The sequence below is a fragment of the Carassius carassius genome, chromosome 45, assembly GCF_963082965.1.
Source record: "Carassius carassius chromosome 45, fCarCar2.1, whole genome shotgun sequence".
NCBI classification, from domain to species: domain Eukaryota; kingdom Metazoa; phylum Chordata; class Actinopteri; order Cypriniformes; family Cyprinidae; genus Carassius; species Carassius carassius.
In genome coordinates, this window is record NC_081799.1 from 7124752 (window position 1) to 7246647 (window position 121896).

The 121896-nt window shown below is 36.9% G+C and overlaps 1 protein-coding gene across 4 annotated transcripts; it reads left to right on the top strand.

Annotated features, from left to right (window-relative positions):
- Positions 1 to 9083: 9083 nt before the first annotated feature.
- On the top strand, positions 9084 to 108956 carry LOC132127870 (spermatid perinuclear RNA-binding protein-like). Of its 4 annotated transcripts, none has more exons than XM_059540060.1 (19): positions 9084 to 9230; positions 40083 to 40151; positions 65593 to 65734; positions 72724 to 72968; positions 73085 to 73274; positions 84301 to 84445; positions 88879 to 88970; positions 89385 to 89480; positions 90356 to 90467; positions 91224 to 91321; positions 94497 to 94602; positions 95050 to 95133; positions 96498 to 96709; positions 98988 to 99140; positions 100261 to 100395; positions 101214 to 101354; positions 101571 to 101697; positions 102726 to 102776; positions 108363 to 108956. In XM_059540060.1, the coding sequence occupies exons 3-19, from the start codon at positions 65732 to 65734 to the stop codon at positions 108455 to 108457; spliced, it is 2085 nt and encodes a 694-aa protein (XP_059396043.1). In that variant the 5' UTR covers positions 9084 to 9230; positions 40083 to 40151; positions 65593 to 65731; the 3' UTR covers positions 108458 to 108956. The 4 variants fall into 4 exon arrangements, with proteins under 4 accessions (XP_059396043.1, XP_059396047.1, XP_059396044.1 ...); XM_059540064.1 differs by lacking the exon at positions 108363 to 108956 and adding an exon at positions 106084 to 106566 and having other exon boundaries at positions 9086 to 9230; XM_059540061.1 differs by lacking the exon at positions 9084 to 9230 and adding an exon at positions 10543 to 10697.
- The last annotated feature ends 12940 nt before the right edge of the window (positions 108957 to 121896 follow it).

The following is a 121896-nucleotide window of genomic DNA, read 5'->3' on the forward strand; positions in this document are numbered from 1 at the left end:
TCGAAATTATTTCTATTTGTAATTTTCCAAGAAACTAAAATTCCATGCTGAAAATAAATACATCAATAAGGACATCAATATAAGTATTGTTAAATCTTAACAATGTACATATTTCATTAAATTGGAGCATTGCATTGTTAGCATACTGTGACATGGTGAAGAATCACTCAACAAGTTTTGGCTTCGTGAACAACAAAAGGCCCCAGAGAGTGGATTTTATTTACAATAATAATAGGTGCAGGGTGGCAAGCCGGTGCGTGGAGGCTGGTGCTCACGGTACCCTTCAGTGCTCAATCCAAGTGAAAGTGGGTGTCCAAACGTGCTCCAAAGAGAGTGGGCTGTCGGTCACTCGCTGCTTTCTGGAGAGAAATGAGAGAAAGGGTTAGTCCAGCGTGCATTCGGCTCGAGACCAGTGTCTCTCGTCTGCTCAGCATGTGTTCTGATGAGGTGCAGCTGTGACCGATCAGCCGGCGGTGAGGACGTGCAGGTGTATGCCATTGGTTGCCAGGGCGACGCTGATTCCTCCTAGGACGCTTGTCACAATACCAACATGCCAACATCAAACTCTATTGATATTAAAGGGATAGTTCACTTTGAAATTAAATTTTGGTATGTTTTAGCTTACCTCAAGGGCAACCAAGATGTAGGTGTCTTTGTTTCCTCAGTAGTTTTAATTTTGATATTTTTAGGGCAAACCGTTCTTGTCTGTGACTCATATAATGCAGGTCTATGGTCAGCACCTCAAAACCTTTGCACAGAGGAGTCCAAATTAAACAATTCCCCATCGTAAGTACACATTGATGACCTAAGACACGAAACGCGCGGTTTGTGTGAGAAAACGAACAGTATTTATATCGTTTTTACCTCTTGTACACAACAACGTCCAAGTGATCTAAGGACAACAACAGACATCAACAGACAACGTTTAATTTTTTTCACAACCATCTTTATTTATTACCACGAGGACATTGACAGTATTGCATCACACACATGCCTGACTGAAGATCCTGAGTTTTCTCCGCTGTTTAGCCGCAGTGTTTTGCAAGTTGTGTTTTGTTTGCCACGTATAAACTGGAGGCGACGTCCAAGGCCAAAGGGACCCAATGGCACGCTGTCAATAGAGTGAGTAATGTGTTGTAGTTTTATTATTATCGTAACGATTATAGGGTGCATTATAAACCAACTTTAGTAAGTTTATGGGTGTGTTGATATCCACCCGAAGAGCAATCAACCATAACTTCAAGAGAGAAGGCTCATAAATTGGGAATGCATGAAAACTCACCACTCCCGGATGAGTTTGTGTGAGCATACGTAATTGTTTTCTTTTACATCGGTTTAAACATCCCGGATAAGTGCAAATTAGTTCGTTTTCCTCACACAAACCGCACATTTCGTGTCTTAGGTCATCCATGGGGTACTTACGATGGGGAATTGTTTAATTTGGACTCCTCTGTGCATGCTCTTTGAGGTGGTGACCATAGGCCTCCATTATATGAGTCACAGACAAGAACGGTTTGACCTAAAAATATCAAAATTTAAACTACTGCGGAAACAAAGACACCTACATCTTGGATGCCCTTGAGGTAAGCTAAAACATACCAAAATTTAATTTCAAAGTGAACTATCCCTTTAAGCTGAGTTTTGCACTTTGCATAGGGAGTGCTATTTGTGTTGCTTTCTTTGCATAGAGCATGCTGAATCAGTCACTTATTCATTCAGTTTCTTGTTAAGATGTTGCCTGTGTAGCCTCATAGGCAGAAGACAATAAATTGGTTCAGTTAATTAGAACACAGCTTTTGTTGTCTCTTACTTAAGCTTTTAGAATAACGGGATTGGTCCATTTTAAATGTCTCTTAAATGAGGTCATTACAATACAATGGGGAGGAGCTAATGAGAACCTTCTGAAATATAATACCTGTGTCTGAAGATCTAAACTCTCAACTTGCTTTCATCCATTAATGGTGACAGATGTTCATTATGAAGGTTTTCTCAGTAACCAGACTTTTTGTAAGCTGACAGGTGTATGTATGTGCATTTGATTTGTAAATGTGTGTACAGGAAAGAAGAACAGACAGAGACAGTGGGAAAAAGGAGAAGTAATTTAGAAAACATAGACAAAGCAGGTATCCAAAAATGTCTCATCTAACACCCACACACAGGAACTCAGGAACTGCACCAAATAACCCACCCACTTTTCAGTTTTCTTTTCCTATCGGCCTTGCCGTCCTATGAGATGAGAGATCCATCAATCATGCCGAGACAAAACAGTGTCCATTTACTGCAGACAGCTGACACTGTGTATCAGACCTGTTGAATGGGAAGGTTGTTGACACTGTGCATCTGCTGGAAATTAAAAACAGAGACTGATGAGGGGATCAGAGGAGTGTTGTTGTTTTCTCACGCACGCAGTCTGTCTGTGCCACCCGACAGACATTCGATCCCCATCGCCTCTGTCTCCATCTCTGTGCCACCTGCTGGGCTCGTCGGCTCCTCTCCGCTGCTGGTGCCCGCAGCTCGTGCCACGCTGGCCACTACCATCTGGTGAATGTCAGTGTGACTCCTGCCTCCCTGGCACCGGGTGGATGGCCAGGTGGTGCATGTGCCACCCCTCCCCCAACATCCTCTCTTTCTGATTACGAGGATGCAGATATGGTTAAGGGCTTGTCCTAAAAGTCACCTTAAACTTGTTTATACTTCTCTGAAAACATCTATAACTGAAGTAGGTTAAAGTCATCATGATATCAAAACTGACCCTTTTAACTTTCTTAATGCATGTTCCTGGTCTTATTCCAACAAAATATTTGTCACTGTAAACTTTCACCAAAATGTAATAACGTTGTCGGCCCCTGAAATTACATCACCAAGATGACATCACCAAGGACACTTAGAGGATAAGTCCACTTCTGGAATAGAAAATTACTGATCATTTCAGGTCTGTTCATGTCTTTCTTTCTTGAGTCGCGAAGAAATTAATTTTCTTTGAGGAAAACGTTCTAGGATTTTTCTCCGTATAGTGGGCAATGGTGGCCAACGATTTGAGCATCCAAAATGCAGTTTCACTGCAGCTTCAAAATACTCTACACAATCCCATCTGAGGAATAAGGGCCTTAGCTAACGAAACGATTGTTCATTTTCTAAAAAAAAAAAAAAAAAACTGAAACTAAACTCTTCTGGACAGTGGCCCTTCGGAAGCAGGACTGAACACACCTGGGTTAGGGTTTATCATGGATGGTCACTAATAGGTCCAGGCTGGATTATTTGGTTGATCAGCTGGACTGTTAGCTATAGATCATGGTGATGACTGGACATTGCAAAAAATAGCAACCATGATACAAATCCTGCTTCACCTCATTAAAGATTAGGTTTACAAGCGAATATGTGTTCCATATGGATGTTTGAAACGGCATGATTAAATGATGACCATATTATCATCTTTTGGTCAACAAGTTCTTTAAATATGTGTTTCCCTGTGGGGTACAGTGTATGAACATCAGATTTTTTGATAAACCATCTAATTTGTGGATGAGATGATGCTTCTGTGCAGCTGAATGTTTTTTCCACCAGTATATTGGCATCTTCTTACGGCTAGTCCCCTGGTTATTTTCATGCAGCTTCCCCAGACTCTCAGCTTTGAAATGGCCATCTGTCATTTAGTTCAGGATACAGCAGGGGTCTGCAACCCAGCTGTTACTCTTACCCCTTTCCCGGTATCTCTCTTTGTTTCTAGTTATCTGGAATGGTCCTGATGCAACTGGAAAATTAGAAAGGTTGGCTGGATCTTCAGCTGAATTGAAGAAGGCCCTTATGTGGAAATTCTCCCAGTGCATTTACTTGAACTGGTGTCAGCAGGCAGACAGGAAGTGCACCAGCACCTAACCTCCTCAAGAAGGGCAGATAAAAGCTCACTTCTGAGCGCGGTGTTGAATGTCAGGCTTATTGTGATACGATTGAAGAGGGAAGTGGTCATATTGAGAGAAAGAGAGAGAGGTTGGGAAGGGGAAGGTAGGGGATGGAGAGAGTGCTGGCCATCTGTGCCACTTTTATCCTGCTGTGTTCAGGTAGTGGAGAACTGTATGTTCTGGGTTTGGCAGGTCAGGATGGAAGCCCCATTGGGACAGACAACCTGATTGTCAGTCTTGAGCATCCAGATATTGAGGTGTGGTGAAGAGACTAGCACTGCTTGTCACATATGGATGCAGACACACTCACACACAATCACATAACTTCCTAAATTACCAGTCGGCTGTTTGTTTTTTTTAAGCTTCCTTGCAGGCAACTGTTCAACTTTGAAAAGAAAAGTGGCAGGAAAACCTGCTGCCACAATGCCTAGGTGTTGTGGGTGGTTGCCAGAACATTGCTATGGGGTGCTCTTGGAAGTAGGGCATTGCTAGAATGCACTGTGTGGGTGCTCTCTAGCTCATATCAACCCCCAAGTCGCCTTGATATTCTGGTCTTCATGGCCCAGGTTCCTTTAATTATGAAAGTCTATCAGACCTTTTCCCATCAATTTGTCCATTGTTAGGCTTAAAATAATAGCAAACCTCTCCTCAAAAAGCCGTAAAATTTGAGTTATCATAGTAGCACAAACATGTACACAACAGAAGTAAGTTTCACTGAAGTTAAATACTGTATTAAGAGTTTGACGTGTGTTAAAGGGTTAGTTCATCCAAAAAAATCTGTGTTTTACTCACCCTTGAGGCATCCAAGGTGTATATGACCTTCTTCTTCCAGAAAAATCCAATCGGAGTTATTTAAAAAATTGTCCTGGCTCTTCCAAACATTATCATTGCAGTCAGCGGGTGTTTAAAAAAAATGTGCCTCATACGGCTCTGGGCATGAATAAAGGCATCCTGTAGCGAATCAATGTGTTTTCATAAGAAAAATATCCATATTTTAAACTTAGTTGAGGACAGGCGATCAAAGACATAGTGAGGCAAGGAGCTGCTGTCTCTCCTCAATACAGGGTATGTGTCCTGGGGTACAGTGAAACAAGGGAAGTGCTTCAATAAAAGCACTGATAAAAACACAAACATGGAACAAACTAAACAATCTACTCACAAGGAAGGTGAGAAAGCAAAGGTTATAAAGGTAGAGGGGAACAAGCGAGGTCACAAGCTGCCGAAAGTGTATGGAGTTAGATCTCTGCCACAAGTCTGCGTGCGAAATCTCATAATTTGAGTACACAAAGGTGCATTTTCCACATGTGTGATCTGAGATTTGTGGAGAAAATGTTTGTAGATAAAGTATTCTGAGCACATAAAATCAATTTTATATTTAAAATACGTTTTTGGATGTCTGCATACCTTCTCTTTTGCGCATGCAATGTCTCACTAACTTGCTCACCTGATGCCTGCCCTCAGTGTTCTCTAAATGCCAATGGTTCGCTTGCTCCACACAACCCAGCGTTACAATATGCCATAATTCCAGCCAGTCAGAGACAAGGCTGCTAAATTCTGATTGGCTGCCTCGACACAATGGCGGATTGATGACACACACAAGGCGGGTCTAAGGTAAGACGGACTTGTCAATCAAATATCATGGGAGGGGCCTGTGCAGAGCTATGTCATTTTGACAGAAATCTCAGAACACCATGATTTGAGAAAGGGGATTTTAAAATAGGAATTGAAAAGAAAAATTTAATTACAGTACAAGGAATTACTGTTTTTAGTACCTTGCAGTTTTAGACTATTTTTATTAATAACCTTTGTTTTCATGCTCTTAAAAATATTTATTTAAACATTTTTGCACATCTGCCCTAAATAAACACTTTTTTGGATGCCAACATCACTCCTGTGTTTACATCAAGATGAGATCCTCCTTGTGACTGCTTGGGTCACTATCACAGTTGCCACGAGACTGCGTTGGGCGTAACCAATAAAAATTCATCCAAAACCTGACGCAAACTGCCTGTTATATTTGTAAGTTGATTATTATCTAATGTTATATTATCCAAAGCAGCTTACAAGAGGAACAGTTTGCATGGGCTACTACTTGTACCAGTTTGTAACCACTAAGCTACCAGCAACATCATCATCCAATCAGATGTTTAGGATAGTGAAAGGAATAAAGTCAGATTTTAAAATCTAGTTCATGGGAATGTTGTTCCAGGAGCATATGCTGCTTGGCAAAATCCTGGAAATATTCCTTCTTATCATTTTTACATCATTCCAGTTTTGTGGAAGGTAGGGGTGACCCCGAATAGTGGACGATTCGATACTTTGATTGGAGGATTTGATTCGACCAACAGTCTCACAGTCGAATATTCGCGGGATGTTATATGATTATGCCATTTTGATTATATGGGGCAGCTCAAATGTCTGATTTCACATAGAACTACCGGTTTTCTATCAATAAGTTAATATGCAGCCTATTATGATAAAACTGTAAATAAGAATTTGAAAAGAAAGAAGCTTCAAATAAATATTTTTAAAGTGCATGAATAAATCAAACCACCCCTGTAGATTTATGTTTAATTTTCCATAATCCGTGACCGACAGGAACATCTTGGCGCCAACTGATTTAAAACTTTAACTATAACTTCGCACCCTTTTTGCTGCATATAAGTCGTTATGTTGTATAAATAATGAAGCGTATTCTATATGGGGCAGCTGTGGCCTAATGGTTAGAGAGTTGGACTTTTAACCTGAAGGTCGCAGGTTCGAGTCTCGGTGCTGGCAGGAGTTGTAGGTGGTGGGAAGTGAATGAACAGCTCTCTCTTCCTCCCTCAGTACCCATAGCTGAAGTGCCCTTGAGCAAGGCACTGAACCCCTGTTGCTCCCCGGGCTCTGGATATATATCTGCCCACTGCTCCGGGTGTGTGTTCACTTCTCACTGCTGTGTGTGTGCGCACTTGGATGGGATAAATACAGAGCACCAATTTAGAGTATGGGTTACCATACTTGGCAAATGTCATGACTTTCACTTTCATATGAAATTATGAGTTTAATCCCATTGATTAAAAACTTGCTATCAAATGTGTCACTCTACTGGTCATCTTCAGTGTGTGCAGCTCAAAACAGAAATGCAGAACGCTAGGCTATAAGCTACCATTGTAATGAGAGCACTGTTGTAAAAAAAAAAAGGGGAATTGTTAGGGTTTCTCTGGCGTTTAGTGTTAACTATCTTTTAATCAAAACATAAAACATGATTTATCCTGTTTTTATCTTCAAGGCGTATATTTCCCATGTGTTAACATCAGTAATAATGGCTGTTGGATGTCTGAATTGACTCCCAAAAATATGATTTGTCTATCAGTCGAATATCGGCAAGATTCGAAAATTCAGATTCGACTATGAAAATCCTTAGTCAGGGACACCCCTAGTGGAAGGATAGTGGTAGCTATAATTTGGGTAGTTGTCTTCGTTTTATCACATAGTACATTATGATGCTGAGTTGATAAACTGCAGAGGGAAGATCTGGTGTAATCAAATTATAATACTGGAGGTTGAAGCTCACTAATTTATGCATTTATGCAAAAACATGCATGCTTATTAGGTTATGTCACCTCTTATATAGATGACTGGGGGCATTATGTTATTCTACTGTGTCTGTTTAATAGAGAGTTATATTATGTTTAATTTTATTTTATGAAATCCCGACAAAAGTGTTTGTTCTTACAGGACAGTATGCTCTTTTATTCTTGTGCGTAAGCAGAGACTCACAGAAACACAACCTAGTTTAAATGAACAGGAATTGAAACACTGTAAGCGGTGTGCATGCGTGTGTGGAGACTGTGTCATTGGAATGTTGTTCATCTGGAGAGACCAGCTTTGTTTTAAAACAGCCAAAGAGATATTTTTCCAAAGGACTGCTCTTCCAGGAACTCTGAGAGCCAGACTTTACTCTACTATACTATACTGGCCTTCCCTATACTTGAACAATCACGGGTACTGATTTATTCTCAATGCACACATTTTCATACTTTTGATTGGATTATAATCAGATTCATGCGCTTGTCTGGGAGCTGATTGAGAAACATTAGTCATTGTGCATCTCGGCAGTCACTGACCTTACTGGATTGTTATATAGCTATTTGACAAGATGTGCATTGTCAACAATGAGAAGAACAGTGAATCTGAGACCTCTGAGCAAGCTGCAAAAAGATGAAAGTGTCCTAGCATTAGATTACAATTGTATTTGTATAATTTCAGTCATTTCATAAATTGAGAATTGAAATACACTGTAGTTAATTGAATTAAAGAAGTTCTTGTTTCAAATTTTTGACCCTTGACCACAAAACCATTTATAAGTCACGCGGTTATACTGTATTTGTAGCAATAGCCAACAATGCATTGTATGGCCCAAAATTATATATATATAAAAAAATATTAATTTTTGATTAGTAATATGCATTGCTAAGAATTCATTTGGACAACTTTAAAAGCTCATTTTCTCAGTATTTTGATTGTTTGCACCCTCAGATTCCAGATTTTCAAATAGTTGTGTCTTGGGCAAATATTGTCAGATCCTAACAAACCATACATAAATGGAAATCTTATTTATTCAGCTTTCATATATGAAGTATAAATCTCAATAAATAAATGAATAAATAAATAAAGACCATTATAAATGGTTTTGTGGTCCAGGGTCCCATTTAAGAATTGAAAATCCAAATTCTATGCAAGTACATAAGGCATGTTGTACAATTAATGTTTTAGTTTCCATCTATCTGTCTGTCTATCTATCTATCTATCTATCTATCTATCTATCTATCTATCTATCTATCTATCTATCTATCTATCTATCTATCTATCTATCTATCTATCTATCTATCTATCTATCTATCTATCTACTGTATCTTTCTGTCCGTCCGTCCGTCTGTCTATCTATCTAGCTGTTTAAAAACATATTCAAAACATATCATATCTATAATAGTGTACTGGTAATATTTGATAATAAAAAAAACTAAACAAATGAAAAAAAATGGTAAGGGATCTTCCTTTAAATATACATACTATCCGGATAATTTCCACAGATAAACTTAAGTCTTAAGGCTTATGAAGTGGAAAGACAGCAATGTTTGGCAGGTGAAACACTGTAACACTGTATCAGTTGTTGCAGAGCAGCAGCCCTCCAATTAGAGCACGCGCATATCATGACGTGAACGCGCCCGTGCCCCGTCGTCCAAATACTTGAGACAGTTAGAAAGCAGATAGGGAGACCGCCGGGGAAAGAAACACATGACTGGAGGTATATCGGTCCAGCGGAGGAGTACGGACAACGAGACCACGGTAATTGATCTCATTCGGGACTCTTTATGATCGTGCGGTGCGAAAGGGACGCGCAGATGGGTTTAAAGCGTATCGCGTTGTGTCATGTGCTCGTGCAGGACATCATCTGTGCTGTTGGTATTTGCTAATGTACAGTATTTGCGGAACCGGGCACATCCATCAGCTACAGCAATCCATAGTTTTACCTGCAAATGCCGTCGTGGCTTTCTTTGGTGCTTTCTGGCAATGCGATGCAGTCGCTCCTCGGACGCTGGGTTTAGTATCGGCTTTTAGATGGATGAATTACATGCACGCGCATGCATTTAACTTCACCTCGCGCTTTCAGATGCTGCATTTGGATATAGTGAGGTTGTGCTGGTGTTTCTGCTGTTGTTGAATAATTTAAAAGGCTGTATCTGGGGCTGAAGGAGAGAAACAAACACTGAGCTGTTATGTGAGAGTGTTTTATTTGAGGCGAAGGAATGGAAGGAACGCTTAGACAACGAAAACTTTGGTTGTGTTCATTTGTGTGATTTTTGTTGTGCAATACCAGCGGCATTGAGAAGTGTGTGAAGCAGTGGTTTGTTTGCATTAACGCTCTCTGTTTTCCTGTAAAATCTGCACCCACCTGTGATCTTTGGGGCAAAGTTGACCTATATTGAGGAATTCTTCAAATTCGCCATTCTCGATTAATCTACGACTAGCCTAGTCTAAAAACCCCTTGTATGTTTTCATCTGAGAGTGTATTTTTATATGGACAAATATGTTCTAAACAGAATTTAATAGAGTGGGTTCACACAATTTGAGCACTTTGGGGAACAACTAAAAGTGTTGATTTCTCTAGGATATTTAATTCAGTTATGTTTCGGCGATTCATAAAATCCCACACTTTTTTTTAAATAACAAATGTATTATTTTCCTTTTAGGTAGCTTATGGATACTGTGCATCTTAGAGATACACTGTAGCTTGTGTGTATTTTACAAATAAATCCCTGTTGTGACAGGAGTAGCCAATCAATATCGACATTACATCCAGTCCATTTCTTACAAATTCAAAAGTGTGAGTGAAAGTGTTTAGGGAAATTATTTTATGGAATATTTTAAATCTACACCAGGGACATTTAGTCCTTTGCACCCTTGTAAAAGAACAGTTTCTCTCTCTCTCTCTCTCTCTCTCTCTCTCTCTCTCTCTCTCTCTATGTGTGTATATATATATATATATATATGTATGTATGTCCCGTAAATATTTCACATAAAACAGACATTGAGTTGATAACCACACAAGATCGATGTTGGGAAACTTGTCCTCCGCGTGAATAATGAATTGTGCTCGTTCACGCGTCTGCGCGTTCCTCATTCATTTCGGTGCACGTGAGTGAGAGGCAGCAGGCGGAGTGCGAGTCCTGCTGAAACTACAATATTGATCTGAACCTCGACTCGTACACACTGAGGATACGTTTGGATTATTAAACATTTCTTCTTTCACCAGTAAGTAGCGCTTTTGAGATTTTCTGAGCTAGTGTTTGCGGGGTTTTCCTCTGTGAGATTCGCGCACAAACGCGTCTGAGACTCGTTTGGTTCAGCGGTTGCGTTAAGTTTGATTTAAAAAAGTTACTTTCTCTTTCTCTGACACTAAAAAAGAGCTTCTCACCCTCTCATTTAGACTTGTTTGTTGTCACACGTTTCATGGTGTTTTATGAACTGCACGTTAACGTTCTTCTTTTGAATCGTTAGAAGAGAATCTCGTTGTTGTTTTATTTGTTTTAGTTAAAGTGTCAGTGGCGAATGTAGGCTATGTGTTAAAGATGTGGGTTTATTCATTATCTTTTTCTAACAGACACAGATATGTAGAGTCGGTCATTCGGGGTTGATGATGATCTTGTAGCAGGTGTCTTGTAGAGGGACTTCCGCAGTTTCAACCCCCATCTACACTGTACTGCTGATGTGAACGAGTCGTTCTAACGAGTCGGATCTTTTCAATGAATCATTTGAATCGGTTCACATAAACAATTGGTGCTGTTCACCCGCGAACTGGACTGAATCGGTCCAAACTGTTCTGGAGTCGACCTCGTCTGGCTCATTTGAACTCATATGGTCTCTTTCGGGGATTATTGACTGAAGCCGAGGGGTGATGGTGGAATTGATTGATTGAGTGAAAAGATACTTTAATAGCGCAAATGTTACGCCTGTGGGGTTTTGTGGGAACTATCGTCCGCTCTGTTTGGTTAAAATACGCCCCCTAAACTGTACTATTGATGTTTTTCTTAAAACGTTTACCATAGTAACCACAGCATTCCCACGACCATGAAAGTCCTTTTTACTTTATTTTTCTGGAAACAAATGAAAATGAAAAAATAATGGACATTACTGAATATATTAATACAAATATAAAGATAATCTAATCTAATATATCTTATATATAAATAGATATGAATAAATTAGCCACTGGAAAAAGTAAGAAAAAATAATGGCAAAATACCATAGTTGCTACTGTAATAATAAATGAATACCAGATCGTTTTTTTTTTTTTTTCATTGTTGGCTAACACCAAGTTATGAAATTATTTAAAAATCATAACTGCAATAACAGATAATCTTTTGGAAAATATTAATATTTGAAAAAAAATTACATAATTCAGTTTTTGCATCTTTCTTAGGTTAACTTGTTACACAGGTATGATGAAGTGAGGTTTTGACTTCCATAATCATGTTGGTGTGTGATCTGTGCGGTCCTGAAAATCCTGATGCATGTTTCCTCGTGCAATCAGCTCATGCTTCTGTCTCTCTCTCTCTCTCTCTCTCTCTCTCTCTCACACACACACACACACACTGGTGCCTGCAGGGATTTGGATAGGTAAAATGAATATGATTATGAATTTGTCGTCTTTCTTTGATGCTTTCCTAACATCCTTCCATGTTCAGTCTCGGGTTAATCTTAAAATCAAAATCAAATCAAATCTGACCTTGTTTAATTTCTTAATGCATGTTCCTGATCTCAGTGTGCACGTTAATGCAAATAAAAAGAAAATTGTTTGTCTTTATAATCTTGCTCTCGCTCTGCCTCATCCTTATGTTTTGGTTGATATTACAGATTGGTGTATTCAAACACACTTTCTCTGCTTTAATAATAAATCAAATTTAATATGGGTTCATTTAATTTCTAGAGTTTTACATGGGAGGCTTTTTAGTGCAGTTTTTTTATTCACAAAGTTTGTAGTCACATTTTTATAATGAAATAAGTCTCTTATGTTCAGCAGGGTAGCTATTATTTGAGCAAAAATACAGTAAAATTGTGAAATATTATTATAATTTAAATGAACTCATTCATGTGAATGTTTAAAAAAAAAAAATTATTCCTGTGATCAAAGCTGTATTTTCAGCATCATTCCTCCAGTCTTCAGTGTCACATCATCCTTCAGAAATCATTCTAATATACTGATTTACTGCTCAAAAACATTTCTGATTATTATCAATGTTGAAAACAGTTGTGCTGCTTCTCATTTTTGTGGAAACTGTGATACCTTTTTTTCAGGATTCTTTGATGAATTGAAAGTTCAGAAGAACAGCATTTATTTCAACTGGAAATCTTTTGCAAATTTGCAACATTAGTATACTGTAAATGTCTTTACTGTCACTTTTGATAAAAAAATCTGACTTCAGACATTTGAACATAATGTATGTTTAGATAACAGTAAAGTGGTTAAACATAGCTGCAGTCTATATGATATGACTTAAAAATGTAACGTCCAGAAATTATTTGAAAAATCTTGGAAATTGAACAACTTGAGAACTCTTTAACCTGCCAAAATACTGTTATGGCTGCTATTTATAAAGCCATTCATTTCCAGTGTTAAATCTAGATTTATACATTTCTTAAACAGTTTTCACTTGCTAAATTATAGAGAACATATTCAGATATCATCAGATCTGTTGCGTGCATATAAAAAAAAATGCAGATAGTGCCAAATATAGGTTTGCAGGATATTGACAGAATGAGGTGATATCCACCTGATTATGTGTTTCTTCACCTGTCTCTGTTTCTATCACTCTTCCACCTTTTTTCTCTCCTTCGCTCTCTAACCGATCAGAACTATTCTTGGCCTGCTCTCTGAGCTGATGGGAAAATCTGACATTGCTAACAGAGGGGAATTTGAGCTCGACTCAAGCCAAAGCCCGCTTCCTCCTCCTGAGCCCTCACACCACACATCCACCCCTCTGCCGTCTGGCACCACCGCCATCAGGACATCTGATTTACTGTCTGCTGTCTTGCATGACAAAGACAGCCTTTCTGGTGAGAGTGTTTGAGAAAGGGAGAACCAAACAGAAAGGAAGAAGCTCTTTTTTTTAAAAAGAGAAGTATTTTAAAAAAGGTTCCCACTACTTGAGGTTTACTGTGAGCAGCATTATCAGTTGTACATTGTTTATCACAGGTTTGGGAATAACTGAGCAACAACCAGTTATGGGCATTGCGTCCCACTGTGCCAACTGAATTTGGCACCTGACTTGGTTGCATCTTGGCTGCTGAATTTAACTCCATCTGATGAACGAGGAGAGGTGAAAAATCCCATAAAAGAACTGGCATGTAGCACAAATTTAGAATCTAGCAAACAGCAAGGCAACTACAAAGAAAGCTGCAGATTTATTATTTATTTTTGCCGTTTATTGGACAGCATGGTGGAGATTTGACAGTGAAGTACAGAGAGAGAAAAGGGGGGCGAGTAAAAGATATGACCCAGCCCAGACTTGAACTCAGTTCCCCATGAACACATTTTTATTGCAATGCATTGCAAGCATTTTAATATAAAATAATATATTGTGCTGTGGCACTTTACATTGAGTTGCAGCGAACTTCATCTTAATTAATTAAATTTTAAGGCTCTATGAAATACCTGTCGTAGCTTATTTATTTGAGTAAATCCTGTGTTTTCCATTTATTTCCTGGATTCTATTTTAATCGCTTCATTGAATATTAATAATCAAAAGCATCTCTAATTTATTTGTATTATTTTATAATTATTATTTATTTTAGAAATACTGTGTTGTATATTTACATTTTTCTTGTAAATATATTCTGGTAAATAATATTTCTGGCAAATATTCCTTAAAAATAATCTTAGTAGTTATAGTACTATTAGTATTTGTAGTATTATCATTACATTTAAGTATTATATTTCTGTCTCAGTTTCTTCAAGTTAGACCGTACTTTTTTTTTTTGATGGGTTGCTGTGAAGACCTTTTGAGTTTCTGTTTGTACATGATATGATGATAGGTTTCCTCAAAAGAAATAGTAAAATGCTCATGAAGTGACTCTCAGAGCAGTTCTAGATGGTTTGTTTTCATGTACTCCTATATTGAGGCAGCAGAGAAACACAGCGAGCGTCACGTAAAGTTTGTGTGCAGAAAATTAAACAGTGTTTCAGCACCATTCAATCATACATAAACACGCAGAACATGTAGAATTTACATTTAAATAGTAGCCTGTTTTCCTTAAGTAATATTCACAGACACTAGTCCATATTGTGTTTAGTTTTAAGTGCATTGACCTACTTTTAATTAATTCATCTGAAATTTTGAAAAATTCTGTTAATTCCATTTTTTATGACTGGATTCCATCTGTGTTTTCCTGCATCGCAGAAATGATAGGACCCTAGTAATTGTTAGTTGTCCAATCTGCTAAGCTGCACCTCTGCAAAAGATCTCAAAACAACATTTGGTAACCCTTGTCTGAAAAGTTTTGTCCATTTTGGGATCAAAGGGAGCAAGTGGAGAGCAGGGTACAAGTGTACACTAGATCTTGAGTGCAAGGGCACAATGGGACTGGAGCTCCTGAGGGGGTGTGCAATGGAAAAGTGCCCTGCGCTGTGTCAACAGACAGTCTGTGTATATGTGCGTGCGTGTGTGTTTTTAAAGCAGCTGATGTGGCGACAGCAGCAGCGGAAATGGATCCAGGGATGAGCAGAAACCAGATCTAACACAGGCACAGGGAAGGAATGGCCTTGTAAGGCATCTGAGAGTCAGAGAGAGAGAGACACACACACACACACAGTGTGTCGCCAGTCCCTGAAGACAGACACACACATATATATTCAATGAAACATCAGCATTTCTAAACACTCTGAACTAAACAAATCAGTATCTGACCCACACTGGCTATAAAATAAGAAATGTTACATTATAAAGCTTTAAAGGTATTAGCTTTAAACTTTAAACCAAAAAATGATTAGCGTTTATAGGAGAATATGTGCTGCTGCTTTTGATTTGAGTTTGGCAAACATGCTAATTAAACGTAGACCTGGGAACAGTTCCTCTTGTATTTGATTGTACCAAATCTAATCTTTTATGGAAAATATTGTCTCACATGAAATCCTTCTTATATGGGAAAAATGTCTTTTATGCTCTTGTTAATATTTGAATCTTGGAGGAGTACTGTGCAGATCATAACTTAATTTGGAACACATGCCTGTGAATTAGAAAATGTATTTAGGAGATATTTTTAAGTTTTTATTTTAATTTTATTTTTTTCAATATTTGGAGTGCTTTTTTGTGCTTCTCTCATTGCCATTGTATAATTTGTAAAACTTTTTCACATTTGATCACACATTAGATTTCATCGCTGTACAAGAAAGCAATTTAAGATATAATTCATGCCCATAGATAGCAGGATGAATCGCTGCAAAGCATAAACCTTGGGTGTTTGTTTAAATTACTGTAGTAATAATAGTGAGGTACTGTAAATAAATTTTAATGTGAAGTGATGAATGAGGCAGAACTTGGCTTCAAGGATAATATCTGTCTCTGCAGGACTATCACAAACACACAAAATCCTCCATGGATTTAGTCTAAACTTATTCAGCGAAAGCAGAGTATTTCAGTATACACATTTGTTTCTATCAGTAAGACAAACTAGCTGCTTCTCTCCAAACACCTGCGTTTTTATTGGCCTGATAAGATTTTACAGATTGTAAGATTCGTATGGTGTGACAGTATCTTTTCCAAAACCCACTCTCAAATATCTACACTTTAGCCTTAAAAACAGCTAAAGCACAACAGATTCAAAAAGGTTTTTTGTTTTTTTGTGTTTTTTTTGATGCAGTGCTTTGTAGAATTGCATACGGTTAACGATACATACTCTGGTTAATTTTTGCTGTCTATGTAGGCCGCTTTCTAGGTGTTTTTTTTTTTTTTAAACGGAGCTCTGGTCACTTGAATGTTATTTCATGTAGCAATTAATCCCCATTTGACCTCCTTGTAAAAAAAAAATCTGTCAAACTGATATAGATATTCAATTAAATGCTGGAAGGCAGAGTGCTTCCCCATCTGATAGTGTGCGTAATTTAATAATGGAGGTTTCCAGCACGGTGGCATCGCCAGGCCAGTTTAATGAGTGACGGAGAGATAGAAGAGAAAGGGAAGGGTAGATGAAGAGGAAGGAGGAGGGGGTGTAGGATACTTTGATTTGTTCTGCCTTGATGGTCGTCACCCCTTTGCTTCTTCTGAGAATTAACCAATTAGACTGTGCCTGGTGTGTTTGCCGGCCACACTATTAGACGGATGAAAGGAGACCTCTGTTTAGCCTATAAACGACGAGTGAGCAGAATATTGATAAAGACAAGTGAGGGTTATTGATTTCGCCCCGCCACGTTTGTTCCTTTGTGCCATGATACAGTTCTGCCTAGTTATTTTTACCCCACAGTGCCGTGTGCGAGTTATTGTTGTGAGAATTAAGCTGCCAGATTTAAATGTAGGAAGTGATTCACTCTGGATTGTACTTTTGTGACAGAACTGCACTTATCTGACAGCGATCTTATTCACTGTTCTCAGAACAGCCGTGGTGGCTTTTGAAAGCCCTGTAATGACTGTCAGTCTGTTCATTAAGGATAATTGGTAATGTTACGCAGTTCTGGATTTGTGTGGCATGTGGGTGTGTTGAAGTCATAAGTGGATGAGTGATAAATAAAGACCAGGCTTTCAGTGATGTATCTATGATAACAACCCATTACAAGAATTCCAGTATGAAACAAATGTGTGTGTGTGTGTACTGTAGGGTGGCAGAATTAATCTTATAAAATACTGTTTGTAGACTAATTTCTGAATGACTTGCAGCATGTTTTTAATAAACCAGTACATTTCTTATAGGGGTGTAAATGTACATTTTGACGTTTGACAAATGTTTTTTTAATAAATAACCGTTCTTTAAAAAATTCAGTTATAATTAAACCTTTCTTAGGGATAAAAATCGACCTGCTTATTCCCTAAACTAGGGAGCCCTTTTACATTACTGTAAGATTACAATTAAGAATAGAACACTAACTTAAATTTAATTACTATTTATTTTTAAATATATCAATCAACACTCTTCTTTTTTCAATTGTTATAAATTATAAAATTTCTCATTTTTGTTGAAATATATTCATTTACACAATGGCTGTCATACCTTGTTTCATAACAGATTAAAACATTCATTAAATGATTAACATTAAAACATCACTAACAGGTAAAGTAAAATATAGTGAGTATCTAGACTTTATTTCTATAGCAAACTAATGAATCATGGACACTGATTACTTGCCTTAGGTAAATTTATGAATATACTCACATTAGAACTAGTAGTTAAAAGTAAAGCAATAATCACGCTCCACACTGCCGTTTTAACTGAGGCCTTTATAAAGCTAGCTATCTGTTTAATATAATGTAGAGCACGTGCACCAACTTATTTTTATTTTATAAATATATATATATATAATAAAATAAAATACTTTTTTTTTTCTTATGTAGAAAGTAGAGTGTGATGGAAACTTGTGTTGGAAGATGAACAGAAAGTTATTGGACTCACAGGTCGAGACTGATTTAGAGAGAGCTCAATGCAAATAGCAAGGTCCTTTTAGCTTTGTTGCAATTGTTGTTTAATTGCTTTCTTGAAACAACAACATTTAGATGTGTCAGTGAAAAATGAAGGGACAAAAGGGTGAGTTTAATGAGAATGCACAAAATGATTCTTCTTTAATGACATCCCGAACCTCTTGTAACATCTGTCCAGCCTGAACTTTCCACAGTGCTCATTAACGCAAGCCAACGTTGTCCACCGAACACAGTCTCACCTGCTGTTCTTCATTACGATAATGATTTCTACCTTCCATCTCTCAGCTGGACTCCTTTTTTGGCTCTTGAATATCGATTTACTTTCCATCCTGAGGGTGTCATTCTCCGAAACTTTATTTCTTAACTCTCTCATGGCTCTTCATAGCTGTGGCCACCTGCTAAGCTCTCAGGAGCAGTGAGTAATTGGAAATCTCCCTTTCGCCAAGGGAAACCCTGTGCTACACATCAATCTTCTTTTCCTGGGTTTAAAAAATCCCAGGGATTTCTCACTGTCTTCCTCTCACACATATGTTGGCATACACTGGTCTTTGAGTGGATCCTCTGTGCAGTGATGTTTTCAGGCCAAGGTGAACTGGGATACTGGAGGACAGTGCAAGAGCCAAAAGCTGCCTAAGGGTCTTGAGGGATGGAAATTGAAGGCACTGACAGCGATTTTCAATGTCAAGGTGACCAAGTCATTAATTTTCAATGGGAGATGACAATTTTACTACGACATGAGTGACAGTGATTGTTCTAAGGATACATAGGGCCCTGTGATTTCCACAATGTGGAAAACTTAGACCGAATCACATAATTCAGTCGTCATAATGGAATTTACTATATAACGCAGAATGTAACAGAATTTGGCAATACGTTTTTCCGCTTGGCTGATGTGTTCGAGGCGGGGCTTTTATTTTGATGGCGCAGCAGCGCCTGAGCGCGCACAGTGCTCACACTCTCTTTTGTCGTTTTAGTTAACAGTTCTGTCTAATGCAAATAGAAGTCTGTCTAATAATCAGATAGAACGGTTAAACAAAGGAATTAATGTATACCGAAAGTATTATAATGATTTATTTCATATTAGGCCTATTAGTATTAGAAAGGCAAACATTATAATACTTTCTCGTTTGCGTCAGCATTAAGCAAATACGAATTTATATAATTTAAACAAATCTTTAAATGACTTGATCATATTCTGTTACGGCTGTATGTCATGAAGTAACACATTTGCATAATGTCCACCCACATTCTACATTGCTTAAATGTAAAAAAAAAATTGTGTGGTTAACATTAGGGGTGTAAATCAGATGGTTCATCATGATACGATACGATATTGATTCTCATTACCAGCGATACGATATTTGTCGATACCTCAAAAAAAATTATACGATACAATTCGATTCAATTAGGGCTGCAACTAACGATTATTTTGATAATCGATTAATCTGTCGATTATTTTTACGATTAATCGATTAATCGGTTTATGTGCTTATATTTTAGTTTTTCCCATTTTTTCCCCCAAGTAAATTATTAATAAAGGGTCTTTATCCTTCAGCATAGATTTTTAAGAGATTTTAACCATTTTGCATTGTCATATCCTCATTAAAAATATACCTGGAGTTGTTTTATTGTGTTAGTAATCCTTTGTCGAACTCTTCTGCAATCAAAACACTGACCCATACTCTAGCAAATTTCACAAGGAGATATCAAATAATGTTTTCACCATGGCAGTCCTTAGAGCTCCTAAAGTAGTTTAACATCCCGGACAAAGCTTATTAAGGAATCTTTCAGAACATATTTTCACGAAGAATAAGGATAAAACAGAATAAAATTGCAGTGCATTGTATTTTATTATTTACTGGGAAACAGCTTTATAGCTTTTGCTGTGAAATTGTAAACAATCCTTCGAAAAAAGTGCCAATGGCATGAAACCTGAATGGAACTCACAATTGAAAGTAAAATCCATCAGAAGGTTGTCCAGAAAAAAAAAATAGGACACACACAAAAAACCTGCTGTGTGAAAAAGAGCAGTGAATACTTAGAAAAAAAAGTGCATTTCAAATATCTTTAAACATTTACCTCTCTCATTCAGTCATAATTAGGCTGCACGACTGAATTTTGAACTGGTAAACGACAAACTGATCACAGAACATGTTTGTAAAGCTTTAAATGTTAACTGTTAAAAAGCAATGTTATCAGCTTTTACGACTAAACATTTGCAAACAACATTGTACTGGAGAATCTGCACAAATGAAAGTCTTAGGGGCCGTTCACATATCGCGCCTAAAAACGCGTGGAAAACGCTAGGCGCACCGCTTTCTCCTTCTTTCCAAAGCGCTCGTGCAGAAGCGACCCTGAGGCGTCTGCCTTTGCTAAGCAACCATGACGTGCTTTCTCCTTGAAGACGCGGAAATTTCAGCAAAGAATAAATGGATTTGCAGCTCAAAAAATCGCTTGCAGTAGCTCTGCTACTAAATTTATTTCAAAATGGAAATCCATATACAACTATGATCAGCTGTTCCTTTCATCTTGACTGAGATTTTAACGTTGTTACGGGAAAGGATGAAGCTGATTGGTTAGTTCTTGTCACATGACCCGCGATGCGCTTGCTGCATTCTGAAAAGTTGAGATGTTTTTAACTCGATGCGGTGCGGTGTTGGAAATAACGAACTTGAGCGCGCAAAAGACGCGATATGTGAACGTCCCCTTAAACAGTTCAGTAGTGCAGAGTTTACAGGTTACTCTTCTTTTTTGAAGGCTCAAAGTAAAGTACTCCCACATCCTGCTGAATGCTGCAGAGACCATAGACATGTACAGAAAGGCTTTCTATACATGTCTATGGCAGAGACGCTGTTCGGGAAGCACGTGACATAAAACGAGGCCAGCTCTTGGCTATTCGCTACTTCTCCTGCTGTACTGACTGAGTAAAACCTCCGGTGGCTCATTACTGCCGCACTTTGGTCACCGCAGATTTGAAATATGCACGAAATGAGCCGCTTACGGCAAATAAAAGTTATTTAGCAACGAATCGATGACTAAATTAGTTGACAACTATTTTAATAATCGATTTTAATCGATTAAATCGATTCGTTGTTTCAGCTCTAGATTCAATACAGGAGTATATTGATCGATATATCGATATTTTTATATTATATATCTATTTTAAACAGCCATCTACATTTTTATTAACTCACAAATGCAACCAAAATATAGAACACAAACATTTATTTGAAATTTTCACACTGTGTGAATAAGCAATTGGAAAATTGGCTGCTACTATGGGCTCAATGTTTTGTTTTAAACAGATAACAATATTACAAGCAATAGCAGAAAATAAATACCATACAACAAAGACACAAGTTCGATAAACAGTGCTTTTCAGGTTTTTCCAAGTATAGATCTCTGCAGGAAAGTAATGTGAGTTACCAGATCAGGGTGTTTTTACACCATGATACCTGAATGGTTGACGTCATAGTGACATTAGGTTTAGGGCTGGGGTTGGGTAAGGGGGGTTAATTTAGATTGCATGATCTAGAAACACCCAGCGGTGATAAACGCCCACTTTTGCTCTGCAGAGACCTAAGTCTCGGTTTTTCAGCTCAGTCTAAAATGCATTTTAAGGTATGCTACAGAAATGTAAAATGCATGACTTCATGTAAAATAACTGCAGTCTTCACTGTATAAATTTAATAAAAAAAATTTATGTAAAAAAGTCAGGAGCAGTGAGCACTTGTATTTTTCTTTGAATGTATTAGATTTATTATTAGTTTGCTTTCACTTTAAGAACAAAGAACTGATTTAATATACTGATACACATGCCTTTTCTTTCTGAACTGTTTGTTAAGATGCCTAAGCGACTGTGTTTACTAGGATATTCGCCAAAACGCGCATTTAGATGTAATTTTGTCTGTATTTCTTCATCTATGCACAAAAAAGCAGAAGACGACTCTAGGGTGGACGGGGTGGACTCTTGGTTCTAAATAAATGCGACTTATAGTCCAGTGCGACTTATGTTGTTTTCCTCATCATGACGTATTTTTGGATTGGTGCGACTTATATTCAGGTGCGACTTATAGTCTGAAAAATACAGTAATTGTTTTTAAATTTATTATACTTTAAATTATCATTTATTTCTGTGATGCAAAGCTGAATTTTTAGGATCATTATCACTCCTTTTCTAATGATTTCTAATGATCCTTTAGAAATCATTCTAATATGATGATTCATTATCAAAGTTGGAAACAGTTCTGCTGCTTAATAATTTTTCAGAACATGTGATACTTTTTTAGGATACTTTGATGAATAAAAAGAAGAAAAAAGAAGCTATGTTTTTAAAATATAAATATTTTGTAATAACAATATACACTACTGGTCAGTAATTTGGGGTCAGTAATTTGTTTTTTCTTTTTAAATAAAATCAATACTTTTATTCGGCAAGGATGTGTTAAATTGATAAAAAGTGATAGTAAAGAAAATATATTATAAGAATATATATTAGAATTATTATTATTTTTTTTAATAAATGCAGTTCTTTTTAACTTTTTATTCATCAAATATATTAGACAGCAGAACTGTTTCCAACACTCATAATAAATCAGAATATTAGAATGATTTCTAAATGATCATGTGATAGACTGGATGTTACGTGTGACACTGAAGTCTGGAGTAATGATGCTGAAAATTCAGCTTTGCATCACAGGAATAAATTTTTTTTTTAAAGTATATTCAAATAGAAAACTTATTTTAAGTTGTAATAATATTTCACAATATTTCTGTTTTTTCTGTATTTTTTATCAAATACATGCAGGCTTGATGAGCAGAAGAAACTTCTTTCAAAAACATTAAAAATAGTAATGTTTCCAAACTTTTGGTCTGTACTGTATGTATATATATATAATATATATATATATATATATATATATATATATATATATATATATATATATATATATATATATATATATATATATATACGTACCTCGGTTTTAAAGTCACGGTTCGGTTCATTTTCGGTACAGTAAGGGAAAGAAATGCAAACATTAAACTTAAGGTTGTTTATTACTATACACTTTTTTTAAAAATACTTTTTAATAAAATATATATAAAATAAAAATAGAATAAGAAATAAAATACTGCTGCAAAGTTCTCCACTAAATAAAATACTCTCAGACTCAAACCAATATCATATAATAAAATATAATGAAAGATATAAATAAATAACTATGATTACAGTGCAGCATTACCAATCCCAGCTTGTAGGCCTGCTTCACCAGAACCGTGCCGTGCCGTGCCTGCTGCTGTAGGTGACGGAGACCGCCGACAGACCAGGCTCTTTCTTGTCTTCATGACAACAATATCTATAATTCATGTTGAGCATAAATATAAAGCCTACTGATAAAGGACACTGTCAACAGTATTGACGGCAAAATAGACTGTTTGACAGGTGCAATATTTGAAAATCGATAATTATTAATTTAGTTTTTAAATTACATTTATATCTGAATTTATGTCAACCTATAGACTTTCAAACATCAAAGTGTCATGAATTAATATGTATTTGTGTACAAAATGACATATAAACATATTTTCCTATTCTATTTTGCCTGGAAATGCTTCCAACACGCTTGCGTGTCGCGTGAAAAATAGGCGTTGGTTCTATTTCTAGCATGCACGCGAATTTGTGCTGAACGCGAGACTTCCGCCACTTAATATGCTCGTTTGGAAACACGAAATGTAAATGTTCCGCGCACAAAATATTGCATTCCGTCATTCGGTACACACGTGCACCGTACCGAAAGCCCTGTACCGAAACGGTCCGGTTCGAATACACGTACCGTTACACCCCTAGTATACAAAAATAAAGAGGCAAAGAAAATTATTTTACTATGGTAAATATGAGTTAACAATAGAGTTTATAATTAAACCACAAATTTACACTTGTCTGAGACGTCATGAAATGTTCTTTAGCATCACAAACCATAAAATGTAGTCAGGGTTCTGCTATGGTTTATTTTCATAATAGGTAAACACAGGTCACACGCGGGAAACACGATCACATTTCCTTGATTCAGCAGTTGCACGATGTGCCGCCGAAAGTCCTGTCTTGAATCCAGAGATCTGGAGCTGATTCGGTGTAGATCGGTAGCTCGGTGGTTCATAACTGTTGTCTCGGGGCGCGCCGTCTTTTAACGCTTGTTCGAAACCCGGGGCAACACAGACTTACTTTATTTTTTATTTTTTTGTTTATCCTACTTACTTCAGCCGCTACGGGTGATCATACCAATAACTTGTAATCCTTACAAGAAATATCAGAATCATGCATTGAGCAAGTCTGCGTTTATTAGACCCTTAATAATATCACATCAGTTTGTGCTTTAAGAATCGCCAAATCTGCTGCGGTCGTTCCATCACATTTGCAGCAGAGACCTGAACCAGGAAGTTGGTCACCAGATTACATGGTAACCAGTTAAACCGTAACACCGGAGAACACCAGTATGTTTTCCTATTGTTTTTGTGATAGAATGTAGGGGTGTGCACGGATAGTCGAACATTCGAATATTCGTTCTGCTCTAATTATTCGATAAATAAAAATGATATTCGAATTTCGCGATATTTATGCTTGCCATAAAAAAAGAATACAACGTATTCCACAATAAAATGTAATTCGGTCACTTTCTGTGATTCTCCGCGGCATATTTGAAGATGCCTGTAAGCAAAAAATAATTAATGAATGAATAAGAACTGCGGTCTTCTACAGTACTTCAAATATGCCGTGGAGAATCACAGAAAGTGACCGAATTGAAGAACATTGTTCCGGCATCTCTCAAGCAGCGAATAAACACAGCTAATTTGGAGAATGCAGTGAAAACTCCTCTTCTCGTGTCCGCCCTAGACCCTCGGCACAAACATCTCAAGTTTCTCAGTGAAAACATGAACATTATCAGAGTATTTTCCTTTTATGCGAGTGGTGCGGATGCAGCCGCCACCACCAACGATGAAGAGGATGCAATGCCCACTCGTCGGAAAAGGCTGAGCCAGTTCTTCAGCGGTGATTACAGATTACAGTCCAGCTGAGATGAGTGGGAACAGTTCTTGCTGGAGCCATGTATTCCACCAGATGAGGATCCCATTCAGTGGTGAAACGAAAACACGAAGCGCTTCACAAAACTTATTCGCTTAGCACAGTTATTTGTGAGTCCCGCCAACGTATGTGCCGTCAGAGCGCGTTTTCTCCGCGGGCGGCCTTATTGTTAACAGACTAAGGAGCCGACTTTCCCCCAATCATGTTTGCATGCCAGTGTTTCTTAACAAGAACATGTAAAACAATAGGAAAAAAAAGCAAAAGACATTTGCTGACAGTTTAAAAGTCAATGTTAAGTGTAAGCTACATTCTGTACAATAGCCTAATTGCTGCAGGCTGCTTTATTTACATTTGTTTCTTTGTTCAATTAATTTTTTTTTTTTGGTTTTAATCTGTACTTTTGTTTGTTTGCACGCATTGTTAAAGGTTTTCAGTTACAAAACACGATGTGTAATGTTCAAGCTTATTGTGTGTAAGCTTGTTCAAAAATGACGGAAACAATAAATGTTGCAGAAAAATAACGTCTGTCTCATTAAACTTACTTTAAATAAACGAATATTCGAATATTCGTTTTTTGTGAGCTCAAATATTCAAATGTGATATTTGCGGAAAACCCCCATCCCTAATAGAATGCAACTTTCTCCATCTCCAGGAGCCGAAGCCGCCATTGCGCGAGATGTAAACAGTGTGACGCGTCGACGCATTTCACGCACGTCAACGTATTTTTGTAGTCGACTTAATCGATGACGTAGACGCGTCGTTGCAGCACTAATATATGCATTTTTCATGTGAAATACAATTATGATGATATGCCCCCTTCAACAGTAACACATCAGTTGAATGAAGCTTTAGGGATGGCTGGCATGACCAATGTATAATGTGTTTCCATGCTCATTTGGCTGTCCAGGTCTGTGAGCCTACAGCTGGGATGCGCTGAGCTCTGTTTCTGCCGTGATACGACCGGCTGCCTCTCTGCGCTACCTTGGGAATTCTCTGACCCACTTTGCCTTTTGGTTGGAGTTATTTTTACAAGAGATTATAAGAAGAATAAAACAATGGCAGTCCTCACAATGTCTTTGCTTTTAGTTTTACTTTATACGCTTTTTTTTTTTTACTTTTGTCACGGTCTATTTTGTATAGGAATAAGGAGGCGGTGGTGAATGGGGAATGGATCAATGACTAGTTAGTTACCTATATAAAAAAAACAAAAAGACACCTTGGCTATGAGGAAGATGGGAGTCAAATGCCACTTTAAAATGTTGGTATTCTGTCAGCCATTCTGCAACGTGGCAAACATTGCTCCACATGACGATTCAAGATAGAGTGCAACTGATGAGATGCACTGACAATAAGCACACATAAAAATGTGAGCTTGCACACACATTCGCATACATGCACAAATTGTCTTTGTCAGCGGATGCTCTCTCAGCAATATTCTTAGAAGATGGTGCAGTCTCTGGAGATCTGAGTCTGAACTGATGTAAACCTCAATTGTTATTACTAACCTCCTCTTTCACCAAGAGGTCACAGGGGCTGCGTTTACACTGAAGGCCTAATGCACAGATTTAATATTTTGACACCCGTTCGATTTTTATCTATTCCTGGCTGTTTACATTTATTTAAGACCTAACTGACTGCTTTAACTTCAATACCCAGCCAGACTGTGCAGTGTTGGCGGCATATATCGATTTGTCAGAACTACAGTGCACCACAGAAATCAGAAATGTCTGACCGTGTGCATGTGGCCTGAGATGCCTCTGGTCCTGTGTGGACCTCGGAAGCGTCTCAGCAGCGGCTTAGGGCACAGAGGCACTGATTATAAGCCTTTAATGTTAAGCTGATTACAGGCTTTAGTTATCTCCTGCTTTCTGCTGGTAATGCCCGTGTCAAGTACCAGAATCATGGAAGAGACCGTCGCTCTTACTCTTCTGGAAACCTTATATATAATTTTAATACATAATAAAAACTAAAAGTAGTGAATTCTACTTAACAAGTTGTAGTGTGACTGACTAATTGGCTTTCGTAAAAGTGTAGTTTTTCCAGTAATAAATCTTTCCAGCAAGTAGCAGTATAGTGTTAGAGTTAGCATTAAAAGAGTTCGGAAACTGGTTTCTTTTTAGTGAAACCGGTCATTTGAAACATTCATGCAAATTCATCCCATATTATTTCGTTAAAAAAATAAATTTTATTTGTCATCCTGTTCGTGTGAAATGTGTAGTTAAATCTTGTTGTCAGTGTTTTTAAATATACATTGATCTAAATAAATAATAAAAGTAAAAAATGTTTAAAATTTTTCATTTTATTTCATGTACATTTTAAATCTAATAATGTGACCATAATTATGATATTTTACATTTGTGTGTGTGCCAAATAAATATAAATGTTGTTGTGAACTAGGGGTGCACGATAAATATTGGCCGATAATTAATGCGCATCTCGTCAGTAAAGCCGGTTACTACAAAGAGCCGTTGTTAACTGACAAGCTGCACAATTTCAAGCTGATAATGAAGGTGAATTTGCGCAGCTTGCCAGTTAACAACGGCTCTGTGTATTATCAGCTGTTCTATGTGAAAACACGCACCTGATGGAATTTGTCACTGATTCGATAACCGGATTTACTGACGAGATATGCATTAATTATCGGCCGATATATATTGTGCACCCTTATTCTGAACTTATTTTAAAAATAACAGCAGCATTTATTTGGCTCAAAAATTATGAGGAACTTCAACTAATACATTTACACAAACTACATTTAAAATAAATACCTAGTTGAAAAAGTAGTTGGTAAGAATACAAGTTAGGAACAAAATATACCCTGAAAAAATTTGCTATATGATCATTGTCATGGCAACATATGTTTTTCCATTAGTCATCTACTCATCAAAATCAATCAATCAAAACCAATTTCAACTTCATGTTTAAGTTATACAAGATTTAACCTGACTTTGAATGAATTTGATTATATTGTATTTTTTAAAGGGGTGCCATTACGCCCTTTTTGAAGTCTTGATTTTGTTTTTTTGCTGTGCTAGAATAGATTTTAGAATAGAAAACCTACTTGATAGAACTGAATAAACAATAATGTTCTTTTAAAATGAGTATTTTGAAAAAAAAAAAAAAAAAAAAAAATATATATATATATATATATATATATATATATATATATATATATATATATATATATATATATATAAAATAATCATATCATGCATCCCTAACTGCAGCACCTCTTCTCCAAGTCTGTCTCGAACCAGTTTATTTTCCCTGAAACTCCTCCTCCTGAAACAAGAAATGTGCTCTGATTGGTTAGTGTTTCGGAAATGACACGCCCCCTACCATTACTGCGTATTTAAATATTAACCATGGTGGCAATTTTGCCAAACCAGTTCAAGCTGGATTCTTCATCTTCTCTAGTTCAACTCAATGGGCAGGAATTATTTAAATGAGTGAATTTGTGATGTCACAAATATCCGGAAGTAGTCTGAAGAAGCAATTGCTGTTTGTAGGTCTTGAAAAGTGTTTCTGTTAAAGAGAATATATTTGACTCAATTTTGGATTTTAAAATTGTAGCTTTCACAGTTACAGGCCTTGGTACAGCAATGCAGCATGTCTGTTAGTTCCATGATACATTGGAACTACAAACAGATTTCATGATTTCCATTGACACTGTGGGTCACACTCCATACACCTCGAGATGAGCTCATCTTCTCATGGATTTCTGAGTGAATGAGGTGGCACTGACAGAGTCATCCTCTGCTTATTAGCGAGTTCACAGCTGTTTCCTGTTGTGATGGTAAAGCGGAGCGGTTAGGAGACGGCAGCTGCGTTAAAAACAAGAGGGGTGATGGCACAAACTGCACCGCGCATCAGGCTTGGCCTCCAACATCTCTTAACACCCAGGAGTGGGAGGGAGCCAGTCTCCATGGTTACTGCAGGAGTAAAATAATTGGGCATGTCCCAGATTTGTGTGAAGAGTGATGTACAGAAGAGGGGCTTTTCCCCTCCTTTCTCCTGTTTTGTTCCTAACTATAGCTTTCTTTGTGCAATGCATATCTAGATGTGCAATGTTTTTTACCAGGTGAAAAACTTCAAGATCACAGATTTGTCCTGCATGAGTGGATTAACTGCTGTACAGCCTTAACCCTCACTAGTGGCTATTGCATCACTTTTTAATTTGGTTATTTGTCTTTATTTCAGTACTCAAGTCACATAATATCCATAATCCCCCCCACCCCCCCACACTCCTTTTTTTCAGCCTGACTTGCATGTGTGTGTTAAACCAGTGTACGATTTCTTTGGCACGCAATGCAAGATGAGAGAACATGCAAAGGTAAATATTTTGTCTCTTGGGCAAGTGAGAGCCAGACGCTGAGTGTTGGCTTGTTTAATGGATGGCTGAAGCTGAAATAGCCCTCGTTTGAGCTCTATATTAAGCAGGGGGCCGTGTTTTTAAACGGTGAACAGAGAGCTCTTTGTGACCCATTCAGAAGGGGTGTCTATCGATTTCAGGTCCACTGTTGCTGTTCAAGCCAGACTTGAGTAGTAGTGTTTAAACTCTCACGATAACAAGAAGTTGATGTGCATGAACTAGCTGAATGAACTTCATCAGCTTTTAACTTTTTAAACGTTGCAGTTTTTAAACTTTTAAAGTGACGTGACATTCAGCAAATTTTGTTGACCCATACTCAGAATTTGTGCTCTGCATTTAACCCATCCGAAATGCACACACACAGAGCAGTGAACACACACACACACACACTGTGAGCACACACCCGGAGCAGTGGGCAGCCATTTATGCTGCGGCGCCCGGGGAGCAGTTCGGGGTTCGATGCCTTGCTCAAGGGCACCTAGGTCGTGGTATTGAAGGTGGAGAGAGAGCACTGTACATGCACTCCCCCCACCCACAATTCCTGCCGGCCCAGGACTCGAACTCACAACCTTTCGATTGGGAGTCCGACTCTCTAACCATTAGGCCACGACTTCTTTTAATTAGTTTCTGTACCTGTACCGGTTTTCAATACCCATCCCTATTTCTTACAGATTATTGCTAGGTGTAAGAGATAAATAAAGATCAGATAAAGATAAATTAGCACAGTAACAGTACAAGTGATTTGCGTGTGTGAATTAGTCATACCGTCTCTATATTATTGTGAAGCTGTGGGTTGTAAATAGCCTAGTTCCTTCAAAAGTAGAAAAATATGCTATAATAAGTTTTGAGATTCTAAGCTACTTTAGTGATAAATCACCTGACAGCACTGACAACCTGTTTCTGCGTTCCTCTGTGCACGCGATCTTCACAGCTACTGTTTATGATTGTTCACATATGCAGCTGCGCGAAGATGGTAGCTCCATGTAAGAATACACATCCGTTCATCTAATCGCTTGAATGTCCACACCATAAAACAAATACAACTGACAAAGTTTAGTGAAGACGCAAGGCTCACCGCTCACGTGCCATCAGTATGTGTTGAACCGGCGTTCACCTCCGTGTTTTGCTTTTATGCCACTGACTGGACGGGGCAGAGTCATGTGGCTACACACGCGGTAGGATGCTTTTAAGGGGGAAGTATTAACAGGATTAAAAAAACGAAATAACCAACATGGTTCTGAATTTCGGTTTCGATTACTTTTCGATTAATCGTTCAGCCCTAGCTGTCACTGATTATTTTGGTAAGCGAGTAATCAGTGGATTATTCTTACAAGAAATCGAGTAATTGTATAATTTATTGTGGTAATAAAAATAGACCTAAGCGAGCAATAGACTTTAAAATGACTTTAAATACACATATAATAGCATTGAGGCAATAATAATTGGTTCAAATAAAATCAAGCACAAGTAATCTGTTAACTTGGTTCTATTAAATAATATTTACAGATACAACTTTTTTTAAAATAGTGTATTAATTAATGTTTTTTAATCTTATAACTAATAATAATTTAAATGAAATCTTATAATAAAGTGTTATGTTTTTTATATTTAAATAAAACATGACATTACATTAAAAACCAGACAATACTATATTATGTACTATATTTAAAAAGTGCTTTTGTTTTAGGAAAAAAAGGAATATTTTATTATTATTATTATTATTATTTTAATGATATTTTTCACCCCCACTTTCCATTTCCCTGGAAAATCATGAATGAATACTGTAGATGTCTGCCACACTAAAGGTTAAAGGCAGTTACATAATTCAGCAAGATGATAGGTTTTTATTACAGACTGAAAAACTGTCTTCAAAGCAGCTACTGTTAAACACTTCCACCCTTTTGGTGCACTTCACCAAATTGCTACCTTCAGTAACCAGCGTTACTATACTACTCAAACAGTGTTGTGGGTGAGCCAGGGTCAAAAGTCCCGATCTGTCAGATAAAACATACTGTTGAGGATTATTTTCCTCTCGGGCAGGGGGAGATCTGTCTCTTTGCTATAATAGCTTTGCTAAGCCATTGTCTGCAGGAGTCGAGGCTAATAATCCTGCTTTGGCAGAGGAGAGTACCGCCTTATTGCTCAAACAGGGCTGGAACGCTCTCTGCGAGATCCCTGCAGGACACGTCTGGTCTCATGGAAGATGCTTGGAACCTGGTGAGATGCTGTATGTGTTGAATGGCAGAGGAGAATGGCTTCATCTATTGTGAGTTAGCGAGCCTTTCACATCAGAGGCCAGGGGCACGACTCTGACCTTTCGTAGGGGAACCACAATAAACTTACAGGTGCATGTGCGACTACAGCCGTCTGAATCCTCCCTTCAACACCACTTAAACTCACTGCTATATTTAGCACAGGAAATGCAGTTTAGAAACACTGCTTTTAAATGATTGCTGTGTTAACGGTAAAAATAATCTGAAGTGTACAGTAAAAAAGGGGATGCTGTGGTTGTCACAACTTTAAAGTAGCCTAAATATGGTACATTTGGCTTAAATTTGAAGTAAAAAACATATTTCACTAACTGATATAATGTTTATTTAAATTAATATATTGAATAGCTGACAGAAAGATGGCAGCAGCATTATTTTTGTTAAGAGATTGGAAGGCCTGTTAGTAAAATGTGTTGATTTAAGCAACCTTTATTGCGTTATATGCCAATGGTGACAGTCCAAAAATAGGGAAAAAAATTCCTCTCCCAAAATTTGCATGCAACTCAAAGTATTAAAAAGAGATTTTTTTCTTAACAGTTCTTTTATAGTTATCTTCATTTTATGGCCCTGTAGGGTTCAGTTCCAGAGATATTGGGATCTCAGTGTGGCTCCAAGAATAAACTGTACACATGTTCAGTGGTCAAAAAACAATAGTGAACCACTTTGCATACAACTGATGTTTTTTGCTTTTAAAGAGGAATGTCTGAAAAACTAAATTATTTTTAAACTAGAAATGAATCTTCTTTACTTCTATTAACACAGCTGCATAAATCTGTCTGCATGCCATAAGTATTCCTTTTCCAAAGTTTATATATGCTTTTAACTTAAAGATATCTCAATAGGTTTTGGTTCTTAAACATTTCTTGAGGTATGTTAATTTTAAGACCCCATATGTTAAATTTCAGAGAGATGGGTGCTTCGATGCTGCGCCATGTTCAAATTGTTGAATTTTACCCATATTCAAAGATTGATAAACAAATGTTATCTTTAATGCCTCTTGAATTACAAACAGGAAATACATAAATAAACCCCTCCAAAACAATTTCTCTGGAAAATTTCTCAGAAAATGTAGTGTTTTGGTCAAATATTTTTGGTTCAGTTAAAATTTAATTGCATTATTATGAAAATTCAGCACATTTGTGTTACAAAAAAAGAACACAAGCACAAAGCTGAGCTCCCAAAGTCAGAAGTGATTTTGTTCATGTGCTGGCATGGAGTATTTTTAGGCCTTGCTCTATTTTTCATCTTTTTAATTTTTTTATCCCTGTGCTTATCCCTCTGTCTGTGTTCAGATGCAGTCGCTCACTCTCTGAGGAGAACATATGGATGTCTAAGCCTGGCACTGATAATTCACTCACTCCATTCACACTGAAGTCTTTATGGGTTTTCACAGTCATTTGAATTCACACAGAAAAGAATCTGTGCAGTCCAATTCATAAACACATTAAAATTCTGCAAAGGCAGAAATGAAGCAAATCTTGGCCAAAAATGAATATGCGATTGTGTTCTTTGCAAGTTAATGTTTTAATGTTTACTAGTCTTACACATCACAGATTTCATACTAATGGAGGAATCATAAAACCCATCAAAACTTGTCCAGGTCATATTTCCAAATCCAAAGAAACAAACCAATTATATTTTGATTTAAAGGAAACCTTTCTTATTTTAAGGAAGCTTTTTTATCTTTTTTTTATTTTGCATTAAGATACAATTTGCATGAATTCACTGCAATTCTTATTACCATAATGCAAAAGACACACAAATGGAATATTTTCTGTCCTGCTTTTAATTTAATATCAACAGATATGCTTTTGCTTCTGCTTTAACTGCCTCCAAGAATTCAAGCAGTAAGGACAGTTAACTAAAAACTGCTTACAGATGTGTTGTGGAAAGGAATTTAGATGTTAATTTCCTGCTGAATTATTTTATTTCAACATTTTATGGCAGGTCCTTTTAAATTCCTCTATAAAACATGTTAAATAATGCTGAAGGGACAGCATTTGCTGAAAGCTAAAGGCCACTGGTACTTCATAATAATGCCATCCCTGACCTCTATAGCTGCTGACAACAGAAAATTAGGGTTTGGCCTGCAGATTCTTTTTGATATCCTTAGTAAGAAGCAGTCAGACTGCTTTGTCAATTGAAACTCATTCTTCAGAATTATGAAGTTTCCATTTTTCATACCAAGCTCTGACACAACACGTTCAGAAGGGCGTTGGCCTTTTTTTAGGAAGAGCGTTATCTGACAAGGAGCAAGTTTGTCTTGAAAAAGCTGTTGTGAGCCAGAGAATCTTCAGAGGACTGTAGTTTATATTTTCCGTCCATGCTGTTTTATAATTATGGGCTTTATGGCTCAATGGCAGAAGATGCCGTTTCTATGATATCTGATCACGGAGCTCAAGTAGGCGTCTGTGGATTACATCGGCCTTTACCAATCAAAATTTTTAGCAAAGATGGCGTCTGCTTGACATGTATCCAACAGTTTGAGCTATTCTCATCTGGAAAGCAACCTTTTCTCCAGCATTGAGAGCGGGGAGCTGTGTGGAAGACGTTGTCTGAGAGTGCTAATTGAATTTCTCTTTCCATCACCACCACACGCTCCTCTTTATTGACGATCCCACTTGGCTCGTCGCACATATGTGGAGTTAGACGCGGGAATGACACTCCTCATTCTGACAAATATAGTGCTGGAGATGTTGGCATTGCTTTCATACCTTCAGAGATTATTTATTATCAAAACTTCATTTGGAAACATGATTGGATTTCTTAATCTGTTCTGCATCCAGGACAGGGTGCTTGTCCAAAAAAGAAGTCCTTATGTTAAAAACTCAGAATTATTTGTGATAATATATAAATATGTAATGTATTATAAATAATAATAAAAAAAAAATTAGTTACTTTAGTATTAAGATATATTTTTGATTAAATTTAGTTTATAGTTTATAAAATGAATATTTATATACATAAATAACAGTTTATAACAAACCCTAATATTTGTTGATTTTGTGGTTTTGTATAGTTATTCATAAAGCATGACAAGCAAAAATGTCTTCTCTGCTTCCTTTTGCTTAATTTTTTTCTTTCTCTTTGATGCATTTTGCTTTTACATTTCTACTTTTTATAAAAAAAATTAAAATTTAGGATTTTATTTTATTATATTTTTATATTTCATTAGTAATTAAGTGTTTATTTAATTTAGAAGGGAATCTGCACTTATTTATGTTATTTATAAAAGAAATTACAAATCTTTTTTAGGGGTGTAAGAAAATATCGTCAGATGTATCGCATCGCAATATTTTGTTTGGTGATACTGTATCGATTCTCAAAAATGGAATATTGATATTTAAAAAAAAAAAAAAAAAAAAAAAATCATAAAAGATTCATGGCAGTTGTTTAGTTTTGTGTTAATATCCCCACTGCTAGATGGCAGCATTTATCTCTGAGCTTAAACAGTGACAGGAAATACTAGCATTAGGGTACGCCACTATCGTTAGCGTTAATATATAGTTCGCTCGCTGCCAGTAATGGAGGATGAAAGAATTGTTCCAGTTCCCATTTTGGTGTACAAAGCTGAAGTGTGGCGTCATTTGGGTTTTTGTGGTAACGTTCACCCTAAGACCACAGCATGGGTGGCACCTCAGTTCAGCCACGTCCTGTGTGAAGAGCCTTCGAGTGGGGCGCTGCACGGCTGCAGCTTTCTCTCGTGGTGGCTGGTGGGGGCATTTTGTGCTGCTGGGGCGATGTTCACGTCGTGGCCGCCTCAGTAATTCGGCGCAGAACATAAATACAAACTGTTATGAAGTTGAAAGGTTCTGAGAATGTTCAACATCTGTATTTATTGCTTTACAATTGTTTTTTTTTCTTTAGGAATCCTGCACGAATATATATATATTTATTTATTTATATTGTTTATTTTTTGCTAAGGTAAGGTTTTCATATGGTGGCGTGTTCTTAATGACAGCTTTGCTAAAAATATGTCCTATTCCTAAAATAAGAAATACCCCAATATATCACCTTGCAGTATAGCAATGTATCGTAACGCAACCATGTATCGTGATGCGTATCGTATCGCCAGATTATTTCCAATTATTGCCAATAATAAGTAATAAATAATAAGTAACCAAAATAAATAGTTTATTTAGTAGTTTTTCCACAGAATTATTCATAAAATGTGGCAAGCAAAAGTGTACGGAGTTATTTAGTTTTTATCTTATATGCTTTTTCTTCCTTCCTTTCTTGCTTATTTTTTTTGCTTTTCCTCTTTCTTCCTTACATTTTTTTTATGATTAAATTGTTTCTAAAACTCTGTATATATGTTTTTTTATATTTACATTTTTATTAGTATTATTAAGAAGTATTTTCAAATTAATTTAGACAGAAATGTAGCATGCTGACAGTATGTATTTATTCATAGAGTGACAAGGAAGAGTTTTTTTGTTATTCATTTCTTGTTTTATGTTTTTCTTTTAAGCTTGATTAGTTTGTAATCTTGACAGAAAGCATTTGAAACAAATTGCCATGGCCTTCATCTTCATAAGGAGCCATTATTCACTCCGGTCTTCACATTTGCTTGCTGGATAATTGAGTGAGCAGCACTTTGTATGATAGCAACTCACGTAAGAGTGTGATTATTGATGTTTGAATTAAGGCTCTGTGCATTGATCACACTTCTGCTAAGGCCTCTATTTTAGTGCAGCTTGATCAATGTAGCACTAGGACTTGTTGTTGAAACACATCAATACGGTCTTCCAGAACAACCAACCGTGTGGTGCTTCCATATATCTTCACGGTATTTAGTCATAAACGATGTATCATTGTATTTCTCGTGTCTCATTAGGTCTTCTGCAGCTTACTGTAATATTGATGCTGTTGAAGTGCAGCTGTAAAAAGAACCAAAGTTTCATTTCTGACCTTTTTTCTCTTCTTTCTTTTTTTTGTCTGTGATGCTTCCTTCCCTCTTTTTTCCCTTTTTTCCTTTGCTTTCTTTCATTCCTCTTATTAACCCTTTCCCTTCCTTCCTCCGTTCCTACTTTTTCTGTCTGTCATGCTTCCTTCCTGTTCTTACATCTTTACTTTTTTCTTAATTTCTGTCTGTTGTTTCCTTTGTTTCTCTTTCTTACTATATTTGCATTTTATGCTTCTTTTCATTCCGATTATTCACCCTTTCTTCCTGTTGCTTGTTTTTCTGTCTCTTGTTTCTTCTTTTCCTTTCCTATTCTTTTTCTTTACTTTTCCTTTCTTTTATTTACCTTTTCTTTTCTCGTCCCGTCCCATCCCATCCCATCCCTCTTTCATGTTCTTCATAATGTCTTTAATTTTTTCCTTTTCTTTTCTTTTCTCGTCTCGTTCCTCTTTCATTTTCTTCATAATGTCTTTTTTCTTTCTTTTTCATGCATTGTCCTGTCTTTGCTTCAGTTTTTCTTTATGCTCCTTTTGTATTTTTGCTGTTATGATTTTTTTTTATTAATTCATTTTTGGCTTGCTTCTTTCTTGTTCCTTTTTTGTCTCTTTTGTTTCCTTATTTTTTGGTTATTCCTTCATTCCATTCCTTGTTTTTAGTTCTCTCTTCTCCTTGCTTCCTAATTTCCCTGGCTTTCCTCTTACCCTTTTTTATTCCCACTCTTAACTTTGTGACCTAAATTCTCCTCCTTTTCTGCCCAGGGATACAAAGTTGCTGTATGGCTCATGAACGCAGATACTGGCAGATAAATTTTTCAGTTGGAAAGATTAGAGATGGCCCATTGTTACCCGTCTCCCGGCAGAAACAATTTTCAGCGCATTATTTCTCATCACACAATCATGCGTGCTGCAGTGATACTGAAGTGCACAGAGAGCCGCGGCACTGCCAGCTCAGTCTTGGCAAGATGTCCATCGACGGAGGTGGAGCATGAAGCATATGGTCGTCAGTTTCAAGAGTGCTCAGACGCAGCGGTTGAGTGCCCACTAAAGACTGAATTATAATTTTGGAATTGGAGGGAAAGAGCGGGTGATTAACAGTGATTGTTTTCATCTATTGTGCTTCCAGGACTAATAAATGGTAGATCTGTATGACCTAGAGCTGCTTTCATAGTCACTTTCCTCATGATCCTTGACTCATGCATTGTCAGGAACTGCTCACTGACCACGTCCATCAGACCAGTTGAGATTATTACATTATTGCCTTATCTCAGCTGTTTGACTGTGATAACTGTGCACTTTAAATTCTAGGTCACATGTTGCTGTTTCAGATTTAAATGAGTGTCTTTATTTACTGTTTTTAAATTTTAAATAGCCTAATATATTTTCTAGATATGTTGAGCATTTGACCTGACCCTCTGGAATATTTTTCAAAGCCTCAAAGGAAAACGTTTATTTCATTTCTTTTAAATTCTATATGAATTTAGTTTCTTCTTAATTTAATTAAACCATATATATGGAATCCTTAAAAATGAAACTGAAAAAAAGAGAAAAATAAAATGTATTTCATAGGGTCCTAAAAATTTATTTTGTTAAATTTGTAATAAATTAATGTTAACTTAAATTAATTAGACAAGCTTTTTGAATAATAAAATTCTATTTAACCATTACAACAGAGTCCAGAAAAATAAAATACAATTTGGAAATAAAATAGAATACGTATTGGGAATAAAATAAAAAAAAATAAAAAAAAAGGAAATAAAATTTAAAATAAACTGGAAATGTCTTGATCATGACATCACTATAGCTTTAATTTGTATTCATAGAAGAAGGAAGTTTCCGTGAATAAAACACAAGGCAGCTGCTGTGAGATTTGAGAAGATTAGAGAATAAAAGCAGTAGACTGTTGGATTCACATTGCAACTCCTGTTTTATTATAATGCCAGAGGTCGTATGTTGTGTGCTCTCGTTAGACACATCTGCATCAACTCTCTGCATCACGTGATTTAATTGAAAAATGATTGCTCGTTGAGGTGCGTTTGCTTCTGGTGATGGCACTAGCACCATGTTAGGGACCTTGCTTTTCTTGCTTTTCTTTTCTTTTCTTCCATCTCTAAATGTGGATCATAGCGCAGCAGTGGAAATGGATTTACCCTGTGACCAGCAACACTGGATGGTGATTTCATGATGACGGCTGCGGTTCTTGTTTACAGAGCTGGGAGGTCGTGTCATTTCCTCCCCCGCAGCCGTGGAGTTGAGTGATCATCGGTAAACTGGTGCATGATGCTGAACTGCGCCTGTTATCTGTAGTTCTCTCTCTCTCTCTCTGAGAGATAAAGCGAGCGCGGTGTTGTTGTTTTCCCACCGGAGTCTGTTGAGGATGTAGATGTATCAGCATGATTCACAGAGCGCTGAGATGATGGAGAAAAGCAGCCCACCTTGTGCATCCAAACTGTCACTGCTATTAACTCTCACACACCACAGCCCAGAGCCTCAACTGGATGTGATCATGTGATACTGGTTTGTGCTGTGACATGTGGCTTAGTAGCCTACATTAACACGAAGAAACACAGACACAAATAAATGAATACACAGTTTGCCATTCAAGTGTTTGAGATCAGTAATATTTATGAATATATCAGTAATGTTTTTGAAAGTCTCTTATGCTTCTCAAGGCTGCATTTATTTTATAATAATTTATATATATTTTTTTATTTAATTTTATAATAAAGTATTTATAATACATATTTTTACAATAAAAAAATATATATTGTACAATGTAATTTATTCCTGTGATGCAAAGCTGTATTTTCAGCATCATTACTCCAGTCCTCAGTGTCACATGATCCTTCAGAAATCATTCTGTGTTAATTTGCTGCTCAAGAAACATTATTATTATCAAAGTTGAAAACGGTTGTTTTTTATTTATTTATATTATTTTTATTTTTGAAAAGACAAAGTTTTGGATTCCTTGATGAACAAAGTAAAAAAAAAAACGGCATTTAAAAAAATATATTAATTAATAAATTTTAAATTAACTTAAAATACATTTTTTATTAAACATTTATATAAAAAAAATGTGTATATATATTATATATAATGTATTCAATTTAACAGTATATATATATATATATATATAAATGTATGTGTGTGTGTCATTTTATCTGTAAAAACAACTTGCTTTCTACCAGTTATTATGACTGAACATTTTAAATTAGGCTACTGTACTTCTAACCGAAGTACCTGTTTATTATCTGTGACTTATAATGTGGAGATAGCCATCAATATTTGTGACGATGTATTTTAAAGATTTTCACGAATACAGCACTTTTGTGTCTTGTCTGTGTTTGTGTTCTTCTTCAGTAAGGGTTGAATAAATTCTCTTTCTTTCTTCAGGTCCAGAAACAACAGTGAGTCTGTGCTGTGTGAGAAGGTCTGGACAGGAGCGGGACGTGAGCGCTGAGGGTACGTGACCCCTCTCTCTTGACCTCTCGAACAAGCCGTCCTGATTGGGTCAGCATTCCTATCGACCACCGCATCATTCTCAGATCTGCACACTCAGGTTTATTTGGAGGACATGCTTTATGGGTGTGGAGCACAGAAACTCTTCCCCCACTGCTTATTTTGGGAATAATTAGTACAGGGTGGTCTGGACGCGGTTCAAGTGTTGAGGCTTAGTTTGTCAGAATGTATTGGCCCTCACAGCCGCTGGTGTTTGTTGATGAAACAGAACCGTGTTAGTGGGAAATGCCATGTTTTACACCATTTACAATCCATATGGAAGTTGGGATGCAATTGGACAAAGTTTGCATGCTTGTTTCCATGTACCTCTTTGGAGATGTTTAGTTAAACGTGAACGGTTTACTCCCGAGAACCTGTTTGAGCCTTCTCTTTCCCTAATGGGATAGTTCACTGAAGAAAAATTCATGAAAAAAATTGTCAATACAATGAAAGTAAATGGAGACCAATGCTATTTTTTGTATCTAATTGATGTTTAATATTTGTTTTATTGTATCAAAATTATATATTTTTACAGTGAAATATTACACTAGTAATATTTGTAGTGCTTTTTAGCAGTAATAATAATAATAATAGGCTTTTTTTCTTAAGTGCACAATTTTATTGTGCAGTAAAATAATAAAATAGTAATTTATTTTGTTTGTAGAAATTTTTATTTGTATTTAGCAATGATAATAAGTTATTTTTTCTTAAATGCACAATTTTATTTTGCAGTAAATATTAAAATAATTTTAGAATTTTGTTTAATTTTAGTGATTTTATATTATTATTGTTATTATTATTAATCAAATTTTTTGCAGTGTAATATAAAAATAGTAGGGCTGGGCAAGTTAACCTGTTATTATCGCGTTAATGCATTTACTGATTAACGCCGACAATTATTTTATCATACGTTAATGCAGTTTTTTATTATTATGAAAGTTCGTTGCTCACGGTCTCTGAATACACATACAGACAAATCATGGGTCACAGGAGGGGATGCTCCCGATCAAATTATTTATGCTAAGCATCAACATTCACAAACCACTGTTATTTTTAACAGAAAAGAATGCAATGAGCTCGTAATCATGACTTTATGGTTTATTATTTTGAGTTGTATGGTACGCGGTAACACACGTCCTTCTCACAATATATTGGTTTATACGTCTATCGCTTTTGCAGCTCAGAATTGTTCACACAATAATGCAGCACGTATCAGAAGATCTGCGCTCCAGCGTGGTTAGCGCTCACACTCACTGATCTATATATAACTGTACCGCGCTCTTGCCCTCCTCCATCGTGCAGGTCTCTAATAGGAAGATGTCTGTTATAGTGTTCTGATCGAGGCTCGAAGCATAACTTATAACAACATATAAAATATGTTCAATAAAAACATTAATGTCCTGGCAGTGACAAATAGCTTGATTTATATTTATATATTTTTCATTTTAAATATATTTTATATTTATTTAGTTACATTAATCTTATAAGTTGAGATTTAGGCTACAATAGATATTTAACTGCTACTATGTAAAAGGAACACTGCTGTTAAAAGCTCTTTATTTGTTTAAAGTGTTTGCAAACCAAATGTTATTACACTTTTGTTCATATAGCAGTAGGCCTACTTTTAAAGGAAAAAAAGTGCACAATACACTACTTTTGATTGCATTAATAGTTTTGTGCATAACAATGCGATTAACCGCAGACAATAATAATCACAGTCTTGCAGGCAGCCCTACCAGATTGTGTTACTCCCAGAACAGTTTTCAGGACGATCTCAGATTGTTCCGTTCTGATGGGTTACAGATGTGAGTCTCAGCATTGCTCATAATCTACAGCTGAATCAGTATAGAGAGCTGGTGAAGTGATCACACACCTCTCTGTCTGCACAGGGATGGCTCATTCTCAAACATCCACTGACAAAGGAAAGGCCAATACACCTACTAAGTTGTGATTGTGAAGTGAAGGGCCTTGAGCAAAAACTAATGAAGTAATGCTTGTGGATGGCATTGATCTCGTCTTGGCCTGGGCAGAAATGTACCAATCAAACATTGTGTTGATTCTGTTGGTCCTGGCTCTGTGCTGGAGTGGATGTGGAGAGTGGACTCAGGTAATGGAGTGTGTCACTGTTCTACAGACCAACACGCTCCGAAATGGTGGCTAATCAGTCTCTGCTGGTTTAAACTACAAGTGTAAGTTGCGAAGACTAACAACTTGTGTCCGCTTGAATCCGCTTTACTCTTCTGTCTCGTAACCCTCGATTCGTTAGCAATTAACGTGATTCTCCTGCCCACAGTCTGCCATCATCACTCTACTTCCCCCAGGATGCTTGGTGGAGCAGATGCCAAGCCCCGCCCTCAGTACCACACGCTCACACACACTCACGCACGCTCACACACGCTCAAACACACTCACACAAGCTTGTTTTTGTGAAAAGTGGTTTCATCCCATAGGTGTAATAGTTTTTATACTGTACAAACTGTATATTCTATGGCCCTACACCAACCCTACACCTAACCCTAACCCTCACAGGAAACTTTGTGCATTTTTACTTTCTCAAAAAAACTCATTCTGTATGATTTATAAGCGTTTTGAAAAATGGGGACATGGGTTATGTCATCATAAGTCACCCTCTCCTTGTAATACCTGTGTCATACCCATGTCATTATACAGTTGTGTCCTGATATGTCACAAAAACAAGAGCACACACACGCACATATGCTGACACATGCTCACACACACTCAGACACGCTGACACACACTCACACACACTCAGACACGCTGACACACACGCTCACACACACTGACACATGCTCAGACACGATCACACACACTCACACACACTGACACATGCTCACACACACTCAGACACGCTCACACACACTCACACACACTCACACACTCACACACACTGACACATGCTCACACACACTGACACATGCTCACACACACTGACACATGCTCACACACGCTCACACACACTCACACACTCACACACACTGACACATGCTCACACACACTCACACACACTGACACACACGCTCACTCACACACGCTCACACATGCTCACACACGCACACACACACTCACACACGCTCACACACACTGACACACACACTGACACACGCTCACTCACACACGCTCACACACACTCACACACGCACACACACTGACACATGCTCACACACACTCACACACACTGACACATGCTCACACACACTGACACACGCTCACACACACTCACACACACTGACACATGCTCACACACACTGACACATGCTCACACACACTGACACATGCTCACACACGCTCACACACTGACACATGCTCACACACTGACACACGCTCACACACACTCACACACGCTCACACACACTCACACGCTGACACGCACACTCACACGGGCTCACACAAACTCACACACGCTGACACACACACTCACACACGCTGACACACACACACTCACACTCACACGCGCTCACACAAACTCACACGCGCTGACACACACACTCACACACACTCACACGCTGACACGCACACTCACACGCGCTCACACAAACTCACACACGCTGACACACACGCTCACACACACTGACACATGCTCAGACACACTCACACACACTGACACACGCACTCACACGCTCACACATGCTCACTCACACACGCTCACACACACTCACACACGCACACACACTGACACATGCTCACACACACTCACACACACTGACACATGCTCACACACACTGACACACGCTCTCACACACTCACACACACTGACACACACTGACACATGCTCACACACACTGACACATGCTCTCACACACACTCACACACTGACACACGCTCACACACACTCACACACGCACACACACTGACACATGCTCACACACTGACACATGCTCACACACACTCACACACACTCACACGCTGACACGCACACTCACACGGGCTCACACAAACTCACACACGCTGACACACACACTCACACACGCTGACACACACACACTCACACTCACACGCGCTCACACAAACTCACACGCGCTGACACACACACTCACACACACTCACACGCTGACACGCACACTCACACGCGCTCACACAAACTCACACACGCTGACACACACGCTCACACACACTGACACATGCTCAGACACACTCACACACACTGACACACGCACTCACACGCTCACACATGCTCACTCACACACGCTCACACACACTCACACACGCACACACACTGACACATGCTCACACACACTCACACACACTGACACACGCTCACACACACTGACACACGCTCTCACACACTCACACACACTGACACACACTGACACATGCTCACACACACTGACACATGCTCACACACACTGACACATGCTCACACACACTCACACACTGACACACGCTCACACACACTCACACACGCACACACACTGACACACGCTCACACACTGACACATGCTCACACACACTCACACACACTGACACATGCTCACACACACTGACACACACTGACACATGCTCACACACACTGACACATGCACACACGCTCACACACGCTCACACACGCTCACACATGCTCACACACTGACACACGCTCACACACGCTCACACACGCTCACACACGCTCACACACGCTCACACACACTCACACGCTGACACGCACACTCACACGGGCTCACACAAACTCACACACGCTGACACACACACTCACACACGTTGACACACACACACTCACACTCACACGCGCTCACACAAACTCACACGCGCTGACACACACACTCACACGCGCTCACACAAACTCACACACGCTGACACACGCTCACACACACTGACACATGCTCAGACACACTCAGACACGCTCACACACACTCACACACACTGACACACGCTCACACACACTGACACACGCTCACACACACTGACACACGCTCACACACACTGACACATGCTCACACACACTGACACATGCTCACACACACTGACACACGCTCACACACACTCACACGCTCACACACACTCACACGCTCACACACACTCACACGCTCACACACACTGACACGCTCACACACACTGACACATGCTCACACACACTGACACACGCTCACACACACTCACACACTGACACATGCTCACACACACTGACACACGCTGACACACTCACACACGCTGACACGCACACTCACATGCTGACACGCACACTCACACGCGCTCACACAAACTCACACACGCTGACACTCACACTCACACACACTCAGACACGCTGACACACACGCTCAAACACACTGACACACGCTCAGACACGCTCACACACACTCACACACACTGACACATGCTCACACACACTGACACACGCGCTCACACACACTGACACGCTCACACACACTGACACATGCTCACACACACTGACACATGCTCACACACACTGACACATGCTCACACACACTGACACGCTCACACACACTCACACGCTCACACACGCTGACACACACTCACACGCGCTGACACGCACACTCACACGCTGACACGCACACTCACACGCGCTCACACAAACTCACACACGCTGACACACACACTCACACGCGCTCACACAAACTCACACGCGCTCACACAAACTCACACGCGCTGACACACACACTCACACACACTCACACGCTGACACACACACTCACACGCGCTCACACAAACTCACACACGCTGACACACACTCACACTCACACGCGCTCACACAAACTCACACGCTCACACTCACACGCGCTCACACAAACTCACACACGCTGACACACACACTCACACACACTCACACGCTGACACGCACACTCACACGCGCTCACACAAACTCACACGCGCTCACACAAACTCACACACGCTGACACACACACTCACACACACTCACACGCTCACACGCACACTCACACGCGCTCACACAAACTAACACACGCTGACACACACACTCACACGCTGACACGCACACTCACACGCGCTCACACAAACTCACACACGCTGACACACACACTCACACACGCTGACACACACGCTCACACGCACACTCACACGCGCTCACACAAACTCACACACGCTGACACACACACTCACACACATGCTCACGGTGTGGCCAATCCTTGTGAGTGTATTCCCAGGCTGCCTCTCATATTCCTGCGTGCTCGTCTCTCTCCATCAAACACACACACTCTCTTTTTCGCCGCAGTGTCCTTGAGAATCCAATGACATTGGCAGAATGCGCCTCTATCTCTGCGCTTTCACTACATCTGACATTTCAGTGTTAATTGTTAGTCCTGCATTAGTGACAGACTAATGTTGGGTTTATTCCCCGCACACTTTTGTCGTCAGTTTAAATATTCATTAACACTTTGACAAATTAAGTTTAATTTAGATTATTATTATTATATTATTATAGTCTAGTAGTAGTAATAATAATAAACAAAACAGTAATGTATTGTATTATTTTATTACTACAATATAAATAATAAAACTAAAATAACTAAAAGTATTATTATTAAAAAAAATTTAATTGTAGTAATTGTCACAATACACTGGAACAAGGAGGCGCTGGATAACGTTTAGAATCTGACGTTTATTCAGGAAACAAGGAGATACCGAACACAAGAACATCAGGGATGACATTTAACAGTGGACAGGAAACAAGGGGCAGAACACACTATAAATACACAGACACCAATGGGACACACCTGGGAGCAAATGAACTAATTAATCACAGCTGGAAATGAATTAACACAACAAGGACCGGAACAGGAAAGACCAAATAAGGAAAACAGTGAAAAACACTGACAGTAGTAGTAGTAATAATATAACAAAGCTAATGTATTTTTGTATTACTATACCAAAACAAAACATTTAAACGAAAGTGAACAAAATAAAAAAACATTTGTATTTTTAAACAAATGTTAATATAGCAAGAAAATAATTATACATTAATTTGCATTTTATTATTATTATTGTTATTTAAAATAGTCAATATTTATTTTTTATTACAATATTAAAATTTTACATTTAAAACCCAAATAATTGAAAAACAAGTGTTAAAAATTACTTTTAATATAGCAATAAAACACTTATACTTTACAGTTAAGTTTTATTATTATTATTATTATAATTTATTCAAGCAATACAATAATAATAATAATAATAATAATAAACAAGACTTGTTTTGTTTATTGTTAAAATAATAACATATAATGTTTTTGTTTTTTTCCTTATATAAATTGTCACAATATAACAGGGACCCTACTTTATACTTTAAGTAATGATCAAGTGTTGAAGTACCTTATGTTAGAATTAAAGGTCATTTTTCACACAATTCACCTATCTGTATACCGCTGTTTTCACTGTCATAAAAACGGGCTGATGACTTCCTTGTTCTCTAAAGTCCCTCCTTCAGAAACACGTAACGAGTTCTGATTGGGCCAGCGGTTCCTGTGTTGTGATTCGACAGCAGCTGAGCACGCGCTGTCCTCCTGGAAATGTGATTGGGCTAGTTTTGAGAAGTGGGCAGGAGCATGTACTGGAGATGTACTTATAATCACAGGAGTGTTTTTACTGATGAGATGCGCATGAAAATCACATTCGATTTTTTTTGCACAGCCCTAACATCTAGTTAACAAAGCTAAACAGCGTTGCCCTTTGTGTAATAAGTTACAGAAACTGTTAAACGCACAAACTTAAATAATAAAATACACTTACCGGTTGTGGTCCATAAACAACGCCTTCTCCAGACAAAGAGGGAAATGCTCCATCTTTCAAGAATAATCTTTGTGCGAATCCGGCATTAAACTGATTGAGATTGAGGAAGCTGTCCTCAGCAAAATGTGCTGCACATAGTTTTACATGTGGATTATAATTTTCGGGAACAGAGTTAAACATAAATTTGAACCATTGATCTCTAAGTACAGCTTCCCTGGGAAAGCCAAACAAAGATGATTGGACTCAGTCTCAGAGATGAAAATAACATTCATCTCTGAAAATAACGGCGTTTCGACGACATGGCGACAAACACAAACGCAGCATTGAACTTTGAGCTTTAGAATTTTACAGATATTATTTATACTCTAAAAACAACTTTACACACTAACTAAAGTTTAAATCATGGGATCACGAAGAACGGGACCTTTAATTTTATTTATATGTGCAGTAGTATACTGTAGTATATTATTCAAATACAGTATTTTCCTGTTTCACAGTATCCTTATTTTGGTGACGTTTTCTCAAATCTGCATCTAATCAGAAATGGCCATCTGACATTTGACATCAATTCCTTGGAGCCTCTCTCTTTCTTTATGATTTCCTGTGAAGGAGTTTGGTCTACTGTGTTTCTTTGTGTAGTCTTTGTTCTCTGCCAGGCTTTGTGATTCTCGCCTCATATCTGTTTTCATCATTTTCAGATGTGTTGTGGACGGGGCTGAATAGGTCTGTCTTGAAAGGGCTGTTCAGTGGAAGACATAAACATGAGAGTGAGAGAGCTGCTTGAATTTCTTATTAAAACTCTGTCTGCCGCTGGGACTGAGGAGCCCGCGACCGCGGCTGATGAATACAGATAAACACTCGTACTCCACAGATGCATGCTTTAGCATATGCACAACTGTATCTATAGAAAATTGACTAGAACTATTTGTATACACTATACAGCGAGATGCAACACCAAAACCAAGTACATGGCAGTTGAATTCAATGCAAAGTGGTTTCATGTGGTCTTTAAACTCTGTGTGTTGTTGTGTCAGCAGTCTGTAATCTAGCATCTCAATCTTCAGCCTCTCACTGCAATAAGAGCTGCTCCATCTGTCTGTCTGTCTCTCTCTCTGTCGCTGCTCCTGTCTTGCATTCATCGTCTGCTGCTGGAAGGATGTAGCCATGACGACAGTTCCCGCGGGATGAACTGGCACAAAGCCTCACTTTTTTTTTTTTTGCCCATCTTGACTTGCAATCTCTCTCTCTTTCCCCCATTCTTTCTGTCTTTTTTTTCTTTCAGTGTTAGTATCTTAGAACAACTGTTCAAACTGGTGCTTTTCGGTGTAACACAAATTCACATTCTTTTGTCTGGCCAGCAAGCAGAAAAAATAAATAATGAATATAAAAATATAGAATTAAAAATCTAAAATAAAAATAAAAATGCTGATAAATTATTTTAAATGGGAAAAAAATATTGGTGTAGTTGTGTACTAGCTTGGCCAGTAGTAATAAAAATGAATGAATTAATCAATAAATGAGTTAAACAAAGACAAATAAATAGAAATATGAAAAGGGCCATACAAAACTAATGAAGAAAAATAACAAAATAATTAAAAATGAAGAAAATGTTTAAACCTGCAGCAAAGATTATAGAACAATAAATAAAACAAATATTAAAATATTAAATAATAATTTTAAATGGAATTAAGAACAGTGAGAAACTAAGTAAGTAAACAAAAATGAAATAATTAAAATAAACATTAAATGAGAAAAATAGTAAATGTACCCAAATTAGCCTGAAGGCATGTTTTCATTGGTAGTCCCTTTGCCAGATGGAGAAAAGAAAATAAACAACACAGAAGAACAATAACAACAAAATAGAACCAAAAATTAAGAACAACTCTCTAAAATACAATTAAACAAAATGACAGAAAAAAAGTAAATATAAAATAATTGTTGATTATGAAGAAGCCATTTCTTAAAATTATACTTAAAAGAATCAAACAATATGCATTCTCTAATTGATTGTGACATTGAATTCCACTGATGTGATGCTCTGAATGAAAAACCTCATGAAATTGAACATGGAACTGTCTGATCAACACATCCACCCATCGGTCACATTCGTCTCAGAGCACAATGATGCAGCTCTGAGTCGATGGGGTTAAAACACAGGATGCAAGGCGATGAATATGTAAAGAGGAGAGTGGTGTGCGCTGGAAATGGGGTCAGGGGTCAAAACTGCAGCTACACACAGATGAACACATCCTCCTGTTTCTCTGGTGCTGCATCTGATGGCCCCGGGGCCGCTGAACTCTGCTAGGGATTCAGCACTTTGCTGAGACAAGCTGATTTTCACCTCCACACACACACACACACACACACACACACACACACACACACACACAGCTCTTAAGCCCCATATCTGTTTTCCATTCACATTGTCACTGAACCTCCCAGGAGCTGCACACCTCCATAACTAAGAATGAGCTTACGTTTGTAAAAGCGTACTACCAGCGCTTGACACAACATTTAATATATTTACCATGTTTTTGTTGACAAAATATTTTTTTTGCCATTGCTTTATGATATTTGGCATGAATATATTTTAGGAGAAATATATGTTGGTATATATTGCTGTTAGTTGCTGCATATTGTTGTATTAGAGCATATAAATGAAAATGAGCAAACATCATTCATTGTTTAATTTATTTCTGCAAATATATTTTGTTAGGTTAAAACAATAGTAATTTACAGAAATATAATTTTTTTTTTACTGAAACATTTTAATACACAAATGGCATGCATGGATTTCTTTAACATTGAAAAATGATTTAAATCATTGAATCTGTTTGTTAAAATATGCAGTTTGAACTGATTCACACAAATTAATTAACCTAAGATTCGAAGACAAAAGCACATCCGAAATAAAGCCAAAGTACATGCTCCTAGGTGTTAATTTTGCCAAATTAAAAGTGGGATAAAATAATTGGAGTATTCACAGTTAAATCATTCTGTATGTATATAATGAATATTAAATATATCTCTGGTACCTACAGAATAACACTTTCACATGCTATTAAAAAAGAACAAAAGGGTGGCATTATTCAGTATATAATGTGCAGAAAGCTTGGATTTTATTCTGAACATGGAGGCAGACAGGAAATGCAAACTCAATGATCTTTTTACTTTCTACTCTTTCACTCCCCTTCAAGATGCATTCATAAGTGCAGACGGCTCTGAAAACCAAAGTGGGGAAAAAATCTGAAAAACGATGTTTAGCAGTTCTGCTTCCTGTGGTATGGGGAGCTCTTTACAGCCATTGATCCTCAAGGTCTGGCACAAATTCCCCGCGTCTAATGAGGTCGCTTTATTGGGAGCGTATGAGCCGTGCACTCAAGGTCAGGGCCGCCTATGAAAGCGCACGTGTGGGTGTCTGAATAAACCCGCTTCCCTCGCTTGATAACCAAACATTTCATTCCTTTCTTTCTAATGCCATCCGACTTCAGAGGGGCCTGGAAAACCAGGCCGCTCGGACTGCCGAATTAGTGAAAAATTCATGCTCTGAATCCAAAGAGAGTAAACCGATATTTTAGAGAGAGATGGCCACTGAAATATTTACAACATCACTCAATCTGATTGACCGTAGATTGCTTGTCCCAGTGCATTGTGGGTCATGGTTAGCGCTGGATAGCGGAGGGGGTGGGTTATTCTGAGCTAGGCGGTGAGGGATCACGCTAATGAATTGGTGTTGTCGAGTGACATGCCCAAATTGACCCGGAATGAATGGATTCTCTGATCCGCTTCGACATGGCTCTGAAGTGCACAAACACGCTCTGTTTTTCCTCTTTCGGCTTAGCCACACTTGTTCTATATTCCTCTTTCTGCATAAACTGTCTCGCCACTTTACAAACACACCTCGCAGGAGCGGTTCCTCAGCTGGCACCGGATGGAGCGGCAGGGGGCGGCCCGCTGGGTTGATTGCAGTATGAACAGATGGTACCCGTGATACTGAGCAACAGTGACCCAAGGTTGGACGCGACTCTAAAGGGGAGCTGATGCACCGATCCACTCTGTGCGTCAGTGTGTGAAGATAAAGCGCAGAGAGAGGAGTGAGCCATGTGCTGTTATATAAGGGTCCTTTCAAAGGGTCAAATGATAGGAAACACAGGGCACTAAGATACGTTTTATTTTTTACCAAAAAATTAAAAAATTTTCCATTTGAATTTTTCAGGACTCCTTTATAATGGTTAAATTGAATTGTATTCATCCAAAAGCATGTCTAACTAATAGGGCGGCTCAGTGGTTAGATCTGTTGTCTCACATCAAGAAGGACCCCGGTTCAAGGACAGAAGGGCTCTCTTTGTGGAGTTTGCATGTTCTCCCTGCATGTCTGCATGGGTTTATGCCGGGTGCTTCGGTTTCTTCCCACAGCCAAAAGACATGCAAGTTAGGTTAACTGAACATTCAAAATAGTCCCAGATGTGTGTGTAAAGACAAGACTTGTGTATGGATTAATTGGTTCTCGCCATGGATATAGCCATAGATGCTGGAGTGGCATTAAGAAATAAACATGTCTAACTAATTAAAATCATGAAACTTGCAACATTTTCCTTCAATTTATTAAAAGTTTAACAAAAATTACATTTAGGACCCCTTTTTTTTTCACACTATATGTTTCAGTATTACCCAATTCTGTTGCTATAGCATGTCTTATTTGAATAGGGGTGGGAGAAAAGATTGATTCTCTGATGCATCACGATTCTCTCTTCAATGATTCAGAATCGATTCTGAGCTTATTTTTCCAGCTTATGGCACGTGTGCGAGTAGAGATGCGGTGGGCTTCATTGAACATAATTTGCACTGTGAGACATGTGCACATTGCTTGACAATCTGTGCTTCCACCCACCGTGTTTTATTTTAGATATGCTTAAATTTATGCCGTTTGGAATGCAGTACTATTAGATGCACGAAGCTTGTGCACTGACAGACTTTCTGCTGCGGTTAAATGCACTTTCATTTTCAAATACTTTTATACAAAATTGATGTACACACAGTCAGTTTTGTTTTCAGAGCAGGACAAAACATCTGATGTCGAAATAGATCTGTGCCTGAATGCGGCCACTTTCTATGATCGTAGGCTGCTTCAATGAGCTTCCAATGAGCTTCCAATGGCAAAGTGACGAACAGACGTACACAAGTTTTTTTTCTGTTAATTATGTTTATGCTTCATGAGAGATATTTTGTGAGTAATTATGTATTTAAAAAATGTACTAATTGTCTTTAGTTAACTATAATAGTAAAGATTTATGCTCGTATGTGACAGTATAATCGTAAAGATGTATGCTCGTATGTGACCGTATAATCGTAAAGATGTTTGCTCGTATGTGACCGTATAATCGTAAAGATGTATGCTCGTATGTGACAGTATAATCGTAAAGATGTATGCTCGTATGTGACAGTATAATCGTAAAGATGTATGCTCGTATGTGACAGTATAATCGTAAGGATGTATGCTCGTACGTGACAGTATAATCGTAAGGATGTATGCTCGTACGTGACAGTATAATCGTAAGGATGTATGCTCGTACGTGACAGTATAATCGTAAAGATGTATGCTCGTACGTGACTATAATCGTAAAGATGTATGCTCGTACGTGACAGTATAATCGTAAAGATGTATGCTCGTACGTGACAGTATAATCGTAAAGATGTATGCTCGTACGTGACAGTATAATCGTAAAGATGTATGCTCGTACGTGACAGTATAATCGTAAAGATGTATGCTCGTACGTGACAGTATAATCGTAAAGATGTATGCTCGTACGTGACAGTATAATCGTAAAGATGTATGCTCGTACGTGACGGTATAATCGTAAAGATGTATGCTCGTACGTGACGGTATAATCGTAAAGATGTATGCTCGTACGTGACGGTATAATCGTAAAGATGTATGCTCGTACGTGACGGTATAATCGTAAAGATGTATGCTCGTACGTGACGGTATAATCGTAAAGATGTATGCTCGTACGTGACAGTATAATCGAAAAGATGTATGCTCGTACGTGACAGTATAATCGAAAAGATGTATGCTCGTACGTGACAGTATAATCGAAAAGATGTATGCTCGTACGTGACAGTATAATCGTAAAGATGTATGCTCGTATGTGACAGAATAATCGTAAAGATGTATGCTCGTATGTGACAGTATAATCCTAAAGATTTATGCTCGTATGTGACAGACAGAATGGTAGCTGTTAGTCTAACTTGTAACGTTATGTATCTGTCATTAATGTAAGTACAAGCACAAGCCTATGTCACTATGTGTAATCAATATCAAAGATACAGCTATTCATTTAGCTGATGCTATAAGTGAAAGTGGCCAGCTGTATTTTGATTTGATTTCCTTTTTTTTTTGAACATATAAATACAATTACAATAAAAAATAAAAAAATCTGAGAAAAAAAGGATAATAGTAAAACAAAACAAAAAACATATAAACAACAAAATAAAAATTCCTTATTTTTCAATAAAAAAAAATTGATTTACAAGTACTAAAGTTTTTGTCATAAGTAGGCTAACAAATAACCAAAACCTTTGCCACAGCAATTATAACGCGGGACAAATTCAATATCACCAATGGCTATCACAGGGTTGTTTTCAGTTCCATCAGAAAATATTGTCAGAGTAACTAAATTACATTAGCAATGGTCATACAGGTCAACTTGCAGCACGTGTAACTTAGTCCACGATATACGTGAAGAACAAATGACGAATCATTTTTACTGAGGTAATATTAGGCTACTGTCTCAATTACGTTTCAAATTGCCATAATGGGCGTGCTAATGTAGTTTTCCTCAGCGTCTCAGCATAATGACAGAGAAACGGGCTCCTATAATGCATTGCTAATGTTAGCATATGTCCATGTGAGCTAACGTTATGTTACTTTGCACAAACATGCATAACTTTGTTCGACTGTCACGAATATATGAAATGTCCATTGACATCAAGTACAAGTTAGCCAAGCATAGATGAATCTTACCTGTCCAGGAGAAAATTAGCAACGTTGGCGTCTGTGTTCAAATTCTTCTCCGTTTTCAGCCGCCTCCATCTTTCAAAAGCATCTCCAATACAAATTCTGGTTTTATTTCGGACTTTGTCACGACGAATTTCTGAATTATAACGAGGTATTTTTGATTTAGTAACATTAGACAGTTTTGTCCGACTGGAGTTAGGGTAGGTTGAAGCAAAGCTGGCAACACGGATCCCGAAACACTACTGACTTTGTGATTAGTAGATAGGTGGAGGGAGGCGCGTCAGGCCAAAACACAAAATGTCAACATCAGTTGAGGGCTGCAAGTCCACTTTTTAAATGACAATATCCTGGCCGAACTACTGTTGTCAGTGATACAAGTATTTGAAATGAACATGATTTCTTAATGTCTAGTGACGCATCAGGGCCATTTTATGATTAATTGAAATAGATTTCTTACATACAGCTCCTTTAAGATGTAAAGTTGTAAAGATTTATTTGCACAGCAGATTAATAAATTGGGGAAAAAAATGTAGATCACGAATCATTTTGAAATTAAATCATGATTCCCAGAATCGGAATTGGATCGGATCATGAAGTGCCAGAAGATTCCCACGCCTAATAGATGTACAGGTTGTATGATTACATTGTGATGCATCGATGCATCATTAATCGTAATCGAAATGAATCGTGGGCCTCTGAATCATAATCAAATCGTGAGATACCCATAGATTCCCACCCCTATATTTGAATGCATAAAAACAACTTAATTTATTCAAATTTATTCTTACAATAGCATTATAAAATGTTTTTGTTTTCCACAGAAATTCTGTTGTGTATTTACATTTTACTAGATATCAGATGAAAACAAAACCATTTCATTTTTAATTTTTTTTGGCAAACATTAAAATTTAATTATTCTTTAAAAAATAAAATTAACTATTTTAATAGTTGTAGTAGTATGTACATTCCGTCAAACAATAGAAATATATTTCTTGCTCAATGTCTTCAAGTTAAGCCAAACTTTTATTTTGACGGGTTGCCTGGAATACCTTTTATATTTCTGTGTATGTATGATATAATGCTAGTTTTACTCGCATGAAATGGTAAAATGCTCATGAAGTGACTCTCGGAGCAGTTTTGGAGATGTTGTTCATGTATTTATGTCCTCATTAGTGGGACGACAGACACTGAAATCACTGCGAGCATCACGTTTGCTTCAGTATGTGTATAGTAAACAAAACCACGCACCTGCGCCATTCATCCACACAGAGACACGCAGAACATATGGGATTCATATTTAAATGGTCTTTTTGCAGCAGAATATTTACAAATACTAGTCCATATCGCGATTCGATTAAAGTGTAATGACCTGCTTTTGATTAATTCATCCAAAGTTTGACAAATTCCATGACATTCTGCGTTATACAGTATATTCCGGTTTTATGACTGGATTCCGTCCAGGTTTTTTATTTATTTATTTATTATTTTTATTATTATTATTATTCCACAGTGGAATTAGTTAATGAATTGGACTGAATGATTTCTTTATAATATTTTGTGAGAAATTCACATTAACACCTATTTGGTCATTATAACAGACAGTATCTTAAAGGTACAGTGCCAAATACAAACGGTTTAATTCCAGGTGCGGTGAGAGGGTGAAAAGTAGTCACGTAAAACTAAAATATGACTGTTAGTTAAGGAAACTTTAATCTTTTATAAGACTTCTTCAAGGAATGAGATAAAATACTACAAGTATGGTCTCTTATAGTGAAAGTCATGACATTTGCCAAGTATGGCAACCCATACTCTAAATTGGTGCTCTGTATTTATCCCATCCAAGTGCACACACACAGCAGTGAGAAGTGAACACACACCCGGAGCAGTGGGCAGATATATATCCAGAGCCCGGGGAGCAACGGGGGTTCAGTGCCTTGCTCAAGGGCACTTCAGCTATGGGTATTGAGGGAGGAAGAGAGAGCTGTTCATTCACTACCCACCACCTACAACTCCTGCCAGCACCGAGACTCGAACCTGCGACCTTCTGGTAACTAGTCCAACTCTCTAACCATTAGGCCACAGCTGCCCCATAGTAAAGTGTTCCTGCAGATTGTCTGAGCTGTGATGTATCATCTCTTTGAAATCTGTTTGGAGGAAACAGGAAGATGATGTTTTTGGGGTTGACCGCTGTGCTGTGTTTAACTGTTGTCTTGGCTCAGTTCTACTCTAGAGCCTCTTTGATTTTGATCAGCGGGATACAAAGTGTTGAGCGACCTGAATTTACACACTCACACTCACACACACTCTTGCTCTGCCTGTGTGAACACACACACACACACACACACACACCACACACATTAATATTTCAATCATCTGCTTTTCTTTCTTGTCAAGTGTTGTTTCCAATCTTTTCCTCAGTCTCTTTCCTGCATCTATTCACTTCATTGAGTTTCCCTCTGCCCTGCTCTGTTTCCTTTTAATTTTTTCTGTACATCCTTCCTTTATTAAAGTTTTTATCAATACTGTATCTTAACTGGAAGTGCTAAACAAGTGTTGTATGCATTTCCTCTCTTTGTCCATTAACACTTTTCCAGAGATCTAATCCACTCTAAATGGCTTTCACTTTAAGCTCCTGTTTTGTAACATGGGCAGCTGTATTTTTTTATCACTTTTACAGTGCTACTGTAGCTGCTGAAAAATCAAAGCATCCTGGGAAGTCTGTAGAAGTCTTTGTCTTTATAGTCCAGCCACTGAGAAACTCGAGAAACAACGTTTTTGTGCTTGTGAACTGGACTGTCACATTTTTTATTTTTCTATAATTTATATAATTTTTTAAATAAAATTATAACTTTTGATCATGTAATTTATGCAAAAAACACATACACCATACAGAGAAGTTATTAACACAAAACTATATATATATATATATATATATATATATATAGTAATAATATTTCAGTTTTACTGAATGTTTTATCAGATAATTTTAGCCTGCTAACCAGAAGACATTAAAAAAATTAAAAGATCTTGCTGATCCCAAAACAGTGTTTATATTTTAAAATGAGAGTAATTTAGATCTTAATGATACTGTGCTTTGTGTTCTGTGTGATTGCACTGCTCCAAACATTTCATGACATTTCTATATTAGCTTCATTTCATTTTCAATGAATTTTGAAATGTGCATTTGTCTAAATGTTCTGGTGTAAATGAGTCTGGTGTGCTCAAATGGGATTTTTGGAGTAATATTGTGCTATATTGTGTTTGTTACAGTGTGCACTAGTTACAGTTAGAGCCCTTAATGTTTCATTATTTTGTTTAGCGACTTTGTAATTGATCATTGTTTTAATTATTGGAATAAATGCTGTAAATGTAATTAATTGTAATAAACGATGTGGAGTTTTTCATAGCTTGCGACCAATAACTTTTTAGTAGCTTGACTGTAGTTTACAAAGGCAGTAGCCTTCTGTGAGCTTTATTGAAACCTAAAATCTAAAAAAGTGCATATAATCTTAATGTCTATAAAAGCAGCCATAATCTCTTGAGTCCAAAGACATTCTCTGTATGTTTATTTCAGAGCAACTACTTTACCAGCCATTAAATTAAAACAATTTTAATAACACAAAAACTGAATGCATTTGTGTTGTTTAGGTTTTTGTGTGTGTGTGTGTGACATCAAAGAAATCAGTTTGATGCGACTGGTTTAATAAAACCAGTCCAGTTTGCCGTTCCTCGTTGGGAATGTCCTATCAAGACAAACGAGTGAACCAATACTGTAGATCAGGTTTATTCCCACACTAATGTCTGAACATTTAACCCAAGCCAATGTGTTTAGTAAACCTTTTATTAAGAAGTTGAATTATTTCATTTGAACATTGAACATTGAAATGAATTACAAACATGTTAGATGGAAGTATTGAAAAATGACAACGCAGCTTAATCCTGTCAGTATAATATTGAGTTGTGTTTGCTCTGATGGATCTCTGCGTCTGCTGTGCATCTGTTAGTCAGCGTCACATTAGGCCGTCAGAACGTGATTGAGGAAGTTGCAGTACTGTAGAAGTGAGACAAATGAGAATTATGCGAGAGAAAAGTGAGTCTAAGTGAGAGATTGCGGATGACAACAGGAAGTTGCTGGACTCTACTTTGTAATCTCTCTATCCTTGTTATCCTCCTCTCCCTCATTTCTGCCCCTACAGGGTGGACCTAAAGTCAGCAGGAAGCACCTCTCCATCTGAAATATTGACAATGCAGTTTGTTTATTGATGTCATCCATTCTCCCTATAGCGTGTTCAGCGTTTTTCTTCACTGCCAGATCAACAAATGCGTGAAGCTGCACTTTCTCTCGCATTGCCACTTCAACACAAGCCATTTTTTAATCAAGACACCTCTCCAGATTTCAGGAAGACAAGATGATGATGATGATGTCAGTAAATGGACATGGCTTTCGGAAGAGTTTGTTTGCATCGTGTTTATTGTTAACAGTTAGTGTTATTCTGGCACCTTTAGTATTTTTCTGCTTGCTTTGAATGAAGCCGGTTGTTAAGAGATTTATGCATCTGTTCATGATGATCTTTTTAGTTGGCTAAATTTACCTCGGCATGGTGCTGCTGTAGAAGTGTTTTGAAGCATTTTCTAATTGATTTTAAGTATTTGAACCCTGAGAAGAACAGGTGAAAGGGTTTTGCTGTAGTGTCCTGTTGCCTGGTTGGAGTTGGAGGGAAAGTATTTGTCCACTTCGGGGGGGCTGAATTTCTGAGATGTGCCTCAATTTTCAGGGTGTTTTTGTTCAGTTTTACAGATTTATAATCAAAAAAGACTTTAGTGCACATAAACATAACTTTTTTTAAAATGTGATTTTAAAATTTTTCTCTTCAAACCTGGATTGAAAAGTTTCCTCTTGTTTTTTTTTATTTATTTATTTAATAGATCCTTATGAAGTGATATCTTATTTCTTACAAAGCTAAATAAATAATTAGATTTTTTAAATGAAATATTATTGCAGTTTTCTATTTTAACATACTTTAAAATGTAATGTATTCCTGTGATCAAAGCTGAATTTTCAGCACCATTAGTCTTCAGTGTCACATGATCTTGAGAAATCGTTCTAATATGCTGCTGTGCTGCCTATGTCATATAAATAATATATATCTGAAAGTATATTAAAATAGGAAACCAATATTAGAAATTGCATATTATTAGAAAATGAATACAGCCTAATTCATGGCATTGTGAAAAAAGTAGTAGTTTTTACCTTTTTTAACTTTATATTAAAATAACATTATAAATAAAAATTAAAATGACATTATAAATGTGTGCATTCATGGTGTAAAAAAACATGTTAAATATTATATAATTTTTATAAATATTCTAAATTAATTTTCTAAAATGTTTACTTGGTTTTAAGTAAGTAAAGTCAAATTGATTTTCTTTTCTCTATCCTAGACTCTCGTATTTTTTTCTCTTCACGTCACTATGAATTATTCCTTGACAGCTCTTTTCAAAGAATGTTTACTACAGGTTAAAATGGGTAAAAACAAAAGACTTTTCATCTGATTTTTTCCTTTCAGTGTGTCTTATTATTGAGCATGAGAAAAGGAATCAGTGATGGCTGTTTCTCACGGCTGTCATTCAGCTGAACGTGTCGGATGATTTGTTTAAATGTATTTGAGCTGGAACCTTGACTTGACTTCACTACTGCAGAAATATAAATGAAACATCTCATAGTTATGAGTTATGCAGCAACGTCTAGAAACCTCAGATTTTGGATAGAGTTCAGCAAGCTTCATGAGAAGAGCTTCCTTGGCTTTCCGTGCATGTGCATTCATATGTGCCTCTGTCTGCGTGTAAAACTGCACTCAACCAGCATGTCAGTCTAAAGATGGTTTATTCAGAAATTCACTATTTCCTTCTGTTAACTCACACTATTAATATAGAGAGAGGTTCGTCGGGGTCACTATTAATAGACTTAGTAATAGAGGTAAAAATGGCTCTAAAGTAAATGTTTGCATGAGCAATGGTGTTTAAACTCATAAAAGAGTCAGTAATAGACAACTTTATATCTAGCTGTAAGAATAACCCACCGCTAACCTAAACATAACATTTCCTAGAGTTGCGGTTCCCAGAATGATGGTTTGTAAACATTTGTTTATTGCACACACCCTAACCAACGTCCGAGTCTTTTCCTTGGGAGCAGGTGCTGTTTGCCTCGTGTAAGATTCATTAAGTGGCCATCCAATAATCAGTGTGCAGAGAAGTGTGGCGCTGATCTGGAAATCTCGTACTAATGAGACGCTATCCACCATGCCAGTGCTTTTTTCCTGCAGGCCAGAATGGTTTTCCTTAGAGGAATCTGATGGGGGGTGTTTGTAATGGAGCGTAAATGCGAACACAAGCTCATTTAGAGATTTTGGGAGTCTCTGGATGGTAAATAAATGGCAGACTTGTAGAAAACATCATCTAGGCTCTGATTGATAGACGCATTCATTTAATACCAGCTTTTGTCTGTTGATTACCCTAGAGAAGAAATTAACCGCTTTCCTTAAAACACAGGGTAGAATGAAAGAAAAAGAAAATTAATGCGTGTAATTAGTAGCACTGGGGCAATGATATGATCGTAACCTACTCCCCTCTTAAAATCTGTTTCATTCTTCTGTTTGCTAGATGAAAACAATGTTTTTCTTTATGAGCTCCCTGTTGTCTCAAGTCTCGGGTGGATTGATGAGTTTTAATGAGTTTTGACACTTATTCGTTTAAATAGATAGAAGATCTGTTTTTAATGAATTGTTATAAGAAATTCTATTTTAAGGGTCCTATTTTTTCATCTGATTAACATCTTAAAAGAAGAGCTTATAACAAAATTCATATTATTTGGTTATTCTTTAACTATGAGCACTTTTGGCCATTTAAAAAATTCCTTTTCAGACATTTTCTGAAAGTAAAAAAGTGTCTTTCCCCGTATCTCAGCACCTCAGTTTGTTTAATGATGGAAATTATATTTTTAAAATACAATTTCTGACTCCTTTGTCTTGCTAAGGCTAGTATTATAAGTACTAAATACAATGAAATCCTATTTAAAAAAAAAAAAAATTCAAGTGAATTTTAAGTAGATTTGTTATCTGTTTTAGAAAAATAAAGATGATGAAAAAACATCTGATTATGAGTTAAAATATATATATATATATATATATATATATATATATATATATATATATATATATATGGTAACTTCCTAAAATTAAAACCACACAAAAAAACTTTAAATGAAAATAAAATACTTTTCTACTGGACTTAACTGAACTAAAAAATAAATAAATAAAAATAAATAATTAAAAACTTTAGCACATGAGGTACAGTATGGCTCACTATTTTCGTTCAAAGCCTGGAAGTGATTTGGAGGGTGGAAATTTATTTTTATTTTGCCTATTATTCTGCAGCAAAGTGGGACTGTAATTGTTTGCGGGGCAGCGGTGTCACCGCAGGCGGTCTACAGGAAGGCCAGACTGTCCTGATGACAGAATCCAGTTAAAGTCATGCTCTTCTAATACCTCTATTACCAAACCTAGGGGGAACCAGAAGATGATTAAAGGATTGACATCAGGCAGAAAGAAGGTGAAAGTGAAGGTCGGTGAAGCGGGCAGTGTTGAGAAATGCTCGTTCTTTTCACTTGTTTCCTACGAGCTGGAGGATGTCTACTTATTCATGCTGAAATACTGAGGTTAAATGTCTTTTTCACTATCTGACCACTGCATGCTAATCAATGATCTCCTGCTGTCTTCAAGCATGAGCCCAAATTGAACCTAGAACATTTAAGAATGCGTTTATACTTAAGAATCACTTCATTATATTTGGGGTGAGGGGGTGACCTCATACAGTGTGTTTTAAAAGTAAATTAATGTGTGTTTACATTTATTCTATTCATAAGGGAAGGTTTTGGGACCAATTCTTACTGTTAACTAACTATTAACTATAGCTTTTTCCTCACACTCCTAATTTGCTTTTACTGTAGGTATAGTGTAGGATTAAGGGATCTAAAAGCCATTAATAAGTACTAATAAACAGCCAATATGCTACAGTAGTAATATGTATGCTAATAAGCAATCAGTTTAGTTGGTTATAGGGAGACTGTAAAGTGTTAACGCTATTACTTTTTTTTTAGCTGATATCCTAAAGACTTTATGACTTTTTATCTAAAAGCCTAATGTTTGTTTAAAATAGTGTAAAACATTTCTAAGACCTTGAAAGCAATATGAACACTGAGCGTTTTTCATTTTTTGTTTGTTTTTTGCAACCTGACATGTTTAAAAGTAGATCTTTTAAATATTTTCCATTTTCTTATTTGTCATTGAATGCAGGAAACGGACCTTTTTTTGTGTGAAAATTGTAAAAATTTAACTGAATTACATAATGTTAATGTGACGATTCATTAATTAGTACGGTAGCCTATTTACTGAGAAAACCCCTCAAATGAAGATGTTTCTAAGCATTATATTATTGTGCCAGTTGAGTCAGGTAGTGAATAATCAGTAATTGAAAGTGGAAAGTAAATATAACATTTATATTGTCACATGTCACCGAACATTATGAAAGGATTATTATTATTATTATTTTGTCTTTTTGAGGTAAACCTCATGCAAAAATCGACTTTTGTATTGTAATTATTGACGTACAGTTGTAAACTAGACAGTGTTGAAGTTTGTATATGTGCATCATTTAATGATCAGTCATTTACTGTAGATGTTTAAATGATCATCAGTTCGGGGCTAATGATCTCTCTGAAAGGTCTGGTTTGGTATGCGGTGTGTTTTCAGCAGATTGTGATGCTGATAAGGAGGCAGTGACAGCAGGGCCGTCCGCGAGCAGACTGTGAATGTCTCTGTGTGGACACACTCCACTGAACATTATTACAGAAGATCTGCAGGGCTGTAGTAATTGCGCTGTTGGCAGCAGTGTGGGGTCCCTTACCAGATACACTTGTTCATCTCTTAAAAGGATGTCAAAGTAGATGTTTGGTGCATAAAGGGACTCGGGAGATAAGCTACGCCCTATTGAGCGACACTATTTCTTCCTATTCATCGTTGTCTTGGTTATGGATTGTTGGGTAATATGTACATTAGCTGAGAAGGTTTTATAAGATGTGCTATAAACAGAGCATGCAAATTATCTTGGTTTGTGAAACACTGTCCCATTCATTCAAAGACACACTATGGGTTTGTGGTCATGTGGTTTTTGCTCCCTTGTGTCCCATTTGTAATTTCAAGCTTTCAGGAGGAATGCCCACTTTTTGTGCAGATGTCTTTTGATGAACTTTTACTGGTACACAATTCCCAGCAGCTCAAGTGCAAAGTATATAATCTGACGAACCAGAACAAGTTAGTAATCAAACCCTAACAAAAAAAAACCAACCAAAGAATGGAATCTGAAAGATGTTTTAATGTGTTTTAAAGAAGTCTCTTATGCTTACCAAAGCTGAATTTATTTGATCAAAAATAAACGTAGTAATATTATGAAATAATATTAAATATTAGTTATATAAATAACTGTTTTGTATGAAAATATATTTTCAAATGTGATTTATTCCTGTGAATTCTCAGCATCATTACTCCAGTCTTCAGTGTCACATGATCCTTCAGAAATCATAATACTGATTTGCTGCTCGAGACATTTCTTACTATTATCAATGTTGAAGTTGTGCTACTTCATATTTTTAAGTATTTTCTGAAGATTCGAAAGTTCAAAAGAACAGCATTTAATTGCAATAGGTTTTTTTTTGTAAAAATGTAATAGTTACTGTCACTTTTGATTAGTTAAGTTTTTGCTGAATATAGTATTGTTTAAAACAAAATAAAAAAATCTTACTAGATGCCTTTTAGACCATCTAGAATACCTTAGCAATGAAAAAAAGGGTGCATATCATAACATTTATCAAACCTTTTTATACCTTAGCAACAACCTCCAACAGCAGCAACTGCAGCATAGCATCTACCCAAAACACTTCAGCACTTTACCATTGAAATGGCTCTCTCCCCTCACCGGTTTTGGATATTCTTTTTGTTTTTTTGGCCTGAACTCAATTTTTTTTAGAGTACATCTGCTCAGCTCTAAAAGCCATAATCCAGAGAATGAAATTATATTCCAGGAAAATTGCATTAATACAGGGAAGATATTTGGCCAGATAAGAAGGGATTAAGTGGAGTAAAATCTACAGTTCAATGTTTGATCCACAAATTATGGTTATTGACGCCACTCAAAATGATTCCGGCATATGTGTTCAGATGACTTTCACATACAGCTATATTTGTCTTAAGTAGTGGAAGCACTTTGCAGGATAAGCCTGATAAACATGCTCCGATAAGTGCTCTGTCAAACTAGTATACATGCAAACACCTCGCTGTGTCGGGAAATAAACCGACAGAACAACAGGCCGCATCTCGGTTGTGTGGCAGCACCCAGATCATGAAATATGTATAACATCCATATAGTGCATTGCTCATTTTCAAACAAAGAGTCACTGATACTTTCTGAGGAAAGCGTGTGTGAGGGTTTTTGATGCTACATGTTTAGTCCCCTAGATTTCAGTGCTGTTTATCCTTCTTGTGCACTAACCCTGTGTAATGCTAATAATAAAACTGCACAGGATACATGTAATGTTGTTTACTTTCTGTCTCGCAGGTTTGGTCCAGTCGGGCGCAGCAGGGGGGCAGAAAGGGGAGCGCATGAGGAGAGGGCGTCCCAAGACCCCCGTCTCCACACTCCACGCTCTCACACACACGTTCACGGACACACCGCGTCTTGCAATCCTCCAGCCGCCATGGTAAAAACCCCCCATCTTCTGTTTGTGTAGCTGGTTAAGTATCGCACAAGGTTGATATTGCAAAATCTCCCATGCACGTGTTTCTGTCCAAACCGCTCTAATCTAAAACCAGCTGAGATGTGATCGAAAATGTGATGGGGGCTTGTGAGAAAGAGAGAAAACGGGGGGAGGAGTTCAGTGTTTGATTAATGGCCCTCACCTCCGGCTGGTGGGAGCAGGCTCTCATGGGACGGTAGGGCTGTGCTGTTTGAATTATTAAAGTCTGAGTGTTGGGGGGAGGTTCATAAATAACCCAACGTAATGAGCGCCCTGCTAGCGTGAGCTCTAATGCTAACCCAGCTTTGCTGCCGCTGCTGGGGTGACCTTGAATATGCACACGCAAGCGCATACACACATAAATGCACAAGCGCTTTGCACTTCTCTCACTCTAGCAGCTTTCGGTGTCTTCTCAGCCTGTATCTGTATTGATTTATTTTGCACATAACGAGGTGACCTTCCTGGTTTCACTCGACTTCCTGTCAAACTGTGACCAAAGTGGCAGAGCCCACATACACACAAACACACACATGAACAATTGCACTAACACACACTCTGGCTGTGTGTCAGCTTGACCCTGTGCTAAGCCAAACAAATTGACTTTAAGGGGGAAAAAGTGCCTATACTGTTCTTATGCAATGAATGGCAGTCTGAAAATTAATTCCCAATTCTTCTAGAAGGGTTCTGTGTTTGAAGTTGAGTTCTGTCGCGAGCATTTCTTGTGTAATTTTGAAAGTGATTCTGACTCAACATCCCTCATTTAAAAAAATGAGGAAAAATTCTCTATGTCCAATGGAAGTAAAGAAGGTTACATGCTAAAATGCATACTTTTTAATATATAGTCACAAAAGTTAAACCTTATTTTAACATGATGTAATTTTACCAGGTGACTTTCTGTGAAAAATGTAAATTATGAGGTTAGTAATAAACCTTATAAATAAATGTAATAAAATACAAATAAGACATCGTATAAGCTCTGGAATAACATAACCACTGCAAAATTTACAATTTAGACCATTTTAAAGCCTAAATAATACAAATTTTAGGGAGAAAAAAAATAAATGCTTTAACAAAAATATGTTCATGTTTTAGCTTAAGCACTTTCATTGTAAGTGGCTTTATGTAACCATGTTTTTAATTTAATAATTAGGAAAGAATAAAAATATTTAAGTTTGCTTATCAGCAGCATGTCAAAAAGGGACCATCTATGCAAAGTATACACTGATTGCTAGCATTTTTGTAAACAATGTGTGTAATATACATTTTTATGGTGGTGTTCCACAGGTCTATGTTCTGGGGCCGCTTGAGATTTACAGACTTTGGGCACATCACACACTGTCACAGTCTGTTTGAGTTAATCCCATCACACATTTACATGCACACACTTGTCAAGAAGACCTGCATCAGTCAACAGCTGTTTGTGGTCAGCTCATGTATATGCCTATGAGTCTATAATAAGTAGCTGCAGAGCTTTGCAGTTCATTGCCTGACTAGCAGACATTTTAATTAGGGGCGTGTAATTAATTTAATATTGAACACTGACCTCAGATATACACAGAGACCACACAACATGCCAGGACAACCTCTTGTGGTTATTTACTACATCTGATAATCAGAGCAGGAGCCATATATACACATTACTAAATGCAAACTGTGCTACAACACTATTATTTTTTAAATAAGCAATTCCAAATTCACATGCACCCTCGATTTTAATAGGCTTGATCCTTCTGTGTGTGTGTACCCATCGTACTCCATTCGATTGAGATCTGTTTGTCTGAATGTGTCCCCAGTGTGCAATTCGTTAAACTAGTGGTTTGATGAAACCCTCCATTGGTTGATTGTACTTGATCTCTCTCTCTCTCTCTCTCTCTCTCTCTCTCTCTCTCTCTCTCTCTCTCTCTCTCTCTCTCTCTCTCTCTCTCTCTCTCTCTCTCTCTCTCTCTCTCTCTCTCTCTCTCTCTCTCTCTCTCTCTCTCTCTCTCTCTCTCTCTCTCTCTCTCTCTCTCTCTCTCTCTCTCTCTCTCTCTCTCTCTCTCTCTCTCTCTCTCTCTCTCTCTCTCTCTCTCTCTCTCTCTCTCTCTCTCTCTCTCTCTCTCTCTCTCTCTCTCTCTCTCTCTCTCTCTCTCTCTCTCTCTCTCTCTCTCTCTCTCTCTCTCTCTCTCTCTCTCTCTCTCTCTCTCTCTCTCTCTCTCTCTCTCTCACACACGCACACGCACACGCACACGCACACACACACACGCATGCATGCTTTTTCTTTTTCTCCTCTGCCCCCAAGTGCCACAAAACCATCCTAAATTAATGTATTCAAGATTCCTTTTGGGATTTTTGTCATAATTTGCAATGCCTCCTAAAGGATCCTATTAGAATCTGCAAAGAATCAAATAATATCCTACTCTGTGAGAAGTCAGTTTTTCTGTTAACCTCTGATTAGTTCTTATTACGGTAGGTCCTTTGGGACTGTTTCCAAATTACAATAGAAATTCCACTAACAATTCTTTGCTTTCTTGTAGTGTTTTCTGTACAGGGAATGCACAATTCCATTCAGAATTTCTACATCTTTAATGTGTAGATCTTCAGCAATATTGTATTGGTTTTCCACAACAAACCTACATAGAGCTTCAGTGTTGATGATGGTATTTGCTTCCTACAGTATGTGTGTGTGTGTTTTAATGTTTAAACAAAAAATACTATGCTAATTAACCACAATCCTGAAGTGATATTGACCAATCAGAGAAGTTAGTGTTACCCTTCGATAGCTTTAACAGGATAGCTAGCATACATATACTGTAGATGACACACATTTCATGCATAAACATAAATGAACTTTAGCTACATAAATAGCTGCCCACCTAACATTAGTTTATGTGGGATTTTGTATTTTTAGTGCATTAGATAGTAGTGGTTTCTTGTGTACATTGTCCAAAAATGCATTTTATAAAGAACTGGTAAATAAGTGCATTCTATATAGTATAAATATGTATAGAATGACTGGATGAGTCTACTAATGTATGTTACCATTTTTTTTTTACCTCCCATCACAGATCCAGAATATGGGACAGTAAAGTGTCCACAATTTATAGAAATTACAAAGTAAGGGCAAGTAAAGATTTGAATAAAATGTGGAAAATATATAAACAGAAATTGTGTTTTCTTTGAGGAAAAACTTTGGGGAAAAAAGTGTTGTTGTTTTTACAGTGTGTAGGCATGTTTTTAAAAAAAAAATTTTTTTTTATCAATTTCACTTTTTCATGCAGATATGCTTCCTCTATGCTGCCATTGCATTGTCCTTTTATTCAAAGTTAAAGGGATAGTTCACCCAGAAATGAAAATTCTGTCATCATTTACTTGTAGCCATTGACTTCCATAGTATTTTGTTTTCTACTAAGGAAGTAAATAGCTACCGTCAACTGTTTGGTTATCCATACTCTTAAAAATATCTTTGGGTCGAGCCGAAGAAAGAAACTCATACAGGTTTGGTACAGCTTGAGTAAATGATGACAGAATTTGTTTTGGTCATCAAAAATAAAGATTCATTTATGGTATTTCGATTTGTTTTTCGTAGCAGTGCCATGTGTTTTATGAGGTAGTTGAAGATATTGAGCATCATTATCGGTGCTTACCTCACACATACAAAGTGTCTTTGTATCCTTATCCATCCATTCCCTCTGTCTCTGGTGTGATGTGTGATTAAGATACTCCTCCTTAGCTATTTTACACTCTTTTACACCTCCCAGTATGTTTTACAGCTGCTCATAGGCCATTAGAAGCACCTCATAAACCCTGCACACTGCCTTTTCAGTACTGGCCCGATGCCATCGAGAGGCCACTGTCACCGATATGTATCGTTATATCACAGCCACCCGCTGCTACAGATGCCGAAAGACCCTTATCCGCGCTCACCCAGGCTGTCGTTACTCTTCTCAAACATCTGTAGTTTGTCGGTGTCAAAGTGCTCACTCTGCATCACACTAATTGATCAACTCTGCTAAAGGTTGCAGCCTTCAAACATCAGTGCTTCTCACTCGACAAACAAGCCCGGCTGTCTGACAGCAGCCGCCAGTGTAAAAATGTCATTCAGTGAACTCCAATTGAAACAAATGAATCTTGTTTTTCCCTTCTTGCTAGTTAAACAACAGTTGCTGTTGAGAAGATGGATGCAGTGACTTGTTTTTATGTCTATATTGCGTGAAAGGTCACACCCCCCGGGGACTGCAGCGCTGCTGATGTAGTTTTGATACGCTATTGAGCAGGTCTGCTTTCGATTGGAGAAATGCTACAGGGAGAGCGAGGGATTAAAAATGACAGCATTGGTATTGAAAAGAGCTGATATTATGGAGATTCAGTCCTGTGAAGGATGATGAATGAACTTATAGGAAGTTTTGATTGGTGGTTAATGCCCTTTTTTAAATGCAAGCAGGAAAGAGACTACAGGAACTAGCTCTCAATGTGTATATATATATATATATATATATATATATATATATATATATATATATATATATATATGTGTATATGTATATATGTATATGTGTATATGTATATGTGTATATGTATATGTGTATATGTGTATATGTATATGTGTATATGTGTATATGTATATGTGTATATGTATATATGTATATGTGTATATGTATATATGTATATGTATGTATATATATATGTATAAATGTATATATATATGTATATGTATATATATGTATGTATTCTAGGTTTTACATTGTCTTTTCAGTTACTTTTGGTCATATGAAAAATGCGCTTCAAAAAGGTTAAAGTAAAATCGCTAGAAACGTACAGTAAGAAATTGAACAATTATTTTAAGATTTGCTAATGATTCTGCTACTCTTCAAATGTTTTTGGCTAGTAGAAATTTTTTTTCCCATATAAATGAATGCTTTTATTCTTAAGTCGCTGGGGTATATTTGTAGAAATAGCCAAAAATACATTGAATGGGTCAGAATTATTGTTTTTATTTTTTTTTATGGCAAAAATCATTAGGATATTAAGTAAAGATCAGTATTTTTGATTAGTAATATGCATTATTAGTAATATGTATATATATATATTCTCTCTCTCTCTCTATATATATATATATATATATATAGAAACAATTTCAAAAATCGATATTGTAATGCTGTTCTTCTGACATTTCTTTTCATTAAAAATCCCCAAAACACATTTTAAGTGTTAGTGTAAAATATTGTGTTTTCAACCAAAATAAGCTCAAATTATACTGATAATTTAACATAGCATCATAGGAATAAATTACATTATAAAATATATTAAAATAGAAATCAGGTCTTTTACATTGTAATAATATTTTAAAATATCACTGTATTTTTGGACAAATGAAAATGATTAATAAAGAACATAAACCTAATTAAATCTTACCAACCCCAAACTTTTGAACAGATTTAAATGTGTTAGATATGATGGCTAAGGTCACCTAAATTTAAAAATAGTTTAATTTAAAATCAATTAAATAAATAATTTTATAGATATGCAATGCATTTCTCAAAATGATATATAAAAAAGACAATATGTTATACAGTGGCCAAAGGTGCTTTTAAAATTAAACAATTCCTTAGACTGAATCCAGGAATGCACAGCTCTTTAACAAATCAATGAGCTAAATAACAATTTCTTTTTATTGCACACATCTCTTTTTTTCATTGTAAATGTCTATAAATTGATTGAAGGGAATGAATTTGTTACAAAAACCATGCTTTGATGGCTGAAAACAGATATATAGAGAGATAAAGACTAACAGCTGTCATGCTGTTCAGTGTCCACATGCTGTATCTCTAAAGCAGTCCTCTTTAAACACTATTGACTCCATTTGTTTCAAAACTGTATGCATCTTAACTATTTATGAAACTATCCTGTGTTTAACAGCGTGTTCCCGGTGCGTCGGGTCTGACATACAGCTTTGGACACACATACGTGAACTCTGTAGATGTTACTACTCTAGACGTGATGATGAGTTTGATTGATTAAAGTTTAATCTGCCACTGAACGCTTCGCTCTAACCTTGCATGTCTGTCTCACATGCACACTTTACTTGAGAAGATAAATTGAAGAAGTCGGCCACGGAGATCTTCAGAAGTTGTTAACAGCAGAGTGGGTGTGTGTGTGTGTGTGTGTGTTTGTATCAGTGTTACTGGTATGTCATTGCTGGCACTCTCATCCTGTGAAAGTAGAGAAATAAATTAAATTAAAACACACGTTTTACACTTTTAAAATGATTGAATATTACAACTATTTAGAATGACTCTTTTTCTATTTTAATATATTTTGAAATGTAATTTATTCCTGTGATCAAAGCTGTATTTTCAGCATCATTACTCCAGTCTTCAGTGTCACATGATCTTCAGAAATCATTCTAATAGGCTGATTTGCTGTTCGAAAAACATGTCTTATTGCCATGTTGAAAACAATTGTGCTGATTCATAAATTTGCGGAAATTATTTGATGAACTGAAAGTTCAAAAGAACAGCATTTAATAAAAATAAAAATATGTTGTGACATTATAAATGCTTTTACTGTCACATATGATTAATTTTTATTCTTCCTTGTTTTCTTTTTTTTACCATTTCATGTTATCATTTACTTATTTATTTGCAAATAATTTTAAATTATTGATTACACAGCTGTGGGACAGTTCTAAGTTGATACCCACTTGATATGTAAAAATTAATACACAATATTCACACACTAATGTAGTAAAATTCGAAAACTGGGTTCGGGACAAGGCCAAAGCTAAGTGAATGATTTTAAAAAGTTTACCAAAAATCTTGTAATGCAATTTTCATTTAAGAAGTCTCTTCATAACTAAATGAACCTCTGAGACAAAGTTGTGTGCACATACTCTATTTATTGCATCTACAACTACAAGGTTATGTATTGTGTCTTACTACATTGAATCCAGCTAACGAGTGTTTTCTCTCCATCAGAGGTCCATTCGGTCGTTTGGGAACGATGACCGTCACGTCATGGCCAAGCACTCCACCATCTACCCTTCCTCTGAGGCCCTGGAGGCGGTGCAGAGCCTCGTCTCCACCGTGGAGCGCGCCCTGAAACACGTATCTGATTGGATGGACCAAACTCAAGCCAGCCAATCAAATCAACCAGATTCATCCAGCACACAGGAGGAGGGGACGAAGGCCAGCACGGACAAATCACCAGAAGGCAGCACAAAGTGAGTGAACGCTAGCAAAATAGACCAATTTCTGCTAAGAAGGTGTTTTTGATTTATTGGATCTGCATATTGCACATCATTAATTCAGGTCACATTGATGTTGTGTGTTGTCTCAGCGAGGACAGCAGCTGTAGTGGTGGTCCCAGTGAAGGACGGGTGTTGTGTGGCGTCATGAGGATCGGTCTGGTGGCCAAAGGCCTCCTGATTAAAGATGACATGGATCTGGAGCTGGTGCTCATGTGCCGAGAGAAGCCCACCGAGACTCTGCTGTGCACCGTCTGTGACAACCTCCCGCAGCAGATCGAGGTGACAGCACACAGACAAAATACACACTGACCACACAACCTCCAGTACTGCGGGAGTTTTGATCTGCTGTGGATAAAAATATACACCCTAAAGACACCTTTTCTTTATAGTTTGTGTTTCTTCTGTTGAAAGACTGTACTGCGGTACACTGCAGCTAGTTTTCCCTGAAGAACAAGAGACGCTTGCTTGACATTGATCAGTTTTTATCTGGATTGAATGTGTTTGCTAACAGTGAAGCATATTTTATCTTAATGCACTCGTCAAAATATGCTTGTGAAAGTAACTTGTTACCCAATTAATCTTGTAATACTGTTAGTAGCTTCTGAAATTTCCATTATCTGCAATACATAATTTCAATTTTCAATTTATTTGTTTAAATGGGACAGTGCATATTCATGAACGTACAATCCAAGTTGAACGTAAATTCGCCGGATTTAGCACAATGCTAATTTCCATCCGTAGTCCCAAACATAAACAAATACAAACCAAAAAACAAACAGACAATATACATATCAACAAATATACATATATAGCTAAATAAACAATAAAAGTTCCTATACCTTATTGTACTTATTGTAATATTAATTTAAAATGCATACATGCCTGTACATAGACATCCCAAAGTGCTTTTTATAAATATATAAATAAAACTCCCTATCAAATTTTACCTGCATACTTAATGATTACATTTTTGATTATTATTCAGCCATCTTTTAAGATGTTTCTTAAATGAAACAAAAGTGGGGCTCTCTCTAATTACCGTTGGTATACTATTCCAATTCGTGCAGCCTTTAATAGAGAAGGCATTTTGTGCAAACGAAGATTTTCTACATAGTACTTCACAATCCCTCCGGGTAAATGATCTAGTCTTCATCTTGCTATTTCTCTTTTTGATAAAATCACCCAGGGGTGGTGGGTTAATTCCATTCATAGATTTATAAATAAGACAGCTATTTTTAAAAATTAAGATTTTCAAAATTTAGTAGTTGATACTTCTCAAGAATTAGACAAAGGTGAAACGACTGTGGTTTCCTGTCAAATATCTTGACTGCTTTTTTATATAGTTGAACAATGGGTTTTAATGCAATAACTCCAGCAAAAGACCAAACTGTGAAGCAGTATTCAATATGGGAAAAAATCATGCAATGGAGATATGATTTAGCAGCCTCGGTTGTAATGTAAGATCTGATTTGTTTGTAATTTTGTAGATTCAATTTTATGGTATTAGATACCTTTTTTTTATGTGTTTTTTGAAAGTGAGGTTTGAATCTAGTATAACCCCAAGATACTTGAACTGGGCTACCAACTTCAATTCCTCCCCTCCCAAAAACACAGAAGATCTACTTCTTGTTGGTAGTTGTTCAATGAGTGTATTACAGTCAGTTTTTAAAATATTTGGTTTCACAGGGTTTTTTTTTGTAAACATCATCACAACGGTCTTTTTAGTATTAAGAGTGAGACAAATTTGATTTAGACAGTTTTGAACTTTAGTTAGTGAATTTGTAAGGTTTGTAGCTATTATCTTTTCATCTTTGCCATGTATAAAGATCACCGCGTCATCCGCATACATCTGCACATTACAGTCAGGACAAGCTGCTGGAAGATCATTAATGTAGATTGAGAACAATAGAGGTCCGAGAATTGAGCTCTGTGGAACTCCAACATGATTGCTAATGGAAGGAGATTTAACCCCATCTATATTAACACATTGTGTTCTGTTTGATAAATATGATTGAAACCATGATATAGCATCTGTAGAAAAGTTAAAATGTGTGAGTTTGGTCAGCAGTACTTGATGGTTGACTGTATCAAAAGCCTTTTTAAGGTCTAAAAATACAGCTCCTACACAAGGACTCTTATCCAATAAATACTTGATCTGTTCAATCAGAAAGCAATTCGCTGACTCAGTGGAATGATTGGGCCGGAAACCGAACTGCATACGATGCAGTGGGGTAAAACCTTTATCCAGATGTTCAATAAGTTGTTTTGCTATCCACTTTTCAGCCACTTTAGAAATTATTGGCAGGATGCTAATTGGCCGGTAGTTGGCGACCTGTGTTTTTGATCCTGATTTAAAGATGGGTGTAATAATGGCCTCTTTCCAAGTTGCCGGAACTGCCCTTTGATTGATTGATTGATTGATTAACCATAAGAGTAATAGGTTGTACCAAGGCATCGTTATGAGTTTTTAAAAAGTTATTGTCAATACCATGGACATCCATAGCTTTGGAGTTCTTGAGCGCAGCAATGATCTTTATTACCTCTGCCTCTGTTATGTTTTGTATCTGAAAGATGGGCTGATCTTCATTTAATAGTCAAGGTAAAATATTAGAAGGAACAATGGACCTTGTTATTTCAGATATACTGTCTATAAAATAATTATGAAAAATGTTTGCCACGATCGAAGGATCTCTAATCAGGGCATTATCCACGACTAACTCAATGGCTTTAATTTCATTTTTATTATGTTTACCTAATAATTTATTTAAAATTTGCCATGTTTTTTTCCCATTACCTCTTGTATTTTCTATAATGGAGACAAAAAATTTCTGCTTTAGCTTTTCTTAAAGTTTGTGTAACTTTATTACGTGCATGTGTGAATTTTTCCCTGTCAGTGGACAAACCAGATTTCAGATATTGTTTAAGCAGCACATCTCTAATTTTTAATAAATTTTTACAGGTTTGATTTAACCATGGTAAATTATTTCGCTTCTTAGCCCCTCCACTCCCCCTACAGGTGAAGGAGGATATTACCTCTTTAAGCTTGTTGATAAAAGAGTTACAACTGCTTTCTATATTATTTGAGCATAATATTTCCTCCCAATCAACCACTTTCAAGGCTGTATTGAGATTGTGTGTTTGATTCTTAGGTATAAAATTTAATTTAACATGGGAGGAATAAAGAGCACTATTTAATTTTAGATGCCTCTTTTTTTGAAAGCTTCCTAGAAAATAAAATCATGTTATGGTCTGATAAACCAGTAAAAAAATTAAAAGTCTTAATTCGATTTGGCTTATTGCTGAACAGAAGGTCTATTCTTGTCTGGGAGTTATTTGTTATTCTAGTTGGCTTTTCAATAAATTGTTCTAAGTTAAAATAGTCTGTGGATCGTTTGAGATTTTTCCTACCATGTTTATCATCCCAATTTATATTAAAATCACATATGATTATAATCTCGTTGTTTTGGTCACAGGATTTTAGCACGTTTTTTAGCTGGTCATAAGACTAGGTATTAGACCACTGGAAACTGCTGATAGTAATGTTCTCGGCTCAAGACCAGCAGGTGTAATTAATCTCAACATAACCTCGCTTAGAGCCGCAGGCTTCCTCTCTGAAAGTACCGGTGAGGTTAACATCTCGGGTGCGAGAGGCCCAGGGTTTAGCTCGACATCACCAGCTAGTAAAAGTATCACGGCAAAATGCAGCAGCTCCGTGCGGGAGTCCAATGTTGTGGCAGTATCGCCCTTAGTTGTCGTTTTTGCTCTCGAGGGGCTATTGTTCAGGATGCTAGAGAACAAAAGATGTTGGCTTCTTGCGCCTGGAAGGAAAATTCTACCGTTTTCCTCATGTAGCGAAAGGTAGCGGTACGAGCAGATAATAACACACAGTATTAGCAAGGCAGAGGGCGTCAAACCAGGTGTTGGAGTGAAAGCAAAAGTAGGGGATTCGTTAAACCTTCTATCTTGCTTATTAATAAGTGATGAAGGTTTAGAAATCTTAAGTTTAGGGTGCAATGTTAGACGCACTGCTGTTTCCCGTGTCTGTGACATGGCAGCCATTTTTTTTCATTAATCAATCATAAACACAGTGCCATAAAATAATACATATTTCTAGTACATTTTTATCATTAACTAAAACTGTTAAAGGTGCCATCTGTCATGTCTGGCAAAAAAATCAAGTCATACTCCACATTCCATACCAGATGGGGGCAGTATGCCTCAATAAAGTGAATTGGTCTACTCTAGAGTAACAAACGAGAAACGGCATAGTCTCTATGCTCCGCCCCTACCTTCACAACAACCCTAGAGCATAGCTGAAGCCTATAAGACAGCGGTTCTCAATTGCAGTCCTCGCCGCCCCACTGCTCTGCACATTTTGAACGTTTCTCTTGGCGCTTCAGACATTTGTTCTATTCGAACATAAGTGCCCAGCGAAGTGGACATCACAGGATATTCAGCCATGATTCCAGTTCGAAGTGAATGTAGCTATATGTTCCAATCAAAGTGCATTGAAGTGTGCAAGACGTGAATTTAAATTGTATTGATTTACAGAGGTATGATGTCACAGTTGTCCATGTTTAAAGACGCTGCACAGCACAAATCAGTGAATGAATGTTTCGATGTGAGGTAAACTTCAACAGATTTCCCCTGCTCAGAGAGTAGGGAGCAATGAACAATCGGAACACAGTTCATGCACAGAGTTAATTTCTAACGAGCTGATTATCTGAATCAGGTGTGTTAACAAAGAGAAACGTGCAAAATATGCAGAGCAATGGGGCGCGAGGACTGGAATTGAGAACCGCTGCTATAAGAGGACGTTTTGCCTCCAGAGGAACGTTGGGTGATGTCAAGTGATTTTGAAACATATAATCTTCAAGCTACTCCCCTTCACCTTTACCAGTTTATTTACCACAATATTTGAATTAAATTAATTTGACAGACAGCATTCTGTCTACATCATTGGTCAACATCAGACAGCTGATGTTGACCAAGCTAGCGCCAACCAACGTAACCAGAGCTGCCAACTCTCAAGCATTCACCGTGAGACAAACGCAATTGACTCTTTTCACACGCTTTCACGCCACACATCAATTTTCTCATGTACAGAAAAACCACGAAGCAAAGAGGACACGGAGACCAACAGACTAGACAGAGCAGGTTACTTATGATATAAAAAAATGGGTAAGTTATAGCTAGCTAATTATCAAACGCAGCTACGGTTAGCCATCGCTAACATTAGCACGTTTATAGAACAGCCTTTGATACATTTCTATGTTATAACCAGAGGTGGGTAGAGTACCCAAAAACTGTACTCAAGTAAAAGTAAAAGTACTTCTAGAAATATTTACTCAAGTAAAAGTAAAAGTACTAGTCTTGAATAGTTACTTGAGTAAGAGTAAAAGAGTATCGGATAAAAAATCTACTCAAGTAGTTAGTTACTAGTTACTTTGGGTCATATATACTGAGATATATACTATATATCTATTTTTATTTAGATATATAGATAAAATGTATGTAATGTATGTGTGCGTGTATAAATGTATATATTTCATCAGCCTTTACTCCAATTTATGTAATTTATTATAAAACCCTGTCTGTTTACTTAAGTAACAGATATAGGTGTCATACCATAACATATTTTTAATATGACTGACTTTATATTAAATGTGAATTTAACATTGAAAGTTAATGTGATATAAATATTGCTACTAATCTTTCATTGTTATTTCAATCACTCTCAGAAACTCCCATTAAAATCACTGAAACTGTTAACACTGTGAAATCAATATTTAATTAAAGATTTGTACAAACATCTGCACTTTGTTGTTTCTGACGAGAGAATTCGCCAGAAAGAGGTATTCAGTCAGTGAGCGAGTGAAGGAAGCCACGGCATTTTAGCGATGACTCATCTGAACGCCTCTGATTGGCCAATGCTTTAATCATTGCCCAGAGAAAAGTAGACGGCGCGTTTGGAATAAACTGAAGCACCTAACATTTATTGCATTAAGATAAAGTAACAAGAGGAGCGTCGCCCAAAGTAACGAAGTAAAAGTACAGATTTTCCCCCCAAAATTTACTCAAGTAAGAGTATAAAGTACCCATCTTTAAATATACTCCGAAAAGTATTAGTTACCCCAAAAAATTACTCAAGTAAATGTAACGAAGTAAATGTAACTCGTTACTACCCACCTCTGGTTATAACTTCCCGAAAAAAAATACACAAACATATAAAACAAACTTCTAGCGAAATACTAACAGCATCTAACTTACCAATCCAAAAGAAATGTTGCTAGTTCGGTGTCGAACCTCTTTTCTTTCAGGTCCATCAGTTGTCTCCAGCGATTGAAAGCAATGCCGATGTTTACTCTGGTTCGGCTCCTTTTCTTATCGGATTTGATTTGTGATTCCGAGCGCGGTTGTTTCCCTGTAGCGGGTGGTGGTCTCTTGCCAAGGCCTTCAGTCATCCTTCCGCTCTCTTCCCTGAACTGAACTGAAGTAGTGGGCTGTACTTTCCACACGATTGACATCAGGTTCAAGTACGCCCACAAGCCGTGTGAGTTATTCGTGTATTGCAGGTTGGCTGGTGGTTATGTTGCCCGCATACCGCCTCCCATGGCCGAAACTGGTATTACACCACCTGTCGGGCCGGGGCTAGTAATGCTAATGCTAATTAAGGTTGATATCTCTGCAGCACTATAACTTGACATTTTTTTAATGACATCATCGCCCTTATTTCTTTTCATACTTTTGATGCGTGTAGGTCTTTTTTTTGGGATATTTTTACCTCAATTTTTGCACCTGGCACCTTTAAATATCATGTTTTTAAATTGAAATAAAATAACATTTATATATAAGATGATGAAAAACTTAATGAATAAAATAAAATGCTGTCTTTGCATCCAACTGAAATAAAAATAAGTTTATAAAAAATATCAATTATAGAAATTAGTTGAAGTAATTATTAAATTAAATTAAATTAAATATAAAACATATATTAAAAAAATTAAATGCATTAAACTTCTAAAATTGTAACTAAAATAAAAAATGTAAATAAAAAAGAATAGTATAATAAATATTATAAAATATTATATGGTATATATACAGGTTTAATACTTATAAAACAACACTGATTTTTATTCCCCCCTCCCCCTTCTATCACTTCAAACAAAAAAATTAATTTAGTTTGTGGGACAAGAATTGAACAAGTCTCTGTGGGATAAGACAGTCTAGAGGAAAAGCAGAAAGCAAAAATGTGATGTGTATTTGGTTCATGCAGGTAAACTTTACATTTTGTTAATGTAATTCCTGTAAAAGAATTTGCTCCATGTAAACAGTAGTTATGTAACATCTGTTTCTGATTTCTTGCCCTTTTCATGTGGAAAAGTATTTTAGTATAGTCAGTCAGTGAGTATATCACGCTAGTCTGTTTAAAATGCCTAAAGGTTTGACTTTTCACCACTTTTTCGGCATGTATAAAGTTTAATGACTATGTATTTTATCTGATACTACATGTTTGAATGTATTTTACACTGACATAGTTAGGCCATCCTTAAAAATATTCTTGTTTGCCGTAACCCGACCGACCCTGTCAATTTAGCACCGACTCAATTATTATTATTTTTTTTGCTTTTAGTCCGACAGACTTGCCGATTGTAAATTTGGGTTAAGACCGACCAATTATTTTTTTACTCTTTAAACAACTAATACGAACGCAAAAAAATACTATTAATTATATTTAAGTATTGTAAATATATAAATTGCCTTGGCCTACATACAAATGAAGGCTATCTTCTTTAATAAAAAAAAACCCTTGACGTCATCTGTGTTTACACGGATGTCACACTGTGGCCTGTGCGTTCGCTTCGTCTCATACTCTCACTCACTGTCAGAGTCAACGGTTCGCGCTTGGTAATGATGGCTGCGGCTGCAGTAAACTAAATGTTCGTGGTCACTGTTCATAATCATACGGTTCGGGCACCATAATACATCTAAAAAAAATTCATTAAAACAGCTCGACACCGCTTTAACTTGGCACAAAGTTCTGGAAAAACTGTGCCCAGATCTTTTCCCATCCCTTCTCCTCTCTAGTCTAAAACCGTGACCGTGTCGACTGTCACTTTATGTTCGAAAATCTATTGCACGAATCAAGCACGAATCAACCAACACAAGTTTCGCAAACTAAAATAAGAAAATGAAAAATGATTTTTTTGAACAGGCGTCACACAGCAACTGCAGCTTCGGACAAACACGCATAACAGCAAATAATACTTCTGCACAATGTTTCTCTTTTTACAACAGAAATGTGAATTCAGCCGGTATTCAGCCTCATACAGTTTCGGGCTTGAATCGCCTAGGGCTGTCAAAATAGCTGAAAAACTAAATTCAAATTTTTTACTTAAATATGATCAAAATTCGAATTGTATTCGAATTTTAAATGCATAATTTCAGTAAGGGTAAAGAAAAGCTTTTTGCTTCTCTTCTGAGGCTCAAGATAGCGCATCGAGCAAAATATTACTGCATGTTTATTCAAAGCATTAGAATACATGACTGTGAAAAAACATTTAAAATAATGTTTATGAACCAATTATTATTAATTAAGTTGCTTAAAGAACTATAAACAAAACAGCATCATGTATGCATGCATTGTTAAATAAATAAAAAGGGCAGAAAACCAGTCACACAGGATACATTTTTTCATTTAAAAACATGAGATGCAGTGGGATGGAGAACAAAAACCCAACATAAAGTCTCGAGATATTTTTAGAAAATTAAATTAATACATAAATTTTACATGTCTTTCTAAACATGCGGCTCTCTTGTGCAAGACGGGAGTCCAACAGTGTCCCTCTAGAAAATGCGCGAAATATTCGTTCTGTGTGAACGGCTTGGTTTCAGTTTTGATGTAAACAAGATCTTCTCCACAGTGATCAAGTGGCTTCAACTGGATAGGCTAACATAACCTTATAATGCAATGACACATATATTGTCATCGCATCTCGTGCGCGTACACAAGGTGAAAGATGAGATGAGTACACCGCCTTTGAAAGTTGTGTAGACACAGCTGTGCGCGCGGCGAGGTGGACTGGAACACGGACCGGGGCTCATAAGGAAGCTTCCTTAATGCACACCTAAAATTCGAATGCGCATTTGAATGTGGATTTTTATTTTAAATTCAACGAATATTCGGAAAAAAAATATTTTGACAGCCTAAGAAAATCGCCTATGCGATTTTTGTTGTTGTTGTTGAAATTTAATCGTAAACACAGCCATGTTTGAAGCCTGCAGTAAATGTTTTGCATTATGGCAGTCCACTCTGCTTTTTTTTTTTTTTCGAAAATGTTGCTCTCCTGTTTGTCATTGTGCACGTAACTTCACGCCAATAAATCATCAGAAATATTGGTCTTTACCAATATATTGAATCTTTACATTCCTCCTGCCTGTTGTCCGTGGATTTACCTATATTTCGTGTTATTTGCCGTATAAAACTTTAGACATGCAAAATCGATTTTACAATCGATTCAATGAACACTCGTCACTCAAATCAAACAGGATTTTTTTTCACAAAAGTGACAACCCAAGAAAGCAAAGTAAACGTTCTCTCATTTGTAAGTTGCATTGATATGTAGCGGTGGATGCAAGTAAAACAGTACCTCATTTTTTTTCTCACCTGAAATTCATGCAATAAACATGTTTTTGACAAAGATTTAAATTTGTTTGTGGTCTATATAGCCTGCATCAAAATGAGGTTTGCAATGATGCACCCGAAGGCACGGGTTGAAGACCCAGTCAGTGACGTCACAATATGCTAATTTGTTTAAATTCATACCGACGTCATCACATCACAAAAATTTACTTTTTTTTTTTTTTTTTACATTGGAACTTGAAAAAAAAATATAGACCGACCTACCGACCCTTTTTTTTTTTTTAAATTACTGTTACTGCAAAATATTTTTAAGGATGGCCTTATGAACATATGTTTTGAGGGGAATGAAACATTGCAGATTTCTATACAGATTAAAAACTGAGCCTCCCATGCACACAACAGACCCCAGACACAAATCCCATGAAAGCAGACTGTACTGCCAGCAGGTCAGCTCTCCTATAATGGATCTGTTCTTAATGGAAACTTTCTCTGCTTGCTTCCTCTTTCTCTCGTTATCGGTCAGAGCCATCACATCAGCGATTGAGTGATAGACTGTCTTAGCAGCATGTGAACGCATGAAGGAAATGTGCTCTGTATAGCCGATATACACACACACACCGGGTCACTGCAGTGGGAGATGTAATTGATCTCTGGTTTACATGAAAAGAGCAGGCGGATTGAGAATGTGTGGCTTGAATTAATTGAATGGATTACAGAGGCGTCCCCCACATCAAACCGGATTACATTAAACATTAAAGCCAGTTTCTGCGCTGTCTAGGTCCCACCTCATAATCTGGTTTGTAAATGTACTGTGACCAGCTGTGGCCATGGGATGCCAAAACGTAACCTTTCCATTCTTGTCCAGTTTGATTCAAAGCAGGTGTGTTCATGTATTCATGTAATTAATGTAAGAGCTGAGCCATAAAAGCCTGATTGTAAAATATGTTGTCTAAAGGTTCAACAACAAATTCTTTGAAAATGTCTTTCTTTCTTTCTTTCTTTCTTTCTTTCTTTTTCATTCTCTTTCGTTCTTTCTTTTATTCATTCGTTCATTTATTTATGTCAAAATTTCTTCTGGCAAAACTAGCCACAGTTTAGTTTTAAATTAAGTTAGACTAGCATGAACTTGTCGTTGCTCTTTTGTTGTTTTGATAGCTTCTATTACCCTTGTTTGTCATTTATTTTGGATAAAGCATCTGTTAAATTACTAAATGTTAAATTACATTTTCATATGTGACCCTGGACCACAAAACAAGCAATGAGTCAATTTTTTGAAACTCAGATTTATAAATCAAAGCTGAATAAATAAGCTTTCAATTGATGTATGGTTCGTTATGATAGGACAATTTTTAAAATTCGGGAATCTGAGGGGGCAAAAAAATCCAAATATTGAAAAAAATCGCCTTTAAAGTCCTTAGCAGGGTTACATATATGTTTTTAACATGATATCAGTGTTTCATTTTTTAAATATGGTCAATACTTCATCAATACCAGTACTGTATATGGTGAAACTCCAGTCTAGTGTATCCAATAATTTTCAAATAAATTTTTCCATGATGTTATACAGTTAAATAGGTCACAACTATACCCTTCTATAGAGCCAAGTACAAGATAATTCATTCTGTATCATCTTTGCATGTGTTTGACCTCTGACCCTTACAGAAGTTGACAGGGGAGAAGTACGAGGTACAGAGCTCTATTCCAGATGCCGCCATCTTGGTCTTTACCACAACAGACCCCAAACTCACTCTGAAGGTGACGCTCACCTCCCCGCGGATGCAAGATGATGGTGAGACGGAGGAGCAAGGTTTGTGCCCGCATGTGATCAACTTTATCATTTTCGTTTGCTAAACAGCAGATGAGGGAGTGGATGGATGAATGTGTTGGTGTGTGTGTTAGTGATGCTCCATTAGAAGAAAGAGCTTTCATCTCTTCCTTACTCCGCTTCCAGAACACACTCTCAGGGCCGCATACAGCGCTGGACTCATCTCACAGTCTAAACACACACACAAACACACACACACAGAGCTGATTCAGCAGCGGGTTGAGTGGTCTTCATGCTGTCAGACTCTTGACCCTCGGGCAGCACAGTGGGTGTAAACTTGTAAGATCCCCTTACGTCACAGGGGGAGCGAAATCTGAGTGGCTCGGTTTTCAGAAGTTTTCAGAGAGAGACTTACCAAAAAAAAATGTACTGGGATGTTCTCTTTCATGTTTTCTGGGTTGGTAGGAGCACCGGGGACCCAAATATAGCACTTAAACAGAAAAAGTCTGATTTTCACAATATGTCCCCTTTAAGTCACTTTCATCATTTCTTAAAGTCACTCTTTTTTTATTCCCGATTCAGCTTGCCATCAGTTATTGCTGATGTAGAGGCACTTGAGCTCCGAACACATGAGGGTCAAGATGGAAGTGTTTTAGTGGAGTTTTTGGTGCCGTGACCCGTGACTGATCGCATTGACAGCTGAAGTGGTTGTATCTTTTAAAAGACGGCATTTAGGCTATAACAATTAGAGCTGCAGTGATGCGAAAAGTGCTGTTTCTTTCCCTTGCTCTCTCCCTCACACACACACACACACACACACACTCATTCTGTCACTCTATGCAAATGTGTTGGCAGTGAATTGGAGGGGTGCAGCCCTGCTGAACCTGCTTAAGTGCTCATCCATTACAGTGACAGCAGCAAACCTCAATACTAAAGAGGACGATAGAGGTAGATGTCTTATTAGTGTGGCCTTCATGGAATTTGAAAAAGTACCGCCGATTTCTGCAGAATTTAAATGCAATGATTTGATTACTAAAGAATGAAGTACACTTAACTGATTTGAACACTTTAATATTTTGAAATTCATTGACTTACCTACTGAGCTTATGATAGAGATTTTTTTTAAAGTAGTAAAAATCTGCGTTGTTAATGATTGATGATCAGTTTTAATGAATTTAAACGAATTTCAAGTATAAAATAATAAATTAAATAAAATGTTTATATTAAATATTTTTATACATTATCAAGATTGATGATTATATTAAAACATTAAAAAAAAATCAATATTGTGTTTTAAAAAAGTTATTTAATTAAAAGTGATTAATTTTCAGTATTCTGATGGTCACCATGCTCTCTATTGATAAGACATTTTGAAGTATATGGATAACCAAACAGTTCCTAGTCCTCATTGACTTCAATGGTATTATTATTTTTTTTTCATACTATGGTAGTCAGTGGGGATCAGCAACAGTTTGAGTAAATGATCATAGAATTTAGATTTTTGAGTGCACTTTAAGACCAATATGCCTTAATCTCATTCTCTCAGACACAAACACCCTCATTTTCTCATCTGTTTGCTCACTCCGCCATCCCGTTTGATGTAGATTGTTAGAAGTGGGGAGAGGAAAATGAAGGAATGTATCCGGGTTGAGGAATCAATACCTGTGTCAGCACACACCTCATCCATCTAGCAGATGTATCAGATGTGGACACTGCCCCTGGAGTGAGGGATGACGGATGACAAGAGGGAGGGAGAGATGGAGCGATGAGTTGTAGATCACGACAGGAGCACCTCGTATTTTCCCAACTGGGTCAAGGGCCCTGTCCCGTTGAGAAACGGTTTAATCTCAGGACCAGCCTGAATGGGCAGTACACATCAGCTCACACACGTGCATAAATGACACAAACACACATAACAATGTAATATTAGAACTTGACTGGGTTGTATTTCACTCCATAAATCAACAAAAATAAATAAGAAACTGTTCTTTATAAAAAACATGAAGCTTGTTTTTAGGATCATAAATATTGTACATTGTGACATTGTTTATTGACATTTAAGCACATTTTCCTCCAAAGTTCTTATTACCGTTATGCATAAAAATGTACTTTAAACCAAAAAAAAGAAAAAATGCAATGTTGCATTATTTTTAAGTAAAATATTAATTGCACTGTGACAGTATTTTGTTTTAACTTAAATTTGTTGATTTAAATTATGTGTCATTGTATTTAGGATTTTTTTTATGCCATACAGTAACAAGAATCACACTTGAGGTTTTTTATTTTATTTCATTTATTTAATTGTATTAATTTGTTTTTATTTTATTTATTTATTTGTTTATTTTTGAAAAACAGAGGGTTCCAAATGTTTATCGCAAATCTTAATTTTTCAATTCAGGTTTTTTGTCTTGCTTAAAATATAACTTGTGTAAAAATATCAAATAAATTACAAAAAAAAAAAATGTATATATATTTATACACACACACACACAAATGTATAATTAACAAGCGTTCTCAGACTTTTGGACCTGGACATGTTTTTCCACTTGTGTTTGTATGCTGGAGATTTGTATGGTTCGGTTATGGATGCACCGAATCATTTGTCTCATTTTGAATGTTTGTAAGGTTGTGGGGAGATAAATGATGGTTGATGTTGATTTCTGTGGTGTGTGTGTGTGTGTGTCATTGATTAGAGGGTGGGCTAAACCTCTCTATCACTCTGACAGATCTTCCTCTTTAACCCTCCTCAGCTGGGCTGCTCTGATTAAAATCCAGAGAGGAATTATGAAAGAGTAATGCTTCAGTTATCTCTAAATAACCCCCCTTGATTAATACCACTTAACCTGCACACCTTGTCCTGGATTTACACTGCGGCAGCCGTTTCTGTCTTTTATCTGTTTGTTTATCTGCAGAGGAACAGTGGGATGATCTCACTGGTACATACACGCTCACCTACCGAGCCAATGAAAGAAAAACAATCATCAAACAAGTTCAGGAATGATTCTTATGTATTGTTTGGGTGGGAGAGATGAAGAAAAATGTTCTGACAGCTCAGATTGTGAGTGTGTGTTGTGTGCGAGCGATCTCTTCCCTTGTTGTGGCTGGTCTATAACCATACCCACTGCATGTCTTCATTATTCCAGTGTCAATCCAAGCACAAACTGGCACTGATTCGCTGAAGTTGTTAGCATGTGTCGCTGCTTTTGACGTTAGCACCTAACCAGACATGCCACAGGAAATTAGTCTCTGTCCTCACTGAAATTCTGTGTGAGGAGACGAAATCTGAATGTTTTGTTTACAGATGTTTCCTCAGCTTTAGGCAGTCTGTGGACTTTTTAGAAACCAAACTCTCTTAAAACAATCTTTTCACACTGAATAATCTATTGACATCGTCTAGCACAGGATATACACTACTGTTAAAAAGTTTGGGTTGAGTAAGTGTTAAAAACAGTACACAACTGTTTTCAACATTGATAAGAGTAAGAAATGTTTCACGAGCAACAAGCCAGCATATTAGAATGATTTCTGAAGGATCATGTGATGCTGATGAAGTTTACATACAAAATGTTATATTTCAGAGTATAATTATTACTATATTTTTGATCAAATAATTTCAGCCTTGGTAAGCAGAAGAGACTTTTTTCAAATGCATTTTTAAATCTTACCAACCCCCAATTTTTTTTATGGTTTTTGTAAAAAAAAATTTAACGTTTTTCTGAACAAAAAAATATATATATATATACACAACATTTCAAATGATGGATTGTCATTTTTTTTAAACAGGAAAAATAAAGATAAATACATAATTAGAAATCTAATTGTAAATATTTTTAAATTTAATTGTAAATTAATAAAAAAAGCAATTTTTTAAAATAAAATCATATACCCCTTAATCTTGCTCATTTCGTAGATAGCATTTCTTTTTTAGATTTTTGCATAAGTTTAAAAAATTTTAAATATAAGTTTGACTGTAAATTATACACCATTCAACACTTTAACACCACTGCGTCTGTGTGTTGGGATTGTGGACCAATCAGAGTGTGCTGTGGGCGGAGCAATCCAGTATCCAACCAAAAATGTGTACAAAGTGGCAGAAAATGTATTGTTTCTCACCACTTTTGTGGCTCATCGGGCCAAAACTAAAAATTAATACAGAGTATGCTGTATTACAGCGTGTCTGGTTAGGATGGTGTGTAGTGGCAATTGTTTTGTAGGCCGTGTTGAGCATTTTGCAACACTCAGCACATGCTAACACCTTCTGCGAATCTTTCCTCCAGTTTCCAGCCAGCCAAGGAGATGCACTGAGCTCTCATCTCTTTTGGATGCACTGGACCACCTGAGCCGATTGGCTTCCTCCTTTCTCTTTCCTGCTGTGCCTTAACAGCCCCCTCCCTCATCACGTGTATGTATGTGTGTGAGTGTGCGTGTCTACGCGTGTGTGATTTGATTTCCTGTCCCGTTCTTCTCACCGATAGAGAGAGTTGAGTCGAGCGAGCCGGCGGACCTGTTGGATAGACAGAGGTGCCTGGTGGCGTTGGCCTCTCTGCGACATGCCAAATGGTTCCAGGTTGGCGCTCTCTTCTTCTCATTGTTATTGTAGCCTTATGACCCAAAACAACATGCCATTGTCCTCGATTTCCTCCAGCTCTCCAAATGCTTGTCACCTCATCATGAATGTTTGCGTATCGTAAGGCTACAAAAGCAATTGTTTCACTATTAGTTTTCTTTTGCCTGTTTTTGTTTGTCCATAACCTCCTTGTTATCATGAAGGATTTGTCTAGTGCTTTCCTGCACCATATCTTCCCTTCTCCCACCCCACCCACATAAGCCCCGCCCCTCCTCCATCAACCACACGACACGGGCCAGAACCGAAGCACAACACACTTGCACACTCACATATAGTCAAGATCTAGAGATTGCTTAAAGGCTGGGTTTGATTGTTGCTGTCAGTTCATTGGCTGATTCCCTCTGGTTTCCTCAGGCTAGAGTTAATGGGCTAAAGTCGTGCGTGATCGTCTTGCGAATACTGAGAGACATGTGCAATAGAGTCCCTGCGTGGGAACCTCTGAAAGGATGGGTGAGTATCAGACTTCTGATGCCTTCTGATATCATGACAAATACTACAGTAAAACTTTAGAGAATTCAGTCATAGATTAAGGAACCGTTGAATTATTGAAGATTGGGGATCTGTGGTATAATGCAGACAATACACTTCAGGTACATATCAGTTTTCTATGTTTATTGTGGTTAATTATTCTTGAATGAGTGTATGTTTATTCCCAAACCTGTCTGTTCTATGTAGAAATGCATCTTTACCTAATAAATTAAATATTTTGTTTAGATGGATAGTTCACCCAAAAATGAAAATTAGATGTTTATCTGTTTACCCCCTGGGCATCCAAGATGTAGGTGAATTTGTTTCTTCAGTAGAACACAAACAGAGATTTTTAACTCAAACCGTTGCAGTATGTCAGTCTTATAAAAAAATGGACATGAATCATGGCTTTGAGAGTCAAAAAAACATACACAAACAAAACCATATTAAACCCTTTTTACATTATTATTATTTTACATTATATTAAGAAAAATATATACACACACACACACACACACACATATATATATTACAATTCGAAATAACTGTTTTCTGTGTGAATATATTTAAAAGTGTAATTTATTCCTGTGCTGTAAAGCTGAATTTTCAGCATCATTACTGCAGTCTTCAGTCTCACATGATCCTTCAGAAACACAAGCTGCTTCATAATTTTGAGGAAATAGTGAGCCTCTAGGACTGGATCTATTCTATTATTAGTATCTTGTATTTGAAGCATTAAACTGAATGGTTTTACAGTAACCACAGATGTACAGTAATCTCCCATAGGCAAAATTTTTAAGAGCTGATAGCTTTGTATGTACCAAATCAGTGAAAACGATTTGCTCTTTTGTTCTCAGCCTTTGGAATTAATATGTGAGAAGGCCATCGCCACGTGTAACAGACCTCTGGGAGCAGGAGAGGCTCTGCGGAGGGTCATGGAGTGTCTCGCCTCTGGCATACTGCTTCCAGGTGTGAACACTTCCACAATCAAGCAGTAAAACAGGTTGAGCTTCTAGAGAATAGATCTAGATGCCTCAGACAACAAAGAGGCCCCTTCTTTTTAGTTTAATTCTAATTGTTATGGTTTTTTTTTTGACATATACAAAACATCTCATCTTTTATGGTTAATTAAATTTCAATATCTACACTTACTGTTTAAATTTTAGGGTCAGTAAGATTTTTTTAAATGTCTTTAAAAGAAGTTTCATGCTCAAGGCTGCATTTATTTGATAAAAACAATAATATTCTGAAATAATATTACAATTTTCTATGTGTTTTTTCTATATTTTTAAGAAAGCCGTTATACATTTTTCAGGAACAGGATGCTCAGTTACTCAAATTACAGCATTCTACCTGATTTGATTATGAATGCTGTTTTTAATAAAAAAAAAATTAAACCGAAAATGATCCATTGTATATTAATAGATCCCTAATCTTAATTGACTTTAAATAAGCTTCCAAAATATCTCCATAAGTAAGATAAATGTGAATAAGTCCTGTGCGGTGTGATGACAGCAGTGGTGTCACTATCAGATTAGAGTGATAGTTTAGAGTTTATTAACTGTTCATCTGCGATGATGGGGAGTAACTCACTCAATAATGACACACTAGTTTCCAGTAGTTTCCTCAAATCTTGACTGGGCCCTTCTTGTCAGCAATGTAAGTCATATCATTTGTTGAATGTATTTCACGTTTATAATATAATAACTTTTGGTTTTGTCTCAGGTGGACCAGGCCTGCATGATCCCTGTGAGAAAGAGCCGACGAACACCTTGTCGTCCATGACAGATGAGGAGGCAGAGGCCATCACATACAACGCACAGGTTAACTGAAAGTTCATTATTTTACCAAAATATTAGTTATCTTACAAAAATGCATGTAGTTTTTTTTTTAGTACTGTCCTTACTAAGATATTATACATTTAAGATGGTTATATATAATACACAAGATAATATAATAGCTAAATTAATAAAAATGACTCTTCAAATGTTTACATACATACTGTATCACCTAGATGATCCTATTTTTTATTTATTTTGTAATTGTTTTTCTTGAGTCCCTTGTTTGTCCTGAACACAAATTAATATTTTTGTCTTCTGGGAAAACCCAGATCGTATTAAATATATTGTGAATGCTCCATGTACTGTATCATCCAAACTAAACACACACACTCATCCTGATAAAGATCCTTGATGATTGGCTCTCTAATGAGCGTGGGAAAATGATACGGCGCCGGCCCGTGAATCTTCCTTCCTGCCACGGGGGGACTGTGTGTGTGTGTGTGTGCTGCATCTCCGAGTAGATTTCTGTAGTGCTTTTCCTTTGAACACTCGTGCAGTCGAGAGCAGAATCACAATGTGCTTGATTGTTTTGCAGTAGATCGAAGAGGTTCAGTACACACACACACACGCACACACACACACACACACACACACACACGCACACACACACACACACACACACCCTTCCTGACTCTACACACACCACTGAAGCTAAGAATATGTTTGACTGCTTAACATATTTATCAAACTGTATCATTTCCTTGAAGAAGAAAAAACAAAACAGCAGTATATATAATTATTAAAAAATAATAATTCATATATACAGTATATTTGTTTTATTCATCTTCTACTTAGGTGAATGTGATGCGTTAGGTTTTTTGGAGATAATGCGGGAATCAATGAGCATTTGTTTTTACAGCTGTTTTCCGTTGTCATAAATGAGATGCATTGCGGTGATATGCCTACCTGCAGAGATACTGCATTCAAGAAAGAGTTTGTGCCGTCACACATGAGGCTGAAAGATGGTGCTTATCCATGCAGTTTACTCATGAGCTCAAAATGAGCTGCGAATTTGATGGAAGGAAAATGTCAATCTAACTTCATTGAAATGCAATTTTAACTCATTACATCGTTATTCTTAATGCTTATTTACCTAACATATAATTTCAAACTTTAGTTTAGGAACAATACCATTAACGCTAAACTTGGGAAACAGATGCGTCAAATTTGTTGTAAGAAGTTTGGGGTTAATAAGATTGTTTTTGGAAATAATTTTTAGCAAGGACGGTTTAAATTGGTCAGATTAGACATTTTTGTGTTTTTATTTCAGTTTTATTTCAAATAAGTGCTGTTACATGAACTTGAGACATGAAAATGAGACTTATTTTGAGAACATTACAGAATCTTACCCACCCCAAACTTTTGAACGGTAGCATATCAAATATTAAATAATACATTTAAGAAAAAAAAACAATTTACTTTTGAATAGTTTAAGCATGAACCTTTACAAACATCAAACATGAAGTGAAGTAACATCCAGTGATAATAGCTTTGTTGATTATAATGTAAGCAATCTAGTTCTATCCTGTGACGAACCACCCAAATATACGTCATGTAGCAATTCTGTTCATCTAGAGTCATAGTTTGTGTATGGGACCGTATTACATTTACATTACATTTACATTTATTCATTTAGCAGATACTTTTATCCAAAACGACTTACAGAATGTAAGTGTTAACGTTAGAGGGTCAAATAAAGATGGAAGAGATTCTTGAAGATGGCTAAGGACTCAGCTGTCCGGATAGAGTTGGGGAGGTCATTCCACCAGGAGGGAACATTTAATTTAAAAGTCCCTAAAAGTGACTTTGCGCTTCTTTGGGATTGCACAATCAAGCGACGTTCACTTGCAGAACGCAAGCTTCTAGAGGGCACATAAGTCTGAAGTAACAAATTTAGGTAAATGGGTGCAGAGCCAGTGGTAGTTTTGTAGGCAAACATCAATGCCTTGAATTTTATGCGAGCAGCTATTGGAAGCCAGTGCAAATTGATAAACAGAGGTGTGAAATGTTTTATTTTTGGCTCATGTAAAGTTAATCTTGCTGCCGCGTTCTGAATTAATTGTAAAGGTTTGATAGAATTGGCTGGAAGACCTGCCAAGAGGGCATTGCAATAGTCCAGCCTGGACAGAACAAGAGCTTGAACAAGGAGTTGTGCAGCATGTTCCCAAAGAAAGGGCTTGATCTTCTTGATGTTGAATAAAGCAAATCTGCAGGATCTGACAGTTTTAGCAATGTGGTCTGAGAAAGTCATCTGATCATCAATCATAACTCCAAGGCTTCTAGCTGTTTTTGAAGGAGTTATGGTTGATGTGCCTAACTTGATGGTGAAATTGTGATGAAACGATGGGTTTGCTGGAATCATAAGCAGTTCTATCTTGGCAAGGTTGAGTTGAAGGTGATGGTCCATCATCCAGGAAGAAATGTCTGTTAGACAAGCTGAGATGCGAATAGCTACCGTCGGATCATCAGGGTGGAATGAGAGGTAGAGTTGAGTGTCATCAGCATAGCAGTGGTATGAAAAGCCATGTTTCTGAATGACAGAACCTAAAGATGCCATATAGACAGAGAAGAGAAGTGGTCCAAGAACTGAGCCCTGAGGCACCCCAGTAGTTAGATGTTGTGACTTGGACACCTCACCTCTCCAAGATACTTTGAAGGACCTATCTGATAGGTAAGACTCAAACCACTGGAGTGTGGTTCCTATTGTTGTATTAAAACGATTAGTGCACTGTGGTGATATTCACACTGATGGACTGATTACTCCAATTACAGGTGTTTCCCAATATGGGCTCACAAATCTTTTCCAGGAATACTTTTAGGGACCAAACCTGATGTGGTCTATTAATGTGCTATAACTAAAGTAAACAGCTTTGTCAATATCTGTTGAGATGAGGTAATGTGAGTTATTTGTTGCATGAATTATTTGTGAGCCAGTCTGTCCCCCATAATTCCTCTGAACGTGGTGATTCAGTGCCGATGTTCCACATCTACAGTCTGTGGGCTCAAACTGAGAGTTATTGCTTTATTATATATAAAAAAAAGTGTGTGGGTGTTTTTTCTGGGTACGTTTTAAGACTTTTTTTTTTTTCTTTCAGGAGCAGATTATTTAACTTTTCTCTGTCGTAACTTTGTTACTTTTTTTTTTTATATGTTCCAGCATGCTCTGCGGCTCATGGCCTTTGGGCAGATCTATAAGGTCTTAGAGATGGACGCTCTTCCCTCAAGTAAACCTTCACAGAAATTCCCCTGGTCAGATAAAGAAGGTGAGCACACACAATTAATTAATTACTTAAGGCTGTGTAATTTTTCGATATTTAAATCCTCAAGGTCTAGTTTAATATGTAGATACAACTATAAGTTGTTCGTAGGTTTATTTCCCTGAAAAGTGTGAAACAATTTTCAAACATTAGTTTTAAGATTGTTTGTCTGAACATCCTGAACATCTGCATGACAACAGCAACTCGGACTCAGTCATTGGTGTGAGTTTGGGGGTGCGGCTAACTGACTATCCAATTAAAATAAGATAGGAGAAGTGTTGTCTGAAAAAAGTCATTTTTTTTGCAAATCCATTTAGTTCTGCTGAATGACATGAAAATAAAATAGTTCAGAAATTTGACACACTGACATCCAGATATAGCTCTGTGAGTTGTTTTTGATGTCTTTTAGTAATTGTGTTTCATCAGCACATTAACTCTACTCTTTTGTATCAGGTCTAGGGCTGAAGAGACCTTATGAAGATGGTCTGCTGGATGACAAAGACCTCATCAAGAAGATGAAACGCAACCTGAGAAAAGGTCAGTCTGAGCAACGATAGACAGAGATGTTGGTTAAACCAGTTCATTTGTAATTATATAATGTGTAATTGAGATCCTTATTGAGATTGTGTGCATCTGTCAATAGCAGTGTTCAGTTAGTTGATTAATGGTAATTTCCTTTTGGATTAAATACGTTTTTATTAAACATTGTGAAAAATAATTCTCATTTGTTATCATTAAAGGGATAGTTCACCCAAAAACGAAAATTGTCATTAATTACTCAACCTTATGTCATTCCAAACCTGTAAGACCTTTATTCATCTTCACAACACAAACTTAGATAATTTAGATAAAAACGAGAGCTTTCTGACCCTGCATAGACTACAACGCAACTGACACGTTAAAGACCAAGAAAGGTAGTGAGGACATCATTAAAATAGTCCACGTGGCATCAGTGGATCAATCATAATTTTATGATGCTTCAAGAATACTTTTTGTGTGCAAAGGAAACAAAAATGAGGACTTTGTTCAACAAATTCTTCTCCTCCGTGTCAATCTTCGACACGTGTTCACTTCAGTACCATGGTGCATACATTTTTGGGTGAACTATCTCTATAAATTGCATTATGTATTTCAGTATATTGTTGATCAACAAATGCTGATAACTGTAGATGATAAGATCAGCCTTGGGCATTGACAAATTCATATCAGTCGACCTTTAGAACTATGTTTTGTTCAGTTTGGAGTGCCATTTCTAGCACACTTTCTAGAAAGTTTCTTTCCTTTTTTTATTTAGTTGATATTTTCATTTTAAATGACATGTCAATCTAATGTATAAATGTAGTACTTGTCTACAAGTAATGTGCCTCTCCAAAACAAAGTTTTCTCAGTGCTTCATGACAAATCCTGCCTGTAATGACCTCTCCTGTTTTAAACTAGCAAGGAAACGCTGGTACAGTAACCTTCCTTCTTCAGTCGTTACTTCTTGATTTTGGCCCTTTTTGGCCTTAAAAAGTGATTTCCTCTTTCTAGAATGATTAAAGAACAACACAAAAAGCTGTCCAGTTTTCTCTCTGCTGTTTTTTTTCTCTCTCTCGCTGTCTCTTCTCTCCCGCTCCTCATCCTGCTGCGCTTCCATCTTTTGCTCTCTCATACAGGAAGCAGACAACCGTTGGGAAATCAATGCCATTGATTCTTAATTTCTCTTGGAGCCGCGCTGCTGTCTCCAGCCTGCGCTCCTCACCCGGCTCAAATAAATCTTTTTCAAAGCAGCAGAATTTTGCAATTAACCAGCTGATGGAACGAAGGGATCGCAGAAAGTTAGAAGATGAGCTGTGTTTTTAAGGAGCGCTTGTTTTGCCCTATAATCGCTAACATTTATTTCTGTTCTCTTTCCCTTCCAGCAGTTCTTGACAGTAAAGCAATAGACTCGAATCAACCCATGAACGCTCTGATGCGCTTGAACCAGATCCGGCCGGGGCTGCAGTATAAACTGCTGTCTCAGTCAGGTCCGGTTCATGCCCCCATCTTCACCATGTCTGTAGACGTCGACGGCACTGTTTACGAAGCCTCTGGCTCCTCTAAGAAGACCGCCAAGCTGCATGTGGCTGTGAAGGTACACCTGGACGTCAGTTGTCTTTGCATCATGTGATTGGAGTGGTGACCATTGCATATAAGGAATAATTAACCCACAAATGTGTATTTTGTCATCATTTACTCATGCTTATACCTTTTGAAACCAGTATAAGGAGAAATCAGATAAAATGTCTGAGCTGCTCGCTTCCATGCATTGAAAGTTATTGTTGATTATGGGCTGTCATGAATAGAAAAAAGCACCATAAAAGTAGTCCATATGACCCGTGTGGTGTATTGTAAGTGTTTTGAAGCCTCCTGATACTGAAACTGGAAAAGAGCAGCTTAAACATTGTCTAATTTCTTCTTTTGTGTTCTATGGAACAAAAAGTCATACTAGTTTCAAAAAACTGGGTGAGGGTGAGTAAATAATGACAGAACTTTTATGTTGGGATGAACTATTCCTTTAACAATAACCACAGTGTTGATACGAGTGACCCGAGTTCAAACCTGGCTTGGATCATTTACAGATTCTTTTGAGTCCTTTTTTTCTTCTTTATTTTCTATGTAATCGAAAATGAATATGAAGTTTCATTTAGATTTAGTGCTTCAGCTAACAACTGTTTTTATTGGTTGTGATTTTAAATTCAATTAAATGGATTAATCCTAAATAAAAAAGCAAAAAAAAAAGTTATTGATTATTTCAAATTATTTCTATTATTCTAATTATTATTACTAAATAAACAAATATTAAAATATAAATATAACCAATTGTAATATTGCACTGTAAAGTAAAAATAGTAGTGTTGTCAAACGATTAATCGCATACAAAATGACTTTTTGTTTACATAATGTGTTTACTGTGTATATTTATTATGTATAAATACACACTCATACAGTATATATTTGGAAAATGTATATATTTATATTAATACAATTGATATTATATCTAAATATTTTACATTTATATTTAAAATAATTTTCTTAAATATATACACATTTTGTATTGTTTGTGTGTATATTTATATACACATAATAAATATACACAGCACACACACATATATTATGTAAACAAAACATTTATTTTGGATGCATTGGTTTAATCATTTGACAGCACTACAAAATAGTATATTATTATACGTAAATACTATTTTTAATTTACAGTGCAATGTTACAATAGTAATATTATCATACTAACTTAGCCATATCATGATTTTGGTTTCATGTCAATTAAGCAAAATTACAAAGCAAACTTTTTTTGACGTTGTTCACATTTAGACAATAAATATGTATTAAAATAAAGTAAAAATTGACACACCTAGTTGGTGTGCTGTTGTTAAGCTGTTGTCAGCTGTATACTTGATCCCATGACCATGGTTAAATCAGTCTTTTAAATCAGATCTTAAATCAGATTTGTAGATTTAACCCTATTGTCACTGTAGCAGGATAGTAAAACAATGTGTCGTTTAGGAAGACCGATTAAACTTGTTCCCACATACACACACCAGTGATGCCCAGAATGCAAAAAGAACTCAAATCTGTGTAATCCCTGAGTGCTGGTGAACAAAGGCTCTGGAGCATAGGACCGCTCTAATCCTCTTTCTGTAATGGCAATTTGGGTCAGACTGACAAATGATATCCTTTACCCCTGTGTAAACTCACACTTAAAGCTTGCATTCACTCTGGATCTGATATAATATATATCAATACTGATTAATTAAAACATTTCCATTGGCTGATAAATTGATATGGTATTTAATAATAAATTGTACACCCCCAATATACAGTATAAGTGTAATATGTTTTGTCTCTATTTCTTTATCTATGTTAAACATCCAACTTGATTTACAGAGATCTGCAGCTCCGCTTTGCATCTGTGGTGTGGGCACATTTCTGTGAACTTCTTTTCAAAGTGATGATTTCACTCTCAATAATGACCTCTGTATCCAAGGAACTGTCCACTTTTGATTCCGCCTGCTTACTGACGGCCTGCATATTTCATCTTTTTGTGAATCTTTCCTGCCAGAACTTGAAGTCTCTCTTTTAAAGATACTTTTACTTTATTTTTCTACTCATGGTGTCATGTTCCATACAAGAGTAAATTCCTCATTAAAGTATATCCTTTTAAATAGGGAAAGTTACAAAAGTTAATCATTTATTCATAGTCATAGTCAACTTTTGGAGTTTCCAAAATGTTTTTTACAGTCTTGCATCGTAGTCATCTGATGCCACTGCTTGCGTATTAAATTGTAACTCTCCATCACGTTCTGTGTGGCTGGCGTTCATGCTGGATTAGTTGTGATGCTGTTTTTGTGGTGTAGGTGCTACAGGCGATGGGTTACCCCACAGGCTTCGACACAGACCTGGACTCCATGAGTGCAGACGAGAAGTCGGACGGAGAGGGCAAGAGCGAAACGTCCACACACTCAAGCAATAACACATCACACTCCTCAGACAGCTCCAGCACATTGGAGGTACACGCACACTCACTAAATGTTTTTACTATGTTCTACTCAAATCAAGTCAAATTTATTTATATAGTGCTTTATACAATAAAGATTATTTCAAAGCAGCTTCATAGTAATAAACGAGAAAATAGCATAAGGATATATGATTTCTGCAATGTGGAAAACGCAGACAGAATCGCGGAATGCAGTCATAAAAATGGAATTTACTGCATAATGCGGAATGTCATGGAATTTGCCAAATTTTGAATGTATAGCTTGATATGGACTAGTGTCTGTGAATATTAAGCTGCAAAAATACCATTTAGATATGAATCTGCATGTTCTGCGTGTCTCTGTGTGAATGAATGGCACAGACGTGCACTTGCGTTTACTACCAGTGTTGCCAACTTCTATCAGTGGAAAGTAGCTAAAGCCAGCTTGAAAAGTTGCTAAATGTCGCTAGATGACTTCATACGCTAATTAGCATGTACAACACTTCATTAGGTTGTATTGCCTTTTACAAATGTTTGCCTCTCTGTGCTCACATACTGTATTTCAATGCAGCCAAACTCTCAGTAAAACTGTTTTTATTTATATATTTTACTGTTTCTGTTGTCAGACAATGGAATGAATATAAAATAGTGACTGAAACGTGGCCCATTAAAACTACATAAACATCTCTCCCTTCCGAGATGTTAATTTGCACAAAAATTCTTTTTGTCCAAGAAGTCGCTAGATTTGTCACTAGGTGCTTTTTTGGAAGAAAAAAAAAAATCACTAAAGGAGTCTGAAAAGTCTGTTTACTACACACATACTGAAGTGTTTATCTTGAAGAAAATGTAATGATGGTACTACTGCTAATGGTACTAATGGTACTTATAGTACAATTATTATTTAAACATTTTTTTATATATATATATATATATATATATATATATATATATATATATATATATATATATATATATATATATATATATATATATATATATATATATATATAATTATTATAATTTTTTTCAGTTAATTAGAGATGCAACAAGCTTAATTCAGCTGTAATCAGTTCTACATAAGAAAATAGTAAGAGTATTTGGCACACATCAGTTCAGTGTTGATTCAGTTGAGTTGAAAAATGTTTTGCATCCAGGTGCGAACTCAGGGTCCTATTTTGACGGCCAGCGGGAAGAACCCAGTCATGGAGCTGAATGAGAAACGTCGCGGGCTGAAGTACGAGCTCATCTCAGAGAGCGGAGGAAGTCACGACAAACGCTTCGTCATGGAGGTGGGCCTCACCAGACACACACGTACCACTCAATCCTTGTTCACCAAGAAGACTGTTTACTAGTGGTGTTTGCTATGATGGGCAATACTTTTATTGTTATTACTCATACTGGGGAAGAGGGATTTAAACGAATCTCTAACCCAAGTATTCATCTTTGTTGTGTAACATGTCCTCTCTCATGAATTTAGAAAAGAGAGGTGTGCCATCACTTTATGCAACCAAACATAGTTTTTTAACTTGGTTGAAAACAAAATGCATAATAAATCCTCACAATAATGTAGCATTGTGGAGATTACTTTTTCAATGACAAGAAGCGTTCACATTTGCTTTAGAAAGTGTGAAAAAATGTGGAATATTATTTTTTCTTTGAATTAAGTCTTTTATACTCACCAATGCTGCATTTATTTGATCCAAAATACAGTAAAACAGTAATATTGTGAAATATTAGAATTATAAATATTATAAATATTACTGTTTTTATTTACATTTTCAAATTTTTAATTTGTTCCTGTGATGCAAAGCGGATTTTCCCGCGGCCATTACTCCAGTTTTCAAAATCAGCATCACACCTTTGCATCACAGGAACAAATTACATTTAAAAATATATTCAAATACAAAAAAGATATTTGTTTTAAAAAAAAATCACAATATTACTGTTTTTGCTATATTTTGATGAAATAAACCTTTGGTGAACATGCGCAAGAGAATTAAAAAGATGATTATTCCAAACTTTTTTTTTTTTAAACCAAGTCATCTCAGATTTCAGTCACTGATGTCATTTCCTGTTCAAAATCCTCATCCCGTTCTCTCGTGGGCAGGTGGAAGTGGATGGGCAGAAGTTTCGTGGCGCAGGACCCAATAAGAAAGTAGCCAAAGCCAGCGCTGCCCTCGCGACTCTAGAAAAACTCTTCTCCGGGCCTAATGCTGCTGGCAACAAGAAGAAGAGAATAATCTCTCAGGTGGGTCATCTGTTGCTTCGACTAGTGACCAATAACATCTAGACAGGGTTGTTCAGTATTCAGTCTGTTCCTGGGATATCTAGGGTCAGTGCTTGGTAATCCATGACTGCTCTGTTAGAGACTAATTCATGTCTTTTCTCCAGAAATCAATCTGTGGCAGATCTACACTTTCTGCTGTAGCTTCTCGTTGCTGATTAAAGCCTGTGTGTATTGTAGAGTAAAGGGGCATTAGCTGCTGCTGTGTCTGCTGTGGCGGTCCAGGCAGCACGAGGGCGAGGAAGACCCACCCTCACGCGAGGAGCCTTCGTCAGCGCTGCGGCAGCACCTGGATACGTCACACCAGGTGTGTGTTTGATGCCAGACAGTGTTTCTAGAGTGACTAAAGACCCGTTTACTTCTGGGCACATGTTTAACTACATATATTCTATAAAAACGTGTGATAGTTTTGACAAAAATAATAATCAGCTAATCTGATTTCAGCATTGATAATAAGAAATGTTTCTTATGATTTCTGAAGGATCATTTGACACTGAAGACTGGAGTAATGATGCTGAAAATTCAGCTTTGATCACAGGAATAAATTACATTTTAAAATATATTAAAGTACAAAAAGGTTATTTTAAATTGTAATAATATTTCACAATATTACTGTTTATAATGTATTTTTGTCCAGTAGATTTCAGCTTTGGCGAGCATAAGAGACTTATTTTTAAAAAAAATACGTATTGACCCCAAACTTTTGAACGGTTTTTATACTATTGTGTCTAAAGTAAAAAAAAAATTGTGTTCGTTTAATTTAAAATTAAAATCTTGCCATTTTGTTGCTATCAACACCTATACTCAAAAATCTTTACAATTGCCAATGGTGTACTGCTCCAGTGATCAAGTTTATTATTATGAAAGGTTTTAAAATATATATCATGTTGTATCAATTCACTTTAATTTTGAATAAGATCACCTGCTCTTATTTTTAGCATGGTATTATGTTATTATTTTAATTTGTTTATTATATGTATTTACGTATAATTAATGCACTGCCTGGCCAAAAAAGTCACTGTCTGGATTTAAATACATAAATAGGGATTGAATCATTATTTCACTGATTGAAATGTTTCTGGAAAACATTCTTTGAACCCTAACTAATGCAGGGTGTAGCTTTTCATTTCTTTAAGTCAGAAGACATACCCATGTCCATTATCAAGGATGAGAATGCCAAGGCCAGGCAGTGTTATATACTCTGCATAATAGTCTTCAGAAAGACTCATGACACTGAAGTCAAAGGTCACAGGTAGTGTTGAGGCCCTGACAAGTCAAATCATGTGAAGGAGTCTTCACACTTCATCATATATCATGAATGCTGTGTTCTCGCAGGCTTCGGAGCCCCGTACGGGTACAGCGCAGCGGCCGCCACTCCTGCATACGGTACGTACCCCTTCCTTCCCATCCTCCCTTCCTCCAGTCAGGGTCTAGGGTCCAAATCTGCCCCCACTTACTCCCCCATTCAGCTCTCAAATTGGGCTTTCAAACCCCAAAATCACATCCCCAAAGAATCCCGTAGAGAAATGAGTCCCTGGACGATGGAAGTGAACCATAACCTTTTGGTTCTTAACTGTGGTTGGAGCAAGACTTGCTGCACCTGGCCTGAGTGTGACTTTGCTCGTCTAGTCTGCCTGCTCGACTCCTGACTCTGGGCGGCTCTCTAAGCATCAGCGTAGTGCTGCTGTCTACAGCACACAGTTACACCATTCAAAGCAGCCGCTGGGCATGATGGGTGAGAGGAAGATCATGCTAAACACAGTCTGAAGACTAGTGCTGGGACGAGCTAACATAAGAGCATGTACATTTTAAAGGGATAGTTCAACTAAAAATTGTCATCATTTACTCACTTGCACTTACTTTTTACTGCGAAACATAGTGATTTTCAACCATTTTTGTTCGCACAATGAAAGTCTTAATAACAACTGACAGGCATTGTAGAGACAAAAGAACATTTTTAATGGATTATAGTTTAAATTTGGTCTTTAGGGTGAGTAATAGATTACAGCTTTTTTTAATTATTTAAGAACAATATTGAATCCGGTTTAAACATTCGGTCTGTTTCATCTAAACACCAATTTACAATAAGAAATATAACTAGCGATAACTTTATTAGCATCTGCTTAAAATGCTCATGCTTTAAGATCTTTGCACACCAAGTCTGAAATTTTTGCACAGAAAAAATAAAAAGCGACTCCACGTTGTGTCCATCCACATTCACACACTGGCTCAGAAACTTTTGTCCATTTATTAAAACAAAACATAAAAAAATGGATCAGGTTCCATTTTCTGCATTTTCACATTTCACATGAGAGGATGACGAATACGAAAAAAAAACGCATACGCAAATTTCGGACTCAGTGTGTTAGGACCTTTAGAGTTGGATTCTGATTTGCTGTCAATTTTAACATTCATTAGCAGGAAAAAATATATTCAGTAAGTGATAACCTCATAGTTACCTTCCTTTTTGTTATAAACCCTCAAATTTGTGCTTGAATTGCTCTGTTAGTAAGGAAATACCTTCTTATGGTTCATTGGTTAAAATTGTATGGCATTATTGAATAATTAATCCCACTGAAACAGCCCAAGTTACTATATCAGTAAACACAGTGTCATCTCCAAACCGTCCCTCATCCTAAGACCTCCTGCGTACTAGAGAAAGCTCTGACAGAGCACTTGACCATTAAGAAAAAAGCAAGATCCCTGACATTCACAGCTCCTCTCCCATTGCCTCATGGGACAGTAAACGATCCATCAGGTGTGCACTTCAAAATCTCAGCAGTATGTTTCACCAATTGATTTATATAATGCCAGTTCAGATTTTAATTTAAAACATATTTCAGTGGTTTTAGTTTTAGTTTAAACAATAACATAACGCAAACACACCGCTCCGGGACACCCATCCGCTCAAATACAGGATTGAGGACACGGTCCCTCGGGTTTCTAAACACAAACTCCTCACCCGTCTGTGTAGTGTGTTGTTCTAGGAGCACCTCTCCGGTCAGGCCCAGATGAAGATGCTTTGAATGAGCCTTATGTGCAGGGGGGACTAGGTGAGGTGGGCTAAGTGGGAACCAGGCTGAATTTGGAGGGTGTTTGCTGTGTTTATATTCTCGGAGGATGAGGGGGCCGGGTGGGGGGTGGATATGGGGTTGCTCCCAGCGCCCTGGTCTCTGCCTGCCACATAAAGACTGTTCCTTTAAGTGGAAGGTGAAACCCGGTATTGTGCTGTAAGAGAACAGTGCGCCCCTCTCTTTGACGTCTCTCTGGTTTGGTGCCTGAGAGCTGTGTGCATGCAGTAATTCTCACCAGTCATCTTACGCTGTTCAGTCCTCTTCCTCCTGTTGCTGCTTTGGGATTTCTAAATGGGAACGACTGTGAGACTACGACTACTATTCACACACACACGGCACAGAATGAACACTCCACATAAGAGCGCCAGCCGGCAGATCACTCCTGTAACCCTTCATGTGCCCCTACCCACAATTCACATGTATGCTTCAGATGCTAAGTTTAACTTTATTACTTTCAATTAGATCGTTCTGTCTAGTAGCCAAGACTAGAGCTGGGCAATATATTGAGTACTTATATTATTAAGTTTCTTAATGAATGTTGCAACATAATGCAAATTAATAATCTAATTTAATGTTCTAAATTAAAAATTATAAATGTGTTGGGATATACTTTAATATATTAATAATTGATACATTTTATATTAAGAAATATCATACATTGAATAAAATTACAAAACTATATATATATATATTTGTGTTTGTGTAAAACTGAAAACATATTTGTGTAAAACTGAAAACAAACCTCGACTTAAAAATGCTACTATTATTGGATTTGTACATTGTGAATCAAATAAAACCAAATAATTATTCCTTTCATTTTGTGTGGGAAAAATGTTTAGATTTTAACTGTATATTATTATTTAACTAGATTAACTGCATATTATCATTTGATTTTTATAGATTGTAAATAAATGAATAAATATTATTCCTTTAATTTAGAGTTAATTTTGTGAAAAACTGAAAACGTTAACTTGATTAACTACATTTTACTGTATTTTGTTAGATTTTTTTTAAAAATATTTTATAAATACGATAAAATAATATATTGCATTAGTTAATTTCATGAAAAACTGGAAAACCTACTAGATTATTTTTAGCTGTAATTTTACTGTTTTATTGTTAGATTTACACATTGCTGAAATTGATGATAGTTTGGTTAAAATGTTGAGGAACTTTGAGACAATATCTGTGGAAAATATTTATATTTTCAACAAAAATAAAATAATTGATCACAGTATAAGTATACTGAATTTCAGAAAATTATTATACAATTTATTTACAGTATATCATTCAGCCCTACTCACGAACCATTGTTCATAAGGTGACTGAATATAGCATGTAGTTCAGAAGGTCAGCTGTATGCGTATATCATATCACATGACATTAGGCAGCAGGTACATGTGTGTCATCTCCTATCTGAATTAATGCTTGATTTCTTCCCTATCTTTTCACCTGACCTCACTCTTCCTGTTCTTCTGCTCTCCTCTGCTCTCTTGGGTTCATATGCCCAATCTACAATGAGACTGAATTGGCATTAGCCTTATTTTAAACAAAACACCCTCAGGTCTTTTATTTTTGTCCTGGACTTATGTGGAGTGCTCTTTTCATTTTCTCTCTAGGTTTGCCCAAGAGAATGCTTCTGTTGCCCGTCATGAAAGTGCCCACCTACCCCGTCCCTCACTACTCTTTCTTTTAGCTCAGGAGCCTACTTTACACACACACACATACACATGCACAACGTAAATGTACATGAGAAGGGAAGGTCAGATAGCACACCCATGTCACATGTAGGGACAGCTATAAGGGTATTTGTAAAGTGCTTTTTATTTGATGATCATCACATTTTTTGTTCTCTTACTGTCTTCTGGTTTTAAGCAAATACAGGTTTTATGTTCTTCAGAAAGAAAACTTGAAGGATTTGTACTGTGAATTGTTACCTCATTCTTGGGAATTTAAATTATATCAGCCTCTTATTATCGTGGTTGTGCTTTTCTAGTAGTATGGGAGCAGGCTTAATCTATGTACGGATATCAGGAGCTGTGTTTAAGATGTATAGATCGAATACATACTACTGCTAACAAATAAACCTTAATCTTCATGAACTGCTATGCACTGACTGGTGTATATTTGAAACTCTTTACTTACTCATTTAGGATATATATATATATATATATATGTAATTCATTCTACTGTAGCAGTTTTAGCATCTCTAAATGGACATTTCATTTAGCTTTCAGATACCTTCAGAAGTTTTAAGGCATGTGTCATAATGTTCAAACTATACTTTCTAAAACTTTTCTCCTTATAATAATGTTAAAATTTTAATATACAAATATATGCGTGTATTAAAAATACACAGTACAGTAGATTTTAATAAGTGGTGACTTTTGTGCACACTTTTTTATTTTGTTTTTTATTGATACCAGCTGTGGGACAAGTCAGTTCTCTTCTGTGATAATCAGTGGTATGTATTGAACCTAGAACATTCCTTTTTATATCCTTTAGGAAAATATGTTTCCAGGCATAGCCTGTTTTGAAATTTTGGACATTTAAGATTTCAACCTGCAGTTTAGTGTTTGTTAGTTTGTTTTTATTATATATTTTAGTATTATTATAAGGCAGTTAACGCAGAAGTTGGGCTAGTCAGGCTCTAGATATCTAATCTTCAAGTGAGCAGTTATTCAACTGATTCAACAGTTGAATCATACAAAGGCACTCCTCACACAGATAACTCAAACACGGCCCTCACATGGACACACACCGGAAGCTCCAGTCACAGCCTTACAGCGGAGAATCGAAAGCAGCAACAAGGGATCCATGGAGACATGCTACTGAAATGTCTTTTTGTCCTTTTTTGTTTTTACTTATTGGTGAGTGTCTTATTGTGTGTGAGATGTTATTTCATACTCCTCCAAAGGCCAGCACAAGCCGATTCACATTGAAGTCCACGCTGCTTTGCTCAGGGTCTTTCCTGAAAAGTGTCATTTTAGTATAATTTTTTTTTTGTACTTATATTTTGAATTAACTTTCATTTTCATTTTTATATGTTATTTTAGTCATTTTTGTTGTTTTGTCTTTTTTGTTTTGTTTTAATGCATCAGGATAACTTTTTATTTTATTTTACTTAACATCATTTCAAGTAACACACTGTTTTAGTTAACTATAATTCTGTTCCTGACCCTTTGAGCTACAAGCCTTACATAGATGCCGCACTCTTCTTCAAATTAAATATAATGTATATTGAGGGCGAAGATGCAAGTACCCTTCTCTGTTTTTACAAATGGTCTTAAGATCACGTTCATAAATCACTGAAGATGATTTGGACGATGCTTGTGCTGACTTATGGCTGGGTCATGATCGTCGCTTACCAAAGAGGAACTCCATCTCCATGGTTAGACGAGTGGTCACGATATTCCCATCCATTGTTAATGGATCCGTCACATTTGTCATGGTCATCCCTCAAGTGTCCACTCCAAACCAATGGCCCATCCTCTTTGGTAGTGATCGCTGTCATTGTACTATACTCTCTCCAAAATCATGTCAGATCTGATTTGTCAGAGTTATTGTACTAACTACATCTGTATGGAAACCTCAGAGTTGTCACATACGTTTTACATTTCCTCTGCCTTTTCTCAAACGAATGAGCTCCAAGTTTTTTTTCCGTTTTGTCGGAAAGTTAACTGTGCAGCTTAAGTTGTTGATGTATTTTTTATTAACCTGAGACGCTCCCAGTGCAATGAAAACCCCACGTACAGCCCGAAAGAGCAGAGACCCTAGTATCCACCCCTGTGGCACACCCTAACCCCATTTCCCCCCTGCCATCAGAATGTATATACCGCTGCCTCCTGCCGGGCCGCATCATTAATCGCAGCTCTCTCTGCTCTTGTCCTCACTGTAGGTGGTCTTTTCATTGACAATCCCTTTTACCAGCCGCGGACCATCGCTCCTTTTTTTATTCACTTGGGTCCTCAAGATCTCTTCTCTGACTTCTAGAACCATCAGGTTGTGTGGCTCTAAACTGTCGTACCACTCCAGGCTTGACCAGGCTGTCTCCACCACACAGAAACGGCCCAAACTTCATACACTCTCCACCAAAACCCATCCATACCCAACCTAAGGATCCAAAAACGCACCAATCTTACAAAAGCAATACTCTATTTGACTTGCTCGTCCCGAAAACCGACCGGGGACTTTGGTTCCTTCTTATATAGCAATAGACTTGAACTCTTTTGGGCTTTAAGCTTACTTGAGATGTGAATGTTCGGTTGAGTCTTACTCAAACTTGGCATTGCAATATAGTCATTTTCATTGTATATTCACCACATGTGTATTTGTGGTTATATTATAAATACATGCATATATATGTATGGTCTATGGCACTATAAATATATATGTGTAGATATACCGATGTACTTATGTATATTTATATACAGTATATATACATATACATATTATTGGTATTGATTATTTTAGAATTGCAAAGTGATATGTAACCATTATACTAGGATATAACTTTCTTCCAGTTTTATATATACAGTATGCATATATATATATATATATTCCAAGCAATTTAATCTCGTTAATTATTCTTGTGAACATGCAATATGAAAGCCCTTTTCTTAATCTGCCTGTAGTAGATTAGTAATGCTTCCTTCTCTCTGACTCGAGCTGCTTCGCCGTGTCTTTTCGGCAGATCTGTGCGAATGCTCGCGTGTGTTTTTTGCTCAGTCGACCAAAGTCTGGCGTTCTGGTTGGGTTAAGAGGTCATCCTCCAAACATCTGGCCACTGTGCCGCCTACATCCGCTCCTCACAGACGTTCACACAGGTCTTTCAAAAGCACATCCGACGGCAGATTTGTTTACACTTTCTGGCCGTTGACAGAGGTGCATACTCGTACACGTAATCGCGGTATGAGGGGCAGCTAATGTGACCCGGTCACTCCTCACTTTCCCCTGCAAAAGCACAGGTGACTCTCTTTAATACTCTTCATTTGCCTTTCCATTCATTTGTCATTCTTGTCAGGCCTGTTTCACATGCACACAAAAGTGGTGCACAATTGGACGCATTTATTTTAGTGCACATGTTGCAGCATTCACATTCAGCATGAGCTTGCATTGCAGAAACATAGCTGCAAGTATCTGTGCAGTGCCTGTTCTTGCCGAAAATGTGCTTTGAACACAGTAGTTTGCATTAAATGTACACTTTATACACTGAAAGTAGTTGTTTTTATTCAGTAAATCTGCCTGAATCAAGATCGTTGAAGCAGTTTATAACTTTGGGTTTAGGCTCAGTTCTGTGTAGGTTAATTTAGATTTGGATGCAAATGTGATGTGATCCTTGAGTAAATTTTCATGAGTTTAGTAATAATTCTCAGTGGCTAGCACCCAATAAGTATTTAATCATTTTTGGTTGATATTAAAAAAAGATGCAGTGTAGTAACGCAGAAATCACTATTTTCTGGTTAGAACTGCAGTTTAGCAGAAACTGTCATTGTGAAAGTGCAACACGTTTTACCGCCGCACACACGTGTGTTGTGAATCAGGCCTGTTGATGCAGCAGTGTCTGGTCGCGCTTTACCATGCGTTTTTCTTCAGTGGGTCTGTTGTAGCACAACTTTAGACTATCTAATTAATACCAGCACTAAAAGAACTCCCACATATAAACCATAGAGCAGTCTTGAAAATAAGCTTGATATTATTTTCGCTGTGCTATATTTGGACTTGAAGCTATTTGAAGAAGCATCATACCATCAGGATTGTATAACTATAGTCTGATTCTAAATGCATATCGTTTAGTTATGAAAGTAATTCTTATATCAAAATTTCCTTCACTTGTTACCTCCACATGTAAGAATAGATAATTCAAACAATATCCCTAGTAATGTATTGATGTTTGTATGTCAAAATACTTATAACCAATGGAATGTTACAATTTCTCACCGAAGCCCAAATGTAAAAGGCCCAAAAATGTCACAAAAATAGGACACGACTGACATACTTCACCACCCAGCTATACTGAATGTGTCCCCATGTATTTAGTTATATTTTAGCTGTTGTGTTTGAAAGTGAAATATTGTAGCTCTCAAATAGGAAAAGATGGGACATAATCACAGAAATTCTACAGAATAGTACTAGTTTAATAGTAATGGTACAGTGATAGTTTAATAAAAGCAATAGTACAACATGCATTACATAATAGTATCAGTTTAAATATACTCGTTTAACATAATGTAATTTTTTTTTTTTTTTTTTTTGACATTTTCTTTAAGTGGAATATTTTTCAAAATAAATTCATTTTTCTGTTCCCCAACCAGACGAGACTTCGGTCACTTTTGAATTAGAGCTGGTAAGTCTTGTATTGGTAAGTTTTGTGTGGAAATGCAATAGATAGAGAGAAAAGCACATCAAAAGACCCTGCAATGACACAACATTAGATGGCCTTTATTTCTCTTTGAGCTTTTATGAATGATCGTCAAACACACAAGCCCCTTTCCACGATGCCACAGCAGCATTACACAGTTCAAACGTGACAACTGGGGGTTAACGCTATTAATGTTATATTGTGTTCATAAAACAGAGGGCTAACAAAGTGTAGCAGGGAATGTTTTGATTTCTGCATAACAGCGATTCAAAATCTTCCAAATTATTTGTTTAATTAGTTTGCAGAACATAAAACCCTTGGTTGGTGATAAGTCAACATGAAATCAAAATTGACCTTCTTAATACACATTTTATTGGCACACATACATGGCATATATATACACATATACACACAATAGCTAACTGTAACAAATGCGTTTGCAATGACTTTTAGCGGATGTCAACAATTTATCAGTGCATCTCGTCTAATTATTCTAATCCATTTAATTCCTTATTTAAAAAAATAAAAATAAAAAAATCTACCGGCCATTTCACTTGGAAATACACAATATTTATGTAACGTTTACAGAAGTGAGTTGCAATTGTCATTTCATGTTGACCAAGATTACCTCGTTATATGATTTCTCACACGTGCTGCAAAATATTCCATATTCCAGCAATGTCTCATAGTGAGTGAAGATAATACAGGGTTGTTTCATTAATTCAAATCAAATGTAAAAAGCCATATAGTTTCTTTATAAACACCAGACGTAGCTGCATTATTTTGCTGCACTGCTTAAAAAGCATCAGAATCGTGTCCTGAACTACAAATACTGTACGTCTCTCTTCATGCCAGCCTGCTTCCCCAGGTAGCATCAACAGCCAGATGGCCTTCATAAATATGTTGTGAGGACTCATATTTTAGTTCAGTTTAAGTTTTAATTCTGCTCATCAAAGTCGAGCGGAGCTCATCAGCTGTGTTTGAATCTTAGTGGTCTATCGTTTGCACAGCTGCATCTCCTGTGAAATTAATTGTGGAGGTGACGTTTAAAATCAAATTCCAATAAAAGACCCAGAGAGGCTTCGGATTTGACTGAAATAAACCAGGCTTGGTTTTCTTGGAGCCAACAAAAGTTTGCTTATTTTCGATTTTCGATAGTTTGGAGGTTCATGTATTATGTCACAGTTTGTGGGCGGAGCCTTGCTATTTGCACAAGATTGTATACCACTTCCGTAAGCTCTACTCAGGTGGATGTCAAATGTATCATTTCGATACAACATCCGCTTCTGCTATTTTAGCACTCATAGATTAATGTGTAAGACCCAGGAGGCAGCAGTTAGACATCTAGAAGCTAAGGTGCTCACCTGAGCATTACAGGTTCAGGTCCCCAATATCTTTTACATTAATCCAAATGCATCTTTTCTCCACGTTTTGGCAAAAATTAAGCTTTTGAAGATGCTCTCCAAGTGCTTGTTTTAGCATTGTAGTGTGGACTGTGAAAACTGACAACAAAGCATGTTTAGTCATGTGACGCATATTTTACGGATAGATAAGTCTTTAAACATACATGTGCCTGTTATGTGCTGTTCACTTCACAGTGTTGCTAAAGGTAAATGTTACTTTGCAAAATCTTAGTTTTACATTCCCACAAAAATGACAGAAAATTTACTCATAGTTTCTGTGCTTTGGCAAAATATGAGGACAGTCGGGTTTTAGACCAAACATATCATGGTGATTGAGTGCGAACTGGAAGCACCAGTAAGTGGTGGAGTGTTTTTGCAAATAAAATGGTCGTGCTAGAGGAATAGTATGAGAACTTTATTATGTGGGGTCTCTTAGTGCACATTTGCAGTAATACGATTTCAGAGTTTTCAGACATATATGTAGACATGGCCAAGAGGCTCTTCCATTTAAATATCACAACATTGGCTGCTCTGATTTGTCGATTTGACCTTTGCCTCTGATAAAACCAATACATTATTTGTGCAATCAACATATCTAGGATTTAATTTATTGATAAATGGCTAGATTCACTGATTCTGGGGGAAAGGGCATTTTTTTATTTTAGCCTCACTTTGAACAGAATGATGACCATTAGATTTAGTTCTAATGAGACATTTTTCTACAAATAAACGCTGATGTTCAATTTATAATGTTGGGGCTTTATCAATACGAGCAGACTGCTTTATGAGTCTTAATTATGAAATATTTAGGTGGTGGACTACTTATCCTGTCGTGAAGGAAAGGGACTTGTGTGTGGGACTTGAGTTGGGAATTCAGTTTGCGAGCTTGCAATGTAAGTACAGAAATATAGATCCAGTTTCAGCTTGAAGCAAGCTTTGCAAATTGAATTGCTGAAGTGAATGTTTTCTCCAAGTCTCCGATCTCCCCCTGCATATAGCCGGGGCAGATGGGGACGCAGTCATTTGAGCTGATTCATGCGTGAGCCGGGACGCTGAAGGTCCTGTAGACTGAACCAGCAATAGAGCCATGTTTAGGTTTGGAATGTATTTATGTAGTAGAATGTACTTTCATAGAAGAGCTAACTACATCTTTGTAGACACATTCAAATATACTGATATGAATTATTTACCTATATTATCAAAAAAATAATTATAATACTTGTGTGATTTGTTCGTGTGAGTGTTTTTTTTTTTCTATGGGTGCTTATGCCCATTTTTAGTTATTTTTAACTTTTACGAGCATGGCAAATCCTTGCTTGTGTGCTCTTCCATGATTCTGTAAATGCTCTCGTGTCGGACTGCGAGTGAAAGCAGTCAGCGGGATTCTCAGTTAGCCATTTCACAACTTTTATGTAACTTAACAAATTATATAAACAAAAAATTATTTAGATTTGAGATATTATAAAGGGTAACAATATAATGTGAGATGGTGATTGTGCACAACTTCTGTGAGCGAGCAGTGCTTGAACATCACAGCAGTAGATGTTTGCTAGCCGTGGTATCAAATTACAAACTATTAGTTGTGAAAATACTATCGTGTCTTTATCTGTCACTTTATTGCCATAATTTATGCTTTTAAAATAAAGTGCTAAATCTCTAAAAAGTGTAAACTTTTCTAAAAAATAAACATATAAAGACATTAAACTCTTTTTGATGTGTGGTTTATTTTGTCCTGTGTCCTTTGTGTGCTTTCTCCGATAAGCTAGAGGGCACTAATGAGCAACAGCCAATAGATCTTAGTCAGGTTAGATGACACATTCATGTATAAGCAGATGAAAATGAGGCCATTAGGGATAGACATATAGAGTCTTTACAATGGCTCACACTGTATAAAGGTCCTAGATCACATAATTTTTCCAACTCGCAGCTTTCAAACCTATTTTATGGAGTTTTTGTCTCCTGAAAGTGTTTTTGGAAAGACGTTTCATCAGTTGATTAATCTGTATGTTGTTAAACATCAGTACAATCCACTGAATGCATTGTACTTCTATCCCTCACAGCCTGGATTTCATTGGTCAAAAATGAAAATCATCATTACACTATGAAATTACAAGTGGAAATAGCATGGAAAAATAGTGAGGGAATGCTGGGTAAGCATGGACGGCAAGCGCTTAAACGGCCTTGGGCCTGTCCTTAATGGCCAACATCATGTGATTTGCATTCATGTGGACTTCATGGTCATTCACATTGTTTTAAGCACATAAAAGCTGGATGGGAGAGTGTATTGAAGAAAACAAGGCCTAGAGATGTTTTTTTTTAGACGTTTAAACTTATTTTAACTTGCATTTTTACAAGACACTGCAAAAGACACAAGGACAGCGGTCAAACATCCGTCTAACGCATGTAAATAAATAAATAAATAAATAAATAAATAAAAATGATTATAAAAAAAGCAATGTGGAATGCAAAAACAAGTTCTGTGTGAAGGGTCTTTCATGATCACTACAATTTGTACATGTCCATTAAGTCCACAATGACAATTTGTCATTTTAGGTTTCAGAAGAGTGCTCACAAGTGCTCCATTTGTGGCTGCTACATACCTTCAATGCCAGTGTTGGGAAGGTTACTTTGGAAATGTAATAGGTTACAGATTACAAGTTACCCTGTTTAAAATGTAATAGTAGTGTAACTTTTTCAATTACTTTATTAAAGTAATGTAACTAATTACTTTTGAGTACTTTTTGATTACTTTTCTAAATTTGTGAAAATTAAAGAATAATAAATAAAAGCATATACATCAACTTATCAATACAGTTATCTAATAAGCATGTGACATATTCTGTGTAATAAACTCCTGAAACATTGGTGTTTTTTTTTAAACTGCTGTCTCTTTGTATATGATGATAGTTTTCTCAAAATAAGTAAAACGCACATGAAGTGACACAAAGCAGTTCTAGAAATTATATTTATGTGCTCGTGTACTCCTATATTGAGGCAGCAGAGGTTGAAAACACTGCGAGCTTCAGTAGGCCTATGTGTAGTAAATGAAACCATGTCTTTGCCATTAATTTACAGGAGGGGCAGACTGGGAAAAAATTCAGACTGGAAAATTCAAACTCATACAAACAAATTCATGGACAAAACTATTTTTTTGTATGGACCTGACATAAAAAATGTTTAAAGCTTTAATTTGGGGACATGCAAAATAATTAAAAGTTCTCTCCTGAACTGCACCTTCACTTCCATTTTTCTCTTCAGTCTCTTTATTTTGCCCTGTTATCCATCTCTCTTATGACTTTGATTGAACTGATTGAACAAAACTATACTTTACAATACAATACTACAATATCTTTATAGAAAAATCCTAACACTGTACACGAGTCATGTTCTTCCCTTACAAAAGTTAAACATGCTTTTATTAGCCTATATAAAAGTAAAATAACCTTGTTTTGTTTTGTTTTTTTGCAAATGGATTTGTATTTATTTTTAAATAACTCAATTTGTAAAATCATTTTAAATTTTTGGTTACCACAGTTAAACAATAGTAACTATTTTCTCTTTTTATAGTAATATATTAAAACCTATATAAAAAAAATCTGATTGTTTTTCAGCTAAATTAATACTGTATCATTACAACAGATAATAATGATGTCCTTTATATAGTATTTTGAGTGATGACTGATGAGCAACGTGCTGCTGCTTGATTAAATAAATAAAAAAACAAAGACAAAAAAGTATCTTTACAGATGAAACTGACCTGAAAACCTGAACAGTATAGTTCTGCTTCTCTGCTCCAGCTGTGCGCTTCCACAGTCCGCTCTTTTCTCTCTCTCTCTCTCTCTCTCTCTCTCTCTCTCTCTCTCTCTCTCTCTCTCTCTCTCTCGCTCGCATTGATTACTCTGAGTCTGATCCAAACCGTTTGGCGGAGGCGCGGAGAGCGCGCGAGTCATGACTAACACTTCACGATTTATTAGAGATTTAATTATCAAATGGCGGATTCGCAAATGATCGCTTTAGTACATTCGGCGTGCAATTATACAATAATGATATTAAAATAGCGGGCAAAATCGGCTGCCAGGCCACCGGGAATTGTCCCGGTTCTCCCGGTGTCCAGTCCGCGCCTGATTTCCACAGACACGCAGAACGTGCAGGAGTCATATATTGCATTTTTGGGGCTTAATATTCACAGACACTAGTCGATGTCATGTTTTGATTCAAGTGTACTGACCTAGGCTACTTTTGATTTAGTCATCCAAAATGTGGCATGTTCCGTCCGCGTTAGGCATTCCGTTTTTATGACTGGATTCTACAAACTAGACTTGTGTTTCCGCATCCCAGAAATTATTAGGGCGGTATGTCTCAGAATAGTCAGTGCAATTTGGGAAAGAAATCAATTAAATCTGTATGTGGATGTGTGTAAATATTCAAATGTAATCCACTTTGTAATCGTTCAAAATTTCATAAATAACTAATTTAATTACTCATTTTTTCTTAGTAACTGTAACTAATTACAGTTACATTAATTTTGTAATTAAATTACGTAATGCCGTTACATGTAACTAGTTACTCCCCAACACTGTTCAATGCGCACTTCTACCAAGCCCACACTGAGGTACTGACCTTTGCAACACTGAGTTCACTGCACGATTTTCAAAGTCGTTGGATCACTGTTGTTTTCACACTGCATGACTGGGAAGCAATCCATTGCTGCTGTGTTCACATTGCACGATAGATCGGCGACAAGAGGTTACACACTGCATGACATTAAAGTAGGAAGTATCATCGACAACTCTGCATGGTCCACAAACTACGTTTCACAAGCAAATGCACAAGAGAAGTGATAAGAAAGTAACCAGGCCCGTCGCAACAAGGCAGGCAAACCAAGCAATTGCTTGGGGCCCCGAGCTGGCCTGGGGCCCCAAGACAACGACTGGTTAAGAATAAAATGCAACGACACTGTGTGAGCGCCCCTTTGATCGTCAATGCAGTAACGTGTAATGACCATAGACAGTAAAAGAAGTGAAGCCCATTTTTAGCTATTTTTATCACTTCCGTTTCTGACATGCAGACTCAAACTAAGTTTGATGACGTCAGCAACCTGTCTGACATATGTAAATCTTCTAGTAGCTGTGCGTGCAAACTGCCATCGTTAATCTTGCAGAGACGGCGAGCTTGAGCGGGGAGTTCTTTGGCATGAGTGAGCAGCAGTAAGTATTCTGATTAATTATTTTGTATAGTATTTTAAAATGAAACGCCAGGGCTTGTATCTATGGGCTTCTCTCTTGATGTCTCCCCGATTGCCTGCGAGCTTCTCCTCCTGTCTGTACGGTAATTTCTCTACTGTGCGACAGAGAGTCGAGTGGTTATGATGCAATCATTAGCCTATTTTTACAAAAACTGTTTCTACGGGGCCATAATGTAACATAGAAGGTAATGGAGCCCTTTATACATTGTCGTGTATCTTTAGAAATAAATAATGGACAAATGGAGTCTTTAAACGCCTCAGATGTAAAGTTATTCGCTGTCAAAGTGACGCCAAAATGAATGGGAGTCAATGGGATGCTAACGCAAGTGAAGTTCTGCTACAAGATGGCGGCACACGGCCGACTTCAACTTCTGGTCGACTTCCTTCCCGCCTGGTAATGACACTGTTATCGGGATCCCCCTCAAGGGGGCCCCTCTCAGTAGTCGCTGACAGCAGCCAGCCAACCACGTGATCTCTGCTGCCGGCAAAATACAAAACCTCTTCGGCAGTCATGAAGCGGAATTATGCTTCAGGAAGCCAGAAGAGAAAGGAAGAGGAGGATAAGAAAAAAACAAGATAGTGGTAAGTGATAAATTACACTGGATAAAATAGCTCTACTTGTCAGTCTTGTACAAATGGTGTAATTTTGCAGCAGGTAGGCTAGCAAAAATATGTTTATGTTACCTACCAGCCTGACGGCAAATGCTGCTTGTAACGAACAGTTAGTGCAACTTTTTTTTCGAACGGAAGGAATGTGGTTACTGTAATATGCTTTTTAACGGGAAAAGGATGACGCAGATCAGAAATCGCATACTGCAAGGAGTCAGCAGTGTTTTGATTTGAGGGTGCGGGCAAACGTAAAGAGAACGTCATGGCGTTTGTCCATTGCAAGATAAAGCTGGTATACCACAACTAGGGCCCAATGATTTCCACGATGCAGAAAACGCGGAGGGAATCGCGGAATCCAGTCATAAAAACGGAATTTACAGTTTAACGCAGAATGACACATAATTTGCCAAATTTTGAATGAATTAATTAAAGATAGGCCATTGCACTTACATCAAATCACGATATGGACTAATATCTGTAAATATTAAGCTGGAACAGTCTGTTTAAATATGAATCCTGCATGTTCTGCGTGTCTGTGTTAATGAATGGAGCAGAAGCGCATCTTCCTTTATTAACACACCGAAGCGCGCGTGACGCTCCGGTGATTTCAGCGTCTGCTGTCTCACTAAATAAGGACGTGAACACATGAACAACATCTCCAGAACTGCTCTGACAGTCACTTCATGAGCATTTGACCATTTGATTTAAGTAAAACTAGCGTCACATCACATACACAGAACTGTAAAGGTACGTCAATCCGTCAAAATAAAAGGCCTGTTTTAGACAAGTATTTGCCAGAGATGTATTACTATTGTTCAGCAGAATGTACATAGCCTACTACTAAAAAAGAAAAAATCAAACATTATTTTTTTATTATTTTTTTAAAGGTTTAATCACACAACATTTCTTCCATGTTTTATTTTTAATAGTATATCCCCTTTGTTTACCAAAAAGTTAAGTTTGCTTAATTTTCAATGATTAAAAGATAAATTGATGTTTGGTGTTTAATTTTTAATGTGCATCTCAGAAAATGCTTTATTTAAAACCCCAATTGAATGGCACTTAAATGCACTTAATTCATCTGTCAACTTTATTGTCATTGTTCACAGTACAAGTCAGACAGAGAAACAATGGGTAATAATTAATTGTTTATTTTTGATTTATGCATTGCATTCTATGCATTTAAAAAAAAATTTAAAAAAAATTCTAAAAAAGGAAACTTAGTTGTTCATTTTAAGAGACCCAGAAATCTTATTTTCCCTTGCATAATTAATATTGCACTTTAATTAAGCAAAAACACATTTTATCCGATTACTCGATTAATGGATTGAATTTTTGGTAGAATACTCGATTACTAAAATATTCAATAGCTACAGCCCTAGATTAAAGTGGCATAGCAAATAGCATGCTATACTATTCCACCGTGATAATCTATTTACCAAATGGGGGTTAGGAAAACCACACAATAAATTCCGTGCATCAAACATTAGCTTGGGATGTTTCTAATCATTGGTAGTGAAAGCAGCTGCCTGCATCCCTTCTCTTCTAATATCAAAATATGGAAATGCTAACATATCTTTAAGTTTTAACTTTAAGTAAACCTTATAATAAGTAAAAAATACTGTTTGCTAACAGTTAAATGACAATTAACTAAAGATTAATTAACTATCAATTTACCATCTATTAATGATTGTTATTATAAAGTGTCTACCATCTAACTTAGTTAGCAACTATGGTTTTGGGAAACGTACCCCTGAGCTGTTAATAGTGACCTCTTTCAATATGCTAACAGTGAAATGGTAAAACGTACTTCACAGGTAATTTCGTCCCTTTGGAATTATAAGGTTCTATCTGACTTTTTTGTCAAAATTGAGTTATTCACATATTCTTATTCTGTGTCAACGTATTTACATTATGTGATAGATTTTTTTATTATGTGTACATTATGGGACTTTTTATTTAAAAAAACAATAAGGTTCTATCCACACAGTCGAATGGAACACAAAAACTTTGAAGCTCAATATCTCAAAACAACTCGGAATCCAGATAGAACCTTATAATTCCAAGGGGATGATTTCTGATTTTTGTTTCAATTATTTTCCCAGCTACACCATCAACTTCATCCTCAACATCAACAGATGCATCACTTCTCAGTGCTGATGTTTCCTCTATATAGCACAAGGTACCACAAGCTCTATAATTATAGCTGATATCCTACACAGCCCAGAGTTTAAACTGATAAGTGTGTGCTGTCATATTATTAGAAGAAAAAAACAGTGCAAATCACTATTGAATTCCCACCAAACTATTTTTTTCAAGCAGTATTTGCACTGTAAACCTTTTTTATTTATATAAAGTGTGGGTGAACTTAAACTTTATGGCTATGCTGTGGTTCCTGTAGGCTTTGCGTGCGTGCAGGGGGTTGGGGGGCCTTTATGTCCATTTTGCTTGGGGCCCCCAAATTTCCCCGAAAGGGAAAAAATAAAAAGATTATGGGAGAGGAAATGGTTGGGGAGAGTTGCTGGTATCGTGGTCCATAACTTCCCGCTGCCCTGATTCTTGCTCTCTCTTTGGCTGTTGGTCATCATCGTTGTATTTTTCAGTCAGAACTCGTTTCACACTTGTTAAATATTTAATGGACATCGGCGACGCATCTGCAATTCTCTGAGAACACGTCATTAATAATTAACACTGCATGATTGTCACTTGCATGAACGAGCTCCGAATGTGCCTCCAATTTCTGGCATTTGTGGGAAAATTTACAAAACCTGTCGGTGAGGGAAAATCGGGGTTAAAATCATGCAGTGTGAACTCTGCATTAGAGTCAAAGCAGTAATTATGTCACAAAAGCCAGGGTGCCATAATGAAGAAAAGATTAGGACAATTCCAAGGACACTAATCAAAGAAGGGGCTGAACCCCATAAAAATATTTCTAATGAGGGGGACAACCCACCGCTCGGATTGTAGCAATTGGTAGCACCCCATGATAGCAATTTATAGAGACTGAGTCAATATGATGTCAAGAAACCCATGCATGAAAATGTGGGCTTGGAAGAAAGCTGCGAGAGTTAGTTGCCATTTGGAACAGGGCCATTCTTCTGTGCAAATCAGTGCCAAAAAATGTCCACAATTCCTCCATGTTCTTGCACGAGTTTGTGTAAGGAAGTAATTCTGGGATAATAGTTGTCTGGGAAGAAAATGATATTATAATTGACTCAGTCTGTGATTAGTACCGTAAAGTGCTCATCATAACATTGATGTCTTTAAATAGGAGTAAGGCGACAAGATTCTGTCTTTCAGCAAGGGCGAAATTACAAGCGATCTGAAGAATGCAAATCCATACAAATCATCTTCATCAAGGAGCAAACAGTCCCGTAAATCAAACACTTGACTGGAGTGTATGAAATACCATGAGATTACATGACATCAGTGACGTTTCAAGAGTTTGATGACGGCAGACTGTAGCCCAGTCTTTTGATTGGTTTGGAATTGCAAGAGTGACAAAGTGCTTTCAACTCAAAATAATCCAAAAAAAAAAAAAAAAAAGAGGTTTGGGATGTCTGTGATCATGTTTGGGTTTGAAAGCTTTAGTCTAGTCAGTCTCTGGTAATCTACACTTGGGTGGGATAAGGTGGAAAGAATTTTCTGGGGAATGTTGGTGTTCTATGACAGGCACTAATGAAATGATAGGGGTCCAGTTACTCTCTGCATCACAGGCGGGATAAAACATCTCTTTCTCCACATCTCACAAGGCTTTCACTGATTAATCAGGCTCTTCTGTGGCCTACAGCCAAGTCCTTGCTTTACACTGATC

Excerpts from the sequence above, each read along its gene's own strand:
- LOC132127870 (XM_059540060.1), top strand. Across the intron at positions 94,603-95,049 it reads CCCCTGGTCAGATAAAGAAG|GTCTAGGGCTGAAGAGACCT; the intron begins GTGAGCACACAC and ends CTTTTGTATCAG. Across the intron at positions 96,710-98,987 it reads AGCTGCATGTGGCTGTGAAG|GTGCTACAGGCGATGGGTTA; the intron begins GTACACCTGGAC and ends TTTGTGGTGTAG.